We start from the raw sequence: 120098 nt of genomic DNA on the forward strand, positions 1-120098 counted from the left end.
TTCAGTGAAGGAAAAACAATATCATCAACAGAACAAAATAAATGTGATCCTTTCTCTCAAGGAGTTTATCATTCTCATAGTTAGGTCCACAATTACCAACAGCCCGAAGTAAAGAACTAGGTATTGTAGTTTAGGAATAAACAAAATTACCTGAGACCAGAGAGAAGGAGACAGAAATCAGATTGAGAGATTTGGGAAAAGTTCCATATTTGGCCAGCTCCATATACTATGGGCAATCCTTCCTCTGTCATAAAGTTCTTTTTTGGTCCCTTTGTTCCCACTTCCTGATTTTCACTCTATATGCCATTCTTGGTGAGAAAATGTATTTCTGGCCCACATCATGGGGGAGAAGGCAGTGCCCCATAGCACTTTGTAGATTTTTTATCTAATGGTGTTCAAGCTGAGGAGGGATGGAAGACTTAAAAAGCATGGATTCTTGTTTATTCTTTAGTTAGTATAGCAAATTGGGAGAACGCAATGGCACCCCACTCCAGTACTCTTGCCTGGAAAATCCCATGGACGGAGGAGCCTGGTGGGCTGCAGTCTATGGGGTCACACAGAGTCGGACACAACTGAAGCGACTTAGCAGAGCAGCAGCAGTATAGCAAATTAGAAGTCAGGAGTCTGGAATTGGCAAAACCTAGCAGAAGGCAATGGCACCCCACCCCAGTACTCCTGCCTGGAAAATCCCATGGATGGAGGAGCCTGGTAGGCTCCAATCCATGGGGTCGCTGAGGGTCGGACACGACTGAGCGACTTCACTTTCACTTTTCACTTTCATGCATTGGAGAAGGAAATGGCAACCCACTCCAGTGTTCTTGCCTGGAGAATCCCAGGGACGGGGGAGCCTGGTGGGCTGCCATCTATGGGGTCACACAGAGTCGGACATGACTGAAGTGACTTAGCAGCAGGAGGCATTCAAAGCTCAAGGGATCTTGGCTAGCTGCTTAACTTTTAAAGTTTTGATTTCCTTATTTGTAAAAAGGGATATCCTTTTCTTAACAGTGGTTTTGGGAATTAAATGAAATAGCCTATTAGTTTTCTATAGCTACTGTAACAAAGTGCCATAAACTGGGTAACTTAAAACAAGAGACATTTATTTTTACTGTTCTGGAGGCTAGAAGTCCAAAATTAAGATTATCATCAGGGTCATGTTCTTTCTAAAACATGTAGAGGAATCTCTTCTTGCCTCTTCCTAGCTTTTTGTGGTTTCTTGACAATTTTTGGTGTTCCTTGACTAGTAGGTGCATCACTCAGTCCTTCATCTTCACATGGTATTTCCTCTGTGACTCTTCACTTACTCTTCCCTCTGTGCATGTCTGCATCTGTGTGGGCTTTCCTGGTGGCTCAGGTGGTAAAGAATCTGCCTGCCATGCAGGAGACACGGGTTTGACCCCTGGGTCAGGAAGATCCTCTGGAGAAGAAAGTGGCAACCCTCTCCAGTATTCTTGCCTGGAAAATCCCATGGACAGAGGAGTCTAGCAGGTTATAGACCATGGGGTTGCAAAAGAGTTGGACACAACTTAGCAACTAAAATGATAACAAAAGGTGCCATTGTAGCAAGATGTTGTAACTTATTCTCTAAACTGAGACACTTTGAAGAATGAAAATGATGCTATTCATGTTACAGTGAAACAAGAAGCCTAAACCAGGACTATCTCAAACCAGGTCTTACAGTTACACTAATTTTAGCTCACTCCTGAGTACCTCATCCAATCTGACTCCAAACCAAAAATATCATTTTAGTGGTTTTATGGAATTCTAAGAATTATGTTAGAAAGCATCAAAACACACTAATTATGAGGTCATAATAACAAGGTACCACAAGAATATTCCTCAATAATGAGTAATATGGTGATCATAGAATAAAATTGTAAGAATTATTTTGGAAGATGATAAATCCTATTTTAAAAAGAACACGTATTTTGTTTACTTAGCCAAAAGTATCTGAGCAGTCCTTCCAGACCTCTAAAGACTGAGTACCCCCATCTCTGGAAAGTTAAAAAGCAAGAAGAAAAATCTATCTTGTTTTAGACTGCACATTAAGTCTCTACCAATGCTAGTAGAATTAACAATCTAATACTGTGGAAATCACTTTTATTTAAAAAAAAAAAAAGCATCCATTTTTATTAAAAAAAAAAAATTACTTGTCTTCTAGACTCCTTTCCAAAATTGAGGAAAATGTAACTTCCTAGAGATGACGGTTGAAAATTATTGTCTTTAGTCACAACAAAACTTGAACCTTAATGCCAGAAAGAAATCAGGCTAGCCATCAGGAAGAGCTTTGTAAGTTCAGATTTCTGCCAAGATAAAGCATTCTCTGATGATTTCTAAGAGAACTAGGTGCTCTTAGAGGTTAGTGCTGCAGTGCATGGGGTTGCAAAGAGTTGTATACAAACGAGGCAACTGAACAATAACAAGAAGTCTGGACTGTAACCAAATAATAAAGAAAAGTAACAATTCTACATGAGCATAGTATACCATTTACATAATTATACAATCTGATAAAAAACTCAAATTTAGGCTCTCTACATTCCTGAAAGTCTGACACCCACGGCCTTTATCTGGGGCTAAGAGAGACTCAAAAAACTGTCTACATGCATGTGAATATGCACTTTTCCTCTACATCGAACACTGTCTAATCTGAGTAAACTGTAGGGTCCTAAAACACTAACTGCGTTTACCTCTGCATGGAGGGATTTCAAGTGATTTTGTTCTATTCTTTCTTCTTCAGGTTTTTTCACTGATAATATAGTATTTTTAAAGTAAACAAATAATACTTTTGAAACTAGAATAAAAAGAGGTTGTAGGAAATATCATTAAAATAAGTACAAAGAAATTTCAGTTTCCAGTCCAGCATATGAGAAGCTGGAATATGCCACTTTATCTTAAAAAGAAAAAAATAACCAAATGGAAAAATCAACAAGTTTTCTGAAAACCTTCAGAGAAGTGAGGTCACAGGGCAAACCACTGTCCCTGAAATGAGACAGATCAATATACAGGGAATCACAAAAGTCCATGGGAACCAGTGCCAGGAAGGGAAATCTGAGCTATAACTGATGCATTTTTGAAGGATTAGCATCTGAGAGATAAAAATTCCAAAGGACCCCAATCATCAGGGGCCCCCACACTTTTGTAAATTTTACCTCCAGAAACTCAACCAAGTTCTCATAATAAATACTGGAGAAAAATCTCCTCTTGCTTCTTGCAGGAGGAAGGAGAAAGAATCACTCCAGAGCATTAAACACTCCAAGCATCTTCTTAACAAGGTCTGCTGTCAAGATAAACTGTTTAACCAGAGCCTAAACTGCTAGGGTTTTAATAGAGCTTAACTGACCTGAGGGAAGAAAATACCTATCTCCAGCCTACTATAACCACCCACTTTCCCCTAAGGAGGAGGGAAGTACTAAGAAGTGCATGTGGAGTTTCCAATCCAGAGGCACAGGCTTTCTAAAAGACTGAGACCTACTCATAGAAGCACAGAATGCTTCACCTCCCCCATCTTCACCATCACGTTACTAAATGTCTATTTACAAGAGTTCCTTTTACCCAGTACATCATGTCCAGCTATCAAAAACAACTGTAAAACATACTAATGAGTAAAAAATAATCTGAAGAAACAGAGCAAGTATTAGGACCAGATTCCAATATGGGAGGAGTGTTGGAATTATCAGACCAGGAATTTTAAAACCACAATTAAGATGCTCACTATTCCAATGGATAAAGTAGACAACGTGCAAGTACAGATGGGCAAGCAGACAGACGGAACTTCTAAGACAGAATCAAAATAAAATGTAACAGAAATGAAGAATGCCTTGATGGGCTTATTTGTAGATCAGATGTGGCTGAAGAGTCTCTGAGTTTGAGAATATCTAAATAGAAACCTCCAAAATTGAAAAAAAAAAAAGACTGAAAAAATACTTCATCCCAGAATAGAATACTCCAAAAAAGTGGGACAACTACAACAGGTGTAACATATGCACAATAGTAATAACAGAAGGAGAAGAAGAGGAATAGAAGAAATGTTTGTAAAAACAATGACTGAAAATTTCCCCAAAGTTGGTATCAGACACCAAATTACAGAAACAGGAAGCTCAGAGAACACCAAAGAGGATGAATGCAAAAAACCACTACACTTAACAAACATCATTTTCAAACTACAGAAAATCAAAGATAAAGAAAAAAATTCTGAAAAAAAATGGGAGGGGGAAAGACACCTGGTCTATAGAGGAAAAAAGTCAGAATATATCCAACTTCTCCTCAGAGACAATGCAGTCAAGAAGAAAGTGAAGCGAAACCTTTAAAGTGCTGAGAGAAAAAAACCTAACCTAGAATTCGGTACCCTGTAAAAATATCCTTTGAAAGTGAAGGAAAAATAAAGATTCTCAGACAAACAAAAATGGAGGGATTCTCGAGCAGACCTGCCTGGAGAAGCTTTTAAAAATTAGTTTTTTAGGGAGAAGAAAAATGATATGTCGGAAACTTGGATCTGCAGAAACAAGAGAGGAGCACTGCAGAAGTGAATACTTTTATTTTTTATTCTTAATGGATCTAACAGATGAAAATACTAATAGCAACGATGTATTCAATCATATATGCTAATCTGTGTCCTATTAGAATGGCCAAAATGTAGAACACAGACAATTCCAAGTACTTACAGGAACTCTCATTCACTCATTGTACTTGGAGAATACTCAATATGGTCAGGATATTGTTAACTTTGTCATAGAGTGTTGGATTCAATTTACTAATACTTTATTCAGGACTTTGAATCTATATTTTTTAGTGAAAAGGCTGTAATTTTCTTTCTCTTAATGTGTTTACACCCAAATTAGGATTACTAATTCTGAATATCTCAAAACTGAAAACGTTGCATTAAAAAAAACCCAGAATTTTAAAAGAAAAAAGCTGGGAGAAGATACGTGCAAAATATTGTTGGCACCCCAGATATATAAATAACTCTCACAATAAGAAAAAGACTAACAACCAAAATCAAATGGGCAAAGAATTAAAAAATGAGATTAACATAGGACAACCAAAATATTTAATTATATTCATAAAACATTGAACAAAGATCCACATCACTATATATTGTTAATACAAATCTATACAGTAATTACATACCATTTTAAAACTCACAAGAACATCAAAAATTTAAAAAGAAACTAAGTCCTGATGTTAACAATGCAGAACAGGAATTCCATCTCTGCTGGTGAAAGTGTAATTGGGGCTGTCAGTTTCTAGAGCAGTTTGGAAATATTTAGTGAAGTTAAATATATGCAAGAACTACTTCCTAACAACTCTACTTCTAGAAAAATGGTCATTTAATATGCTCCACAAGAGTGCAAAATTAGAAATAATCTTAAGGGCTTCCCTGGTGACAAGATGATAAAGAATCCACCTGCAGTGTGGGAGACCTGGGTTCGATCCTTGGGTTGGGATGACCCCTGGAGGGAGGCATAGCAACCCACTCCAGTATTTTTGCCTGGAGAATCCCTACAGACAGAAGAGCCTGGTGGGCCACAGCCCATAGGGCCACAAAGAGACGGACACAACTGCGTGAATAAGTACCCAGCGCAGGAGGATGGCTAACTGAACTAGTGAGATAGATACAATGAATATGCTGTATCTACATAAAACATAATAATATTGAAAACAGTATACTGGGTAGACAAACAATAATGCTAACAGGAAAACAGTGCAGTTTGGGACCATCTTTATAAATCTTGAAAATATGCATATTGTTATATATTGTTTGGGCTTCCCTGGTGGCTCAGCTGGTAAAGAATCTGCCTGCAATGCGAGAGACCTGGGTTCAATTCCTGGGTTGGGAAGATTGCCTGGAGAAGGGAAAGGCTAACCACTACAGTATTCTAGCCAGGAGAATTGCATGGACTATATAGTCCATGGTGTCGCAAAGAGTCAGACACAACTGAGTGACCTTCACTTCACTTCATATAGTGTTTACAGCTGCAAATGAATGAATTAAAATATAAAGCATGGCTACAAAAGATGCACACAAGCTTCATGAATTGAGTCTAGCAATGAAGCGAAAGGAATGGGGAAGGGCAAAAGGATGTCTATTGTGGCATTAAATGCTTATTTTTGCAATGTGAAAAAATATGACAAAATAGTAACTCTTGTTACTTTGATAGTGGAGAATATATGAAGTTTATAATTCTCTTTAAGTTTTTCTGCGTTTTTAAAATGTTTCATAGTTTTACATAAATATTTATGAAAAAGAACCTCTTTAATTATTTGATAAGTAGATGTTATATTACCATTCTTACAGTCCCTGAAACTGTTCTCTAGCTATTCTCTTTGTGATTGAATATTCTCTGGGCCTGTTTCCTCATCTTAGGGTAACAGGGGTGAACAGAGGGTCATTTAAGGTTCTTTCTGTCTCAGATACTCCAAGTGCCTTTTCTTTCCCATCCCCTGACACTCCTCCTTATCCCCTTTTATGGTTCAGTAACTGACTCCACTATCCTTCAGTCTTCCTTTATTTAAGTCATCTATTCTGAAAAGTCACCCAGCAACATCTGACAAAAGTATTCTTAGTAAACAAGTTTGCAAAAACTTTAGAAAAGTTTTTTGTTTATTTTCCATTTAAAACTCTTAGCTTTTCATGGGTTATCTCTGACCTAAAAGAAGTAGAGGGAGCAGAAGGTGGCAATAGAAAAGAGGCTCCGTAAGTGTCTTCTTACCTAGGTATCATCAGATTCCAGCCAAGGGGCAGCTAATCTGGGAATGGACTAGAATGAGGCCATCTTAACTCTGTGCCATCTGGGCAGGTCAGCGTGGGCACAATAAACTGTACTTTGTAACTGGAGGTTGGGTGGGAGGGTTAAAAAAAAAGAAGAGGGAGGGGCGAAATACGGGGAGAGAGGAGAGAGGGCTACCATCTCTCAGAAACAAACACCCTATTGCATCTCCGCCTCAGCAGGAAGGTGCGTTTGTCTGGGCAAACCCAGAGTGGAAAGCGCCTTGCCTGCAGCGGCCAAGTGAGTTGGGGCGGCAGCCCGCGGGAGGTGGGGCGAATTGCTTCCGCAGAGCCTCAACCCGACTCTCTCCCGGCGCGCTGACGCCGGGCTCGGAGGTCGCGGAGGAGTCGAGGACCCGCGCCCGCGAACCTTCCACCTGCCGAAGATCCGGGTGCAGCCATGGGCTACCCCGGGCAGAGGCCCGTCATCCCGCCGCAGGTAAAACTGGAGATGGGACAGGTTCTGAAGGCAGGACCGTTCAAGTTTCCTTCACCTGCAGGAGTTCAGCGGCCTTCACCTGGGGTCTTGATTTAGCACCAAGATTGAGGGCAGGAATAGAAGGGAGCGGAAGAGGATGAGATGATTAGATAACATCACCTACTCAATGGACGTTAAGTTTGAGCAAACTCCGGGAGATAGTGGAGGGCAGGGAAGCCTGGCGTGCTGCTGTCCATGGGATGGCAGAGTCAGACACGACAGCGACTGAACAAGGTTCTCCAGGAGAAAAAAATTTGCCTTGATCTTTTTTTTTTCTTTTGGCCAGCCACTTTTCAATATAACCCCTTTCATTTCACACACACACACACACACACACACACACACACACACACACAAATCACATCATTTGCTCCCTGGGAGATCCTGTACTCTAGGAGTTCATGCAGCAACCCATGAACTTGGCACAGCTGTAATCAGCACATTTTAGGATGGAGTGTGTTCAGAAGCTCTGCATTACTAGATATTATTGTTACTTTTTATTATTATCTTCACCTTCTTACCGTTATTGACATTACTTGTTATTATTACTAATATCGTGTTAGTCTCCTACATTGCTTATTTATTTTAAAATGTTCAAAATTTTTGATCTAAGTCTTTATTTAATCGCATTTTTATATACTGAAATAGAGCCATCGAGATGACAGAGAAACCCTGGTTTCTGAACATAAGCACAAAGGGAAAACTTGTCGACAGTCTGCTGCCGTTTTTAATGTTGTCAACTCAATTATAGGGTCTGGTATAATAGGTAAGTGTTTTTTGTTTTTGTTTTTTTTTTAATTTTTCGATGAAAAGGCCAAATTTAAGACATATATTATGTTGCTAGTATTCATAGATTATTTTTAAAGGAAAAAAATTTAAATTATAAAATTGGTAATTTTTTTTTTTTCATAAAAGCCTTCCTGTTTTCCAGTGTGCACACCATCAGTCTTTTATACTAAAGATGGGGTGGCGATTCACACACTGTTTCTACATTTGAGAGTATCCTCCGTGTGCGGTAGATTAAGGTGAAGCTGCAGATGGAAGATAATTAAAAAATTTTTTTCATGGGCTGTATATCAGTTGATAATGTTACCAAGTTTACTTTTTTCCCTGTTTCTGGAATGTCTACTGTTACTTGAATCATCTTTCTATAACCTTTTGGAGGTGTAAAACCTCCAGATATTTGAATATATTGTAGATATAAAACTTTAATGTGAAAACATAGCAATCTTGTGAAAAATCAAATCCATGTAATATTTCCTTACCCATTTATATAGTATTAAAATTTAAAGTCCAAACTTATTGTGATATATTAATTTTAACTGTAATCAATAAATAGAAATTGTTTTTAAATGGATTTTTAAAACAAAGGAGCCAAGTAATCCGACTTCAAAGAAATGAGCAGCTCATATTTTCCCAGTCTGAAGCCAGGGGTAAATTTCTGGCAAAATTAAGTGTGTTACATTATAATAATAAAGGCAGCTATTTTTTTTTCAGTGCTTTTTATTCTTTTTGTTATTTGAAAACATCTAATTTAAGGGAAAGCTGAGACAAATCAAAGTCCTGCAGATGCTCCTTGAGACTATTACTTTTTCCCTGTAATGTTTTGACATCTTAGTCACAGTCATCTGTATTGAGTTACTTCTCTTAACTTTCTCAAATTAATGTGTTTCTTGATTTTATTTTCCATATATAGACAATTTTTTTCATATGGTAGATAAAATGTAGGAACTGACGCAAAGTAATAGCAAGTAGGGGCAAAGATTTGTTTGAAATTCTGCCTCCATGTGCCGTGGAGGTGTAGGCAGAATCCCAGAGTTAATTCCTAATATGAATACTTGAAGCTGATCCATGTCAGCAACCTTGAAAAGTACCTCTTAATTAGGCTCAGCAGATTTTTTAAAGGGAAAGGTTTTCAGGGAATAAAGCATTCTGGATGGAAATAGTTTATGTACATTTTATTTTAAATGTTTCATTGTACATAATCTAAAATTCCCCATTTCCCCTCAAAAAAAGTTTATAATAAATAATGTTATATACTCACTTCAGCTTTATAAAAAATACCTTTGCCTACTTATTTTCCTCTCCTTTTCCTACAGAGTTGCCCATCTTGACCCCAGAGTTAGTCTTTCCTTGAATCTCATAACCTTTCTATTCTTTATTTTCTAAGATTTTTTTTTTTTTTTGGTGTGGACCATTTTTAAAGTTTTTATTGAATTTGTTACAATGTTGCTTTTGTTTTATGTTTTGGTGTTTTGGCTGGGAAGTATGTGGAATCTTAGCTCCCTGACCAGGGATCAAACCCATACCCTCTGCGTTGAAAGGTGAAGTCTTAACCGCTGGACTGTTGGAGAAGTCCCCCAAACCTTCTGTACTCATCATTGTCTCTGTTTTCCCAGCCAGCCTGGAAGGAGAGCTCTGAGTCATTACTCTCCACATATTCTAAGTCATCTGTCCCCGCACCCTGAAAGTGAGAGTCTCTCAGTCATGTCTGATTCTTTGCGACCCCATGGACTATACAGTCCATGGAATTCTCCAGGCCAGAATATAGAAGTGGGTAGCCTTTCCCTTCTCCAGGGGGTCTTCCTAACCCAGGGACTGAAACCAAGTTTCCCGCATTTCAGGCAGATTCTGGTAAAACCCCGAAATGAACATTATTTGTGTGAATTGGCATCTGTTTATCATGTGATGCTTTCTTATCATATTCTTCTACCTCATAAACTCACTCTGTTGACATGTCCTTAATTTACAACATTTTATTCTGTAGTAAATATTAATATGCTAACATTTAATTTTAGTATTCATATGCACTGTTTACAACTATCTCATATAAATATGTTAATATTCTTAACTTATTATATACAGTAATTGGGGAAAAAAACCTATTTGTATGTTTTATTCATGTGATGGGTGGCACATTTTTTTTTTCCAGGATTGCCTTATTCAATGAAGCAAGCTGGCTTTCCTCTGGGAATATTGCTTTTATTCTGGGTTTCATATGTTACAGGTAAAAAATACTATATAACTGCTTATTCCTGCAACTTAAATTATGCAATGATTGTTTTACACAAACACACATACACATCCCCCTTAACTGAATTTCCTAACTAAAAAGTACATCAAAGAATCCTAGAGAATTTAGACATTTATGACTGAGGAGATTTACTTTTCTTGCTAATCCTCTGAACAGATTAGAAGAGTGTTGTATATTACCAGGCCTAAATCCTTTTCATGTGCCATTTTCACTTTCTGCCAATAGTGGTAGGTGGAGGAGTCATTTTAAAGACTGATTAAGGCTGAGACTGTACTCTGAAAATATAGATGTCAGGAATTTCTTTCCCACAAAAAACATGGACAGGTGCTGACATGGACAACCTTTTCAAGCTCTGTTCATGCAGGTGGCACCAAGAGCCCAGGTTCTCAGCCACTGGGGGCCCCACACCACCACCACCACCCCCACCCCTGCCAGTCTTCAAAGGCAGCAGAAAGGCACTTCTGTATCCCTTTTGTCCTGCTTCCCACTTTTCATGTAATAAGTTCATTTACACCTATGTTTGGCCACTTCCTCATCTAAGTACAGACTTTACGACTAGTCATCTTATCTTACTGTGTTCTCACCCCTGCCCTGTCATCCCCCCAGTACCCCTCATGACAAACACAAAGGCTTTCCTCTGCCTTAGGATCTCTGTGACACAGACAGTCCTCCCCACCTCTGCACCGGTGGCTGCTGTGGGCTGCTATGTGTGATCACCTAGCTGCCTTTCACCAGGTGATGCGAAACACCTCAGCGGCCTTCAGTGGAGTGGCAACCGGGCCTCAAGAGTGTCACCTTCCTGTGAGGCTATGAATCCCAGCCATCATTTCCCCAAATGACTGCTAGAAACCCCAAAGCTGGCCTCCTTGCCTCCAGGAGGGACCCATGTGTGGTGCAGTTGGAGCTGCAGAGCGCGACCTCTGCCGGGCTGGGCTGCCTCCAGTCTCCACCAAGACGGTGTCCTTTTGAACTATGCCCCTGGCTTATCTTTTCACTCTCCATCTCCTGAGAAGCTCCCTTAAATCCCATGCCCAAGAGTCTCTGTGTTAGCTCTACTTATGGAGACTCTAAGATGCCATCCCCTATAAAATCTCAGTCTTCCAAAACCAGCCTGTAACTCAGCCATCTTTCCTGAGGCTGAGAAATAAAGTGAAGGTTGCCTCAGAGCCTACACTCCCTTCCTGCCTGCTGTCTTCTCATTACCTCCAACCCCCCAAACCTAAGCTGCTTTTAGCTTCTACAACTCTTAATTTGTAGCTTAAGTAATAGGAGATCTGTAACTTGGTGCTTATTCAGAGTTGCTGGTGTTTAATTTTTATGTTATTCAAGAGAACATTTAGCACACTAAAAAAAATCCCATTCAAGGATTTACCTGTGTTGTTTTTAATTTCCTGTTTCCCAGTCAATCAGTACAAACAAATTAATTTCCTCCCAGGCATAATAGCCATGGTTTATTTAAGTGCACTGTGAACATTTGCACACATCATAAACCAGAAGGTAGAAAAAAAAATTAAATATATATCACCTAAAATCTCAACCAACACTTGAGGAGAATGAATAGTTTCTTAAAGCAAAGTCACATTATGCATACACAGATCAACTGATGCTGTATATAAACCTACAGCAGTGTCTAGGAGCAGACCTTTCCCAAGTCATATATTACAAAATTACTAATCAGTGGAAATTAGTTACTCTTATTAATTTAGTTGCATGATGAAAATCCTTGCATAGGTTTCATAAATAAAGGATGACCATGCAAAAGCAAAAAAAAAATTGTAGACTATGATTCTTTTTTGTTTCTTAATTAGGATTTTAAGAGCAAAATCTACAAATAGGGTTATAATATTGAGTTATTCTTTAAATTGACACTGTAATTATATAATTGTTTGTCTCTACAATTATTCTTTTGTCTTTTTAAGGCCTTTGTCTTTTTAATGAGATATGTCCAGTTCAACAAATGGTGTTTCTAAGTTCTGTTTTCATGTTTGTGAAATGTTGGGGAAAAAGAAAGAATGGTAAATATTTACAGCAAATGATTTTTAATTTGCTTTAAGGTTCTCATATTTGTTGATTAGAGTAAAATAATTTTTATTGTCTAAGCCTATGTAACGATGTAAAAGAAAATTCACCTGTTGAATAACATAGATTCATTCATGGTTTATCTGTGATTTGCATATAATATATTTAAAGCAAGATCAAAATGTTATAATGAAAGGAAATGTTATAATGATTGATATTTGAGATTCCTAAAACTTTTGAGAGATTTATTTATAGCCTGTATTTTACATGTAAATGAAAGCATCTATTATTGACTAAATTCTTAGCAAATTGTTACTTTTAAGCAATACATTTAGAACTTTGGTAAAATTTAGCAGTCTCATTGCAACCACACAGTTCTTCATCAAAACTTCACAGCAGCTGTGAAATTGGTTACCTCCTATTACCAGTCCTCACTGATTCTCTTCCTTGGCCAGTGACTTGCTGTTTAATTTTCCTGCCTTTAGCCTATATCTTTAACTTTCTGGTCTCTCCTTCATATTACTGCAAGAGTTATCTTTATAAAACCTCAGCCTGATCTGTTATTTCCCAAGTCAAAATGTTCCAAGACTTGGTTATGACCCCAGGAAAAAAAAAATCATTTAAATTCTTTCGTGGTTCAGCACAGTCTGCACTTCTAGTCTCAACCCCTACTAATCTGACGTCTCTTTCACCGTGTCACCGTCACTGCCTTGTGTGGGACTTGGATTTTAGCCATTCTGTATGATTCCATTACCCACATATAGACTATGCCTTCACACTGACCATCTATGGATAATCCCCCTGCTTGACATTATATTTTCTTCTCTACTTGGTAAAAGCCTGTTTATCCTTCAGGACACTACTCAACTCTTATGGGAAGCTTTTCCTACTGTTAAACAAAGGATATAGGATAAATTACTATGTCATTTGTGCTTGTAGAATATTTTAAAATTTATTTATTAGGTCACTTATCACATTAAATTTCTATCAGATATGTAGACACCTAGCAATCTTGCTTTGCTGATCATTGATTCATTCAATAGAGTTTTACTAACACTGCTGCTATTATAGCAATAAAGAACATTTTTCTTGCCACATGAAGCTCACAGTGTAGTATGTTAGGCAGAAAAAAAAGCACATAGTTGTGACCTTCATAAAAAATACCATAATATAAATATGTGCGTGACAATAAGGATTCTGGCATTTAACCTAGCGTCAAAGGAGCAGGCATGTTTTGGGGAGGAAAAGACCCCTTCACTGACTGTTTATGAAAAAATGTGAGTGAGCAAAGAAAATAGAAGGATGCTCTAAGCTGATGGAAATGTGGAAATGCAAAAGAGAACATGTAAGTCATTCTGTCTGGCTAAAGTATAGGGTTGTTGTTGGTAAGAGTGAATATACAAAGTTAGGTTTGCAGAGGCATTTGTGAAGACTCCCTTGTAATGATAATCATTACCGTTTCCTGATGACTGGCCTGACTGGCAGCCACTATAGTTAATCTTTCTGACTCCATGAAGTAGGTATGCATGTTTTACTTTTTATGAAGGTGGAAATTGAGACTTTGGCAGGTTAAAATGATTTGCCAAAGGTCAGCAGTTACCGGCAGAGAAGGCAGTGATGCCCCACTCCAGTACTCTTGCCTGGAAAATCCCACGGACGGAGGAGCCTGGTAGGCTGCAGTCCATGGGGTCGCTGAGGATCGGACACGACTGAGCGACTTCACTTTCACTTTTCACTTTAGTGCATTGAAGAAGGAAATGGCAACCCACTCCAGTGTTCTTGCCTGGAGAATCCCAGGGACGGGGGAGCCTGGTGGGCTGCTGTCTATGGGGTCGCACAGAGTCGGACACGACTGAAGTGACTTAGCAGCAGCAGCAGTTACTGGCAACAGAGTTGAGATTTTGGTTAAATGCATATATGGATTCTGGGGCTAGACTACCAGGGTCTGAGTCCTGCCTCTTCCTTATGAGCCCTGTGACGTTTAGCAGTTTGCTTAAGCTTCTGTGCCTCACTTTTCTCATCTGTCAAATGGAGGATTGTAATAGCACCTACGTAGGGTTTTAGTGATGGTTAAACATGTCAATAAATATAAAGCATTTAGGAAAAGGCTTACCCACAGAAAGTGTTGTTAAGTATTTGCTAGTGTTTTTGTGGTTGTCATCATTACTGTCATTCTCATCAGATTCCAAATGCAATGCTTTTTCTAACATCACATGCAGCCTATAGAAAATAACTAAAAAATAGCAAAAGTTTTCTTTCCTTTAGCATCTGTAGCATGCCAGGCATTGTGATAGGCATTTAAACATCATCACATCATCCTCATAGACTCTTCAAGGTTAGGGTATTGTCTTACTTTTCAAATGAGATTCAGACTTTCATTCAAGATCCCACAGCTAATAAACATTTTTTCTGAGAAAAATTATGAAAAGAGTTGATTTTTATTCAAAATCATTAGAGGATTTTCCTGGAGGATTTTAAGCAGAAGACATGGTCAAATTTATGCTATAGTCATATTTATCTGGTAAGAGAGAAAATGTCTGGAAAGTACTGGTAAGGAGAGGATGGTGAATGAGAGAACTATTAGGAGTTTTTGCAGTAATCCAGGCAAGAAGTAATAGAGGGGTAAGCCCTTAAAGCAGGTTAGAGATTAGACATGAGGAGATACAGCTGAATAATTTATGATGCAGTAGTTCATGGATTCAGTGGCCAAAGGAAAATAGAAGGTGGTGGATAATGAGAAATATAGTGTGACTCTCAAGTTTCTCTTGATACTATTCACAGTCTGGAGAAATATGAATGCAGAAGCAGGCTCCAGAACAAATATATAAATTAGAATTTGGACACCTAAGTCAAGATGCCTACAAGATCTTCAAGGTAAAATATTTACTAGACAGCTAGATACAGAAATCTGGAGTTTTGGGAAAGTCCTGACTGGAGATGCAAATTCAGGAGTTACTAACATCTGTGTGAAAATTGAAGCCATGGCCATGAATAAGATCACAGTAAGACATCTGGCAGAGTGAGGGGGAAAATCCCAGAATCCAGGATTTGGAAGAGTTAAAGCAACTGGTGAAAAAACTAAGTATAAATGGCTCAAAAGGTAGGAGGAAATCCAAGAGAAACTGGTGTCAGAAAGGAAAATGCTACTGAAAAGGCAAATACAATTAATATGTAAGAGGTTTCAACTGGATTTATCAACTTGGAGCTCATTGATGAATTTGTTAAAAGAAATTTCAAAGACATGAGAGAATCAAGGTGGAAATGATATTGCGCCGATTTGTATTTTCTTCTTTGTACTCTAATACGTTTCCGAATAACTTAAAAGACAAAAAAAATCACTTGTAATAGAAACATGAGCAAGACTAAAAAGTAAGAATTTCTTTTTCTTTTTCTTAATGTAATTTTCTTACACTAAAAAGTAAGCATCATACCTTCTGCACAGTTGTATATCCAGCAGAGCTGCAGTATTATTCTCTAGGTGTTCAAAAAGCATTGAGTTAAATGAGAGAGAGACTAACTTTTCATTATACATTTTTCTATATATTTGTATCTTCAATGTCAACTCTAAAATTGGAACTTAAATCTCTAAACAGTAAATTTCAAAAAAATTCTTAGAGTAGCCTGTTAACCATAATAACTATAAAATAAAGATATTAATTGTACTCTGTTATAAAACAAATTATCTGATTCTCCTCAATCTATTTTTTTTCTGAATGTTTAACAGCACGTTTTATTCTCAGTCTTCACATGTTGAATGCCTGTGAAATATTGGATAATCTATCTTCTGTTGCTTAAACATTTGAGCCACATCCTATTAATAGTTGTTGCATTGCTTATGTTGCTGCTGCTGCTGCTGCTAAGTCGCTTCAGTCGTGTCCAGCTCTGTGCAACCCCATAGACAGCCTCCTACCAGACTCCTCTGTCTCAGGGATTCTCCAGGCAAGAACACTGGAGTGGGTTGCCATTTCCTTCTCCAATGCATGAAAGTGAAAAGTGAAAGTGAAGTCGCTCAGTCGTGTCCGACTCCTAGTGACCTCATGGACTGCAGCCCACCAGGCCCCTCCGTCCATGGGATTTTCCAGGCAAGAGTACTGGAGTGGGGTGCCATTGCCTTCTCCATTGGTTATGTTAGGAAAGTGAAATAGAAAACTGAAGCTTTAACTTTAGTCTGCATACCCTCTTCTGTCTAGTTCATTGCATGGATATGTTAAATCTGTTTGCATCTTGATTTAAAAATATATAACTGGAAGCAGTACAGTTTCATGAAAGATAATGTTTTATGAAGATAAAGTAAGCCTTGCCATGGTACTTTACTTTAGCACTGAACTCTTCTTTGAAGCCTGTATTTTTCTTTAAGTCAAAATATATTTTTAAAAACCTTTATATTAAATCTAATTTGACATTTGTTTAATGGTTATTTTTGTCACAGATTTTTCCCTCATTTTATTGATAAAAGGAGCTGCCCTTTCTGGAACAGACACTTACCAGTCTTTGGTCAATAGAACTTTTGGCTTTCCAGGATATCTCTTACTCTCTGTTCTACAATTTTTATATCCTTTCATTGGTAAGGATGAATATGAACATGAATATTATAATTACTTTCATAAGTACACAACCATTTCTGAATAAAATAATTTTAATAGTTGTTAGTATTAAAGAATACTAATAGTTGTATTTTCCACACTGAGTGTTTAGCTATTTTTCCATTGTTTTCTGTTCCTTTTGGTCTGTTTTCTAAGTATTTCATTGAAATAAAGTAAGGGTGATTTTCACTGGATTAATGCTTGTGATTCCCTAGTTTGGTGAAGAATATTAGGTTGGCCAAAAAATTCATTTTGATTTTTCCATAAGCTATTATAGAAAAACCCAAACAAACGTTTTTGACCAACCCTGTAGAATGATCTGGGAATAAAAGTAAATGAGAGAAATAATAGATTTCTTCTAAGCTAAAATTTTTTTGAAAAGCTAAGGATTTGTGGAAGTCATGTCCAAGATAAGTTTGCACCCAATACTTCTAAGTAATGTGTTAACATTCACCAATGGCTGAACTGATTTCATTTTAAAAATTAATAACACAGAAGCTGTTATTCAAACCACAAGTTCCTTTTGTCTCTACAGAAGGCTAAGAATATATTTCGCCCAAATATTACTTTTGAAGTCTTCACAATTTTCTATTATTTTTCCTCACTTTGAACAATACATGTGTTCCTAAAGAGTGTTTGGACACTGAACTTTAATAACACAACAAAACGCATTTTTTAATATAAATTTATTTATTTTAATTGGAGGCTATTTACTTTACAATATTGTACTAGTTTTGCCATACATTGACATGAATCCACCATGGGTGTACATGTGTTCCCCATCCTGAACCCCCCTCCCATCTCCCTCCGCATCCCATCCCTCTGGGTCATCCCAGTGCACCAGCCCCGAGCATCCTGTATCATGCATCAAACCTGGACTGGCGATTCATTTCACATATGATAATATACATGTTTCAATGCCATAACAAATCTCATTTTAAATGCCTACCAAAACTCACTATTATTTAAAGATGTTCTGAAAAGAATCAAAGTGAAAATCTTTGTAATATAAATTGATATTCTCCCACAAATCTGCTGTCTAGTTATTTTTAAAGTCTTAGGTATTTGCAATCAAAGTAAATATTTGAAAGTAAGCTTATGCCACTATTAGAGAAGTGAAAACTGTTTACTTTCAAAATATTCAAGGTGAAATATATGATGACTTATTGGTGACTGTTGTTTTAATTATGTTTTTAGCTATGATAAGTTACAACATAGTAACTGGAGATACTTTGAGCAAAGTTTTCCAAAGAATCCCTGGAGGTACGTCAATATATTTATTTTATATAGTTATTTATATAATCATAATAATTTGAAAGTAAATATTTGCAAGTGGAGGAATTGGATGACTTCAGATATCCAGTGATATATATGATCCAATCTGATTCTAAAGTATTAATCCACTTTTATGTATAATTTAGTTCTAATTTAGCTGTTTAAATATTATTATTTATGCTACATAAATGCTACATATCATCAACTCTCTGTGTATCATTTTTTCATGTACTATTTATGCTACACCATTTCGTAAATAAGCTAACCTTTGTCCCCATTATTTGTATTACAGTATAATTTAATGTAGTAAAACTAACCCTTTTTCATGGATAGTTCTGTAAGTTTTGACAAATTATCCAGTCATACAACCACAGCCATAATCAAAATACAGAACAATTCCATTATCTCCCCAAATTTTCCTCATTCCCCTTTGTTGTCAAACTTTCCCTCATCTCCAGCAGTTGGGAACTACTGATCTGACGTCTCGTCCTGCTTTTCCTTTTCCCAGAATGCCAAAATAAAAGGCATCTTGTAGTAGCTAGCCTTTAGGGGACTGGCCTCTTTCACTTAGGATATTAAATGTGTCTGGGGGTTTGTTAGTGATATACTCCTTTTTCTTTCTTTTTTTTTTTTTTGCTGAGGAGTTTTCTGTTATATAGATATAAACAGTTTATCTGTCATTCAGTTGAGGGGCATTTGGATTGTTTGAGTTGATTACGAAAAGCCTCTGAGAACATTTTAGCAGACCTTTTCAAAGTTTGCCAAAGCTCCACTCCCCATTCATCCTTTCACCATATCATGGCTATTTGAGTAATTTAGAGATTGTGAGTCTTTTTGTTTTGAAAGTTCTTCTTCTAAGCCACATAATCTCCAGTAGGAAATATACTCTGAAGGGACAAAGGAAGGTAGAAGCAGGAAACCTGATTTGGAGGCTACTAAAATAATGTGAATGCAAAATACTATAACACTATTTGAGTTATAAGTTAATCCTTGATGTTATTATTTCATAGAATCATGAATAAGTTTCATGGTTCTATGAAACTTATTCAAGACTGTAGCCTATCAGGCTCCTCTGTCCATGGGACTTTCCAGGCAAGAGTGCTGGAGTGGATTGCCATTTCCTTCTCCAGGGGATCTTCCCGACCCAGGAATCGAGCCCTGGTCTCCTGCATTGCAGGCAGACACTTTACCATCTGAGCCACCAGGGAAGCCCTTATAGTAATTGTCATTTTTATAATTAAATATTTGACTACTTGGGTCACTGGTATTATTCATATCTATAAACACTATATAATAATTATTGTATTTCAGTTGATCCTGAAAACTTGCTTATTGGTCGCCATTTCATTATTGTGCTTTCCACGGTTGTCTTTACTCTGCCTTTGTCCTTGTATCGAGATATAGCGAAGCTTGGGAAGGTAATTTTTACATTTTAAATACGCAAAGAGATGCACTACGTTACCTGCATTAACTTTGTAAAACTACTGCCTATATGACCAAATTCTTAATTACAGTATTCATTTTTCGTTTCTTTTAGTTACTTATACTTGTATTAGAGTAAACTTTGTTTGATAGTTTATCTTATTTGGGAGAACTGAGTTAAATACTTGATGAATATGAAATGAATAGATCCCTTTCTTTTTCCTTTTTTAAGGCAGATGTTCTGATATCAGACAGAACACTTTAATTTTAGAAAATATAAAGAACTGTATTAAACCAACTCTATTTACTGAAAAAAATCTATCATTTTTTGTAGATAGTTTAGACAATTTAAAAATAAATTAATGAAGTAAGAATGAATCAGTTAATTTTTTTGTTGTAAATTGGCTTTGTATATGGCTTAATTATTTTTTTTAATTACAATGTCTGTTCTGCCCATTTTTATCCAGTGAATTTAAATATCAGTATATTGATTGATTAAGAATCTGGCCAATATTTATGATTCTTATTGCTAAAGAAAAATGGTGATTTATCTGTAATAAAACCAATCAAATAAGTATTCAACTCACCACATATGCTTATCTCTATACATTAGCCTTTATCTGGCTGTATTTTTCTCCCTCACTCTCATAAAATGTTTGTATTTTACCCAAAATGTTATTGGTGTTACATCTACATTATGCCAAGCATTCTGAGGAAAAAAAATTTTTTTAAAGAATGAGTACTATATTTTTTCAATCTATTTTGAAAAATCCAACATTAACTTTACTTTTCACTGTGATGTTGGTGTGTATACACAGTGGTGAAGCCCCTCCTTCCAGGCAGAGCTAAGAGTGGGAATGATATTCCAGTTTTCTGCCCATGCTGTCTTCTTTACATAACAGGGATCCAGAAATAAATAAAAATGTATTAAAAGGGACTTTTTGGGTGAATTATCTGAAATATATGAACTATTTCCCATTTCTCATGTTCAGTATAGACATAAATGCTTTCTTCTGAGAGCAAAAGGCAAGGTATTTATGAGAAGAAAGCTAATATTCTATCATATTGATAACATTTGAACATTTTGTCCCAAAATGTCCCTTACAAATGTCATACTGAAGTATCTAAATAGATCTCCCAGTGCAAAGCAGAGTAGTTAGGAACACTCATCTGGAGTCAGGCTGTGTATCTGAATTCCCCTTCGGCCACTTTCTTGCTGTGTGACCTTGGGATTTTTTTCTTAATATCTTGGTGGATCAGAGGACTCGTAATAAAACCTGCTCTAATTTAAAACTAATAACCCAAGAAATAAGATTAATGACAATCAAATGAAATAAAAGCAATTTTATATTTTTATCAGATAAAAAATTCTAAAATGTCTTTATTCATTATAAAATATTGAGTAGAAACACAAATTTAATATAATGAGTGAACATAACACACAGAGGCCAGTTTATATTTTAACCTGTTGAAATAGTAACAGAAGAGAGAGAAAGTAGCAAAGAAGACTCTGGAAGCGCAGCTGCTGCTCCTCAGTCATGTCCAACTCTTTGCGACCCCACAAACTGTAGCCCGCCAGGCTCCTCTGTCCATGGGATTTTCCCGACAAGAATACTGCTGTGAGTTCAACCCGTGTGTCCTGAGTCTCCTGCATTGCAAGTGGATTCTTTACCACTGAGCCACTGGGCCAGACCAAAGGGCGAAACTGCATAGGAAAAATGGACTAATAGAGCTGGAAAGCAGAAGGGAAGAAGCAAAGGCATCCCAAAATGTGTGTGAGTGGGTAGGTGTGCGGGGATGTTGTGTAGGAAGGGCCAGGGTAAGATAGACAGTAGCAATAAGCAATTATAGACAGAAGAAAAGCACAAGTCAACACTAAAAACCTGACAAAAAGTGAAAACATAACTTCACTTTATGAAATAGTCATATTTTGTACTTGTTCTATTTGTGGGAAAAAAACTAAGAGTATGATCTGATAAAAATGTACATGCCTGAGATTATTAACAACAATTGGTAAGAATAAACTACTAAAGAATTATATCCTAAAAGCTACATAAATTTAGTCAAGTAAAAAGTAAATCACCTAATATTTTCAATTAAATTGTTTTTTCTAAACTGATGCTATATCTTTACATTTTCTTTTGCAGATCTCTCTTATTTCTACAGTTTTAACAACTCTGATTCTTGGAATTGTAGTGGCAAGGGTAGTTTCACTGGGTCCACACATGTAAGTTTCCCTGCTTTATTGGTTGATATTTGACTTATATCCATCATTTAGGCTTTCAGATGATTTACTATAAATGCAGAAATACAAAATTATGATAGTACCAGAAGCATCATTTAACTATTTGATGAAATGCAAGAATGATTACATTAAAGTAGACCTACATTTTCCCTTGGACCCTGCATGGCTGATGAGATTAAACCATATTTACTTATCATTTTAATAACCTGCTCAAAAAATTAAAAGAAGGAAGGGATTTTGAATAGTGAGAAATAGGAAAATTTAGTGCAGTGGTAGAAAGCAGAAGGAGGGAAGATGATAGAGGGTAGAAATTTCTGTGTCTATCCCAGAGTTAAATATGTTCTTAACAAAATTTTCAACAGTCTAGGCTGAAATGAGAATGATAAAGAATATAGTGGATGTTTTCTCTATTAAATAAAATACAGTCACCTTGAAAATCACTTTTTTCTCTGCTCATATTATGTTATTTTCTTGTATTAAAATGCTTTACCATTTGTGAACTGATAGTGATACTTGGTAGTATTATTTGTTTTTTTATATTATTTGGCCAAATAAAATGTTGGCAACTTGGCATTGGGTCCTCAAATTTTAAAAATGTTACTTATCAGTAAAATTTGAAGTATAGGGTCTACTGATCTAAACCACACAGTTTTATGCTTTGATTATAGAATAGATTTATCAGATGAGAACTGGATAATTTATGTCTGTAGTCCCAAGAGAATGCTAGAATGAAACTAGCTTAAATTGGCTTTAAACACAAAATTGGGTTCTCACTGCTGCTGCTGCTGCTGCTGCTAAGTCGCTTCAGTCGTGTTCGACTCTGTGCAACCCCATAGACGGCAGCCCACCAGGCTCCCCGGTCCCTGGGATTCTCCAGGCAAGAACACTGGAGTGGGTTGCCATTTCCTTCGCCCATGCATGAAAGTGAAAAGTGAAAGGGAAGTCACTTAGTCGTATCCGACGCTGTTCCCGCAATGCACAATAAATATTTGCTGAATAAATTAGTAAATAATACATTATGGAGTTGCTGTGATACCTTAAATATTTTCTTTATCCTAAATAAGACAAAATCAATTTAAGACATAATGTCTAACACAGTACAAGGAACATGCTGGGTCTTCCATTAATGTTATCTATTAAGAAAAAAACCTGGTGAATAGCTGTAATTGATAACACCATCCCCAAGGTAACATTTTTTTCCTACTGATCATTGTTCTGCAAAATCACTTCATCTTCCACTATATATGCTTATGTCAGGCTTCTTAATTTACCAGGAAAATACCAAAAATTATGCCTTAAATTTATTTGAAAAAAGTGTGAAATATCTGAACTAACTTTATTTCATATGGTCTTTACAAAAAGCATTTATTCTTTAAGGATTTCAATAAAAGGGACGAGTACAGATATCCATAATATTTATATTAATCTTCTCTTCAAATAACTTAGGAGAAGGCAATGGCAACCCACTCCAGTACTCTTGCCTGGGAAATCCCATGGACGGAAAAGCCTGGTAGGCTGCAGTCCATGGGGCTGCAAAGAGTTGGAGACGACTGAGCAACTTCACCTTCACTTTTCACTTTCATGCACTGGAGAAGGAAATGGCAACCCACTCCAGTGTTCTTGCCCGGAGAATCCCAGGGACGGGGGAGCCTGGTGGGCTGCCGTCTATGGGGTCGCACAGAGTCGGACACGACTGAAGCGACTTAGCAGCAGCAGCAAATAACTTAGTCCCAGGTCATAGTTGTATTAGTCACTTTGGGCTACTAGAACAAAATACTATAGACTGGGTAACTGGAATAGCAGATATTTATTTCCCCCTATTTCTGGAAACTGGCAGCTTGTTGGGTTCTTCCTGACTTGCAGACGCCTGCCATCCTGTTGTGTTCCCAGTGGCAGACCATGAGAGAGATAGCAAGCTCTCTGGTGTCTCCTCTTATAAAGACACTAATTCTAAACCTAATTATCTCCCTAAGTCCCTCATCTTCAGACACCATTGCACTGGAGGTTAGGGCTTCAGCATACGATTTTGTCGGGGACACAATTCAGTCCATAGCAATAGTGTTTTTGAAATGTAGCTGGTTCACTTCAATGTGGCCATATATTCTTTCATCTAGTAAGCACTTGTTGAGTGCCTATTGCCTCTGTGTTGCTGGGCTGTGCCTACTGCATGTTGTTCATGATCAACTATGGAGAAGGGATTTATTTTAAAAAGAAGAAGAAATGACAGTGCAGTATTAGGAGTGAAAAATGGAAGCATGAATGAGGGGCAGTGGCAGTGCTGGAGAGTCCTTAATAGTCCGAATTAAGGAAGTCTTCCTAGAGAAAGAAAAATATGATACGGGAGTTTTGAAAGAGGAATCTGAATTTTCCAGGTAGATAAGAGTATAAAAGGAATTACAGGCCTTGGAAATGTAAGCATAAAAGCACAGAAGCACATATTAAATTCTACTAGATATACTTAGCATCTATCATTTGTGGTTGCGGCTGTTTAGTCACTAAGTTGTGTCTAAGTCTTTTGCAACCCCATGCATTGTAGCCTGCCAAGCGCCTCTGTCCATGGGATTTCCCAGGCAAGGATATTGGAGTGGGCTGTCATTTCCTCCTCCAGGGGATCTTCCCAGCCCAGGGATCAAACCGACATCTTAACGCTTTGCAGGCAGTTTCCTGCATTGCAGGAGGACTTGTTACCAACTGGGGTAACAGTTGGGCCCACCGGGGAAACCCATAACAGTTATTATATTGGTACTATACCAGGCTCTGATTTTCAAAAGTGGAGTTCAGAGCCATAAAAGGCTAATAGCAATATCGAACAGAATACAATAATAATTTTTGGTTAAAATGTTAAATGTATAAGACAGCTATTTTAATTGAAGCTTTTATCATGAAAAGGAATTCTAGAGAATAAATCAAGTTATAATAAAAGGTGTTCTAGATTTGATAAATAGGGTACTACAGGGCAATAGTGAAGGGGAAAAAACAAGTAGCTAAAAGGTGGAAGTAAATAAATGGCATTAGTTGAGCCCCAGCAGAACATTTAAAAACAATGATGTTCAACTCTGCTTCATATTAGAATTACTTGAGTAGCTTTAAAAAATGCTGATGCCAGACCCCCACTTACAGAGATCCTGAAGAAATTGATGTAGGGGCCATGCAATTGGGTTTATTCCTTAATGGTTGTGAGTCTGTGAATGAAGATCTAGAGCTTCTTAAGTTGAAGAGATGAAAATCACAACTACACATTTTAACTGACACTATTTTCTAAAAATAGACCAGAGATTTTATGTTATTTATTTTAGTGATTGTTGTGTCATTATTTTTCATGATTCATCCTTCACTTTTTTTTTTTTTTTTCATTTTCTTCTACATACACAATGTGTGAGATACTGTTGTGAACACAAATAGAGAATCTCTCTGCTCTGAGGGACTCACAGTTCAGTGGGAGAAATAAGATGATGAAATAACTGTCATATGTGCCTTGTATCTTGATAGAAAGGAAAGAGGAAGGAGAAGCCACTTCCTGGTGGCACTAAATGAATTGATTTTTTTACGGCCAAAGAGCTATTTATTTCTGTTGTAAACAATATGTGACCTGTATATTTTAACCTTCCTCTAATGCTAATATCATATTTTATCTGAGTCTTTGAAATTTTCCTAATAACAGGGATTATTTACTTAACTATTCCAATATTTAGATGTTAAAGAAGTGTGTTTTTAATACTGTGCTGCCTTTTATTTCTGTTTAAATACTACTGCAAACAACTTCTGTTTGTCCAGATTTACAGTCAGGCTAATCAAACCCTGTGTTCAGGGGCTGGCATGGTAGCTAGTCAGGCAGGCTTCTTTCTGAAAATGTGACAGCCTAGAATGCCTATAATCCATAAAACATGAGAAATTCAATACTCTATGTGTGTTTTTCCTCATTTTTGTTCAGATGAATGATCAGAAATGCTGTACTTTTTCATAGGGCTTTTAAAGTGGTATTTGAAAAAGATCTTTAAACCTGCTATCAGAAAAAGAGGAAGGTCTGCAGTGGCTAGTGCTATTGACCTTGTTACTATGGAAACACCTTTTTAGTGGTCGTGTTTTAAAAATAAAACACACAATTCAATTTCCTTTCTCATAACTCATAGGGCCATAAATTCTGCTTTTTGATATGATTTCAAATATCTCACAGTCCAACAGCTTTCGGTTCTTTTTGGAAATAATGTTCAGTTTTATTGTATGTTCTAACCTTTTGCTTTCTAAAAACTGAGGTGCCAAGGCAATTTAATTGCTTTCTAGAAAGTGTGCTAGTATCAAAATGCAATAACACAGTTTTCCCATTTTTTTTTTTTCCAAACTACAATCAGAAGCATTATCACTGTGAAAACCTTCATTCTGTGCCTTGCTAATATTCAATTCTTTACATTCAGGATGGAAGTAATAGTATGCAGGCCAAATTTATATCTATTTTCTCCTCATAAAACATCTCTTTTACAATAGTTTAATCAATAGTGCAGTGTTCCAAACATAATTTCCTAAAAATGTATCTACACTTTTAATAGGTATTTATGTATATAAAATATGTCTTTTCCAAGGATCTCAATATACTTTTGTTTTGTGAACCCCTTATTCATTCTAACCCTGAAATTCCACAATTAAAGCTGCATATAAAGAGGAATTACAGGGGGGGATTAAAGAAGGATCAGAAAAAAATCATAAAGACAGAAGAGTAGTGCATATTTGAAAAGGAAATGATTTGTTCTGGCAAATACCACTGATATTTTTTTGATGATGCATAAATTATTGCCTTTTTTATTGCAAATGAAAAACCATAGAACTGGTTGAAGCAAAAGAGAATTTATCCCCTCACACAGCTATAAAGTTCAACGCTGTTTCTATTGTTTTATTTCGTTGTGTTTAGGAGCTCAGTCAATAGAATCATAGTTTTTCTTTTTTCATCTTTAGGCTTTGTTTCCGACTTTGGCTCTAGTTTCTGAAGAATTTCTCTTCCTTGTGACAAGACAGCAATGGCAGTCTTAGCCTACATCTATTCAAGTCCGATCCCATAAAAAAAAAGGAGCTTTCTCTTTTTTTTTTTAACCTCAAACCTCACTCTAAGTATTAGTGTGAATTGGTTCTAATGAGAACCCATGATGATCGTGCCCTGTATTGAGTTGCTAATGTTTATGTCACGTACCTACCCTTGAAACTAAGGATAGGATCAGCTCAACTAAAGCACGTAGGCTATGGATCGAGGAAAAGGTACCCCAAAGGAAATAAAGGCAGTGATGCCAGGATAAGACTAGTCTTGGGACTTCTCTGGTGGTCCACTGGTTAAAAATCTATGGGTTGGATCCCTGGCTGGGGAATTAAGATCCCACATGCTGCAGAGCAACTAAGCTCAAGCGCCATAACTAGAGAGTCCATGCCACAATGAGACTCAAGGCAGCCAGATAAATACATAAATCATTTTCTTAAGAAAGAGTAGTCTGTGCATAGTGCAAACTATAGATGTTCACTTTAAGTGGTAGGAGTTTCAATCAAATGATATAAGTGGAAGCTAACTTGGAGAAAATTAAGATATAAGTTAATTTGTCAAAAAACAAAACCTTTTGTCTTTTAAAAATATCAATGTATGAAAATCTGCTGACAAACCAGCGGCTTAAGTTATTAAGGTGTCTAAAAAATATCTTTTTACCATAGGAGATATTGAACATGTTATAGATCAAGCCAAAAGATGGAGCCAGAGATCCCCAGGAGATCTTGAAAAGTTGGAACTCATAATATAAAGTGATCCTTGGAGAAGATGGAAGTGATTGGATAATAAAAATGATCTTGGGACAATAAAAATTTCATATGAAAACACTTTCTGACCTAGAAAATTTTCCTAAGGCTACTTGCATAGTAGTCAAATGTGCTCACTCATTTGGTAAAATACCATTTGACTCCAAGTTCTGGAGCACTAGTGTTAAGTGTTCTCAGACCAAATGCCAACATGAAGCAACAAACAGAACCATCATTTGACTTGAGTTTGCATGAAAATAGAAAAAAGACAGCTGCAAGGCTATATATTCTCAGAGAGGATGAGGCTAGTCCCTGTCACAGTGGAGCTGGAGGAGCAGTCTAGGCTGGTCAATATTATGAACTCATTCTATTCACTATCAGTTGTTTTGTATAAATGGCTGACTTAGTGAAGCTTGCCCCCTGTGTTATTTCCAGTTAGGACCCAGACTGGTCTCTGGTATAGATCAACAACCAGAGAGCAAAAAAAGAATAGCCTGTTCTTTCACTTAATAAACATTTATTAAATATCGTAACTGATACCAGTCACTCTTCTAGGTATTGAGGCTACAAAGATGAGAAAGCACTGTCCCTGACCCCAGATATTTATAGTTTGTGGATGGGGAGAACAGACATTTAATCTTAATGTAATATTTAATAGAATTATTACACAGTGCAATGGAAACAGGAAGTGCCCTTAGCCCAACCTGAGCAGGCAGGAAATATGTCAAGATAAGGCAATATGTGATCATCTGCCTTTAAAACAATTACTTGGGTCAAAAAAGGAAAGGAGGGAGGGGTAGGAAGCTAATGCTGGCAGAAGTGAGTGCGGCCCAGAGGTGTGATGTATATAGTCACCTAAAGTTTTTTTTAATTTATTTATTTTTAATCAGAGCATAATTGCTTTAAAGTGTTGTGTTGGTTTGTGCCATACAGCAACATGAATCATCCATAGGTACGCATATGGTCACTCCCTCAGGAACCTCCCCCTATCTCCCACTCCTCTAGGTTTGTGACCTAAAGTTCTAACATTAGGAGATACATTGGAAGGACACTGCCATTGGTTAGGGGAGCAATCAAATGAAATAAAGTTGCCCCTCTTGAGAATTTTCTCAAAAACTCTATTTTTATTTTATGTTTTACCTGTATGTTATCATAGGTTGAACAATGGTCATGTCTCCATATCATCTCTTTTGAAAAACTACCAAGTATGGTACTTTCTCAATCTACTGACCTCTGTTCTCCCATCCCCAGCCACTGTACAGCTTCTGTATTTGGTGATTCTGAAAGTCTGGCTAGAGTGTACAAAGAAATGATCATAGCGATCAACATGGAAGGAAAGCTTTACATGTAGTGCTGAGAAGGTAGGATTTGTTCTTTAATGATGGGTCAGTTAAAGTTCTTCAGCAGGGCAGTAACCAGAGCAAGACTCCATGCTGAACTTCTCTGGCAGCAGAAGTGAGGATAGATGCGGGTATAAAGACCTGAGAGGAGGCTATCTATAGCAAAGGCATTCAGGCAAAAGGCATCTGGAACAGGATAAGAGGCAAGGCTGATAGAAAAGAAGAGGAAAAGGAGAAGGGTATTGCCAAGGTTTTCAATTTGGACAACCAGAATGGCAGATGGTCCAGAACTCACTAGCAAAAGAAGAAAATGGAAGAGTCTGTTCAGTCAGTAACCACTTACTAAATGCTTACTGGGTCAGTCACTTTTCTAGGTGCTGGGGATGTGAAGATCAGTATTGCCCAGTCCCTTTCTGCAAGCCTCTTATAACTTATTGGTGGTGCGGTGGAGTGGATAAACACGTAAAAGATAACCTCAATAGACTGACAGAATTAAGAGCAGGGTGCCGATGGGAACATGGAAGAAAAACCCCAGCTTCTTTTAAGTTGTTAACCAGGATAAAAAAGGAAACAAGTCTGGAAAAACACAGAAGTTTTTTTGTTTGTTTGTTTTTTATTATCAATTTTGAGTAACCGTTGGGGTGGAGAGGAAGGAAGAAGAAGTTTTGGAAATGCAAGTCTGGAGTTTAGGGAGATTGTATAGAGACAAGATTGTATAGAGACAGCACAGAACAATAAGGTGAAGAGAGGTATGACCCATGTAGAACCCCAGGTAGAACCCCAGAGGGAAACACAGTTGACCCTTGAACAATATAGGTTTGAATTGCTTGAGTCCATTTATATACAAAGTTCTCTCAGTAGGAAATACTACTACAGGATCACAATTGGTTGAATCCAAGAATACAGAACTCAGATAGGGAGGATCAACTAACTGTAAGTTATACCTGGATTTTTGACTGTTCGGAGGGTCAGTGCCCCCAAGCTTTGCATTGTTCAAAGGTCAGGTGTCATAATCTGGAGCTCACACATCTGAAATTACATTTATTTTAATGGAAATCTTGAGCACTGGCATTTAAAAACAAAAGAATAAGTTTTGATGTTTCAGGTGATACCCAGGAAGAATGTTCCTGAACAGCGTATGTGTTCACGCAGACTGCAGACTGACTCAGAAGAAAAGTAAGCTTGGGAGCGAGGAAATGGCAAAGTGCTGTCAGCTGATGCAGAGCTGGGGAAGTGGGCAGACCTGCTTATGTCACTAATAGCTCGTGGTGTGACAGGAAACATGGAGCCTCTGTTTGTGTGCCAGCCAGAGCACTTAACTCCCGGATGTGCCTGGTTGAAGAGGTTAATATGTAAGGCTCTCTTAAAAACGCAGGCTCTGCTGAGATTGTATGATTTGGAAGGTGCCTGCGTTTAGCTGAAAAGGGTTTTTGCAGGTACAACATGTGATGTCCCACCCTCCTGCCTGGAGATCTGATGTTCTGGTGATCTGAAGCAGTCCCTCTGCAGCTTGTTTTCTCCAGCCTTTGAAGACTAGAGATGCATTTGGTAGGGCTTGCTCTCTACTGCTTTACCTTATTATTCCTCAGCTGCTATAAAGATAAGGACAAGTATGTCTTTTAAAATAGGGTGCAAAGCTTGAATCCAAGAATCCAAACTGAGATAATTTTGCAAAATGAATTTACCCCCCACCCCCAAACCACCCCACATGGCAAACAGAAAGAAAAGGTTTCTGAAAATTTTATAACATCTGCCGGGATTTTTCAGACTAAGAGAAACAGTCATTCTTGTAAAAGTATTTACAAACTGCTACAAGCGAGTCTCTATTTCTGTTAGTATTAAAATATGTTACAACACTAGAAGCACTGCTCCTTAAACCATCTGAACCTTACAATAAGCCTTCATTATGTTGCCATCATGTATTTGAAGCTTTGTAAGATGAACTATAGACAGAGGTTTGTGACATTGTACAGGAGACAGAGATCAAGACTATCCCCATGGAAAAGAAATGCAAAAAAAACAAAATGGCTGTCTGAGGAGGCCTTACAAATAGCTGTGAAAAGAAGACAAGCAAAAAGCAAAGGAGAAAAGGAAAGACATAAGCATCTGATGCAGAGTTCCAAAGAATAGCAAGGAGAGATAAGAAAGCCTTCCTCAGTGATCAATGCAAAGAAATAGAGGAAAACAACAGAATATGAAAGGCGAGAGATCTCTTCAAGAAAATTAGAGATACCAAGGGACCATTTCATGCAAAGATGGGCTCGATAAAGGACAGAAATGGTATGGACCTAACAGAAGCAGAAGATATTAAGAAGAGGTGGCAGGAATACACAGAAGAACTGTACAAAAAAAATCTTCACGCCCCAGATAATCACGATGGTGTGATCACTCACCTAGAGCCAGACATCCTGGAATGTGAAGTCCAGTGGGCCTTAGAAAGCATCACTACGAACAAAGCTAGTGGAGGTGATGGAATTCCAGTTGAGCTATTCCAAATCCTGAAAAATGATGCTGTGAAAGTGCTGCATTCAATATGCCAGCACATTTGGAAAACTCAGAGGTGGCCACAGGACTGGAAAAGGTCAGTTTTCATTCCAATCCCAAAGAAAGGCAATGCCAAAGAATGCTCAAACTACCGCACAATTGCACTCATCTCACACGCTAGTAAAGTAATGCTCAAAATTCTCCAAGCCAGGCTTCAGCAATATGTGAACCATGAACTTCCAGATGTTCAAACTGGTTTTAGAATAGGCAGAGGAACCAGAGATCAAATTGCCAACATTTGCTGGATCATCGAAAAAGCAAGAGAGTTCCAGAAAAACATCTACTTCTGCTTTATTGACTGTGCCAAAGCCTTTGACTGTGTGGATCACAATAAACTGTGGAAAATTCTGAAAGAGATGGGCATACCAGACCACCTGATCTGCCTCTTGAGAAACCTATATGCAGGTCAGGAAGCAACAGTTAGAACTGGACATGGAACAACGGATTGGTTCCAAATAGGAAAAAGAGTACATCAAGGCTGTATATTGTCACCCTGCTTATTTAACTTACATGCAGAGTACATCATGAGAAATGCTGGGCTGGAAGAAGCACAAGCTGGAATCAAGATTGCCGGGAGAAATATCAATCACCTCAGATATGCAGATGACACCACCCTTATGGCAGAAAGTGAAGAGGAACTAAAAAGCCTTCTGTTGAAAGTGAAAGAGGAGAGTGAAAAAGTTGGCTTAAAGCTCAACATTCAGAAAACTAAGATCATGGCCTCCAGTCCCATCACTTCATGGGAAATAGATGGGGAAACAGTGGCTGACTTTATTTTGGGGGGCTCCAAAATCATTGAGCCATGAAATTAAAAAACACTTACTCCTTGGAAGGAAAGTTATGACCAACCTAGATAGCATATTCAAAAGCAGAGATATTTCTTTGCCAACAAAGGTCCGTCTAGTCAAGGCTATGGTTTTTCCAGTGGTCATGTATGGATGTGAGAGTTGGACTGTGAAGAAAGCTGAGTGCTGAAGAATTGATGCTTTTGAGCTGTGGTGTTGGAGAAGACTCTTGAGTCCCTTGGACTGCAAGGATATCCAACCAGTCCATTCTGTAGGAGATCAGCCCTGGGTGTTCATTGGAAGGACTGATGCTAAAGCTGAAACTCCAGTACTTTGGCCACCTCATGCGAAGAGTTGACTCATTGGAAAAGACCCTGATGCTGGGAGGGATTAGAGGCAGGAGGAGAAGGGGATGACAGAGGATGAGATGGCTGGATGGCATCACAGACTTGATGGACATGATTTTGGGTGAACTCCAGGAGTTAGTGATGGACAGGGAGGCCTGGTATGCTGTTGTTCATGGGGTGGCAAAGAGTCGGACACGGCTGAGCGACTGAACTGAACTGATTTCTTATATTTTTTTTCTAGAATCAAGACTTGCTTTTGGTTCTGTTTTGAATCATGTTTCGTTGGGTGTTCAGTTTAGCTTTTAAAAAAAAAATTTTTTTTTTAAGCAGTTTTAGATTACAACAAAGTTAAGAGGAAGGCACAGAGATTTCTCACAAACCCTCTACTCTCACACATGCATAGCCTCACCCATTATCAACATCCTCTACTAGGATGGTACATGGGTTACAGTTGATGAATCTAAGTTAGTACATCATCATTACCCCAAATCCGTAGTTTACATTAGAGTTCACTCTTGGTATTGCACATTCTGTAGGTCTGGACTAATGTATGATAACATGCAGTCATCATTATATAAACATGCAGTGTATTTCACTTCCCCCAAATTCCTGTGTGTTTCCTCTATTCACCCCTTTCCTCCACCCCTAACCACTGGAAACTGCTGATCTTTTTACTGTCTCTATTGTTTTGCCTTTTCCAGTTGCCTTTTCAACTACAGTTGAAGTCATAGACTAAGTAGCCTTTTCAAAATGGCTTCTTGTTCAAGTAATATGTATGTAAGATTTGTTCATGTTTATTCATGGCTTGATAGCTCATCTCTTTCTTGTACTGAGTAATATTCTATCATCTGGATATACCAGAGTTTATCCATCAACCTACTGAAGGATTATCTTGGTTGTTTCCATGTTCGGCAATTAGGAATAAAGCTGTATTGTATTGGTGTGGCAGGTTTGTGTGTAGAATATGTTTTCAGATTCTTTGGGTAAATACTAAGCGATGTGATTGCTGGATCCTATGATAAGAATGTGTTTAGTTTTGTTAGACACCATCAAACTGTCTCCCAAAGTAGCTGTAGCAGTTTGCATTTCCACTGACAATGAATGAGAGTTCCTATTGCTCCGCATTCTCACCAACATTTGGAGTTGTCAGCGTTCCAGATTCTGACCAGACTAATAGATGTACTTTTTTTTTTTCTTGTAAGGGGTACAGTGGTATCTCAGTGTTGTTTTAATTGGCATTTTCCTGGTGACATATGGTTTGGCGCATCTTTGCATACGCCTGTTTGCTCTCAAGATATCTTCTTTGATGAGGTGTCTGTTAGGGGGTCAGGGGATCTTTGGCCATTTTTAAATTGGGTTGTTTGTGTTCTTATTGTTGAGTTTTATGTGTTCTTTGTGTATTTTGGAGGTAATGAGTCTTTTGTGAGATGTCTTTTAAAGATATTTTTTCCTCGTTTAGCTTTTGATTTTGCTTAATTTTGTTATTCCTTTTCAAATGCTCAAACGTATAAGATCATCTGCCCGTCCTGTTATTTTTACTGGAGACCCCCTTTCAGAACCTCTGTCCTCTTTCTTTACTAGATAGAGTAATTTCTCAGTCTGCTGTCCCACTGTCTTTCTGGGGCTTCCTCTCACCTCTATTTTGTGTTAGACGCCCTACATGCAGTTTCTCAAATCTCTCTTTTTTCTTTGTTTTGTCCTTTTGCTGGAACATCCTGAGTAGCTTCCTGGTGTGTCTGAGTCCTGCACACACAGGGCTTTAGCAAAGAGAATCGGCTCTCTCACATCATTAGCTCCCTCTATGCTGTTGTACCTTCTTCCATTCTCAGCAGTTATAAGTGACATTGTAAGCATCCACTTCCCTTTTTTCAAAATATCTTCTCTTAGTGATGTCCCTTCTTCTACCATCCCCTCCCCTAGGGATTTGTCTTCCATTTAAATTCCTTTAGTATCATTCTTGTGAGGTCTGAGACAAGAAGTTAAGTTCATGTGTCCCATCCACTGAGTTTAATTGGATGTCCAAGTTTAACACTTGAGTATTAATTTGCCTGCAGATTTAAGTATAAATCCAAGCATTTTATTTAAAATACATTTTCCTCTTTAGGAAAGCTATTCCATTATTTGTGAGGCTTGCACTGTGCCATGAAAAACAGCAGAGAGATTGGGGGGAAAAAAGAAAAACTACCTGTATTAGCACTTAATTGAAAGTTTTGGGAAGAGATTTCTGTGTAAAAAAAGGACTAAAATAAGATTTTATATTACTTTGCTAAATATTTCTTTAGCCCCCCCAACCCCCCGCAAAACTGGGAATCAATTACCTCTGCCTCTTATTTGTGCATTCAGTGAAGTTACTGCATCTTCAATTTGGTAAAGATTAATTTTCCATTGCTTCCAAAGACTGTTCAACATACACACACATACACACACCTGAAGATTTTATAATATGTGCAAGGCCATATCACCTTATCACACACACCTGAAGATTTTATAGTATGTGCAAGGCCATATCACCTTATTGAAATAAAACATGAAAGTGAAAGTGAAGTCCTTCAGTCATGTCCGATTCTTTGCGACCCCATGGACTGTAGCCTACCAGGCTCTGCGGTCCATGGGATTTTCCAGGCAAGAATACTGGAGTGGCCTGCCATTTCCTTGTCCAGGGGATCTACCCAACCCAGGGATCGAACCCGGCTCTCCTGCATTGCAGACAGATGCTTTACCGTCTGAGCCACTAGGGAAGCCCATAGGACCTCCAAATAATTCCTGAAAGTGAAACTTTCAGTTTCCTAATGTAGCGAGATAAGATAGCTTCTATCTCTCTATGAAAAGGTAGTGTTAAGAGTTCAAGAAATGAACTTAAATGTCCCTGTACTTATTTATATGTTTAACGATGCTGATGATGAAATATATAAATATTCTTTCATAGTGTTTCCCCATGGTGAAATACAAAAGAAAAACATTTTACTTTGGGGACATGGACAGAATAAAATGCTTTCTATAATCAGAAAATTATATAACAAAAAAATAAGAATAACCCTCAATTTATGTGTGCATATATATATATATATAGATAGAATCTTAAAAATTTTAAAGTTAATGTTATACCTTTTTTCCTCTCAAGTGATTAGTCTAAGATGTTATCCAAGTGGTGATTAAATAGTCAGGCAATTTGCCTCTCTGTCCATTTTAGATGTAAAATATCTTAAGGTTCAATGAGTGCCCTCTTTCATTCAAATGTTTAATTATCTTCCACTGGTGGTAGTCTCCATACCACTGTAGCAAAATTTATATCACTACAGAGCAGCTCCTCAACTTAGCTTGGGAAACTGACACTGGAGCTAAGGTATAAACCCTGGCATGAGGTGAGCAACTCCGAGTACCCTGAACTTGAGTGGCTTTCTGCAGCTGGAAGTTGCACTATTTGGCAGACCGGGTTGTGCAGAAAATTGTTTGGGGTATGGTGGGTGGGAGAGAATACCGAATATTTACTGTGAATATCCAAAGCATAAATGAACCTTTCATCTTTTTCATCATTATCAAAACCAGTTACAGATATATCATCTGTTATCAAGATTAATCATTCACTTATTTAAAATAAGAAGCACTTACCTTTCTCACAGTCCCTTCATTTTCTGCAAGAGTATGAATACCATGGCAAACATTACATTTCATGTACTTGCAGGTCCTTACACCCAGACTAAGACATGTATTATTACTTTAGTGGCAAGAACATGAACAAAGGGAAAAAGAGTGGAAGGAGCCCCGTCTAACACTGGTTGTCCACTATATACCACACTTTTATTCATTTTCTCATAGCCCTTTAAAAAAATACTTATTTAGTGTGCTGCATGAGGTCTTAGTTGTGGTGCATAGGCTTCATTGCCCTGTGGCATGTGGAATCTTAGGTCCCCAACCAGGGATTAAACCCAAGTCCCCTGCATTGGAAGATGGATTCTTAACCACTGGACCACTAGAGAAGTCAGATATGTAAAATAGAATTAATACTGTCTCTGTTCTACAGCAGAGAAAACTGAGACCAGTGTCATTAAGTAATCTGCTGAGAGTCAGCCTGCTAGTATATCATAAAGGTAAAATTTAAATCCAAGTCTGTCTGACCCCAAAGCTCATTATTTTTTTTTCCATTTCAGCTTGCTCTAATTATGTTTTTTCTTAGTCAAGACAAAGTTCTTTCACAATGGGAATTAAGTTCACTATTGTTCTAGTTGTCCCTTATTGATAATATTAACCACAGTTTTATCTGTAGTCAGCAGGAATCACATTAAATGAAAGAAGCAGGCAGGAGCCAAATGGGGATTAAAAGCTGGCTGATTCATCATTAGGTAACACTGACACTTGCTGAAAAGACACTGCTGACGTCAGTGGACTAATTTCAAAGCTGTTGGCTTCCATTGCAGACTCTAGAAACACACCAATAAATGTGGTTGGTTTCAGCTCTCAAGGAAATGAACCTTTACGGCACCAACAGATGAATCTAAACCGAAAAGAAATCAGAGAGCAGTTCTATTTGGAGGTTTCTTCAGAACAAAATTAGCCTCTCTTTGTGCAAAAGAAATACTCCTGAAGAGTTGTATGTTAATTAATGTTAATTTGATTTTGAAAAATCATTTGAAAACCATTTCTACTTTACAGGTGACTTATTGTGAGTTATTCTTTAAAATTAAAAAAAGAGAAGTGCTCATCCTATAAGCTAATCACTTTGTAAAAGCAGATTGTCTTCACTTGATTCATAATAATATTTCAATATGACTACTATGTACTGTGTTTTCCCTCTGTTTCTATTCATAATGACAATTTTATTTCTCAGTATTTTTTTTGCTTTTTTGTTCTTTTTTTCAAATTTTTTAGTAGCCATGGTTCTTTATAAGTTCACAAGATATTCTTGTTTATTGTTCCATTCATCTCCTCCATTCTTCTACTTGCCTCTCAGAAAGCTCAGGTGGCTGAAACTTATGAGGTAAGCTACACTACAGGAAAAATGACCCTTCTTGAAGTAATTTCTTTAACGGTTTTAGACCATTAGAAGGTAATGTTTTTTGCAACAGAAAATACCTATAGAACTCCATTTAGATCTCTGTTGTGCAACCCAGTAGCAAACGGCCACATGTGACTATTTTTTTTATTTTATGATTTTTTTTATTGAAATATAATTAATTTACAGTGTTGTGTTAGGTGCAGGTGTACAGCAAAGTGATTCAGTTTTACATGTAAATGTCTGTGTATATATATGTGTGTGTGTGTGTATCCTATTTAAGACTCTTTTCCATGGTAGGTTATTATAAGATACTGAGTAGACTTCTCTGTGCTATACAGTGGGTCCTTGTTGTTTACTATTTCATATATAGAAGTGTATATGTTAATCCCAATCTCCTAATTTATCTTCCTTTACATGTGACTATTTAGATAAAATTAAATAAAATTAAAAATTAATTTGCCCTAGCCATAATTGTAAATACTCAGCAGCCACATGTGTCTAGTGGTCATCATGTTGGATGGCACAGATGTAGACCATTTCCATCAGCATAGAAAGCAATTGTAAGGGGTGGCAAAATTTGCCACCCCAAAATATGTTTCTTTGGCCAGAGGATTATTTCAAGCTGAAAACAATCAAGACCTGAAAGACTCAGGAAGTACCTTTGACCTTCTTCCTCACTGCTTAAGAGTATTTAGATAGAGGGACATTCCTGAAATAGAGCTATCGCCAGAGATACCAGCAAACAGTATGCACTAGGTGTGGAGGAGAAACGGGGCAGGGCCGGAGTTCAGAGTCCACCACGTGTGCCCTGTCTCCTCAAGGCCCAGCAAACATTTATTTACCAAACATTTACTTTTCCATCTCCATGTGAATTGCCTTCCTCACTTTTGAAGTTCCAAACCACTGCCCCCAGCAGCCTCTTTTATCTTTAACTAAAGATGGTATTTAAGGTAAGGTTTTTGGCCATTTGGGCAATTTCCTCTGGGTCTCTCCTATGTATGCTGCTGCTGCTGCTGCTAAGTCGCTTCAGTCGTGTCCGACTCTGTGCGACCCCATAGACGGCAGCCCACCAGGCTCCCCCGTCCCTGGGATTCTCCAGGCAAGATCACTGGAGTGGGTTGCCATTTCCTTCTCCAATGCATGAAAGTGAAACATGAAAGTGAAGTCGCTCAGTCGTGTCCGACTCTTAGCGACCCCATGGACTGCAGCCTACCAGGCTCCTCTGTCCATGGGATTTTCCAGGCAAGAGTACTGGAGTGGGGTGCCATTGCTTTCTCCGTCTCCTATGTATAGCTGTCATTAATCTTTTGCTTAATTTTCTCCTGTTAGTCTATCTCCTGTCAATTTAATTCTTAGAGCAGCCAGAAGAACCTAGAAGAGTGGAGGAAATTTTCTTCCTCCCCTACACGCTATTCTAGATTACCATACAGAATAAAAAATATTTGACGTCTTTGTTTTATCTTTTTCCCTGCAGCGTTTCCAGTGGTCATAACAGTGATTGCCACATTAGCAGTGTTCAGCAAATTAATATTTATTGAAAACTGAATGAATCAAATGACTTTCCAGCAGGACGAATAATTTCAGTCATAGACTGTGGAAATTTAAGGTTAAAAACTAGGTTCAAATTCAAAAAGCTTTCATTAGAAAATATTGGATAATTATATAAAGTTCAGAAAGCAGTAAATTGGGCTAGATCTTTTTGAAACAGTTTTCTATGTTTGGTTCCAGTCTTTATCAGCAATGAACTATCATATTTAAAAGTCAGTTTCTTTCTCTTTCCCCAGAGGTTAACCATTATCCTTAAGTTGGATTCATTTCTCTTTTCCCGGGCATAACTATTATTCTACAGTTGGTTTGAATCATTCCTGTTCGTGCCTTTGTACTTATGCTATACATTTCTGTATTGGCAATAGTATTTACTTTTTGATTAGAATGTTTGTAAAATATACATAAATAATCATGAGGGTAAAAAAAATGTACATTCTCTAGCATAATCACTATTTTCTCCTCAATATTGTATTCAGTGTATTGGGCTGGCCAAAACATTTGTTCGGGTTTTTCCATTTGATGTTACAGAAATCTCCGAATGAACTTTCTGGCCAACCCAATATTTCCATTTTGATAAAATTAGCACTGGGTGACTCTTTTTAATTGCTCTATAGGACACAATCTGATGCTTTAGGAATTTAAATTGTCTGCTTATAAGCTTTGATTGCCTTCAGCTCTACTAGATATTGCCAAGTTCATCTCCATAGTGTTCACAGTTTTTGGTTCCTTCCATAATAATTGTATCTTGTCCTTTCCTAGCAGTTTCTTAACATTGCTATTATTGCACTAGGTGTAAAATGATTTTTTAAAGTGTATTTCATTTGAGTTTAATAATTAAGGAGGGTGAGCAACATATAGCATATTTGTTGCCATTCTCAATTCCTTTTCTGTCAATTAACAGTTGTCTATTGTTCATTGGAACATTTTTCCTTATGATATGCAGGAGCATTTAATGTACACTGGATAATAACCCTTTGTTGGCTATATACAAGACAAATTTCATCTCTCAGTTTTTACTTTTCTTTATTTTTTAACTTTGAATATGTGTTATTTTACTATACATTTTGTGCATGTTCTGGATATGTGCTCAGTCCCTCAGTTGTGTCCAACTCTCTGCGGCTTCATGAACTGTAGCCTGTCAGACTGCTCTGTCCCTGGGATTTTCCCGGCAAGAATACTGGAGCAGATTGCCATTTCCTTCTCCAGGGGATCTTCCTGACCCTGGGATCAAATCCACATCTCTTGCATCTCCTGCATTGGCAGGCAGATTCATTACCACTAGCGCCACCTGGGAAGCCCCTACGCTCAGTCGTGTCCGACTCTTAGCCACCCCATGGACTGCAGCCCACCAGGCTTCTCAGACCATGGGATTTTCCAGGCAAGAGTACTGGAGTGGGGTGCCATTGCCTTCTCCGATACATTTTATATTTACCTTCTATTAATTTAACCAGGTTTATCAATTTTTATCTTTATGGGTTTTGCTTTTATAGATTTAAAACAATTTCTGTTCCATCAATATTATGTTTTATTCTTTGAAATTAAATATTAGTTTGGAGAGAATTGACATTACATGATGTCAGTTGAGTCTTCCTTCATAAATATGGTATATCTCTCCATTTGTTTGTTTTTTCAATAAAATTATGTCATACTATTAATATTATGCATATTTTTTAGTTTTCTTTATCATTGCCATTTAAAACACCATTTGAACTTGTTTTTATTTGTGTGCATCAATCCTAATGATTTTTGTGTATTAAGCTTGTGTCCAGTGAAATTGCTGAATGTTTTTATTAATTCCAATTGCTTGTCAGTAGATTCCCCTAAATATTCTGTTTGCATAATTATATTATGTCCAAATACTGTATCACTTTCCAGTGATTACATATCTTATCGCTATGTGTTATTTTATTACATAAGCTAGGAAATCCCAGTAGTATATTCTGGAAGCAGTGATAGTGAACATCATCTAGTGCCTGCCTTTAATTGTAATATTTCTAACTTTTCACTTTCTTTTTTTAACTTTTCACTTTTAAATATGTCATTTGCTATGGGTTTTGGTATACATTCTTTATTAGGTCAAGAAAGTTCTGCTTTAACAATAGCTTGCTTAATATACTTGTCGGAATAAATACTAGATTGTGGGCTTTTCTACGTGTTTTGAAATGGTCAATGATAAGCTTTTTATTCTCTATTAATCTGTTAATGTGATGAATTATACTAATAGATTTTTCTACTGCACTACTACTACTCTTGCACTTATTGGAAAAACTACTCTTAGACATAATTCTTTCTCTTATACATTGCTTGATTGCATTTGATAATATTTTGTCTTCTGTTTTCAGCTTCTAAAACCAGAGCCATCTATGCTTTACATTGTTATCCACACTGGGTATCAAGATATCACAAAATATATCAAGAAACTTTCTCTCTCTCTCTCTTTTTTTTTTTTTTTTTTTTGGTGGAACCATTTTTCTGGACTTCCCGTGGCTCAAACAGTAAAGAATCTGCCTGCAGTGCAGGAGAGTAGGGTTCGATACCTCGGTTGGGAAGAGCCTCTTGAAAAGGGGATGGCAATCCACTCCAGTCTTCTTGCCTGGAGAATCCTATGGACAGAGAAGCCTGGTAGGCTACAGTCCATGGGGTCACAAAGAGTCAGACATGACTGAGCAACTCACACACACATTTTTCTGGAACTCAATCCCAGGCTGATTTATAAAAGATTGGAAAACCATATTCAGTGTCTCCTTCTCTTTCTAGATTTGGACATGTTTTTCCCTATATGTAATGTATTTTTGGTATGTTTCCTCTAATGAAATCAGCATCGTTAAGATGAACACAGAGAATCCAAAATTATTGTAGTTACTATTTCTCCATCTTATCTAGGAATTTCAAGGAACCATATGGACTAGGAAAAGCATTTTAAACTTGAATGAAGAAAAATAAAACTCGTGCTTTTTTATTACTCATACAAGAGTCAAAAAATAGGGTACCACCACAATCTGTACTGAAAGGAAAAATTAATGTTACTAACATGCAAAAACCCTAACAGAAGTAGATCATTTAAAATATTAGAAAGTTAAAAATCTTCACTCTTCTACAATTATTAATGCTGCCTTTTCTAAAAAAAATGTTTTTAAGGACTATGGGCCAAGTTTATATCTTTCCACATTAACGTGGGGATTTGACAGGTCTGCTGCTATGGGTGATGTTCACTGCAATAAGAGCAGTGGAGGCAGCAGGTGGCAGCAGCTCCCACTCAAAAATCTCTGCGAGTCCGCAAGCCTTGTAGCAGCAGGAGGCCTCCCTTGTATGCTACTTGGTTCTTTTGAGTTTGTAACTGCTCATTTCAAATATGCAAAGCAGTGACATAATGCATAAATCACACTAACTCTGACCAAACAAATGAGACATTTTTTTGTGTCTACGTTGAGAATGAATCACAAACTTATGAAATAGATGGTTTTACACCTGATGCCTTTCTACTTTCGAGGACCCTTCTTTCCTCTCCTCCTCTTCCATCTTTATGCATTTTGGGGGTCTCACTCAAGGCTTTCCTTTTCAGGGAAGCTGGCCATACTTTTGGACCTTTGCTACCTTCTATTAAATGACACTGTATAATAATAACAATGTTGAGACATAAGCTGATAATACGATTAGCCATTTATGGAATACTTACCATATGCTAGGTTCTCTCCCAGATTTTACATATTTTTCTCATTTAATTTATGTAATAACTCAGTGAATTAGGCATTATTATTGTTATCCGCATTTTATATATATCAAAACTGAAGCACAGGGACTTCCCTGGTGGTCCAGTGGTTAAGAATCCACCTTGCAATGCAGAGGATGTTGGTTCGATCCCTGGTTGAGGAGCTAAGATCCCACGTGCTGCAGAGTGGCTGAGCCCAAGCACCACAACTACTGAGCTCAGGTACCCCAGCAAAGAGCCGGGGCACCGCAACGAAAGAGTCCACGTGCTGCAACTAAGCGCTGACACAGGCAAATAAATAAATTGTAACTAAATTTGAAAAAAAAAAACTGAACCACAGAAAGGTTAAGTACTTTGTCTAAGATCACTAATAAGTAGACAGGGCCAGAAGATCGACACAGACTGGAGCCTGTGTTCTTGACTGGTCTTCAGGGAGACCAATCTGTGATTATAGACAGATTGGCAGATACTTTAATGACACCAGGAAAGAGGGTTATTCAGGCAGTTTCAAGTGCATATATTTCTAAAACCTCTTTGTGAAGTGTATACACAGGTGGGAACTGGAGGTGACTGACAGCTCAGTAAGGAAGAGAGGGACAGACCAAAGAGACAAAGCTCAGCTGCTTTACTGACTGTGGAAACTCGACCGGATGTGTCACCTGCCAGAGCTGACTCTCCTAATGCTTTAAATGGTGATAAGAACACTTCAGTGTTACTGTGAGGATTGAGATACCATAGGATAATTCCTGGAACATCGTTAAGGACCTTTTCAATTAATATTAGTTCGGTCCACCTTTCTCGATAAAGTGTAGTGCCAACTGTGAATTTCCTTTGCGTAGGATGAGCCTGGAAGAATGGGTTAGAAGGAAATGAAAGGCTGCATTGATTAATTGAGGAAGAATTTTGCTTTATTAATGTCATCTTCCTCATTGAGTATCTCAAATATACATAACAAATATTTTATTAAATTGACAAGCAAATAAAGTGACAGTATTAAGTAATCTATTTTAAATATGTGAAACTAGATTCTTTCTAAGTATATTTGACATACATTTTCAAGGAGCAAGGTTAACAGATTACATCAATATTCCTGGGGAATTTATTTACAATTTAAAAACATGAATGAGGACTCCTTATAAATTTCTGACTTAAAGATGTTCAGCTTATAGCATGACATCATTTCTTGTTTTCTTGTATGCTTATGCCTGTGTTTGTTTAATCATTCTTTAAATTAACCGATTCTCTTCTAGACCAAAAACAGAAGATGCTTGGATATTTGCAAAGCCCAATGCCATTCAGGCTGTTGGTGTGATGTCATTTGGTGAGTACATGGTTTCCAAGGTCCTTTCTCAATGTGGGGTCTTCTGTACCATGAAAAAGTGCTTTGCCTCGTATTTGTGTCTGGAAAGCAGATGTCCTGTTGTAGACTTCCTATTAGCAGCGTATGATCCAGTTTGTGCCAACATAAAATTAGGCACAAACCATTCTCACTCATCACTAAAATTTGCTTCAATTTTAACAAGTCTTTTCCTCATGCAGAAAACTCATTAAAGTCTTGTTTCTTAACTTGAAAATCTAGCAAGTGTTAACAGACTTATTCCTTGCACACAAAGTATTGTGAATTGGCCAGGAGTCTAGAGTGACTCTGTTATATCCCAGATGGGAAAGGAAGCCCTGGGCTGAAAATATGGTGTTGTTTAGATTTCCTTTAAGATTGGAAAGGCCAGTAGGAAGTGGGAGAGAAAGTTGGATAGGCCTGGTTTATATCAAGAGTGACATGAAAAGATCACATAAGCCTAAGACAAATGAAATTTCTCATTCCTACAGCTGTTAGAAAGATTATTTCTAGCATTTCTAGTAAATTAGTATATTTGAACTTCAATTCATTAGTATTTCCAAGTAGCATATGTCTCTGAATTTTCCAAGGGAAAAGGACAACTATGTGATTTGCTTTAATAATGCTTTCCCTCCCCCCCCCCCCCCCCCTTGTATTGCAGCATTTATTTGCCACCATAACTGCTTCTTAGTTTATGGTTCTTTGGAAGAACCTACAGTAGCTAAGTGGTCTCACATCATCCATGTGTCTACCTTGATTTCTGTATTTATCAGTATTCTCTTTGCTGCGTGTGGATACTTGACATTTACTGGCTACACCCAAGGTAAAAAGAGAAATTCTGTCTTAACGTGTTTTGATGTTCATATGGAGTGGTGCCGTCACTTCTCATTTTAAGTATTATTATACCTAATGCTGTGCTTCAAAGTAGAACACATTCTCTCCTCTACCTTCCTCCCTTTCCTAATTTTCCTAATCTTCTCCTTTTTAAACTGCTAAACTTTTTCTGTAGTCCATTCTCCCTCCTTTGATGGTTTCACTTCAAAGCACATGAATTCTGGCTTTCCTCTCTACTAGTCCACTGCAGTTTCACTTTCAAAGACAACAGTATCCTCTCATCAAGGCTAACAGTCTTCTTGGTTCTGATTCTCATGGACCTCTCTGAATTACTTAACAGTTCTGAGGACTCCCCGTAGAGAAAAGAGCCCAGCCATATCATCATTCACTTCCTTCATGTATTTTTTTTTCCTCTGAGTGCTTCCACTTTGCTTTCAAATCCTATCTCCTCTCCTTTTCTTCTGTTCATCCAACAACTAAAGACATTTCTACTTAGTTGTTCTACTCTTGCTTTAAATGCAAAATATCACCTTTCCCACAAAACCAGCCTATTTCCTCCCCGCCTCCACTCTCACCCCAGGACACTGAATTCACTTCTTTCTTCTGTTCATCCAACAACTGAGTGGTCATCTCTTCTACTTTCCTTGCCTCTTACATTCACTCATCTATGTGTGCTAGTTAGGGTACTCTGACAGCCTGCTAAATGCTGTGATTCATGCATTCCATGGCTTCTGCAGGTCTATTATTGCATTTGACCTTCAGACAACCCTAGGAAGGTAAGTGGAATAACTAGTTTTACCCCCTGCTTAGAACACAAAGAGGCAGAGTAACTTGCCCAAGCTGGCTGGTGACAAAGTGGAAACACGGCTCCTGACTTTCAGTCCCATTTTCTCTTCATTCCCTCTTGCTGTCTACCCCGTTTTGGTCACATATGACCCACTAATAGCTGTCTCTTAACCTCTAGTTCTTCTTGGCTCACTTTTCAGATGACATTGAGGTACTCTTGGGTGAATGGTGCCTTGTTCTAAATTTACGTTACAGGTGACTATGATTATAAGGAGAGAGTTCTCAAGAAACAAAGAAAGATGACTTCAAACAACAGTGATTAACCATAATCACAATGCTATCAAAAATATAATACCTGTGTGTGCCATTAGAGTATGATAATGAAGTGACCTTGAAAGTCTTGATAAAAATTGTTTCAAAACATTGCCATATATCACTAAAGCTGCACAGTTTGAAAGACAAATGGCCTTTAGGCTCCAATCACCACAGAATCTTGGCTTCAAAAATGCCTTTTCTCTAAGACAGAAACCCTTTCTCTTAGTCACACCTTCCTGGTGTTTTTTATCAGTAGTAATTGTTCAGATATAATTAGGTCTTTACATAACAAAGCTGACAGGTTGATTTTGATTTTTTTTTTTTTTTTCCTTTTCTAGCTATAATTCCCTAAAATACACTTACAGTCAAGCTTGAATAAGATGACGTTGTTTCTTTAGGCTATTTTGCCTTAGGCAAATCCAGTCTTGTTTGTGCACACTGCAGGCTTCTTTTCTCTTTCATTTCACATACTCCAGCTTGTGAGGCCGTGACAACTCTCCATTGTTCTTGAATTTTCCAGTGACTTTTGAAAAGATGCAGGGCCCGTATTTTAGTGGAAGTTAGAGAACAGGGAGCTTGAGTCCTTTTTCCTAGAGTGTTAGAATCTTTTCTGTCAACCTTGAACCAACCACTACTGTGACTCTTGCTTTGTGATTTAATCTCCTTTTGCCCAAAAGGGACACTAGAAAATAATGTACGTTTACTCCAGTTAAAAGGAAGGAGGGGAAAAGAGTCACTTAAATAAGTCTTGGGAAGAAGCAAGTCATTTAGTCTTTTAATGAACAATAAGTATACAGAGGATTATTATTAATGTTTTTTATATATAAACAGTGTGGCAGTGTGTGACTTTTATCTAATTTTCTATTCAGTTTAATTGAAAACTGTGACCAACATTTTAAAATGTTAAGTATTTTATTTAGGAAATAAACAGCCCCAAATATTTGTTTCTATATTGGGAAACTTTTTGTTGACATGATCTGTGCTCTCACTAGATCCTGTATTTCTTCACATGTGTCTAAGAAAATAGTCTCTAAATAAGAATTGGTTCAAGGTATATATGGTCCATCATTTAGTTTGGAACTAATTAAATTTAATACTTTGCCTGGGAACTAACCATATTTTCACCATTTTCAATCAGTGCATTTATACTTGGGTTCATCAGATACCATGAAAGATAGTGTATGTTTGGAATTCCTTGCTGTAGCCCTGAGTTTGTGATTAAACTCCATAGAGTGATATACAGGAAATTCAGCTCCTTACATGTACTAGTCTACTGTTCCTTTCAGGATTGTCCTTGATCTAAGAATAACATTTCAAAAGGAAATTTGTTTATTTTAACAGACTTTTTTTTTTTTTTTAATAATGAAGTCACTTACTTACTAGAAACAAAGACCAGAAGCAAGTTTATAAAACCAGTGCACAAAAATTTAGGGAGTTGATTCTGGTATAAGAAGACAATGGATAAAAGTATTTTTCAGATGTTGATACAAATTTAAGGCTAATCTTCTAAAAACAAACAATGAGAGTAAGAGAAAAACCATTAGTGATAAATTTGCTTTCAAGTGGAGCATGTGCTAGTTTTAATACCCAGCAGTAATTATGTAGCTTTTGAATGCAAAATTTATATTTAGACTTAGCTGTCTGTTGTATTAATTAAATTAAATGATATTTATGTACCTTTACTCATATAATAAATATACAATATCTCATTTATTACATATTTATCTCAAATATCCAGTATCTATTAAGTAAATCTATTTTATATTGTTCTCTAGGAGACTTGTTTGAAAATTATTGCAGAAATGATGACTTGGTAACGTTTGGAAGGTTTTGCTATGGAGTCACTGTCATTTTGACATACCCCATTGAATGCTTTGTGACTAGAGAGGTAAGCACAGTTTCTTTCAACACTTTAACTAGGTCATTTCTCTACTACATTAATTTAGTACAATTTATAAATCATTTGATTCTGCAAATTCCCAAGTGCATGACAAGAAATATAATTCATGAAATTTTCTCTTTTACCCAGTTTAAAGATAATTCATATTCAAATGTTTACGAGTTGTTTTTTCAAAAGTTGGTTTTGAAAATCATGTTTGGTGGTTTGGTTTATATTAGCATAAGTATAAATATTTATACAACTGCATTCCAAAATGAATGTCAGCCTTTAATAGAGTCAAACCAAGATTTTCTTTTACTCATTCTTACAAACAAATTAAGCAGTAAGGTTTAAAACATGTTTTACAAAATTGTCTTTTGGCTAAAATGTTTTATAAGTCAACATGTATTAAAGGCACCATAGGACAGATATGATCAATTGTATTATCTTTTAAAAGACTAAAATATTTTATCTTGCATGAAAACTTAAAATGTATTTTAAACCATTAGTTTTAGAGATAATTTTATTTATATATTTACTAAGTTTATAAATATTTATTTTATATAAATATAAAATAAACATTTATTTATGTATGTTTATAAATGTTTATTATGAATTTTTATCTATACCTGTATATTGATATATTTCACTTATAAAGTCATCTCCAAGTTATATTATATCATCTGTCTGGATTCATAGAGGAAGATTAGGTAAAAGAGAACTAATTCCTTTTGCAGAAAGTTGGATAATGTGGCTTTGTCAGGAATCCCTTATACAGTAAGCTAAGGATCCACTGTACCATTTAGCAGAAAAACATGATCCTGTTTCATAGAGGTTCTTTCAGGAATCACACTGAAAAGGCTTAGTCTTAGGATCTATTCCTAGAGACTGTTTACACAGTACACTGTCAATGGATCTAATGTGTGAAGTGAAGTGCCTGCAAAGCTTCACATACACTAACTAATGGGCAGGCTTCTAGAGGCAGACCAGTGCTTGCCTTATGCTGATTCTGGGTAAGGAACAGCACAGGGGAAAGGAATGAAGACACGGTCAGCGCTACGTATGTCCCTTACAGTTAGCATCTGTCCTCACTTACAAATATATAACCCGCAGGCCAGCTCACCTCCTTGAATACAGGGAACAGTAGATTGAACTTGAATAAATTTAAATCAAAGAGCTAACTATTGTTGGATGCAGGAAATGGTTTTATTTTAGTTTCCACCCAATACTTTAGGTTCACATCTGATCTCTAGATCAGCAGTGACAGATGGCTTATTCTCATGTGGTTTCTGGTGAGCTGCTCGTGGACTTCTGAGTCACTCCACCTGCACAGCTTGTGTCTTCAGTACTTGAGACTGGTGTTTCCTTTCTAGCTGCCATGACAGGAAGACAGAACTAAATCAAGATCTCTGCTATGGTAGCAAATAGTAGGCAGAGGAACTTTGTATATTCCTCACCCATTCACTTCCTTTTTCTTTCTCTCCTTTCTGTGCACACACACAAACACACACACACAAATATATGATTGGCATTAATATAATCAAAGTGATTTCTACTCACAGGTAAAGTAGCTGGCCATGTCCAAGGGTGCCACAAAACCAGTCTACCCCTAATAAATATCTGCACTAATTTGCCCCACTGAGTAAACTTCCTCATACAGAATGCACTCGAAATGAGAAAATATTTGGAAGGACGTTACCAATTACCAAAAACCAAAATAAGTAAAAATGATTAGTGAAAGTGAAAGTCGCTCAGTCGTGTCCAGCTCTGTGTGACCCCATGAACTACAGAGTCCATGGAATTCTCCATGCCAGAATACTGGAGTGGGTAGCCTTTCCCTTCTTCAGGGGATCTTCCCAACCCAGAGATTGAACCCAGATCTCCCACACTGCGGGCAGATTCTTTACCAGCTGAGCCACAAGGGAAGTCCAAGAATACTGAAGTGGGTAGCCTATCCCTCCAGCGGATCATCCTGACCTAGGAATCAAACCAGGGTCTCCTGCATTGCAGGCAGATTCTTTACCAACTGAGCTATCAGGGAAGCCCAGTGATTAGTATCTCCATTAGCAGAGTTATGACAGTATCCACTCAATGGGGCACTGTTACTTACCTAGAAATGTTACTTATCATAGCTTGGGGAATTGACTTCCTTAAGGTCCCCAGCATCTGATCCTGTCCTACCATTTCCAGCTCTTTTCTCATGGTGCTTTTGCACAGTTACCACCCTATTTAGACTGTCTCCTCCTCGTCCCCCATATGTATCTTTCCTGTTCTCTTTGCTCTTTTTCACACTGTTACCTTGGTCTATAATTCTGCTCTAAATCCTGTCTGTGTTTCAAGCTCTTCCTCAAGCCAAAATAAGACAAGGACATTTCAGGAATACAATAAAACCAGTTAATCTCATGGAGACAGAACTAGATAGCTAAGTTCAGTTCAGTTATTCACTTAGTCGTGTCCAACTCTTTGTGACCCCATGAACCGCAGCACGTCAGGCCTCCCTGTCCATCACCAACTCCTGCAGTTTACCCAAACTCACGCCCATTGAGTCAGTGATGCCATCTAACCATCTCATCCTCTGTCATCCCCTTCTTCTCCTGCCTTCAATCTTTCCCAACATCAGGATCTTTTCAAATGAGTCAGCTCTTTGCATCAGGAGGCCAAAGGATTGGAGTTTCAGCTTCAACATCAGTCCTTCCAATGATTATTCAGGACTGATTTCCTTTAGGATGGACTGGTTGGATCTCCTTGCAGTCCAAGTCAAGAGTCTTCCCAACACCACAGTTCAGAAGCATCAATTCTTCTGTACTCAGCTTTCTTTATAGTCCGACTCTCGCATCCATATATGACTACTGGAAAAACCATAGCCTTGACCTAGACAGACCTTTGTTGACAAAGTAATATCTCTGCTTTTTAATATGCTGTCTATGGTCATAACTTTCCTTCCAAGGAGTAAGCGTCTTTTAATTCATGGCTGCAGTCACCATCTGCAGTGATTTTGGAGCCCCAAAAAATAAAGTCAGCCACTGTTTCCACTGTTTCCCCATCTATTTCCCATGAAGTGATGGGACCAGATGCCATGATCTTAGTTTTCTGAATGTTAAGCCAACGTTTTCACTCTTCTCTTTCACTTTCATCAAGAGGCTCTTTAGTTCTTCTTCACTTTCTGCCATAAGGGTGGTGTCATCTGCATATCGGAGGTTACTGATATTTCTCCCGGCAATCTTGATTCCAGCTTGTGCTTCATCCAGCCCAGCGTTTCTCTTGATGTACTCTGCATAAAAGTTAAATAAGCAGGGTGACAATATACAGCCTTAAGTACTCTTTTTGCTATTTGGAACCAGTCTGTTCCATGTCCAATTCTAACTGTTGCTTCCTGACCTGCATACAGATTTCTCAAGAGGCAGGTCAGGTGGTCTGGTATTCCCATCTCTTTCAGAATTTTCCACAGTTTATTGTGATTCACACAGTCAAAGGCTTTAGCATAGTCAATAAAGCAGAAATAGATGTTTTTCTGAAACTCTCTTGCTTTTTCCATGATCCAGCAAATGTTGGCAATTTGATCTCTGGTTCCTCTGCCTTTTCTAAAACCAGCTTGAACATCTGGAAGTTCACGGTTTACATATTGCTGAAGCCTGGCTTGGAGAATTTTAAGTATTACTTTACTAGTGTGTGAGATGAGTGCAATTGTGCGGTAGTTTGAGCATTCTTTGGCATTGCCTTTCTTTGGGATTGGAATGAAAACTGACCTTTTCCAGTCCTCTGGCCACTACTGTGTTTCCAAATTTGCTGGCATATTGAGTGCAGCACTTTCACAGCATCATCTTTCAGGATTTGAAATAGCTCAACTGAATTCTATCACCTCCACTAGCTTTGTTCATAGTGATGCTTCCTAAGGCCCACTTGATTTCACATTCTAGATGTCTGGCTCTAGGTGGGTTTTCACACCATCCTGTTTATCTGGGTAGTGAAGATCCTTTTTGTATAGTTCTTCTATGTATTCTTGCCACCTGTTCTTAATATCTTCTGCTTCTGTTAGATCCATACCATTTCTGTCCTTTATTGAGCCCATGTCTGCATGAAAAGTTCCCTTGGTATCTCAAATTTTCTTGAAGAGATCTCTTGCCTTTCCTATTCTATTATTTTCCTCTATTTCTTTGCATTGATCACTGAGGAAGGCTTTTTTATTTCTCCTTGTTATTCTTTGAAACTCTGCATTCAAATGTGTATATCTTTCCTTTTCTCCTTTGCTTTTCACTTGTCTTCTTTTCACAGCTATTTGTAAGGCCTCCCCAGACAGCCATTTTGCTTTTTTGCATTTCTTTTTCTTGGGGATGGTCTTGATGCCTGTCTCCTGTACAGTGTCACAAACCTCGGTCCATAGTTCATCAGGCACTCTATCTATCAGATCTAGTCCCTTAAAACTATTTCTCACTTCCACTGTATAATCATAAGGGATTTGATTTAGGTCATACCTGAATGGTCTAGTGGTTTACCCCACTTTCTTCCATTTAAGTCTGAATTTGGCAATAAGCAGTTCATGATCTGAGCCACAGTCAGCTCCCGGTCTTGTTTTCGCTGACTCTATAGAGCTTCTCCATCTTTGGCTGCAAAGAATATAATCAATCTGATTTCGGTGTTCACCATCTGGTGATGTCCATGTGTCAAGTCTTCTCTTGTGTTGTTGGAAGAGGGTGTTTGCTATGACCAGTGCATTCTCTTGGCAAAACTCTATTGGCCTTTGCCCTACTTCATTCTGTACTCTAAGGCCAAATTTGCCTGTTACTCCAGGTGTTTCTTGTTTTCCTACTTTTGCATTCCAGTCCCCTATAATGAAAAGGACATCTTCTTGGGTATTAGTTCTAAAAGGTCTTGTAGGTCTTCATAGAACTGTTCAACTTCAGCTTCTTCAGTATTACTGGTCAGGGCATAGACTTGGATTACCATGATATTGAATGGTTTAGCCTTGGAAACAAACAGAGATCATTCTGTCGTTTTTGAGATTGCATCCAAGTACTGCATTTCAATCTCTTCTGTTGACTATGATGGCTACTCCATTTCTTCTAAGGGATTCTTGCCCACAGTAGTAGATATAATGGTCATCTGAGTTAAATTCACCCATTCCAGTCCATCTTAGTTCACTGATTCCTAGAATGTCGACATTCACTCTTGCCATCTCCTGTTTGACCACTTCCAATTTGCCTTGATTCATGGACCTGACATTTCAGGTTCCTATGCAATATTGCTCTTTACAGCATCAGACCTTGCTTCTATCACCAGTCACATCCACAACTGGGTTTTGTTTTTGCATTGGCTCCAACCCTTCATTCTTTCTGGAGTTATTTCTCCACTGATCTCCATTAGCATATTGGGCACCTACCGACCTGGGGAGTTCATCTTTCAGTGTCCTATCTTTTTGCTTTTTCATACTGTATGAACAAGGGGTTCTCAAGGCAAGAATACTGAAGTGGTTTGCCATTCCCTTCTCCAGTGGACCACATTCTGTCAGACCTCTCCACCATGATCCGCCCGTCTTGGGTGGCACTGTCTAGTTCTAAATTGTCTTTGATCTTTTCTATCTTGTCAAAAATTGATAACTATTTGTTTTATTGGATTGTTTGAATCTCTCTAATTAGGATGTTAATTCCTAAGAGTAGGAATCATCTCCTAGACATTTTCTCTTAACATAATACAGTGTAGGACATATTAAGTAGGTATTAAATAGGTAACTGGTCTTACCAGATGGTGCTAGTGGTAAAGAACTTGCATGCCAATGCAGGAGATGTAAGAGACACAGGTTTGATCCTCAGGTCAGGAAGATCCTCTGGAGGAGAGCATGAGAACCCACTCCAGCTTCCTTGCCTGGAGAATCCCGTGGACAGAGGAGCCTGGTGGGCTACAGTCCATGGAGTCTCAAAGAGTCGGACATGACTAAAGAGACTTAGCACACACACAAAATAGGTAACTGTTGAGTGATTTCCTAATCTGAGTATCAGTGGAAAATGGTAATCAACTCTTCTCCAATTTTGTTAAGGAAAGGCAAGATAAAATAGACTTAGCTTGTACCAGATAGGATTTAGATTATATGAAGTTAGTTTCCTATTAGTAAAGAATATTAAACATGCATTATTATTAAAAGATATTGTGCTAACTCTTTCCTTAGAAGTCCTTCAGATAATATAAATAACATCTGTAGTTTGTGTTAATAATAACCTTATTGGACTCAAGGAAAAAGAATAAGGTAACTTCTCAAGGTCTCTCCTACACTTCAGAAATATTTTTGTTCACTCAGTAGTATGCCATGTTCTGAGTCTGGAATGTAAGCCAATGCCTGTCTTAATAGTTCAACAAAGAATACTTGTTATTGATCTGTGTGTGTGTCTGTGTGTAAATAGTTTGGAAAAGATACAACATTCATTCATATGACTTAAGATTTGATTGATTGCCTTACTGTATTTTATATAGTCCCAACTACTATAATATAAAATTCTCTTTTAAAACTCCTGCACAACTCTGAGAGTCCCTCTCTAAATAATCTGTTTCTGTTTGGCAGGTAATTGCCAATGTGTTTTTTGGTGGGAATCTTTCATCAGTTTTCCACATTATCATAACTGTGGTTATCATTACCGTGGCCACACTTGTGTCACTGCTGATTGATTGCCTTGGAATAGTTTTAGAGCTCAATGTAAGTACATTTGAAGATTCTAAAAATCTCTTTTAAAGTTATGTTTGCATTTAACATGAGATATATTTTTCCTTAATAAAGGTGTCATTTTCTGAACTGAAATGAAAATGTGCTTGTTATAGTAAATATTTGCATAGATGATATTATGTGGTTTATATTTTTAGAGCAGTGTTTCTTCAATGGGGGAAATGCCCTTCTGTCCCCACCCCCAGTGGACACTTAGCAGTGTCTATAGATGTTTTTAGTTGCCACAACTGGGTAGGCTGATGCTGGTGGTATCTAGTGGGTAGAGGACAGGAATGTGGCTAAACATCTCACTATGTGCAGGGTAACCCTTACCACAAAGAATTATGCAATCCAAAATGTCAGTAGTGCTGGAACTGAAATACTGGTTTAAGTAGTTTTTCCATATTTTATTTTCTATAGTGCATAGATATAATTGAAAATAACTATAAATTAAACAAATCTAGGGGAAATTCCTTTGCAGAGTAAAGACATGTCTGAGGTGAAGTGAAGTGAAGTCATTCAGTTGTGTCTGACTCTTTGCAAGCCCATGGACTGTAGCCTACCAAGATTCTCCATCCATAGGATTTTCCAGGCAAGAGTACTGGAGTGGGTTGCCAGTTCCTTCTCCAGGGGATCTTCCCAACCCAGGGATTGAACCCAGAACTCCCACATTATAGGCAGACACTTTACTGTCTGAGCCACCAGGGAAGTCCTAAAAAAGACAGGTCTAGAGAGACTCATTAAAATATGTAATGAAGGAAGTTATATCCACTTACCTATTCACTAACCTTATTAAGTATTTCTCTCTCTCTTTCTCATTTCCTTTGTAATCTCTACTGCTGATTTCCAAATCGATGTCCTCATCATATCACATTTGAATTAATATTGGGGTTTTGCTTCAACTAGCACATATTTAAGTTCTGCTTCCAATTTATCACCATCCTGCTTAAAAACTCTACTTTTCTCTCAACAAGCACAAAAGCTGTTGCCTTTATCATCTGACCCCAAGCTATCTGTGGAAAGTTATTTACCATTAACTTCCCAAAATCTACCCACAGCTCTAGTCGATCTTATTTTTGACCAATGAGTAATCCATATTAATTCTTTCTTTTATCCTTTGGTTTATGTTTATTCTTTCCTGTAATTATTTTTTTTCATTTCTCTCCAAATATTACAAAGATTTAAAGTCTAGTGCATCTTTAATATGTTTATTTGTTGATCAGATGTATCTTAAATAATTACAACATGGATTTGAAATACAGAGTCTACTCTTACACAGATACTTTTCAATAAATATGCACTACGTGAACCTCAGTTGGTTGAACCTGCAGACGTGGAGAAACAGTATGCAGAATTGTATGTGTTATATATGAGCTTCCAGCAGCTCAGTAACCCCCTAACTCCCACGTTATTCAAGGGTCAGTGATACACTGTGCCACAAAAGCAGACATACAGGATGGGAGGAAATCAGAAAGGATCTGTGCTTTTGTGGAGCTTATAATCGCACAAGGAAATTTAAAAGTTCAGCTACTATAGAGGCAGTGAAGAAGAGAAAAGGATGTGGGTAGACTCCTAAAAAACACTTTTTAAGAAAAGATTGACAGAATTTGGTAACCAATTCAATTGTGAGGTCAGGGGGATAGAGGGGCGCATCAAAAATGACTTCTTGGGACCCAGCAATTCCTCTTCTGGGTATTTATCCAAAGGAAACAAAAACACTAATTTGAAAATGTGTATGTACTGTGAAGTTCTTGACAACATGATTTCAACAGCCAAGAAACGGAAGCAACCTAAGTGACCATCAAGAGATGAATAAATAATATGTGGTATGTATATACAATAAAACACTGCTGCTGCTTCGTCACTTCAGTCGGGTCTGACTCTGTGCAACCCCATAGACGGCAGCCCACCAGGCTTCCCCGTCCCTGGGATTCTCCAGGCAAGAACACTGGAGTGGGTTGCCATTTCCTTCTCCTCTGCATGAAAGTGAAAAGTGAAAGTTAAGTTGCTCAGTCGTGTCCGACCCTAGCGACCCCATGGACTGCAGCCCACCAGGCTCCTCCGTCCATGGGATTTTTTAACTCGGGCATAAAAAATAAAATCTTTCCATTTGCAGCATCATGGTTGGATATTGAGGATATTATGCTAAAGTGAAATAAGTCACACAGAGAAAGACAAATGCTGTATTATCTTACTTATATCAGCGTATGGAATCTAAAAAAAGATTAAACAGAACAAAATGGAAACAGACTCAAAGATACAGAGACCAAATGAGTGGTTGCCAGAGAGGAGGGGCAGGGTGAAATTGATCAAGGAAATTGAGATACAAATTTCCAGTTGTATGATAAATAAGTCACATGTATGTAATATACAGCATAAGTAATATCTATAATATTGTAATAATTTGTATGGGGACAGATTGTTACTAGGGTTGTTCTGATGATCATTTCATAATGTATGTAAATGTCAAATCACTACTTAGTGCACCTAAAACTCACATAATATCCTATGTCAACTGTATTTCAATTTTTAAAAGTGACCCAAAAAAAGTGACTCCTTGATTCTACTTTGTGGAAATAGGATAATGAGATCATTTGGTGAAACATGAATAGAAGTGATTATACTGCTTTAGAGTCTTTCCTCTTCCCCTTCTACAATCCTTCTGGAATTTCTACTCAAAACCACACCACTTAGCATTGATCAATCATGTCCCACAGGGAGGGTGGGCTTTTATAGATAGAATATCAAGTTATCCTTTACTCACTCCATTGAGAGTTAAAGGGGAGGTGAAGGTATTTTTCCTTCCAGGTACCATTTGGATTTGAAATCCCAGACAAAGGTAGTGGAAGATTCAGTCAGGAACACACTGTTGGGAGTTTTCCTGTATCAGATCATGTGGAAAGTAGACAGTAGGCAACTCCCCCAACCTCCGTATGACTAGGGAAACATCTGTTCCACCAGCAATGGAAAGAAAGTTCATAGGAAACATGGAAAATTATCCGAGGTAACTTTTACCTGCTTCCTCATTTTGCATAGGCTAAAGGCTAGTAGGTTCACTGAAAGTCATTTCACGTTCCAACCTCAATCTATGTAAATGGATGACTGCAACCTAAATGTAACTTGATTTAAGTACTACCTTATATCATGTATGGTCTGGACTGTCCAAAGCTTGCCTTTGCTATCAAAGTACAAGTTCTTTAGAGACAAGAATGGTGCTTAATTGCCTTCTCCATCCCCCACAGTACATGTAGCAGAGTGCTAAGAACACAGTGCTCAAATTACTGTATGGGCCACTGTCCATTGGGAGCACAGTGAAGGACCTCTGTCTACAAATGTTCCTGGACACAGAAGGCATTCTTTAATATGCATGATCAGTCCTGTCTGACTCTTTGTGACCTACAGGCTATAGCCCACCAGACTCCCCTGTCCATGGGATTTCCCAGTGAAGAATACTGGACTGGGTTGCCATTTCCTACTCCAGGGGATCTTCCTAACCCAGGGACTGAGCCCACATCTCCTGCATCTCCTGCATTGGCAGGTGGATTCTTTACCACTGAGCCGCCTGGGAAGCCCATTCTCCAGTTGTGGCATCAAGCAATTAAGTCTTACAAAAAATTGTTGGGGCTGACAATAATAGTAATCCTTTAATTATACTGAGGAGATGACCAGCACAATTCCCAACTCTGTTATTTCTTGTTTTGTGAAATGTCTCATTTGAGGTCACATGTTTGTTTGAATACTGTAGGATTGCGATATGAGAGAACATATGTTTATCAACTGCCTTACTACTCGCTATTTTGATAGCCTAACAGTTTTTGTTCCCTTTAAGTTAACCAAGCATACACATATTGCTTATTTTTCAGGAATGATATATTTATGTATATTTGACCATTACTTTCTGTTAATTCCAAATCTCCCTGACACTTTACATAACAAAATTATAAGCACATAATGGTGGGCTACAGTCCATGGGGTTGCAAAGAGGCAGAAATGACTGAGCAACTGAGCACAATCACATTAAATATTCCCAGTTGTGCCTATGTTGAAATTTTTTGTGGTTAAGATGAAATTCTGGTGTTGTAATAAAATAATGATATTTCATGAAAATCTGTTATGAAGTCAAGATCTGAGCTGAGTTTGAGGACTATTTTAAAAATTTAAAACATGATTCTAGATCCTTAGATTAAAAAAAAAAAAAAAGAAAAACCTGGCTATATAGACATTTAAGAAGAGTGCCAAATTGTCATGATCTAAGAACTCAATTACACTAGTTTTAAGAAATCTGAGATGTTCATTCACTTCCAGACCCTCTGATTGTGTATTTTTTTAATCAGTGAAAGTCTTTTTCTAAGTGCAATGTCACAGTCAGGTCTTTGTTCAACTCTGTTTTGTGTGGGTATTTGTTATGTTTTTAACATCAGATCAAGCAGCAGGTCACACAGCCCTTTAGAAGCAACTAAAGCATGTGATGTTTCCCCTCCAAACAACAGTGTGAGCTGACACGTAGGGAGCATTTACTCTGAGTCAAGTGTTTTGCATATATTATCATCCTTAATCTATATAAATTTCACGTATGAAGATACAGAGACACAGAGTGATTGGCGCCATTAACAGGTCACCATGGGTTTTTTTTAATTGAAGTATAGTTGATCTCTATGGGCTTCTCAGGTGGCCTTAGGGGTAAAGAGCCCACCTGCCAGTGCAGGAGACAGAAGAGGCACAAGTCCAATTCCTGGGTCGGGAAGATCCCCTGGAGGAGGGCATGGCAACCCACTCCAGTATTCTTGTGTGGAGAATCCCATGGACAGAGGAACCTGGAGGGTCACAGTCCATGGAGTCTCAAAGAGTTGGACATGACTAAAGCGACTTAGCACCCACTCATGCATAGTTGATTTATAACATTATATCACTTTCAGGTGTACAACTTAGTGATTCAATATTTTTATAGATTATACTCCATTTAAAGTTATTACTAATATGAAGCAATGGCTATATTTGCCTATGCTATACAATACATCCTTGTAGCCCATCTATCTTATACATAGTAGTTCGTATCTCTTAATCTCCTTCCCTTATCCTATGCCTCCTACCTTACTCCCTCTCCACTGTAGCCACTAGTTTGTTCTCTATATCCGTGAGTTTGTTTCTTTTTTCTTATATTCACTAGTTTGTTTTATTTTTTAGATTCTACTTATAAGTGATGAAACAGTATTTGTCTGTCTGACTTACTTCACTAATCATAATGTTCTCTTGGTCCATCCACATTGCTGGAGATGGCAGAATTTCATTCTTTTTTTGACTGAGTAGTATTCGAGTGCATATGTGTGTATGTGTACATATACTACATCTTCTTTATTCATCCATCTGTCAATAGACACTTAAATAGCTCACACTAGTTTTAAGTGGTAGAAAGTGAACACAAGCTTTCAAACCCTGTTGCCCATGTTTTTAATCATTATGCTAGTCAGAGATTTCCTAAGTATAAGGCTTTAAATCATGCAAAATAAATGTATTCATGTCTCCTTCCATTTTTTAAGTTAAAAATCTTGCATTGAGTTTACCTGTAAGTGAGGTTAAGAGTAATTCAGAATATACATAGATAGACTTTAAAAAAGGGTTAAATACAAAAAAAATGAAATTAAAAGTTTTTCATCTAAGCTGATAATGTTTAGCTAATAGCCTTTACCTTAGTTAATAAGGTAGTACCTTAGAAATTCTTTTCCTATTGTGGCTTCTGAATCATCATTAAGTAAAGTAAGGATCTTTACAGGTGATGATATAATAGAATCAGACCTTCAATTTGCAAAGTTAAGGAAATGATATTACTTAGTATAACTAAAATAATATAGAATAAAATTATTCAGACTTATATTAGTTATTTAATAAAAAGCAAAACCCCATTTAGAACTTAGCTTCCTTTTTATTTTATTGTTTTCATGGCAGTAGAACCAAATGATTTATTTTCCAAGGCAAATGAACCCTCAATTTTAAAGGATTCGTTTTAGAAACAAAATAAGTCCCATTCTTGTTAATAACAATCCAACATCTTGGCACTAGCGTTGCTGTTAGAGAAAGGAGGCATCTGCAGTAATTGGGTCCTTTGGGTTTCCACTTGCAGCAGAACAAAGAGAAAAGATGAAGCAGCTGGTGCCTGTGGCCAGGCTAACCAGCCCAACAAGCACGGTGTGCGGCATACAGCGGAGGGAAGAAAGCAAACCTGTTACCCAGCAAGAGCACACAGAGTGAGCGAGCCGTAGTGCAAGCCGCCAAAGACCTCTGAGCTAGAGTTTCTCTTTAAGGTATAGGAACACATTTCATGAGTCCAGATTGATTACAAAATAGAAATTTTAAGGATGTTTAAGCACTCTTTTCTTTAGTTTTCAGCCTCCTTGCATCAGATGAGAGGTTTCTGTTCAGGTAGGACAATTCAAATACTTTTCCAATCTGTACTGCCAGTAAAAATATTCAACACCTTCTGTTATTTCCCACCTGCAAACTGCAAAATGCCCTGGCATCAGTAGTGTGTATATCAAAGGATAGTGCTTTCCCTTTTTATAAATAGGCTATATATTTTCTTGTCTCTTGATAAACAGTTATGGCATTTATGTACTATCAGGAAATTTTGAAAATTATTACTAAGCCAGTGGTGTATCCTCCGACAAGGCTATATTAGATAGATGAAATTAGTTGGACTAATTTATAGGGAATGGACTTCCCAGGTGGCTCAGTGGTAAAGAATCCTTCTGCCAATGCAGGAGACACAGAAGATGTAGGTTTGATCCCTGGGTAGGGAAGATCCCCTGGAGGAGGAAATGGCTACCCAGTCCAGTATTCTTGCCTAGAAAATCCCATGGACAGAGGAGCCTGGCGGTCTACAGTCCACGGGGTCACGAGGAGTCAGACACGAGTGAGCAACTGAGCACACACATACACACAACTTGTAGGGAATAGAGCAGATGTTTTTATCATTTTACTGATAATCTTGGGTCTTAGCAACAATCTCTACCAAGACGGAGCTTTCAAATATTAAGGAAGTAACTGCTATCTAGACAAGATACTCAACTGGACTTCTTCCAGTACAAACATCAGCTATAAACTTTTCCCACTAATTGCTACTTTCTCAACCTTTAAGAATTATGACATAAACAGAACACCCATTGCTTTGCGCTGCCCAGCAAGTTAGGTTTGGAAGAGTCCCAAAATGCTGACTGATGACAGCTTCTGAGCAGCAGCTGGTTGCAGTTTCCATCCGGATAGCACTTTCACACTCCATAGTTCCTGATGAAGTTGCTTCACATGTTCCTATGAACAGCCTTTTATCACTATCTCCACACACACAGACACACACACATGCACATACTCACACATGCATGCACTCACAAACATGTTGTTGTTTAGTCACTAAGTTGTGTCCGACTCTTTTGTGACTCCATGAACTATAGCCTGCCAGGCGCCTCTCTGTCCATGGATTCTCCAAGCAAGAATACTGGAGTGGGTAGCCATTCCCTTCTTCAAGGGATCTATCCGAGCCAGGGATTGAACCCGGGTCTCCTGCACTTGCAGGCGGACTCTCTACTACTGAGCCACTAGGGGACTCCTCCTGTGTTTGTATTTTTTATTTTCAAAAATTATTTCATTGAAATCAAAGGATAATTATTATAAGCATAGATTAAGTATATTTTATAATTCAAAAAAACATCAGTTTCAAATGTCATAATGGAGCCTAAGAAATACATAATTCATTTAACTCTGCTGCTGCTGCTGTTGCTAAGTCACTTCAGTCGTGTCCAACTCTGTAGCCATATGAAAATTAATCCTTTATATGCTGTGTACTTTTGTAGGTATTCATCTGTATTCAGGTACTATGAATAGCAAAGTTATATTGTTCATATATTTCAAATTAGAAGATGACACTTCTTAGTATTTTCCCATTCTTATGTCTGTGACTATAGAAATATTTTCCATGAAGTGTGGTTCCTCCTATTCTTCCCCAAATTTTTAGCTGCTGCCTGGCCAGTCTGACTTCATGTGCTCCTCTTAATTGATATTTCTCCTGACTTGCTGTTTTTGTTAAAAACTTGTATTTTTGAAATCATATGATGATATATATTTTTGGTATGAGAGTAGTACTTAGTATAAAGCAAAGTAAATTCAGTAAATGGTGATACTGAAAAAATCTTTCTTTTAAAAATATTTTAAGGTATAATCTGTTCTTTTACATCACCCAATTTCAAAATCAGTTTTCTATGATTTTCCCCTGGGGTTACTTTACCAAAATAATGTCAAAAAGTTTCAAACTGTAGTTGATAGGTGTATAGGGTTTTGTTATATGATTCTTTCTACTTTTCTGTATATTTACAAATTTCCATAATAACTTTTCAAGTTTGGAAAATATATATTTTGTGGTATGTTTCTTTTTCATTCTTAACCTTACCATATTTACTGAGTGCCTGTTTAAAAAAAACAGCTTGTGTTTTATGACTTAAGAAAGTACCCTTTATCATATGATTATATTTAATATATTTTAATCATATGCTTCTTTTATTTAATATATAAATAATATTTAACATAATCAAAAAATATATTATCTAAAATACATTTAATTTTAACATTATTTCATTTGCAGAATTCCTTACAGATTTGGCCTCCTCAAATGGAAAGTCTCTTTCCTTTGAAGTCAGTAACTTGTGGTCTATTTATAATAGAGAGCAATACTCCCTGTAATTTTCAGTCTGACATTCCCCCTCAGGTTGGACTTATCCATAAACTAATGTGGGGGAGGGAGGATGAGTCATAGCTATTTAGTTCTGCTGTCAATTTTCTAGGGTAATTAATGTGAGTAGTTTTACTTGAAAGAGGATTTAGAAATGCTATTTCATGCTAAGTACCCTGAGGGGTACAGTTTTCCTTTCTCATATAGACAGGCACCTACTTTCTTACAAGGTCAAGAAAAGAGAAGAGATAAGACGCATGCCCTGTGTACACCTCCGAATATTCCCGTTTTGTACACAGTTGACAAACCTCTCGGTTTTAAACGGTAGAGTAGGTACACAGCAATTTGAGATGAAGAGTATAAGGAAATATGATGTGACTGAAAATAAGGGAACTTTGAACAGTTTGCCAGGAATTAGCCATACCATCTGCTTTATTTTTTATATTATTTTTTGATTATTATTTCTTAAGCCTGATATACTATTATATTATTTTACTTTTCTCATCTGTAAATATACCGTCGGAAAAGGAAAGTCTTTCTTGGAATTATTTTTCTTTCCTTTGTCTGATTTAACTGAAGCTGTCATACTTGTCACATGCATGATGATAGATAGATTTTCTAGGTGTTTTTTTTTTTTTCCAAACTGTCCCAGAAAGGCTCCACTCAGTAACATTGTCTTATTTCTTGTTTTCAATATGCAGGGTGTGCTCTGTGCAGCTCCCTTAATTTTTATCATTCCATCGGCATGTTATCTGAAGCTGTCTGAAGAACCCACGACACACTCAGATAAGATTATGTCCTGCGTCATGCTTCCCATTGGTGCTGCGGTGATGGCTGTTGGATTCGTCATGGCAGTCACCAACCCTCAAGACTGCAGCCACGGGCAGGAAATGTTCTATTGCTCCCTGGACAATTTCTCCCTCACAAACATTTCAGTCTCTCATTTTCAACTGACAACGCAACTTTCTATTTTAAACGTCAGTGTCTTTCAGTGAGTTGCCTCCTTTAAAAAAAAATATGCATTTTTATAGACTTCTAAATTGCATAATAACATTCACACGTTTTAATCTCCGTATTATAAAATTATTACTTTGGCATTTATCGGGATTTGGTTTCTTTACTCTTTAGTCCAATGTAAAAGATAAAAAGGAAAAGAAAGTTGAATGTATTTTATCTTAAACCAGGGAAAATATAAATGTTTTAATGACTGTACTGCACAAATCTTAAAGGCAGAAGGAAAAGTAAGGTCTTTGACATTTGCTGCCATCCTCTCAAAGAACTTTTCTCTTTTTAAACCAATATATTGTGCTCTAAAATGAGTAGATGATTGTGGGTTTAAATTTTCTGTGTGTCCTTTAAGAAAAACATAGAGGGCTTTTTGTTTTTTAAAGTCTAAGGAAAACTCAAGACGATTAAAGAGGCAAGATATCCCAAGACTAAGTGAAGCTCTCCATTGTCATTTCAGTAACGTGCTTTGTTGAGAGGGAAGTGACCCCCTGGAGTAATGAGTAAAGTCCTGCCCATGTTAGGAAGCATAACTCATAGACTGGGCGTACAGAGCAAGGTCTGTGAGGAATCAAAATTACCTCGAAAGTTTTAATCCTAGTGAGAATATAATGGTAGTGCCATTAAATAAAGTGTAAAATGGGGAAAAACCACAAGTTCTTCTAAGGCACAAGCTCAAGGGATCAGTTCTGCATCAGCTTTGGAGCTGTTGAATGTGAAGAGCAGGTGGGAAGCTGAATTTTCAGACTAGAACCTCAAGAGAAGAATCAGGGCTACATAAGAGGTATTCTCATTACTCTGGGGGTCCTTGGAGAGACTCTTGGATGCTCTTGTTGACTAGATTCTCCAGAAGGAGACAGAAAGATGGAGTGTGCCTTGTCGGGTATTTATTCACTTCCATGGTGGCTCAGACAGTGAAGAATTTGCCTGAGATGCAGGAGACTTGGATTCTATCCCTGAGTAGAAAGATTCCCTGGAGAAGGAAATGCCAACCCACTTCAGTATTCCTGCCTGGAGAATTCCATGGACAGAGGAGCCTGGTGGGCTACAGTCCATAGGGGTCCCAAAGAGTCGGACATGAGTGAGTGACTAACACACATAACTAATGGAAGAGAGGGGGAAAGCAAGATCAGGTGGGCTAAAAGGACCTCTAGTGCAGGCTGGCAGAACCTCAGCCAGGTCTGCAAGGAATCTGGAGCATATATGGCCCCTCAGAGTTGTCTCAATTCAAATGAAATAGCCAAGTCTGAACACCCCTGCCTCCAATAGTCCTTGTACGTGGGCAGCTCTTTGCAGCTGAGCAGACCCTAAAGGAACTGAGAGCTGGAGGCGGTTGGCTGATGGCTGGGTCACCAATGCTTCCTTGTGGGTGGGTGGGGGGCGGTGGGGATCCTGTGTTCATCACAGCTGGCCTCAGTTTTTAATAAGAATTTTTTTTATATCTCAATGAATATTTCATGTTTTCATACCCCTGACAATCTTTAAAAAAAAAAAAAACAAGAAAATTTGGGCCCATTTGGATGGCTAGCTTAAGTCATGTATCACCCATGATTTCATTTCTCACCTTTTCATTTGTGTTTCAGTCAAGTTATCAAGTTGACAGTCTATAGTATTATATAAATTGCTGTCGAATAGTGAGAAAATATGACAGAGTTAATACATACCTGATGTGTTTGTACAAATCACAGCCAAAAAAAAAAAAAAAAAACCCATAAGAAGTATATAATGAATATTTCACAGCAGTTTGAATACAGAAGTGGTGAAAGCTGAGTTGTCATGTGACTTATAATAAGAAAGGCCTATTGAAAGCAAAAAAACTGCCCCTTAGCCAGCAGGGCCATGCTCAGGCTTTGAGTGGTAGTATTCACTTCAACAAAACATCATCCATGCCACTAAATTAATACAAATTCTTTTGGCTATATAGCTTTTCTGCATTTCATTTCTACAGTTGGTTTTTGTAGTTAAGAATCATAAAGTTAGGTGATTTGTATCCATTTTTATATTGATACGTGTTTTGGTGAAATACTAATCAAAATGCTTTCATTCCTAACTGAGAGAATGTGAGAAAATTTTGCAGCAGTTCATCCCTACATTACTCAGGACTGAGAAACACTGACCTACATAGTTATTAGATAAAGTCATAGGAGATGAGGTTTCCAAGGGTGTACAAAGAAAAGTACGTCAAGGATAACGTAATTTAGTGCTTAACCTTCTATTATCTTGTACTTTTGCTATTGCTTCAGATACATTAACCTTGGCTCAAGTTCGTGAAAAGTTCCAGATAGGAACTGAGTCCTGCATTAATGCCTAACAAATATTTGTTCTGGTTTTGTGTTTTCCAAATCAATTGTAGAAAAAGACTACCCTGGACCCAGTTATTAGCTGCAAAGTTGACCAACATCTTTCAAGTTATGGTCGAATAAGTGTTAGAAACACATCTATTTCACAAGAATACTTACTAATATTTTACCAACGTTCAGAACTTCGAGAACCACCCCTTCTATGTTCTGCCTTAGATTCATGAGGTTTCCACTGAAACTTATTCCAAGCTACCTCTTACCCCTAACAAAACAACTTGAATATTTAACCCAGTTTTGCACCGTGGCTTATTTGACCTTACAAAGTTCTTCTTAATTTAAAAAAGGAGAGGGAATAGTAATAAGTGTAAATAAGTGTAAATAGTAATAAGTGCCTTAGTGTAAACACTAAGGCAAACACAGAGCACTACATTTCCTTTAAAGGATATAGATTGGATGGCATCTGTAAAACTTACAAATTGGATCCTTGTACCTGTCACTTATAATAGGATCTCTAATCTCAACGCTAACTTCCAATATCAAAACAGGGAGATTGCTTTGCCTCTGACCGGCTACAGTGGTATCAAGCAATAATTGTTGTCTCTTGTCTTTCCTAAAAGGACTCTGAAATCCAGGTTATCCAACCAGGAAAATCTCAACTAGTCCTCCTCTGGAGTCATACTGCGCAGCACACATCACCTTAATGAAAGATTAATTTATTGGAAAGGAGCAGGCCTCCTCCTCGTTTATCTGCTGTGATCTTCTCAGGGAAGCAGTGCTGGTCTGTTTTTTAGTAGAGCTGGCCACTGACAGGGCCAGGTGTTGGCAGTTATTCTCAAGCATGGACCAGCAGGTGACCATGAGATGAGGGACCCATAAATGCTTAAGTGACATTGATGGAGGTAATAATTAGCTGCACCAATCAAATAAGCCTAAAGGAGATCAGTCCTGGGTGTTCATTGGAAGGACTGATGTTGAAGCTGAAACTCCAATACTTTGGCCACCTGATGCGAAGAGCTGACTCATTTGAAAAGACCCTGATGCTGGGAAAGATTGAGGGCAGGAGGAGAAGGGGATGACAGAGGATGAGATGGTTGGATGGCATCACCGACTCAATGCACATGGGTTTGGGTAGACTCTGGGAGTTGGTGATGGACAGAGAGGCCTGGCGTGCTGTGGTTCATGGGGTCACAAAGAGTCAGACATGACTGAGTGACTGAACTGAACTGAACTGAATCAAATAAGCTCCTTGAAGAATTTGTAATTATTCTAAAAAGTGTAGAAAGGATTTGCCCAGATAACAGAGTAGACATGCAGAGTGAATGAGAGGTACCATGAGCAGGAGAACATAAGACTGGGAGAGAAAGAAAACAGTACCGTCATCCTCTAGAGCTGTGGTTCACAAACGTCAACACGAGTCAGAATCATTGAAAAGAAAGTGAAAGTGTTAGTTGCTCAGTCATGTCTGATTCTTTGCAACCTTATGGACTGTAGTCCACCTGACTCCTCTGTCCATGGAATTCTCCAGGCAGGAATACTGGAGTGGGTAAGCCATTCCTTTCCCTAGGGGCTCTTCCCATTCCAGGGATGGAACCCAGGTCTCCTGCATTGCAGGCAGATTCTTTACCATCTTAGCCACTAGGGGAGGCCCAGAATCATGGGAGGGCTTGTTAAAATACAGGTTGCTGGGCCCCACCAACAGAGTTTCTGGTTCTGGGATGAGGCCTGAGAATTTGCATTTGTTCAAAGTTCCCAGCTGATCTGACTGCCATATTTGAATAAGGATGGAGATTGGACAAAAGATGGGGCCATTGTTTCAGAGGCTGAGCAGAAAACAAGCAGCGTGTAGAAATGCCAGGCTGGAGTTCAGAAGGGAATGGAGAGTAGAGACAGGAGAGAGAGCTCTTGGCAGAGTAACTGTACTTTTCCTTTGTCTCTTTGAAAACTCATTTGGAGGAACTCAAGGAGGGGAGAGGAGAAACCCAGACAGGAAGATTAGTGAAGAGTAATGACAAGGGAGGGGAGGACAGCGAACAAAGAAGGAAACAGATTACCGTCTAAAGACAACACAGCTGCTGTGTTAAGCAGAAAGCCTGGTTTGGAACCTACAGGCATTCAGGGAAAATTGTGTGAGCTCCATAGTTCTTATTATGAGAAGGAAAAAAATATATGGTTTCCTCAAAAAATACACCAAGTTTTCCTAGGACTAAACCAAATGTCTTACTTGGAAAAAATATCTTATTTGGAACATTAGTAAAACTGGGTTGTACTCATAATAACATCATGCAGATAAAGAATGCATGCAACTATCTTTAAAGGATCATTCCACTGAAATCTGCTCATTGAAAATGAAGATTATCAATAAATTTAATTTTGGAATTTTTTACTATATTGTTCCTTTATAGTGCTATGCTAAATCTTTCATTTTTTTAAAAAGGCACATAGAGATTTAGCTTGTCCTTCATTCCTAACACCTACCTGATATGGTTCTTACCAACTCACACCCAGACTAATACCACAGCCTCTTACCTGAGCATTCTGCTTCCAGGCTCCCCTCCCTTCAAGATTATTTGTGCATCACTCCAAATCATTTCACTAAATGAATGCTTTAATAACACCAAATGCTTGTTCAAAAGCTTTCCGTGATAAACTCTTCTGCTTACAGGATAAGGTACAAACTCTGAAGCTTGTATTCAAAGCTTTTATAATATGGCCTCAACCTGTCATTCTGGCCTCATCTTCCATGACAGAAGGAAGGAACCTTTTTTTCTGGACTAACTAAAGCATTCCTTTATATCAAAATTGCTTTCTGCTGCTATTGCCATTGATCTTGAATTCTTGCCATTTTCTCATCTGAAATATCCAAGCCCTCCTTTCCCATCCTCAGCACATTCTATTAGTCCTCCAGTCTTCTCCCCATGCCATCCCTGACAACTCTGCTGCAAGGTAATTCGACCTCCTTTGGAATTCTTTGTCTTGCAGTTGTTATGTGAAGAAACCATGTCCAGCTAACCAGACCAAAAGTTGAGGACAGTGTGTTTTAAAGTCTCTTTTTATTCTTCATAGTCCATAACATGGTGTCTTAAACGTAGTAAACACCTAAGTATTAGAAGTGAGATTGATAGTATAAAAAGGGAAAATGGTTGATTGTACTTATAGCCAAACCTAGTAGTTTAATTGCACTTTTCCAACTATAATGATTGTCATTCAGTGAAGTAGCAAGTTAATGTGATGCAGTCATTCATCTAACAAGTTGGTTTAGGAAGTTAAATTGAGGTTCTTGTTTTGCTTCATTAAGCACAGAAGCTTCACAGAAACTGTTTAGAATATTCTTTAAAGAATTCTTCAAGTGCATACCAATCAGCCCATATCTTTTTGTTCATTTTGACTGCTAAATAAAAATTTTCTTGTCTTTTTCTTATTTGCAAGCTGCTTGGGTCTAAGACCATGTCATACTTAGTATTTTTTGCCAATATATACTCATATATCTTACTCATTCAAGGTGCTTGGATAAACACTGAATAACTTGAATTTACCTAATTCAAAGGTATTTAAGTAAAATCTATAATTTGCAAAAAAAAACTTACCTTAATTCTTTCATTTATTATTGTTCCTAAAGAAACAAACAGTCAAAACTTTAAAGCATACAATTACCACCTTGTTTAATCTCATCTGACAGTTTAGTAATTTGACAGAACACTAAAAAGAAGAGGTGGTTTAGGAACATGCAGGCAACAATTTAAGGAAAACACCTGAGGCAACAAAAGATTTTGCAGTTTAAAATTTGAAAGGCTTTGAAAATTTTTATTTCCAAGGCACAGTGGCAGCTGTGTGTTTATTATCTTTTAATTTTGTTTTGCCAGAGGACAACAGGGCTAGTTCCAGAAAAACAAATCCACTCCAGGCTTCTTACAGTCAGGTCCCTCTCATCACACTAGTGTTCGTTAGCTCTTTAGGTTCTGGGAGAAAACATCTTCTAAGAAAAAAAGCAAAATTATTGTACCTCAGAATGACAGCCTTTGGGTGACTTCTGACATTTCTTACACAACTTTGCATTCTTGTAAAGTCTTAAAAAGAATTTTCTAAGTTACCTTAACCCTTTTAACTGTTGTTTCTCTGTTTGCAAGACATAGACGAACTGGAAGTTGAGTGATAGGACCTTGGGTTTTATGTGCTCTGTGTTTCAAAGCATTTCATAATAAATTTAAATTTGTTTAAAAAAACTATAAGAATAGACAGGGAAGGAGTTAAGAGTAAAAATATTTTTTTTAATAGGGCTTAGAAAACCCCTGGGTTTTGTAGAAGGGGGTAGTTGATTGCACAAACCTAATGGGAGATGCTAGAAGACATTCTGACCTTTCAAAGTAGATATTTTAAACAAGACTAAGAAATTTTAAAATATTAGCTTCAGGTGGAAATTTTTCTCAGAACAAATGATTTTAAATGTATAATCTAAATGCCAGCTGAGGACTCCTCACCCCCAAGTGAACTGGTTAAACCTGATCCTAAACCCCATCCCACACTCAGGAGCCTACTCCTTAATTTTGGTAAATTATCCTGGCTTACATTCTTACGCTTCTCTCTGACACCATAAACCAATGTTCTTTTGCTCTGTACCTGTAAAAGTCCATGACACTCCAGATGCAAAACACAGTCCCTTCAACAAATTCCATAAAAACCTATTCACATCATTTGTTTTTGTTGTTCAGTTGCTAAATCCTGTCTGAGTCTTTGCAACCCCTTGGGCTCCAGCTTGCCAGGCTTCCCTGTCCTATCTCCCGGAGTTGGCTCAAATTCATGTCCACTGAGTCGGTGATGCTATCCAACCATCTCATTCTTTGACGCTCCCTTGTCCTTTTGCCTTCAGTCTTCCCCAGCACCAGGGTCTTTTCTAAAGAGTTGGCTCTGCATGCATTGTGTATATTCTGTGTTGTTGTTGCACCTTTTGAAACTTTAGAGTGCTTAGGAGGAAGGGTCACATAGGCTTCACCTCCTAAGCTCCTCCTCTTCTCATTTTCCATCTCCTTCAGATTAACCAGCGCCTCTTTCACTGTGACTTCCTCGGTGAGGTCCCAGCACCTCCAAGCCTTTAGAAGACCCCGATTCCACTTCACTCCGTACCTTGTCATTGTATTTTGTCAACACGAATTCCATTCTCTTCCTAGGAAGAGCTCAGGTGGAAGCTGTGTCAGCACCTTCATGTTTTTCCATTTCCTGACAAACATGTAAACCATCATTTATATTCTGAATTGCACTTCTGGTGGCTTCACTGTCTATAAAAAGAGAGGCCCAGAAGACTTCTGCTTGCAAAAAAAAAAAATAAATAAAAATTAAAACTTGGAAAAAAAATAAAATTTGGGTTCATGGCATTAAACAGAAACAGTTCCATTTAAATGGGTAGCAGAAGGTTGACCAGCTCCCACTGTGGTTTCCCAACACAGCGAACCCGCATGGCTTAAAGCTGTGTTCCCACAGGCCCCTCCTGTGTGTCTCCAGCCAGTGTAGTTTCTCACCTCAACACCTGTACTATTCTCCAAACAACAGCTGTGTGTTTGCCTACTTCCTCTGCACACCGGATAAAACTGGCCTTTCAGAATTAGATTAGAGCAAGCCCAGCTGTTATGGAAATCCTTAATCACTTATTTTTGCATGCCTTTTTTTTTTCCTAAATAAATATTAAACAGCTTAAAACCCATAGTCATTCATATTTTTTCAGTGTTTAGACTGCCTTGCACAGAGTAAGTGATCAAAAAAAGGAAGGATTGAGTCATGAAAGTTGATTTGGGAGAGAGATTAAGAAAGGGACAGGAGAACAACCTGGAGAAAATAAAGCAGCATCACCAAGTACCAAGTGTCTAGGGATTAGGTCCCATAGAAGAATAAGAGCTCACATGGAGCTTGAGGAATCCTTCAACAAGTTCATTTGTTCTACCATTTCATCTGTGCAGGAGTTATTGCTGCCATTGCTGACCCACATGTGAGACCAGTGCTCATTCTCATCATCATATCTGATTCTCTATTTACTGGGAAGGTATTTGCAGGAAACACTAAGATAATTTTTTAATAATTGTGTCAAATAGATCCATAAATTATTTAATTCCCCGCTTTGACTAGAGGAAATTTTCTAAAAGCCGAACAGAACCCAATCACAGACCAAATAAAGACAAATGCATCAAACCCATAACTGGGTTCACAAACGTGCAGCATCTATTGGTGATTAGGAGCTGGGAGGTGGTTATACTGCCTGCCTGAAAAGTAGAGTCCACGGACCAATAGCACCGGCATCACCTCGGGAGCTCTTTGGAAATGCAGATTTCAAGGCCCCACTCCAAATCTAATGAGCCAGAATCTGCATAAAAACAGGAGCCCCAGGTTGTTCACCTTCAAATTTGAAAACCACCAGTGTGCAGGTGGCCCTGTTCTTTGGGAAGGGGCTTCCCAGAATCCACTAGGAATCTTAGTTAAATAAGAAACCACCTCCTGGAGAGTCTATTACATCCACATAAAGGGCTTCTGTTACTGATGAGAATGTGTGATAACACATTCCTGGGAATTTAGGGAGGAAAAACAACTGTAAATCATTGATTTATGGCAATAACAATTAAGTCCATTTCTGTCTATTGTGTTTTTCTTTCTGGAACAATCATGCATTTAAAAAATCATTTTTTCCAACATGGTCTAAAATTGAAACACATTGACCGTATATTTTCTTTGGATCATAATGGCAGTTGTTTTTTTGTTTTTTGGTAACTTTGGTAGAAGCATGGTACAAATGAGGAAAACAAGATTTCCTGTTGATTTCTAGTTTGTATGTAAAGAGCCCAAATGAATAAACCAGAAAGTTTTTAGCATGGAAACATGCCTTGAGTTTATGATTTTATCTGTCATAGACAAACAGCAGGGGTGGGTGTGGAGTCAGGATTATCTTGGCAATACATATTTAAACTCTGAGCATAGTGTTTATATTTAAATGTATAAAAAGGATATCTTAATAGATTAATGTATGAAAGTGACCAAAATTCTCTTTACTTATAGATTAAGTAAGTAGGTGATTAAGCAAAATATTCACTGTCATAAGATATGCTCTTTAGACTGAAGAGCAGCTTAAAATACATTTTGCTTTAATGAAGATGAACATGTAATTATGTTAACATTAAAACCTTAATGAAAGGTATATGCTTTACTTGGGCATCCCACATGGCTCAATTGTAAAGAATCTGCCTGCCAGTGCAGGAAACATAGGTTTGACCCCTGGGCTGTGTCATCGTGTGAGGGTTGGAAAAGAATTTCCAGACATGAGACAAAATGGGAGGGAAATAAAGTTTATTAGAGTGGGAGACTCTGTTAGAAAATCGGGCCCACTCAAGGAAGAACCAACGTTGAACAGGGGTCCTTAGTCCACTTTTATACCCAGGGTACAAAGAATGGGATAGGGGTCTTGCAGATCATTTGTTGATTGGATGAGGCAAGTATCCAGGGTGGAAGGAAGAGTAAGGCAAATACCTTCTCCCTATGGGGTAGTAGGGGAGACAGGTTATACTGCTCAAGAGGACTGAAAATCCATTAATAGTTACAACATAGGGGAGTGAAGGATGATAAAGGCCTCATTTTTCTGTTCCTGCATTCCAAGACCCTCCTTGGTTTTATCTGCTCTTTCATCCTTGGGTCACTACTGGCCAAGAAGATCCTCTAGAGTAGGAAATGGCAACCCACTCCAATATGCTTGACTGGGAAATCCCATGGAAAGAGGAGCCTGGTGGGCTACAGTCCATGGGGTGCCAAAGAGTTGAACACGACTGAGTGACTGAGCACGCACGCATGCTCTATTTAGAAATAAGCAGAGACTTCCCTGGTGGCACCATGGATAGCAGACCTGCCAATGCAGGGGACACAGGTTCAATCCCTGATCCGAGAAGATTCCACATGCTGAGGGGCAACTAAGCCCATGTGCCACAACTACTGAGCCCAAGTGCTGCAGCTATGGAGCCCATGCACCTCGATCCTGTACTCAGCAACAAGAGACACCATTGCAATGAGAAACCCACACACTGCAGTTGTTGTAGCCACGTGCTCCGGGAAACAAACTCACTCAGAAGGACAATGCAGATAGTAGAATACAGTTTATTACACCGGCAGGCCCAAGGCAGAGTCTCCTCTCAGCCAAGGACCCCGACCAGTTTTTGTGAAAACCTTATATACCCTAAGTGTACTTGCTCAAACCCACCTCCCCAAATTCCTTGAAACTAGTCTGGACAAGGTAAAAGATACGATCAAAGTTAACCCATGATTCATGTGTCACAAGACTAGATAAACAGTAGACATTTATCAATAGGACTGTGGTCATATCACGATAAACATTATGACTTTGTTCTGTTACAGAGATAATTAGCATATTCTTTTAGGCAATGGAGAGTCCAAGTACAAAGTCCTGAGGCTCTTTCATCCGGGGGGTCTGGTTTTCCATTGGTATGCCACTTCTATAGACACCGGGCACAAAGTTCAGAGTCCATTGGGAGGGTGACCATGCATGTAGCCTAATGTTCGCAGCCTGGCCTAGAATGGAGTCCAGCTCTGTTTCCTCCTTCACAATGAAGTCCCTGCTTGCCACAACTAGAGAAAACCTGAGCACAGCAATGAAGACTCAGTGCAACCAAAAATTAATTAATAAATAAATGTTGGTGGGTAAGAAGAACTAAGCAAAAGCTAAGTCATACAATTTAAATTTTGTGAGGGTTTGGTATCCAGAGAAGGGAGAGTATTCCTCATTCTAATGTCAAGAACCCTTGACTATGAGGGTGAGCCACAAAAAGTCCTATTTAGGTGAGGAAGACTGGTTTCCTCAGCCACCATGTGACATGGCTTGAGATCTGAGTCCAAAATCAGAAGAATGAGTCTCAACCTTGTCCTTATTCTCACATGCAAGGGATCTAATCTTTTAAACCATTTCCCTCACCTGTAAAGTGAAGAAATCATAATATCCTAGGTTTCTGTGAGTTTTCTGATCTGATATTGCTAGTGCTCAATCACTCAGTCATATCTGACTCTTGCAACTCCATGGACTGTAGCCTGGCAGGCTCCTCTGTCCATGGAATTTTTCTAGCAAGAGTACTAGAGTGGGTTGCCATTTCCTTCTCCAGGGCATCTTCCCAACCCAGGGATCAAACTCATATATTCTTCATTGCATGCACTTGGGAAGTCCATTAACTGTATTACATGTACTTATTTCCTCCCATTTGCTTTTTTCTTGATGAATTAATGATATCATGCCTTATGAATAATGTATTAACTTTAAAATATTTGTTATTTATCTTTTAATTGTGTCATTGATTATTTTATCTGATGAAGTTTTTATTTTACATAGCCAAATATATATTTTTTTAAGATTTTTTTTAATAGTATTTGTAAAAGTTGTTCTTCCATGTAAGAGTACAGACGGACTAGTTCTGACTTACCATTTCTTGCCTTTATGATTAGGCAAAAGTGATATGGATTCAGTAGAAACTGTAATTTGAGTTGTGAGTTGTGATCTTTTCTCAAGCTAGCCATATGCGGTGCTTTCCTCTCTGGTGATGCTGGGTGTGGCAGCAGCTCCAAGTCAGCCACCCACCAGGAGGGTAAATACAGACACATTTTCAAGTTTTCTGTAGCCATATGAACATGCTGTTATTCACTTTCAGTGCAGTAGTCAATAAATTACATGAGACGTTCAACTCTTTATTATAAAATAGGCTTTGTGTTAGATGATTTTCCCAACTGTAGGCTAATGCAAGTGTTCTGAGTACACTGAATGTAGGCTAGGCTCAGCTATGATGTTCAGTGGTGTATTGAATGCATCTCGACATATACCACTTTCAACTTATGATGGATTTATTAGGACTTAAGCCCAGGCATATAGTAGAGGAAGATCTGCAGATAATTCTTCACACCAATCTTCTAGCTTTGAATTAGCTACAATTCACTCACGTCCTTTATTTTTATTATAAAATTATAAAGTACAAATTGTAAATTAAAATGAAACGTGTGTGTGTGTATGTGTGTGCACTCAGTCATGTCCAACTCTTTGTAGCCCCGTAGACTGTAGCTTGCCAGGCTCCTCTGTCCAGGGGATTTCCCAGGCAAGGATACTGGAACAGGTTGCCATTTCCTATGCCAGGAGATCTTCCTGACCCAGGGATCAAACTCTCCTAAGTCCCCCTCATTGGCAGTCAGTTTCTTCACCTGGGAAGCCCCTTAAAATGGAATAACAACACAGATTGAAAACAAAGATCACCACACTGTTAATATTTTGGTTTACTACCATATAGCTATTTTTCTGTTTGTATTTTTTCCAAAATTGAGATGATGATATTGTGACCTAATAAGAAGTATATATTTAGTCTCTACTCCAATTCCTGACATAGAGCTCCTAAAACCCTTGTAATTTCCTACACGATAGGGTGCTCAAAGCATCTTTTGTCCTAATAGTCAATCAGTCTTTGACACAGATTCCTTATACCAGAGCATTTAAGACCCTTGGAATCTCTAAAAAGAGGAGTGTCCTTTTGTATGCTAATGAGAGGACTGTTCTTTCATTAGCATACAAAAAGGCATGATTAGAAGTTTAAACTTTTATTCCCACCTGCAATCTGTGGGGAAGGGGAGATGGAATGGAGATAGATTTAATCACGAATGGCCAATGGTTTAATTAATCTTAAGTAATGGAATTTCCCAAAGACAACAGGGTTGGGAGAGCGTCTTTCTGGGAGGGTGGCCTGTGTGGAGAGAGCATGAAAGCTTTGTGTGGCCAACCAGCCCCAATACCTTGCCCTGTACATCTCCCCTGACTTGTATCCTTCATGATAAATCAGAAATAGTTAGTAGGTTGTTTTCCTGAGTTCTGTGAGCCATTCTAGCAAACTGTCTAAACTGAGGAGGGGATTGTGGGAGCTCCTGATATAAGGCTTAGTCAGAAACACCAGACATCTGGAATCATGACTGGCATCTAAAGCAGGAGTGATCTTATGGATGACAAAAGACAAGCAAAACCATCAAAAAAAAAAACATGAAAATCAGCTTGAAGAGGTTTATTTCCATGGATCAAAGACAGGATGATAAGAGCATCAATCAAGATAATAATAGCAGTGATTTAAAATAAATCCTGTATTGTTATAAAACATTGGTTCTGTTTCCTGTATTGTACAATATATCTTTGTAGCTTATTTTATACATAATAGTACCTATTTGGGAGCTTTTTTTTCATATTTTATTATTTTTTAGTATTAAGGGACGGAGAAGGCAATGGCACCCCACTCCAGTACTCTTGCCTGGAAAAACCCTTGGACGGAGGAGCCTGGTAGGCTGCAGTCCATGGGGTCGCTAAGACTTGGACACGACTGAGTGACTTCCCTTTCACTTTTCACTTTCATGCATTGGAGAAGGAAATGGCAACCCACTCCAGTGTTCTTGCCTGGAGAATCCCAGGGATGGGGGAGCCTGGTGGGCTGCCGTCTATGGGGTCACCCAGAGTCGGACATGACTGAAGTGACTTAGCAGCAGTAGCAGTAGTATTAAGGGAAAAACTGTATGAGCTCATAATCTGGTGCTTGTGAAAGAAATTTTATCTGTACCCAACTTAAAGAACAGTTAGTATGAGATGATAGAGTGCTCCTGGAACTCAAATAATATTTATTAGTAATACTTTATTTTCCTTTTTATGAAAAAATTGTCATCAATCATTAATATTTTTCTTAGCTTTCTGTTATTTTTTTGTCACAAATGTAGTTGGCTAGAATATAGACAAAGCAAGCTTATGCTCTAATTGTGTTGAAGATTTATAATTAATGGCCTTCCCTGGTGGCTCAGTGATAAATAATCCGCCTGCCAATTCAGGAGATGTAGGTTCAATCCCTGATCAGGAAAGATCCCACATGCCGAGCAGCAGCTAACCCTGCGTACCACAACTATTGAGAGCCTGTGTTCTAGAGCCCAGGAGGCACAATTACTGAGCCCATGTGTCACAGCTACTGAGCCCCTAGAGCCCGTGCTCTGCAAGACAGGCCACCACAATGAGAAGCCCAAGCACGACAACTAGCGAGTGGCCCCCACCCACCACAACTAGGAAAATAAGCCGGAGCAGCAAGGCAGATCCAGCACAGTAAAAATAAATAAACAAATAAAAAATTTTAGAGGTTTATAATTATTATCTGCTGTGATTTTTTTTAAATGTAGTTTTTCCAGCATGCAAATGTGACTAAAAGACAGTTTCCAGACGGGGCACTCAAATTTAAGGCATGAATAAGTCGCTCCTCAGTGGGTTCCTTTGAGCACTTGCTTTGAACAAGTTTCTGGGTAATCACAATGCAAAAGAGTTCCCCCCAAGACCACACATGAAAGATCACTGATTTTTTCATTTTCCCTCTTCTTCTCAGCAATACTCAATCCTGGTGATGTCCGCAGGAACACAGCACCTTCAGAGTGCATAGCTTACACAACTCACTTAGGATCGCAGAATCACAGACTAAAAAACATTTGAAAAGGCTCTAAGTCTCTATTGCAGTGTGAGAAATTTTCAGAATACAGATGATATAGTGTTGAGGTAATTTGCAAGTACACAGTCTCACATTCCTCAATAAACTTGGCACAGGTTTAAAGTTTTAAGCAGTCTGTTCTTGGATGGCTTCACTTCTATTCTGCTTAGATGCAGCTGGCCCCTCCTTTGGCCTTGACCCAGGGTGACTGTCCTTTCTTGCTAGACTTACCATCATCCCAGGCCTCCTCTGAGTTTTACTCCTTTCCAAGTCAAGTTTTTTGCAGTCACATGGAAACTGTTCTGGTAACTCCAAATGTGAGCTGAGAATTTTCTGTCCAACCTTCCTCTGAAGTCTGGGCAACAACAGCTTTCCTGAATAAGCATCCTTCTTGGAAGAAAAGCTATGACAAACCTAGACAGTATTAAAAAGCAGAGACATCACTTTACCAACAAAGGTCTGTATAGTCAAAGCCATGGTTTTTCCAGTACTCACGTACAGATGTGAGAGTTGGACCATAAAGAAGGCTGAGCACCAAAGAATTGATGCTTTTGAACTGTGGTGCTGGAGAAGACTCTTGAGAGTCCCTTGGACTGCAAGGAGATCAAACCAGCCAATCCTAAAGGAAATCAACCCTGAATATTCATTGGAAGGACTAATGTTGAAACTGAAGCTCCAATACTTTGGCCACCTCATGCAAGGAGCCAATTCATTGGAAAAGACCTAGATGCTGGGTAAGACTGAGGGCAGGAGAAGGGGGCAACAGAGGATGAGATGGTTGGATGGCCTCATCACCTCAATGGACATGAGTTTGAACAAGCTCCAGGAGATAGTGAAGGACTGGGAAACCTGGCATGCTGCAGTCCATGGGATCGCAAAGAGTCAGACACGACTGAGCGACTGAACAACAATAACAAGCATTCTCCCATAATAAGTATATCCCAGGTTTCCTCATAATTGTTTTACTTTTTTTCCCCTCTCTCCTTCATATGCTTCAAAATTTTTAGAACTTCTATTATCCTCTTCTTTCTACTCCTGATCACACACAGCTAAGGGTTCCCCACCACCACTCTCCAATTCTAATGGAAGTTTCTGTGAAAATGTGCAGGCTCTAAATGCATCCTTAGACTTGTAAACTCTGCCTCACAGTTGAACTCTTTAACCCAGAAAAACATGGAGAATCACACTTCGCAACTTAAATGCAGGCAAGGCAGATTTGCGATAGCCATGTGTAGAGAACAGCCCTGGGGATATTCAGATTCCCTCAGACCCTCTCTTCCAAAACCAACTTTGTTCTTTATACAGAGAAGCAGAAGTGCGCTAGACGCACTGCGTTCCTGGGAAAACCTATAGCTAGGTACTGAGTTATGTGGAAGTTTGATAGTCCATTCTTTGCTTCAAAGTGGGACAAATCTAAGATGTAATTTATGATCCGGAGTATCCTGTGGAATCTGAGACTCAGCAATCATCAGAAATTACTCTCTTGCTTGTCTTCTTCCCTATCTTCAGTACTGCTTCCTCCACTTCCTTCCCTGATTCTCCCAGGAACACTTAATAAGTCTCAAATGTTGATACATAAATCCGAATCCTCATCACAAGATTCGCTTCAAGAGAATTCAAACTGGGCCCATGCCATGAACATGCCAACATTTAATTACAAACAATGCCCTGAATTCTGATCATCCCAGATTTACCAGAATTTGAGAGGAAGAAGTTTGTACTCCCATTCTAGCTGCTCCCCACAAAAAAAAAGAAAAAAAAAAAAAAACTAGACATAAAATTATGCTAGGGAATTCCCTGACAGTCCAGTGGTTAGGACTCTGCACTTTCACTATCGAGGGCATAAGTTCAACTAAGACACCACAAGATGAGCAATGCAGCCAAAAACAAACAAGCAAACAAACTATACCCTACTAATTCTTTATATTGTATTAATTTCCTGGGTATAGGCTTAAAAAAAAAAAAAAACTAGTGTTCAATTCCATATTTTTAAAAATCAAAATTTACCTTTGTTAACAAAGGTCCCCCAAAGTTTACCTATGTGGGTTTTTTGTTTTTATTTTTTGGTATAAATTAAACAGAAAAGGGATGGATTTGTAACCTGAATACAATCTCTTGTTCTATATCTTTGCTCCCAAATATTTTATTTTCTTTTATAACACATGGCTCAAAAATGTGATCAGTTCCAGAAGTCATTACGGTTAATTTGGTTTATAAATCTAACTTTACCACATTTCCAAGTTCATCATATACTGTTTAAGCCATGTATATACTGGCTTCCCAGGTGGCACAGTAATAAAGAATCCTCCTGCCAATGCAGGAGATGCAAGAGACGTTGGTTTGATCCTTGGGTTGGGAAGATCCCCTATAGCAGGAAATAGCAACCTGTTCCCATATTCTTGCCTGGAAAATTTCGTGCACAGAGGAGCCTGGTGGGCTACAATCCATGGAGTTACAGAAAGTTAGACATGATTGAGCACACACCACCACAAACATATATATAATAATTCATAATTTGAATTTTTCACTTAATGTCAAATTTTTAGAGTTTTTTTATGTTACAAAACATTTTCAAATACATGAAAACTCCATTAATGAACACATATTTTTATGGTGAATAAATTCACCTTAATTTTATATTTTCTAATTTTTCTCAGTTATGAATATAATACAGTATAAAAAATTTTTTTACTGTGTATAAATAATCTGGAAGGAAATACACCAAAATATTATATTTATGTTAGGATGTTTTCCTTTTTTCTGCTTGTCTTTATTTTTTAAATAATTATCATGGGAATATTTATTTTCATAGTGATAAATGTCAAGTATAAATGAACAATAAAAGAAAATAGAAATGTTTAAAAAGCATAACTTCCAAAATATGTAAGCTCACATGATTTTTATAGATTTTTAAAGACATCTACATGTTAACCCATGAAGAAAAAGTTCCAGATCATGGTTTTTTGTATTGAAAATCACAAGCTATGCTTCCTCCACCTACAAGATTACTTAATTTTAGAGCACAATTCACGTTTGCTAAATAAATGATGTTTTGTAATAAAAAAAATTAACTTTTATTTGGCCTTGTGTTCATTAATTGATTAAGCAAGATATTTCACAATGAGCATCACTCTGATGAGGCAGGTTTTTTTGGTACTTATATAACATGCAGAGATTCAGAATTCATATTCACATGTAAAAACCCTTAATCAAAACAAGAACATCTACTAACATAAGCAGATTGAACAGGAAACAGAGCAAGATGCAAGAATTTAATATTTGTCCTCCCTAAATGCAAAGTAATGATTTGTGTTTGAAATGTACACTTATCAGTATTCTGGTTATCCTTTTATATATTTAGTCACTGATTTTAATATCAGAGTTCTAAGGAAAGGCTTTAATCTAAAAAATATATTATATACTGTTGAGTACCTTGGACTTCAATTTCAGACTTTTCTCACTTCAAATGTGAACTTGTCTTAATCCGTTGGAAAGAATGTGAAGGTTTATGGAGCTAATTTATGAAACAGCGCTTCTACTGAGAAAAGAGTTCTCTCATATCAATACTAGATAAAAATATGACTTAGTTTGATGTAAAAATTTCAGTTATTTATAGGTGTTTCCACAACGATTCTTCCCTTAAACTTGTTTCAAGTATATTAAATATGTAACATCTCTATATCAACACTCAAAATGCATTAAAGCATCTAAAATAGTAAAATATCACCAAACTTTAGCTCCCACTCAATTTCCATTCAGTAATCACCGTCATAGCATTTCTTTTTTCCAGCCATTCTGTCTGCCAAGAGCAAAACCATGGCAAAAATGGGCATAATTCTTAGGAACAGAAATTAGAAATAAGATAAAGCCTCATAAAACAAACAATCAAAATTAAAAAAAAGGTTTAGTAACATGAGACAGCTGTGCTACCATAGCAAGGGGCTCTGGATAGTCTGTCTCAGGGGGTCTGCAAAATAAAACAATTGTGTGTGTAGTGGACCCATCTGGACTCAGGCCGAACTGAGTCACTTTGAGTTCAGTCCCTTTGGAAAGTCACTTTGACCTTTCCAATAGCATGAGCTTGCCATTATTCATGGAGGAGAAAGTCTTTTGTGTCATCTACAAAATTTGACCTCTACAGCTTTAGCTTTATGGGAAAAGTGACACCAACTTACTTTCTGGGCAATGATTTAAGAAGGAAAAATATTTATGAGGTATAAGATTGTGATGCCTTATAATTCAAGGTGTAAGAAAATAAGTTTTTTCTTCACCTTAGAGGTTTTTCATTGGGGCAGATAGTTACATACATAAATAGTTACATAAATAGTTACATACATGTGTACATTAATGAAGTATTTGGAGAGTTAACATTTTAAGAGCACATGTAATCAATGATGTCATGCATGAACTCAAAGTAAGAAAAGTCAGTGTGAATGACCTTTGAATTGAAAAAAAGCAGGCTCAACTGTCCTCAGTAATTATTTTGGCTGAATAAAGTCTGAAGCAATGAAAGAGGTTTCAAAGTTCTTTTACAGAATCCATGAGATGCAATATAATTTGTAAGCAGTGAAGCCTTGGGAAGAATCATGGCAACTTACTTAGATTAAAATCTAACAACTAATAAAAACATTATTCTTGTTGTAGTCATCATACACAGCCCACCTTCTCCAGCTTTGTGAAAAAATTAGAAACAAAGCCAGAAATTTTTTCTAGAGTTATTCTAGTAATTTTGATCAGCTATAACTAGTGTTTGAGACACAGATTTTTAAAAGATATTTTTTTCCTGCTCTTTACTTATCATCCAGCGCACATCCCTAATATTTGCATATCAATTAATCTTCTTTAGCTCTCAGTAATGTGAATGTAACTAAACAGGTCAAAGACAGTGCCAAGATTTTCACACTGTTTCTTATTTAAATATTAATCACACCCACATATGAGACACCTAAGAAATTTTGCTGATGAAGAGCCACACTTAGGCTAGAATCCTGGCCCCATGGTCCATTGCCCCCTGGATGAACTGTAGAGCACCCTGGGGACCAAGCACTTCTCCCAACATGTTAAGGCCCATTGCAGCATTCTTTTAGCTTTTGCTGTTTGTTCAATATAGGAAGCAAGTATATAAGGAAGTAGTGAGTTTACCTTATATTTGTTCTTAGCCAGTTTCTTTTGCCCTACACCCCTCCCCACTACTTAGAGATTCACCCCAGCTTGCCTCCTCCAACTCCAGTCTGAGGAGTGCCCTTTGTTGCCCTGGCTGCCCACCAAATTTACCCAGAAAAGGCCAAAACAAATAGCACCATTGACAGACATTACTAAATGTCTGTCACTTTGCCAGGAGCTCCAGCAGACTCACGACCCCCAGGGGGTTTCCAGGAGTGATTGAGTCTAACACACAAATCCTCGGGCTTTCTGGAGCTCTCTGGATCTCTGCCTATGGATCAATGCTCTTCTCATAGGCAGGGGGTGACTATGATTTCAGAATGATTTTTCTGACTCATTTATAGAGCTTGCCCATGGCGTCTGAGTATAACAGAGGTAAAGATGATGTCCCTTCAGGAGGAGAGAGATTGGTAAATAAATGGCTGCCTAGTCACACCAGGAAAGCAACAGCATTCCAAACTATGCCTGCCCACTAAAACCCCATGGTATAGGATTTTAAAGTAATGTAAGACTTTACTAACAGTGGGAAAACCACTGAAGGACTATGTGTTTTTAAAAGATCATTCTGGCTGCTATACAGAATACAGATGGAATAGGACAAGGATGGCGCTAAGGAGATGAATCCAGAGTCCGCTGTAGTCATACAGGGAAGAAAAGATGCAGCTTGGTTTAAGGTACTGACAAGTGGGTGATAGTATAAGGAAACAGTGTTCCAGTTTACAAGAGTTTATCTGATGACCTTCTTTGTGGTAAAAATCACATAGCAGAGCTTATCACAAAGGCCGCGTCTAGTATCTCAAAGTACAACTGTGTCATCTCCGTGTCACCATGTGTCTATTAACTATCCTGTCTATGCTTCAACTTCTTCTTCCAAGAAACAGGCCAATAGTAGGACTTTTGCCTATGAGGTTATTTTGAGAATTAAGCACTAACACTTATAAAGTTCTTAGAATGGAGTTTTGCACATAGTACAAATAAATACAGCTAATATTATTAACTTTCTATTCTACAGAATGGCAAATGGGTGGGCATAAGTCAGTCTTTCAGTTGTTATAAAGAGAAGGGCAAAAAGACAACCTTGCTTTACCCCACTGGTAAATATTAACTGATTCATGATGAGCTAGTCCTTCTACTCACTGGCTCTGATCTTGCAGTACTATGAATGTCTCTATTGAACAGAATTCAGTTTTGTCCACAGCTGATTCCTGCCCTTGCAGTCAAAACATGGGAGTCTTTAAAAGACACAGGCAAGGTTTTGTTATCCTAACAGGGTTTTCCCTACAGGGAGAAGTTAGGGTATTTCTTCCCTTCTCTCCAGGCATCCTGAAGAATCTCTAACAATGTCTATGTCTCTTCTGTGGCTCTAGTCCTGTTAGCAGTATCCTCCAAGTCATCTTCGGGGCTTCCCAGGTGGCTCAGTGCTAAAGAATCCATCTGCAATACAGGAGATGTGGCTTTGATCCCTGGGTTGGGTGATCTCCTGGAGAAGGAAATGGCAACCCACTCCAGAGCTCTTGTCTAGAAAATTCCATGGACAGAGGAGCCTGGTGGGTTACAGTCCATGGGGTCCCAAAGAGTTGGATACAACTTAGCGACTAAACAACAACAAGTAGCATCCTCACCCTTTGCCCAGTCACCACTGGTCCACCTCTCATCATGTGATGTCTAGCTGTAGCCTAAGTCTAACTTCTGGTGTCTGGGAACCACACACATTTATCTATTGTCCTTCCAGTCCAAGAGTGATGATCAGAGTTTCTCCGAGGTGCCTGCACCACCCCTTGTCTAGCTTCTCTGTGTTCCATCACCTGGGTGATCAATTCTCTGTATTAATTCTCTCTGTTTGAGAGATCGAAGGTAGTTTCTGTTTTCCTGGCTAGATGATGATAAAACATTCATGGAGTCTATATGTTCATGGAGTTGATGTAATACAACACATTGGCAAAGATCAGAGCTCACTATGCACAGAATTATATAAACATTTGGAGGCAGGAAATTTGGGAGGGCATAGTTTATCTTCCATGAGCTTTCATAATAATTTTATCCATTTATTTATTTATTTTGGCTGCCCTGGGTCTTCCTTGCTGTGCTCAGGCTTTCTCTAGTTGTGGCAAGCAGGTGTCTACTGTTCATCGCGGTGTGCAGGCTTCTCATTATGGTGGCTTCTCTTGTGCAGAGCACAGGCTCTAGGGTGCAAAGTTTTCAGTAGTTGTAGCGCATTGGCTGGGTGGTGCTGCTGCCAGACTCTAGAGCTTGAGCTCAGTACCTGTGGCACACCGGCTTAGTTTCCAGGGGGCATGTGGAAACTTCTTGGACCAGGGAACTCGAACCTGTGTCCTCTGCATTGGTAGGCAGATTCTTATCCACTGCACCACCAGGGAAGTCCCACGACAATGGTAAATGATGCTTAGACTTTTGTTGGAAAGATAATAGCTGCTTTTTTAAGAAAAAAAAGAGAAGTGTAAAAATAAAACCTTTTTTTTAATAGTTACTATTAACAAGTGAAGTAATAAACCTCTCCTCTATTGTATTAATACTTGTGTACTTCACAGTAGGGTTTGGGATAGGAGGTGGGAGAAGCAGTGTTTATATATATCAGATTCAATTTCAGTTTGTTAGATTGGAGCTATTTAAGATAGCAGAGATACCAAGTTAACATCAACTGTATGATAGAAGAGTTTGTGAGAGGTGGGTAGGAGAGAAATGAGGATTTATTAATCAAGACTCATCTGACCCCTACTCCTACTAAAGAAAGACCAGCAGGAGGCAGTGACAGTTACTAAGGAGGAACAAGCAGGCTTTGTAATCACAGCTTTCTGCTTGCCTGGAACAAGAAAACAGAGGCAGGGAGAGATCCTTCCTTCCAGGGTCAGACTGGATATGTTCCTTTGAAATACACTGAAGTATCCAACCTCACATTCCACCTTAACCCCTAGGTAACTTCTCTTCAAAGACGTATCCCGAGCTTTCTCTTTTTATCCATGAGCACAGACACCTGTTTAGACATTGCACATAAGAACATCGGCTCACATGACTTTAAATCTTACAAATCAGTTATAGTCTTCTTGGCAATTGATATATCCCAAGGGCCTCCAACAATATAAAAATCCAAGAATAACTCTTAGATATCCAAGAATCACTCAATCTGAAAGAACTTATTTCAAAAAGTATAAAATATTTTAGAATTTGTAAAGAGTGTATCACATTTATTTTGTAGCCAACCCAGAAAGTCTATATGCCAAACAACAATCATTATTAACTCAGCTATAAAACTCATCATTAAGATGCATCTCTTAATTCTTCATTACATGCTTTCCTGTAAGTCAGTGTCTATTCTACCACCTTAAGATTCCAGAAAGGGATCAAACAGCAATGAGGGTCTTATTTTCCACACGAAGAACTACCTTAAGCTTTACAAAGGCTGCAGACAGCTCGCCTTCTGTGCTGGAGCCAGAGAAGAGTGAACAAAATCACTCCCCTGTTGGTAAGGCGGAGTTGGCAGCTGTCTCTTAACAACTGAATCCCAAGGCTAAATAGCGCTACAGTGTCTTCTTGCATCAGCCTCAGTCTCCTGGAGCACATTCAGAGTGTCCTTTTTTTTTTTTTTTTTTTAAGATTTTAAATAATAGTAGATTTTACAACTTTCTACTATAGTAGTTTAAAATCAAAATGTGTTATCAAAGCCGACCTCACTTCGAAGTCAATAATAAAACATCAAAAAGTATTACAAAATTATAAACAGACCAACAGAAGGCTGAGAAAATGTGTACTTATGGTATAGAGTACATAAACACGATACAGCATAGAGTAAATATTGGTATAGATGAAAGAACCCAGTTTAATTATATTGCTCTTGTGCCTGAAAAAAATACTTGATGTTAAGTTCTTTCCACATTAATTCCTAAATAACTTCTCTTCAAAGACATATCTCTTGAACTTCCTCTTCCTATTAAGAGTGCAGAGCACAGTTTGTACACTGCATAGGAGAATTCCAGGATATTACTCACAGGTCTTTAATTAAATCTCTCCTTCTCTCCTTTTTATTTCAATTCTCTTCCTTTCCATCCCTCTTTTCTTTCTTCAAGTTTCTTTATATAGCAAAAACCTGGTCCCTACCATTCCCTTAAGTTCCAACCCTTGTCCTGAGATTTACTCTATTCCTTTTTCCACAAAAATACCTTAAAATTTTACATACACTCACTTCCTAGTTCTTTAAATTGTTTGCAATCAAGAGGTTACTGCTGCTGCTGTTGCTGCTGCTAAGTCGCTTCAGTCGTGTCCGACTCTGTGCGACCCCATTGACGGCAGCCCACGAGGCTCCCCCGTCCCTGGGATTCTCCAGGCAAGAACACTGGAGTGGGTTGCCTTTTCCTTCTTCAATGCATGAAAGTGAAAAGTGAAAGTGAAGTCGCTCAGTCATGTCCGACTCTTCACGACCCTATGGACTGCAGCCCACCAGGCTTCTCCGCCCATGGGATTTTCCAGGCAAGAGTACTGGAGTGGGGTGCCATCGCCTTCTCCAATTACCTAATAAGAAGGTATTATTATAAGCAGTTCACAGCTGAAGAAACTGACATTGAGAAGAGTTCGTGTTTTGTACCTAGGCTGCACTATTAATAAGTGGTTTGTGGCACATCCTTGTTGATACCACCATAATACTCTTTCTTCCATTTTTTTTTTTCTTTAGGAGAACCCTGATTTTTTTTGAAAGGGTGAAACAGTGTGGCCAGATTAAAAAACAACAACAACTATATATCCCAACCCCCCATAAAGCAAAAAGTGCTTTGTGACATAGTTCCAACCAAGAAGACTTAAATTGCAGTCTGCTAGGGATTTTTGACCATGTTGTACAGTCACCTCTATGTGTCTTCCTTCCTCCTTATTCTTTAGAAGCAGGACTGAGATGCCTGGTGAAGCAGGGACTATCAGGTTTGGGGTCTAACACTAAAATGAGTGAGTGAAGTGAGTGAAGTCGCTCAGTCGTATCTGACTCTTTGCGACCCCATGGACTGTAGCCTAACCAGGTTCCTCAGTCCATGGGATTTTCCAGGCAAGAATCCTGGAGTGGGTTGCCATTTCCTTCTCCAGGAGATCTTCCGGATCCAGGGATTGAACCCAGGACTCCCGCATGGTAGGCAGATGCTTTACCATCTGATCCACCAGGGAAGATCTAATAAGCAAAACAATGAAAAGAGCCCGAGGCATGGATAATACTGGGTGGGAGCTGGTGCACTGTCATTAGCCAGACATTCTTGTTGGGCAAAAAGACTAAAGCCACGTTAGCTTAATTTATACTTCGGGTTTTCTGTTCCTTGATTGATGCATCATGGAAATGGGTTTTATACCTATGTCTGTCATCCAGATTTTCCTTTAGACATTGTCACTGTGTTACCCTTCATGGATCCACTTAAAGCTTACCTGAATCTTCATCTCAGAAATAATTTTTTCTTTTTTATATATGCTCATGAAATTTTGGCTACTTTTAAGGGTCTTATAATTTCCTCTTTTTATTTGGAATTTTTATTGTAGATTGTGAATTTCTCAATAATAGAGTCCTTTTATAACTTCTTTTCTTCCCTATACATAGAAAACACTGAATGAATATTTACTGTTTGAGTAAAATCCATAAAATTTACAGTGTAGTTTTCTAATATCTGAGTCTTTTATGAATTTTATTCTTTTTTAAATTTGTTAGAAATACATGTAACCCAAATCACAGTGATTTGAACTCCCAATGAGTCTGCCAGAAATGAGCTCCCTCAGCTCTTCCTGCAAGTTTCTCAGTTCATTGCCTTAGGGGTGCTTAGGAACAGGGTCCTCTCGTTGGTTCATCTGCTAGTTCTCATCTTCCCTTCTGATGCTGCTGAGGCTACCACTCTGCCTATTCCTGACTTAGTGGAGGAAATGCCGCTCTTACTACCCCTGTACTCATACTGAAACACAGATCTTTTCCTCATTACTCATTGCACAATTCAGACCATGTTTGCCACAAGGAAAACAACCCAAGAGTAGGGAATGATGCAATGGAAGCATGTAGATTACATTCTGGACCTTGAATCCCATAAATAGTTTCCAATAGCTGAATGAATTTTCTTAATAATATTATAATGGTTTTATCGTCAATTTTGTCAATTGCTAGTGACAGTGGGATCTTGTTGCTAATTTTCACAAAAGACATTTGAAGTTTTAAAATGTGACTTCACTTTCACTTTTCACTTTCATGCATTGGAGAAGGAAATGGCAACCCACTCCAGTGTTCTTGCCTGGAGAATCCCAGGGACGGGGGAGCCTCGTGGGCTGCCGTCAATGGGGTCGCACAGAGTCAGATACGACTGAAGTGACTTAGCAGCAGCAGCATTAGGTAATTGACTGGGGATTCAGTTCAGTCAGTTCAGTCGCTCAGTCGTGTCCAGCTCTTTGCGACCCCATGAATCGCAGCACGCCAGGCCTCCCTGTCCATCACCATCTCCCGGAGTTCACCCAGACCCACGTCCATCGAGTCAGTGATGCCATCCAGTGATCTCATCCTCTGTCGTTCCCTTCTCCTCCTGCCCCCAATCCCTCCCAGCATCAGAGTCTTTTCCAGTGAGTCAACTCTTCACATGAGGTGGCCAAAGTATTGGAGTTTCAGCTTTAGCATCATTCCTTCCAAAGAACACCCAGGGCTGATCTCCTTTAGAATGGACTGGTTGGATCTCCTTGCAGTCCAAGGGACTCTCAAGAGTCTTCTCCAATACCACACTTCAAAAGCATCAATTCTTTGGTCCTCAGCTTTCTTCACAGTCCAACTCTTGCATTCATACATGACCACAGGAAAAACCATAGCCTTGACTAGATGGACCTTTGTTGACAAAGTAATATCTCTGCTTTTGAATATGCTATCTAGGTTGGTCATAACTTTCCTTCCAAGGAGTAAGCGTCTTTTAATTTCATGGCTGAAGTCACTATCTGCAGTGATTTTGGAGCCCAAAAAGATAAAGTCTGACACTGTTTCCACTGTTTCCCCATCTATTTCCCATGAAGTGGTGGGACCAGATGCCATGATCTTCGTTTTCTGAATCTTGAGCTTTAAGCCAACTTTTTCACTCTCCTCCTTCACTTTCATCAAAAGGCCTTTTAGTTCCTCTTCACTTTCTGCCATAAGGGTGGTATCATCTGCATATCTGAGGTTATTGAGATTTCTCCCAGCAATCTTGATTCCAGCTTGTGCTTCTTCCAGCCCAGCGTTTCTCATGATGTTCTCTGCATAGAAGTTAAATAAACAGGGTGACAATAAACAGCCTTGACGTACTCCTTTTGCTATTTGGAACGAGTCTGTTGTTCCATGTCCAGTTCTAACTGTTGCTTCCTGACCTGCATACAGATTTCTCAAGAGGCAGATCAGGTGATCTGGTATTCCCATCTCTTTCAGAATTTTCCACAGTTTATTGTGATCCACACAGTCAGAGGCTTTGGCATAGTCAATAAAGCAGAAATAGATGTTTTTCTGGAACTCTCTTGCTTTTTTGATAAGCCAGCGGATACTGGCAATTTGATCTCTGGTTCCTCTGCCTTTTCTAAAACCAGCTTGAACATCAGGAAGTTCATGGTTCACGTATTGCTGAAGCCTGGCTTGAAGAATTTTGAGCATTACTTTACTAGCATGTGAGATGAGCGCAATTGTGCAGTAGTTTGAGCATTCTTTGGCATTGCCTTTCTTTGGGATTGGAATGAAAACTGACCTTTTCCAGTCCTGTGGCCACTGCTGACTTTTCCAAATGTGCTGGCATATTGAGTGCAGCACTTTCACAGAATCATCTTTCAGGATTTGAAAGAGCTCCACTGGAATCCCATCACCTCCACTAGCTTTGTTTGTAGTGATGCTTTCTAAGGCCCACTTTACTTCACATTCCAGGATGTCTGGCTCTAGGTGAGTGATCACACCATCGTGATTATCTGGGTCGTGAAGATCTTTTTTGTACAGTTCTTCTGTATATTCTTGCCACCTCTTCTTAATATCTTCTGCTTCTGTTAGGTCCATACCATTTCTGTCCTTTATCAAGCCCATCTTTGCATGAAATGTCCCCTTGGCATCTCTAATTTTCTTGAAGAGATCTCTAGTCTTTCCCATTCTGTTGTTTTCCTCTATTTCTTTGCATTGATCACTGAGGAAGGCTTTCTTATCTCTTCTTGCTATTCTTTGGAACTCTGCATTCAGATGCTTATATCTTTCCTTTTCTCCTTTGCTTTTTGCTTCCATTCTTTTCACAGCTATTTGTAAGGCCTCCCCAGACAGTCATTTTGCTTTTTATGCCTTTCTTTTCCCTGGGGATGGTCTTGATCCCTGTGTCCAGTACAATGTCACGAACCTCAGTCCATAGTTCATCAGGCACTCTATCAGATCGAGTCCCTTAAATCTATTTCTCACTTCCACTGTATAATCATAAGGGATTTGATTTAGGTCATACCTGAATGGTCTAGTGGGGATTAGAGGTAATGTATTTAGGATATCAGTGTGGTCCTGATGTGGTAGGAGCACAAGGTAATATAAAGCTGCTTTTATTACTGTTTGGTTGGTTGGTCTGTTAACCAACAGACCAAGACTATTGCTTGGTTGATAGGATGTATTAGATTTCAATAAATAAATATGGGAAGAATAAAATTTAAGATAAAGAAAGCAAGATTGCAAAAACATGGAATTAGGAAAAATGTATAAGAAAATTTAGTGTGTGTTCAGAAAAGTTTATATAGTTTAGGAGGAGGATCATCCATGTGAAAGAGGAGAAGTGGATGGTAAAGCTAGAGAGTTAGGTGGGAACTGGATCATAGGATGGGGAGGAGGGATGTAAGAGTCAAGTCAGGAGATTTGACTGGGAAGTCAGTGAGGAATCAGTGACGGTTCCAATGCAAGGTGAAGTTCAAGCTAAGCATTATACTGACCACTTTGACAGCAGTGCATGAGATATATGTCGGAGCTGGAGAGAAATCAAAGCAAGAAGAGTAGGAGAATTAATTTCTATCCACACAAAGCACAATAGAAGACTAAAGTAAGCTTACAGCAACAGAATGGAAAAGACTGATTCAGGAGTCATTTTTAAAACTTTAAAAGGACAGAATTTGGCCTCCAAGAGAATATAAAAGGTCGGAAAAAAAGATGGTGCCAAGGTCATGAGCTTAGCTTCAAGTTTAGCTGTGTCATTACCCTGGGTGGAGGGTACAGAGCAGGCCAGGGAGAAAGAGGACCAAATTTAAAAAGGAAAAGAATGGAAGGGGAAATTAAAAGAAGGGGAGAGAAGGAAAATTACTAAGAGTAGAAATGCTTATCCATGTAAAATAAGACATATGAGGAGATCATATTCTATGGGGTTGTTTGATCTGCAAAAAGAATTTTCTCAGGCAAATTAATGAGTTGAGTCTGTAATAGCTAGATGCTTAATCCTAGTCATGCGCTCATCTGGCTATGTGGGGCACCACCCATGTGCCCTGTAGAACGTTCCTTGTTGTTGCAACTGTATTAGAATAGAAATAGTCCCAAAGTATGCAAACGAGCTTCTGAGAAATTCCCATTAGTTTTTCACTCTCATTAGGATGTAAAATTATTCCTCTGGAAATATTTGGACACAGTTTGTCCTTCCTAGAGGTGGAAGGATGAGTTAATTTACCTCTTTGGTATCACTTGCAACATGCAGATCCTGGCATCCTCGGTTCTGGGCTGGGTTTCTGCAGTTAACAGTCACAATGGAAACCTAAGGAGAAAAGCAGACTGGGACAATCACTGCTGGAATCAAGGCACTCAGTCACTTTGAGAACAGAGTAAGGAATATAAGCGGTCTATTGACTGAAGTGTTTGCTTATCATTTTTAGCACCAGACATTTAAAACTGGGCAGGAAGCCCCTTTGAAAAATGATGATCTTAAAAGGTTGAGAATTAATTATTGCTTTGATCTACATTTCTGGAATTTTTGGTTATGTAGAATTTAGCATTGTATGAAGCCTCAAATCAACTAAGTACATTCTTAAGGTTGCAGAAAGGGATAATTGAATTCTAGAATCCTATTTTTGAAGAGTTATTCTGAAAAAGATTTTAGTGAAAGCTTTTACATAGATTCAGTCCTTTTCATTAATTACCCATTATTATTCCAAGTAAAACATTCTTCATTTTAAGCTTCAGAAACCCTTTTTTAAAATGACATCATATGTGTTTCTTCTAGTATTTTGGTTTACTTTAGTAATAATTGTTTCTCCCTAATGAAACCACCTATGTCCCTAATGACACCACCCATATGGCAGAAAGCAAAGAAGAACTAAAGAGCCTCTTGATGAAAGTGAAAGAGAAGAGTGAAAAAGTTGGTTTAAGACTCAGCATTCACAAAACTAAGATCATGGCATCTGGTCCCATCACTTCATGAAAATTAGATGGGGAAACAGTGACAGGCTTTATTTATTTATTTTTCTTGGCTCCAAAATCACTGCAGATGGTGACTGCAGCCATGAAATTAAAAGACGTTTGCTCCTTTGAAGAAAAGTTATGACCAACCTAGACGGTATATTAAAAACCAGAGACATTACTTTGCCAACAAAGATCCATCTAGTTAAAGCTATTGTTTATCCTGTAGTCATGTATGGATGTGAGAGTTGGACTATAAAGAAAGCTGCTGCTGCTGCTAAGTCGATTCAGTCGTGTCCGACTCTATGCGACCCCATAGACGGCAGCCCAGCAGGCTCCGCCGTCCCTGGGATTCTCCAGGCAAGAACACTGGAGTGGGTTGCCATTTCCTTCTTATAAAGAAAGCTGAGGGCTGAAGAATTGATGCTTTTGAACTGTGGTTTTGGCGAAGACTCTGGAGAGTCCCTTGGACTGCAAGGAGATCCAACCAGTCCATCCTAAAGGGAATCAGTCCTGAATATTCATTGCAAGGACTGATGTTGAAGCTGAAATTCCAATACTTTGGCCACCTGATGAGAAGAACTGACTCATTGGAAAAGACCCTGATGCTGGGAAAGATTGAGGGGATGAGGAGAAGGGGATGACAGAGTATGAGATGGTGGGATGGCATCACAGACTCAATGGATATGAGTTTGAGTAAACTCCAGGAGTTGGTGATAGACAGGGAGGCCTGGCGTGCTGGAGTCCATGGGGTCGCAAAGAGTCAGACATGACTGAGAGACTGAGTTGAACTGATCTGAATGAAACTCCACAGGACGTACCTGCTGAGCCTCAGACACTTAATTAGTATTGATGCAAAAAGACACAATTTTATTATTCTAAATCATCTCGCTTGTGATTAGGACAAAGTGGTTGTAAATAAATTCATGTTAGAGGACTGACTGATTAAAAATCATGCTTTTTGCATCTTTTTGATTTTGTGAAGTTACAGATCCCATAAGATTATGGCCCTTAACCTTAAAGCAGTAAAATTGCTAAACTGGGTATTGTATGATATTCATAAATCACCTTATAATGGAAAAAGACTGAAGCACATCCTGAAGCTGGCAGCCATCTGTAATAAAACTAAGCCGTCTCCTTTCCTCCTTCAGGTTCTTGGAAGCATTCTCTCAGTCTTTGAATCTCACTCTGAGGTTCAAGCCTGCTAAAAGAACAATGTCTTAAATGTATATAGGACCTTCATTGTACAGTTTTTTGGCATAAATACCAATGAAGGAAATAGGAGACATCTGTTATAATCTCCTTCTACCTTGCCATAACTACAAATTTTATAGCCTTAAAAATCAAGGGTTAAGTCGAGGTCATCCAGTTAGAGATTAATTTTTTAACACAAGGTATAGTGTTCCATTCATTACCTTATCTTTATTACCTTAAAAATTACACTCAGCATGACTTATAAGTTTAAACTTCATAAAACACAGGTTAGTGTCTGAACCAACGTATCATGCCTTACAAGCAGCTTGCTTAATAAACCCGTTTGCTCAACACATACTGTCAAGTTAAAAGAATTCAAAGAACTCAGATTTGGTTGCCTTTAATAATTCTCCTTATGACCTACTAAATTAAAGTACAAATTGAAATGTAGCTGTCAATGGCGCTGTTATGGCTAATGAAAAGGTTTCAGTCCCTAACACACACATCTCCAGAATATTTATTTTCATGAACGTGTTCCATTTGCCAAGTACTAATGAAATATGTGTAGGGCTAAAACTTTGTGTTTGAATTCTTAAGGAAAATCACAACACCTAACTCCGAGAAGTGGGGATATGGATGAGATTCCATTTAGGATTATGTCAATTAAGCACCGCTTTCAATTAGTGCTATTGATCTCAACTGCATGCCAGAGGCTGTGCAAGGCCCCTCTTCATGCACGCTGTGACATCTCTTCCCCTCACACATGGTGAGGTAGCCATGGCCATCTTCACTTCACACATGATATGTCAGGATTCTGAAACTTAGTTTGATGTTTTGTCCATAAGTTTCAGACTTGCAAAATAAGTTGATGTTTGCATCTCGCATTGGGGCTCAAGTATAAGGTAGTACTTGATGAAATTTCAGTATTTATCCTGAATTGGTTAATTCATTTCTAAATTGGGGTGATATTATTAGCAAACAAAATAATTCATACTTGAATAAAGTGAAAATTCAACTGGGCCATGACAGTGGAACATGTTGTGGAACCTTGTGTGTTGTGTGAGTCTCTCAGTCCTGTCCAGTTCTTTGCAACCCCATGGACTGTAACCCGTCAGGCTCCTCTGTACATCAAATTCTCCAGGCAAGAATACTGGAGTGGGTTGCCATTCTCTTCTCCAGGGGCTCTTCCTGACCCAGGGATCGAATCTAGGTCTCCTGCTCTGCAGGCAGATTCTTTACCATCTGAGCCTCCAGGGAAGCTATATATATATATATATATATATATATATATATAAACAAATAAATCAATATTTCATTGATATATATTTCTATATTGTCTACATGTTTATTGGAGCAAATATGAATTACAACTAAAGAAAATAAGTTATCAGAAAATGGTTAATTTTGGCTAGATTTATTTAAAATCTGGCAATGTCTACTTTTAATTTATGCTGGGTCTCTATAATATGTGCAGTAGAAATTAATAACAATAATAATGAAAACACATATGTTCATGTTCAAATGTATTACTATATGCCATGTAGTTCTATATATATTAACTCATTTACTCATGCCAATATATCATGCCTTCCTGCTTGGCTTCATATAATCCTTTATTTTTCATATCTAGCTTTGAGGAGAATATTAACTGGCTGCCCAGACAAAAAAGCAGGTCAATCATAGTGATGTGTACCCAGATAAAATTAAGTCACTGTAGGATCTCTGTTTCTATTTGGTCAGCTGCATGTCATGATCACCTTTGGCTTCATCTATGGTACCACACCCAGAGTTAGCAAAATGATGTAGAAAGTCTGAACTTTTTATATTGGTCCTAGATCAAAAACAGAGAAGGAAATGGCAACCCACCCAGTATTCCTGCCTTGAGAATCCTGTGGACAGAGGAGCCTGGAGGGCTGCTGTCTACAGGGTCTAACAGAGTCGGACATGACTGAAGCGACAGCATACTTACATGCATTGGAGAAGGAAATGGCAACCCACTCCAGTATTCTAACCTGGAGAATCCCAGGAACAGGAACCTGGTCGGCTACATCTACGGGATCCCACAGAGTCAGACACGAATGAAGCAACTTAGCAGCAGCAGTAGCAGCAGCATTTACTCTTCATAACTCTTTAAATTCAGTTCAGTTCAGTTCAGTCCCTCAGTCATGTCCGACTCTTTGCGACCCCGTGAATCACAGCACACCAGGCCTCCCTGTCCATCACCAACTCCTGGAGTTCACTCAAACTCACGTCCATCGAGTCAGTGATACCATTCAGCCATCTCATCCTCTGTCGGCCCCTTCTCCTCCTGCCCCCAATCCCTCCCAGCATCAGAGTCTTTTCCAATGAGTCAACTCTTCACATGAGGTGGCCAAAGTACTGGAGTTTCAGCTTTAGCATCATTCCTTCTAAAGAAATCCCAGGGCTGATCTCCTTCAGAATGGACTGGTTGGATCTCCTTGCAGTCCAAGGGACTCTCAAGAGTCTTCTCCAACACCACAGTTCAAAAGCATCAATTCTTCAGCGCTCAGCTTTCTTCACAGTCCAACTCTTGCATCCATATATAACCACAGGAAAAACCATAGCCTTGACTAGATGGACCTTTGTTGGCAAAGTAATGTCTCTGCTTTTGAATATGCTATCTAGGTTGGTCATAACTTTCCTTCCAAGGAGTAAGCGTCTTTTAATTTCATGGCTGCAGTCACCATCTGCAGTGATTTATGAGCCCCCCAAAATAAGGTCTGACACTGTTTCCACTGTTTCCCCATCTATTTCCCATGAAGTAATGGGACCAGATGCCATGATCTTCGTTTTCTGAATGTTGAGCTTTAAGCCAACTTTTTCACTCTCCACTTTCATCAAGAGGCCTTTTAGTTCCTCTTCACTTTCTGCCATAAGGGTGGTGTCATCTGCGTATCTGAGGTTATTGAGATTTCTCCCTGCAATCTTGAGTCCAGCTTGTGTTTCTTCCAGTCCAGCATTTCTCATGATGTTCTCTGCATAGAAGTTAAATAAGCAGGGTGACAATATACAGCCTTGACGTACTCCTTTTCCTATTTGGAACCAGTCTGTTGTTCCATGTCCAGTTCTAACTGTTGCTTCCTGACCTGCATATAGATTTCTCAAGAGGCAGGTCAGGTGGTCTGGTATTCCCATCTCTTTCAGAATTTTCCACAGTTTATTGTGATCCACACGTCAAAGGCTTTGGCATAGTCAATAAAGCAGAAATAGATGTTTTTCTGGAACTCTCTTGCTTTTTCCATGATCCAGCAGATGTTGGCAATTTGATCTCTGGTTCCTCTGCCTTTTCTAAAACCAGCTTGAACATCAGGAAGTTCACGGTTCACGTATTGCTGAAGCCTGGCTTGGAGAATTTTGAGCATTACTTTACTAGCATGTGAGATGAGTGCAGTTGTGTGGTAGTTTGAGCGTTCTTTGGCATTGCCTTTCTTTGGGATTGCTAAGTAGCTTCAGTTGTGTCCAACTCTGTGCAACCCCAAGACAGCAGCCCAGCAGACTCCCCTGTCCCTGGATTTCCAGGCAAGAACACTGGAGTAGGTTGCTATTTCCTTCTCCAATAGAGATTACTATTATCCCCATTCTGCAAATGAGGAAATTGTAGCATAGAGGAAGTCAGTAATTTTCCAAGTTTATATGTGCAGCAAATGACACACAACACAAGCAGTATGATGCCTAAACGCAAACCCTTTAACCTTACTCTCTATTCCATACCTATTTGAACTCCCCTGTAGTGCAGTTCAAAGACCTATGAGGTCATATATCATTTTGATAGATGTTCTTTGGCATTGAATTCCAAATTCCTATTCCCAACCTGATTAGGAAATTAGAGAACCAAATTACATTCAACTCATTTCAACGCAAATTTGTTGAGAACCTATCAGATGCCAGACAGTCCTCTGGTTGTTTGGAACATATCAGCTCCCTTTGGACAGCTGAAGTGGTTCAGTTCAGTTCAGTTCAGTCCCTCAGTCGTGTCCAACTCTTTGCAACCCCATGAATCACAGCACACCAGGCCTCCCTGTCCATCACCAACTCCAGGAGTTCACTCAGACTCACGTCCATCGAGTCAGTAATGCCATCCAGCCATCTCATCCTCTGTCGTCCCCTTCTCCTCCTGCCCCCAATCCCTCCCAGCATCAAAGTCTTTTCCAGTGAGTCAACTCTTCACATGAGGTGGCCAAAGTACTGGAGTTTCGGCTTCAGCATCATTCCCTCCAAAGAAATCCCAGGGCTGATCTCCTTCAGAATGGACTGGTTGGATCTCCTTGCAGTCCAAGGGACTCTCAAGAGTCTTCTCCAACACCACAGGTCAAAAGCATCAATTCTTCGGCACTCAGCCTTCTTCACACTCCAACTCTTGCATCCATACATGACCACAGGAAAAACCATAGCCTTGACTAGATGGACCTTTGTTGGCAAAGTAATGTCTCTGCTTTTGAATATGCTATCTAGGTTGGTCATAACTTTCCTTCCAAGGAGTAAGCGTGTTCTAATTTCATGGCTGCAGTCACCATCTGCAGTGATTTTGGAGCCCTAAAAGATAAAGTCTGACACTGTTTCCACTGTTTCCCCGTCTATTTCCCATGAAGTGATGGGACTGGATACCATGATCTTCGTTTTCTGAATGTTGAGCTTCAAGCCAACTTTTTCACTCTCCACTTTCATCAAGAGGCCTTTTAGTTCCTCTTCACTTTCTGCCATAAGGGTGGTGTCATCTGCATATCTGAGGTTATTGAGATTTCTCCCGGCAATCTTGAGTCCAGCTTGTGTTTCTTCCAGTCCAGCGTTTCTCATGATGTACTCTGCATAGAAGTTAAATAAGCAGGGTGACAATATACAGCCTTGACATACTCCTTTTCCTATTTGGAACCAGTCTGTTGTTCCATGTCCAGTTCTAACTGTTGCTTCCTGACCTGCATACAGATTTCTCAAGAGGCAGGTCAGGTGGTTTGGTATTCCCATCTCTTTCAGAATTTTCCACAGTTTATTGTGATTCACACAGTCAAAGGTTTTAGCATAGTCAATAAAGCAGAAATAGATGTTTTTCTGGAACTCTCTTGCTTTTTCCATGATCCAGCAGATGTTGGCAATTTGATCTCTGGTTCCTCTGCCTTTTCTAAAACCAGCTTGAACATCTGGAAATTCACTGTTCACGTATTGCTGAAGCCTGGCTTGGAGAATTTTGAGCATTACTTTACTAGCATGTGAGATGAGCGCAATTATGTGGTAGTTTGAGCGTTCTTTGGCATTGCCTTTCTTTGGGATTGGAATGAAAACTGACCTTTTCCAGTCCTGTGGCCACTGCTGAGTTTTCCAAATTTGCTGGCATATTGAGTGCAACACTTTCACAGCATCATCTTTCAGGATTTGAAAGAGCTCCACTGGAATTCCATCACCTCCACTAGCTTTGTTTGTAGTGATGCTTTCTAAGGCCCACTGAACTTCACATTCCAGGATGTCTGGCTCTAGGTCAGTGATCACACCATCGTGCTTATCTGGGTCATGAAGATCTTTTTTGTACAGTTCTTCTGTGTATTCTTGCCATCTCTTCTTAATATCTTCTGCTTCTGTTAGGTCCATACCATTTCTGTCCTTTATCGAGCCCATCTTTGCATGAAATGTCCCCTTGGTATCTCTAATTTTCTTGAAGAGATCTCTAGTCCTTTCCATTCTGTTGTTTTCCTCTGTTTCTTTGCATTGATCACTGAGGAAGGCTTTCTTATCTCTTCTTGCTATTCTTTGGAACTCTGCATTCAGATGCTTATATCTTTCCTTTTCTCCTTTGCTTTTTGCTTCTCTTCTTTTCACAGCTATTTGGAAGGCCTCCCCAGACAGCCATTTTTCTGTTTTGCATTTCTTTTCCCTGGGGATGGTCTTGATCCCTGTCTCCTGTACAATGTCACGAACCTCATTCCATAGTTCATCAGGCACTCTATCTATCAGATCTAGGCCCCTAAATCTATTTCTCACTTCCACTGTATAATCATAAGGGATTTGATTTAGGTCATACCTGAATGGTCTAGTGGTTTTCCCTACTTTCTTCAATTTAAGTCTGAATTTGGCAATAAGGGATTCATGATCTGAGCCACAGTCAGCTCCTGGTCTTGTTTTTGTTGACTGTATAGAGCTTCTCCATCTTTGGCTTCAAAGAATATAATCAATGTGATTTCAGTGTTGACCATCTGGTGATGTCCATGTGTAGAGTCTTCTCTTGTGTTGTTGGAAGAGGTAGAAAACAGAAAAAAAAAAAAAAAAATCTTCACTTGAATTCTCCATAAAGCAAAGCCCATGACTAAGAGCTAATTAAATAGGTGGTTAATTTAGGAGTATGATCTCAGTGGACAGGACTTAGAGATGGTGGGGGTGGGGGTGGGGTGGGAAAAAGAATGTGGAAGAATCAATCAATAGATGAAATAAGTTGGCCACCATTCTGGTTGTTCCATTCATGCGATATTTTGTGGAAAGTGTCTGGGAACATCTGCCTGAGGGGAGAAAATGCCCACCTCCCATTGGTCTAGAATAGTGCTGCAGGAGTAACCCTCCCCACCCCCGACTTCAGGTTACACTTATTCTGTACCCAAATTAAGTACACTTTGACACTTGTTTTGTACTCAGCAGGTTTCCATAGGTAAAGGTAAAGTGTTAGTCGTTCAGTCGTGTCTGACTCTTTGGAACCCCATGTACTGTAGCCCACCAGGTCCCTCTGTCTGTGGGATTTTTCAGGCAAGAGTACTGGAGTGGGTTGCCATTTCCTTCTCCAGGGAATCGTCCTGACCTAGGGGCTGAACCCATTGCCCACAGACTACTTTATCCTCTGAGCTTAAGGTTTCCAAAACAGTCTGCAAAGAAGTCCTAAGGCTGGAAATTCAAGATGTGAGTCTAAGGTAAGGCAGGTTCAAGTTTCACACAAGCTGCTTGAAGCTGATCAAAGCCTTCAGGGAACCTGTGTTCATGGCCAAAGTTGGAATCATAGGTGAGTTCAGCAGAATGGAGAGCTTTGGACAAGTTGTGTTCACTGCGACAATGAACAAATACTAGTAAATCATGCAGTATTTGAGAAAATGACAGATGCTAATGATAAATTAAAAAAACAAAGCAGTTGAAGGAGACTTGGAATGGAGAGGGTGAAAAAAAAATATTTATTGGGTTGGCCAAAAAGTTCGTTCAGATTTTTACATGTGATGTTACAGAATAAGTCTGAAACCTGGGTACATTGGTCAGGGCAGTCCTCTTTTAAAAGGGAAATAATTGAGCAATGACTTGAAGCATGTGAAGGAACAAGTCACACAGATAACTGAAACTGAAAACATCTGAATACTCTCAGTCATTAAGAACTGCTGAGTAATTTCCATCTCTAATCTTTTTCACTCCAACATCTCTTGTGGGGGAGGGGCAGATTTTAGATGTTCTATAAAATGACTGTTAACCAAAAAATTTGGTATGGTTTTCAGGCACCCCATTGACTTCTTTCCATTTACTCTGGTTTGGTTTCTTTCCTGTCAAACAAGGCAAGTTTGTATTATTCTTAGATAACCGAATTAAGACTAACAGGACAACAATGTAAAGAATGTTTCCAAACCAGACCTCTCCCTTGGACTCCAGACCTAACTGGATCTAACTGCTGACTTAACATCCACTTGCAGATTTAATGGACCCTTCACATTTATCATGTCTGTAATTAAACTCTTGGTACTCCCTCACCCCATAGGTATCCATTTTAGTTTTCAGTTCAGTTCAGTTCATTCTTTCATTTTCCATATCATAATCTTGGTGCCATCCTTGCTTCTTTTCTTTCCTTTACTTTCCATATTTGCTTATTTATCCTTCTGTAGACTGATAAAACTTCCTTTGGATCCTGTCATTCCTCACTTTAAAGTCTCTAGTGGCTTCCTATAAAAAGAGCTGGACTTCCCAAGCAAAATCCAAAGTCCAACTCTGATCTGCAAAGGCCTTCTGTGTTCTGACTACTCATCTCTGACCTCATTCCTAGCTCCTTTCTTGTTCTAAGCAGACACCTTCCTGCCCTTAAGCCTTTGAAGTTGATTTTTTTTTTCTTTTCCTGCCTGAAATGGTCTACTCCTAGATATTGGATATTGAGCCCTTCAGTTCCTTCAGATTTTTCTCAACTGTCACATTCTCAGTGAGGCCTTCCCTACCCGCAAACACGCCCATCCCCACCCAAGGGAATAGTACAGCTTCCCCACCTAACACTTCAGTGGCCTTTCTTTGCCTCATTCTTCTTAGTGTTTATCACTAATACCTTCCTTATCTCTTTGATTTATTGTCAGTCCCTGCCACTAGCATCTAAGCCCCTGAAACAGTGCCAAGCCTATAACATGCTCAATAAATTTTTGCTAAATGAAAAAATAAACAAATGGTTCCAGAGCCATCCATTTGCCTCTAGGATAGTTATGATGATTACAATAGAAATCCAAGGGAGGGGGGGAAAGTTCAGCTTTTGACCATCAAGGTGTAAATTTTTAGGCAGTCCATAGGCTTGAATGTCAAAATTTGTTGAGAAACAAAATACTTTTCAAATTTATTGAGCTCCCATGAATGTATTAAGAACCAGGCTGAGGGAATTCCCTGGTGGTCCAGTGGTTAGGACTCACTACCACGGGCCCAGGTTTGACTCCTGGTCAGGGAACAAAGACGCACAAGCTGAATGCTGTGGGGAAAAACAGAGAGAGAGAGAGAACAAGGCTGAGCAAATGGGATGGTAGGGTTTTATTTCAGATCAGAGGGAAGAGGAACCCCATGATTTGGCATCAGCTACTTTCTTTCAGAAAGGAGGAAGAAGTAGAAACCTTTCTCTTCCAGGAGGGGTAATATTGGGAAGAAAAGGAGAGGCAGAGAAAACAGCCCTTCAGAGGCCTATTATGATCTACCTATACCTCTCAGGACTAAAATCCTGGGAGCTGGGTATTGGCTAAGTTGAAAGGCGAACAAGAATCAAGAGCTTTGACCCCATCTCCCACTTTGTATTCTGGTACCATGAGACCATGCTCATAGTGGGGACCCGACCCAGGGATTGATCCCAGATCTCCTGTATTGCAGGCAGATTCTTTACCCATCTGAGCCCCCAGGGAAGCCCAACAAGATAGCACACATAGGAAAAGCAATTAGTTCTGCCCTAGTCAAGATAAACAGACCATAATTTCCATAGATTTCACTGATGAACACCAGCAAGACACTCATGGATTGGAGCAGACTGGGTTAGCTAAGTCAGAGGATGTCAAATATCAACCACTGCAAATCCAGACCAGCACAAAGACCATAATGAGGACCTCATCTCTCCAATGAGAACCCTCAATTTCCCTTCATCTAATGCCTTCTTTTGAAGGAAGCAAGCACAGGACAAATAGTCTTGACTTTTAAATTTTGAGTTTTTAGTTGACTAAATGTTTGTTTCACATAATCAAATTCTGTCTAAGCTGAAAGAAAATGATATACCTTGAATTGACAAATCAAACCTTTTTCTTTTAACTTCCCCATGAAACTCACAGGATCTTAGTTTCCTGACTAGGGATGGAACCAAGGCCACAGCAGTGAAAGCTGGAACCCTAACCACTGGACTGCCAGAGAATTCCTGGTAAATTGAAAATTTGATCCCTACCTCAGTTATCCCCACTGAGTGAATTGACAGCTCAGGAAAACTTTATCAGTAATAGGTAAATAAACAGATGTACACCTATGGCTAATTCATGTTGATATATGATAGAAATCAAACTAATATTGTAAGGCAATCATCAATCAATTAAAAATAAATAAGTATAATTTTTTTAAGCAACACTTTTTTCAAACATCTGTATAATAATGAATTTTCCACTCTACAGCTAAAGCAAATACATGATCCCTTACCTCCTTCCAGGAAATAAGTTGTTGATCTGAAACCTAATTAATCAATTCTTCACATGTTACTTCACAGGGATCATTATAAGGACAGGACAGAATTTCAGCTCTGTCCAGGATCTTAGGGTCTATACTTCTGAGAAAAGTTCTGTAGACAAAAAAATAAACTTTTATAATTATGGAAATGTTGGCTCTCAATGTAATCTGGAGTGTATCATATATAAAAACATATATATATATATATATAAAATACACACATGGTTTAGTCTACTTTCTTCCTTTCCCAGGTTTCCAGTGAAATTCAGGATGTACTTTCCTGTATATTCATCATGTGGTCAACCAACACCCAACCTAGGAACTAGTTGGGTTCCTATCCTAAATTGTTTCCAAGTGGAACACCAATCAAATATACAGTTCTGTGACTGCAGGTAAAAAGTACAAATCAGAATATCCTTTTTATTTATTAATTGTTTTTGGCCCCAAAGCATAGCTTGTAGGATCTTAGTTCCTGGACCAAGGATAGAACACAGGACCATGGCAGTGAAAGTGCCCAGTTCCAGCCACTGGACTGCCAGGGAATTCCCAGGATATACCTTCAGTTCAGTTTAGTCACTCAGTCATGTCCAACTCTTTGCAACCCCATGGACTGCAGCACGCCGGGCCTCCCTGGCCATCACATATCCCATGAGTTTATGCAAACTCATGTCCATTGAGTCAGTGATGCCATCCAACCATCTCATCCTCTGTCGTCCCCTTCTCCTCCCACCCTCAATCTTTTCAGGCATCAGGGTCTTTTCAAATGAGTCAGTTCTTTGCATCAGATGGCCAAGTTATTGGAGTTTCAGCTTCAGCATCAGTCCTTCCAATGAATATTCAGGACTGATTTCCTTTAGGATGGACTGGTTGGATCTCCTCGCAGTCCAAGAGACTCTCAAGAGTCTTCTCCAACACCACAGTTCAAAAGCATCAATTCTTCAGCCCTCAGCTTTCTTTATAGTCCAACTCTCACATTCATACACGACTACTGGAAAAACCATAGCTTTGACTAGACGGACATTTGTTGGCAAAGTAATGTTTCTGTTTTTTAATATGCTGTCTAGGTTGGTGGTAACTTTTCTTCCAAGGAGCAAGTGTCTTTTAATTTCATGGCTGCCGTCACCATCTGCAGTGATTTTGGAGTTAAAAAAAAAAAAAAAAAGTCTGTCACTGTTTCCACTGTTTTCCCATCTATTTGCCATGAAGTGATGGGACCAGATACCATGATCTTAGTCTTGTGAATGTTGAGTTTTAAGCCAACTTTTTCACTCTGCTCTTTCACTTTCATCAAGAGGCTCTTTAATTCTTCTTTGTTTTCTGCCATAAATGTGGTGTCATCTGCATATCTGAGGTTATTGATATTTTTCCCGGCAATCTTTGATTCCAGCTTGTGTTTCATCTGGCCAAGTGTTTCTCATGATGTAGTCTGCATATACCTTAATTAACATAATATTTGTTAATTAAACTATTTTCTTGTAAAACAATGTAAAAATCTTGTTTTTATTCAATAGCAGTTTCTACTTTTAATTCCATGTTTGTCTGGGAAAGACTAGTTCAATGGCATCTATAACAGGATCTCAGCTTTTGCATTGATCATGTAACAAAGAAATTTAACCTGTAATTTGCTGAATTTAATTGCTATTTTTGAAGTAAAAATGAGTAATATCCTATTGTTGTTATTGTTTGTCAGTAATTGGTTAGAAAAAGTTTCCTGGCTAAACAATTAAGCTAATACCATAGTAATTACTTAAATTATAGATTGGTATTGAAGACTTACTGGGGAAAATTGATGGTCATGAAGAGTTACTGACTAACCAAGACCAACTACTCTATTCATCTTATAAAATCTCTCTCCAGAATAAGGCAGGCACAAATAATTTCAATATTACTTGACAAAATATAACTTGATCTAGGTATTCAAGTCATCTAAAATACGTAACTGGTTTTGTTGTATACATAAAAATGAAAGACATTCTATAAGAAATCTAAAGGTAAAGCAAAATATATACATATTTCACTGTTCTTTTTCCAAGTGCAATTTATTAAAAATACCTAGCTCATTTTCCCTATGAAAAATAATTTAAAAATAAATTTCTTTTTTACTACTAATATCTCTATTTACTACTAATATCTCTATTTACTTATTGCTCCTACTGATCACATTCTACATTCAATCATTGATACTTACTCTTCTTTCTCTCACTTACCCAATTATAGTTGCTCTTAAATAAGTAGCATGAGTGTGTGCATGCTTAGTTGCTTCATTCATGTCCAACTCTTTGAGACTCTATGGAAATAAGTAGCATATCATACTCAAAAAGTATGCTGTCTCAATCTTCTTCAAGGAAAAAATGATCAGAAGGGAGACTTCCTTTTGTGGTCCAGTTGTTGAGAGACTGCCTTCCAGTGCAGGGTATGCAGGTTTGTTTGATCTCTGATCTGGGAACTAAGATCCACATGTCCCTGGGCATAGAGAGCCGGCATGCTGCAACTAGAAAGCCTTCAGGTGTAACAAACATCTGGTGCAGCCAAAACCAAACAAGCAAAAAATGATAAGAAGGGAATGTTGATATCAAAGCTATCAGTGAATTTACTTATTGGGAAATACTGTTGCAAATTTAAAACAAGACAACGAACAAAGCTAGTGGAGGTGATGGAATTCCAGTTGAGCTATTTCAAATCCTGAAAGATGATGCTGTGAAAGTGCTGCACTCAATATGCCAGCACATTTGGAAAACTCAGCAGTGGCCACAGGACTGGAAAAGGTCAGTTTTCATTCCAATCCCAAAGAAAGGCAATGCCAAAGAATGCTCAAACTACCGCACAATTGCACTCATCTCACACGCTAGTAAAGTAATGCTCAAAATTCTCCAAGCCAGGCTTCAGCAATACGTGAACCGTGAACTTCCTGATGTTCAAGCTGGTTTTAGAAAAGGCAGAGGAACCAGAGATCAAATTGCCAACATCCGCTGGATCATGGAAAAAGCAAGAGAGTTCCAGAAAAACATCTATTTCTGCTTTATTGACTATGCCAAAGCCTCTGACTGTGTGGATCACAATAAATTGTGGAAAATTCTGAACGAGATGGGAATACCAGACCACCTGATCTGCCTCTTGAGAAATCTGTATGCAGGTCAGGAAGCAACAGTTAGAACTAGACATGGAACAACAGACTGGTTCCAAATAGGAAAAGGAGTACATCACGGCTGTATATTATCACCCTGCTTATTTAACTTCTATGCAGAGTACATCATGAGAAACCCTGGACTGGAAGAAACACAAGCTGGAATCAGATTGCCAGGAGAAATCTCAATAACCTCAGATATGCAGATGACACCACCCTTATGGCAGAAAGTGAAGAGGAACTAAAAGGCCTCTTGATGAAAGTGAAAGTGGAGAGTGAAAAAGTTGGCTTAAAGCTCAACATTCAGAAAACAAAGATCATGGCATCTGGTCCCATCACTTCATGGGAAATAGATGGGGAAACAGTGGAAACAGTGTCAGACTTTATCTTTTAGGGCTCCAAAATCACTGCAGATGGTGACTGCAGCCATGAAATTAGAACACGCTTACTCCTTGGAAGGAAAGTTATGACCAACCTAGATAGCATATTGAAAAGCAGAGACATTACTTTGTCAACAAAGGTCCATCTAGTCAAGGCTATGGTTTTTCCTGTGGTCATGTATGGATGTGAGAGTTAGACTGTGAAGAAGGCTGAGTGCCAAAGAATTGATGCTTTTGAACTATGGTGTTGGAGAAGACTCTTGAGAGTCCCTTGGACTGCAAGGAGATCCAACCTGTCCATTCTGAAGATCAGCTCTGGGATTTCTTTGGAGGGAATGATGCTGAAGCCGAAACTCCAGTACTTTGGCCACCTCATGCAAAGAGTTGACTCATTGGAAAAGACTCTGATGCTGGGAGGGATTGGGGGCAGGAGGAGAAGGGGACAGCAGAGGATGAGATGGCTGGATGGCATTACTGACTCGATGGAGGTGAGTCTGAGTGAACTCCGGGAGTTGGTGATGGACAGGGAGGCCTGGCGTGCTGCAATTCATGGGGTTGCAAAGAGTCGGACACGACTGAGTGACTGAACTGAACTGAACTGAATGATAAATTACCAAGAAATAGATCTGGTGATTTTTATGTTGAAACAGAGTAAAAGCCTAAATTAACCAACTGATTTGGAGAAATATGATCTTTTCCTCTCACCTAACATTATAGGAATGTCCAAGACCAAGAGCAAGATAGTCATCAAATTATAAGTGTTTCCTTTAAAATTTGTAAAGCTAATAGTTTAAAAATACAAGCTAAACACTCTTTATGCTGTAGTAAAATCTCAAAGTTAAAAATCATCAGTCAAAATAAAATTATAAAAAGTTAAGTGTGAAATCTCAAGTGGATTTAATTATATTTTAGATAATATATCACTTTCAAAAAGTTGAAAACATGACTATTATACAAACATAATGTCAACTGTAGAAAAACACACAATCTAAAAGTTGCAAGTTATGACTTATTAGGGGCCCTTATTGAGGACCATGGGCTTCCCAGATGACGCGAGAGGTGAAGAATCTGACTGCCATTGCAGGAGACGCAAGAGATGTGGGTTCAGTCACTGGGTCGGGAAGATCCCCTGCAGAAGGGCATGGAAACCCCCTCAGTATTCTTGACTGGAGAATCCCATGGACAGAGGACCCTGGCAGGCTAATAGTCCATAAGATCACAAAGAGCTGGACATGACTAAAGTGACTTAGCACACATTCATGCACATTGAGGGCCATAGCCTGGGAGACAGCTTTTCAGATAGCTTTGAGGAATTACTCCAAAGAGATAAGGAAAGAGCTAGGCTATATAGGAGTTTTTGCTGGGAAACAAACAAATGAAAACAACATGTACTCAAACACCAAAAGATTACTGCTAATCACAAAAGACAAACATCTCAAAGTGGCTGACAGCCAGGACCCACTCTGCTCTTGGAAGCTCTCTGTAGTCCCTTTCATCTTCAAAGCAGCAACAGTGAGTTGAATCCCTCCACTCTTCAACAATTCTTGCTTTTCTTTTTTTTCTATCAGCTAAGGACAACTCTGCTTTTAAAGAGCACCTGTGATTCAGTTATGTGCAACTTGATATAGTCTCCCTACTGTAGGTCAATTGATTAGTAATCTTAATTACCTCTGTAAAACCCCATTTGTTCTGTAACATAACATAGTTACAGACCTAAGAGCTCATCACACTCATGTGTGTGCTAAGTTGCTTCAGTCGAGTCTAATTCTTTGGACCCCATAAACTGTAGACAGCCAGGCTCCCCTGTCCACGGGGTACCCCAGGCAAGAATACTGGAGTGAGTTGCCATGCCCTCCTCCAGGGGATCTTCCCACCCTAGGGACTGAGCCTGCGTCTCTTGTGTCTCCTGCATTGGCAGGCAGATTTACCGCTAGCACCACCAGCAAAGCCCCCATTACACTCAAGGCAAAAAGGTAGCATTTTAGGATTCTGTTGATCACATAATTCTTTTCACAAGGTTCTGAGAATCTCTTTTTTTTTCTAGTCTGTAGTTTAAAGAAGAGACTTTAGAGAAGGATAGAAGAAAGGAGAAGACACATGCGGAAGATAAGACTGAATACAGGGGATAATTTATTGTTATCACTACAGCATCTGAATAGAAAAAAGTAAAATCCTTTACCCAGGTTTAATTTATTTCATATGAATTTGATCAATGTTTCTCATAAGAAAAAGAACATATTAGGGACAATGTGGGAATTGACAATACTACATAGAAATATTCTGGATGTTATGAATAAATTACTACTTCATAATTTCATACTCAATACTCCTTATCTATTCTTATCTAAATGATATTTTCAGAGCAGTTGGAGTCATTAAAAAGTATTAATGTGAGAGATTTTTACTTGTTTCACATTGTTCTTGAACCTCTCTCTGCCTCATGGAAGATGATGGATTTCAACACTAACCTCTTTCCTAACTCACAGCTTCCAGTCTCTTTTCTGCCACTGCAACAAAAGACTTCAAAAGAGAAAGCATTATTAAAGGTTTAGCTACACTCCATTTTCTTTTTCTTTGAGTTCTTGCTATTTCAGTCACAAGAAATCATTATTTTATTTTGAAAAACCAACCAAGTAATAACAATTTCTGTTCGGACTAGCTTTTTTGTTAAAGGAAAAATGTTGACCCTCCAAACTCCTATTTTGTAGTCCTTTTTTCTCTGCTTGTCCATGCCTCTCATTTTTAATTCACAATTGTATTATCCCTCCACATTATCCACAGGGCACAAACTGCCCTACATTAGGATAGAACAAATACTGTTGTATTATTTTTAAGTGCTTTAAAATGGCTGAATTCTGATATTTATTGAGAGCCTGCAAGGTAAGAGGTGCTTCCAAAAAGATGTACCATCTTTGCTTTTTAATTACTCTCAGTAGGACAATTAACAGTAAGTTATCACTCACAAGTGCTGATGAAACCACACAAATCCACCTACAGGTTGTACCCTGTATTTTTATGATGGCTATCCAGAATTCACTGTTCAGTCAGAGATCATGAAATGGAACGATCCATGTGAAGTAAAATGTATAGCCTAGTGAAATAATAGGCAGCATTGAATGTGTTTATTGTCTTTCCTATCTTTCTATTCTGCCTATGAGATTTTTAAAGTCAGATTCACACAATAAAATGCTTGAGAGAAAGCTTGATATGCCATATTGACATGATAATTCACTATACTAGGGATTGGCAAACTCTTCTAAAAAGAACCAGATAGTGAATATTTTAGGCTTTGTAATCATACAATTTCTGTTGGAGTAATTTTATTTTTTTGGCCATGCCATGTGGTTTGTGGGATCTTAGTTTTCCAAACAGGGATTGAACACATACCACCTGCAGTGGAAGTAGAGAGTCCTAACCAGTGGACCGTCAGGTATTTCCCTTGTTATAGCAACTATTTGACTTCATTTCCCATGAAAGCAGCCACAGACAAAATGCAAACAAATAAATGTGGCTCTCTTCCAAAAAACTTTTGTTTAGGGACATCAAAATGTTGATTACATCAAATTTTCACACATCACACAATATTATTTTATTTTGGTATTTTTCAATTATTTAAAAATGTGAATACCATTCTTTCCTGAATCTTGTGGAGCCCTCCACTATACCAGCTACTGAACCCTGATGCTGGGAAGAATTGAAGGCAACAGGAGAAGTGGGCAGCAGAGGATGAGATAGTTGGACAGCATCACTGACTCAAAGGACATGAATCTGAGCAAACTCTGGCAGATAGCAAAGGACAGGAGGGCCTGGCATGCTGCACCCCACGGGGTCCCGAAGAGTAGGACACAACTTAGCAACTAACAACAAACAACAACACTTATGCCATGTATTAGGCAAACTCTAAGTGTGCTTCTCAAGCTGGCATCAAGGAGTTACGGGATTGGAAGATGCTCTCACGGCACATTGTAGCCACAAAACTTAACCTTTCTTTAGAATTGATAATAATGAACTATAAAAAGTCTGTCACCCCCATTTCTTGGGTCAGTAAATATTAGTCATTGTTATTATTATATTTGTTATTTATTCCCAAGTATTGTTAGCACTTACAATGTACAAATCAGAATGATAGGTACTTTGATAAGTATCATTCCTCACATCAAGGAATATGGGAAGTACAAAGAAAGACAGGGCCACATATAATAAAACTAAGAGACTAAGCAGCTAACAGGAACTCCTATGTCTGGGGGTGAGGAGAGGATGTTAATGAAGTCTGCCTAAAGGAGGTATGATTTGACCTGGGTTTATAGAGGAGAAAAAATACTAATGTTAACTATTGAAAGAGGACCTTCCGGTTATAATTGAGCTAATGAAGTTTCATAAAAAGTCCTCTGCACAGGTTCAAATCCCCTCTTTTTTGACAAGAGACAGTTGTTGTTTAGTCACTCAGTAGTGTCCGACTCTTTTGCACCTCCATGGACTATAGCCCATTAGGCTATTCTGTCCATGGGATTATCCCAAGAAAGAATACTGGAGTGGGTAGCCATTTTCTTCTTCAGGGACTTTTTCTGACCCAAAGATTGAACCTGGGTCTCCTGCATTGACAGGCAGATTCTTTACCGCAGAGCCACCAGGGAAGCCCATGGTACTTATTCACTAGTAATCTGTGAACCTGAATATCAGAAAGCATGAAGAGCAATACTCTAGTACCCCAAAAGCCCTAAAAAAATCACTGTATATTTATAAAAATTACCAGTGCTTACTAATTACTACACCAGAAAATCTACTTTCCCCTTTAATTCAATCTAAAATCTAAACTAATGAATTTCCATCTGCACAATACTTCTACTGTTTCAGTCTGTGCTGTGAATATTTAGTATGTATAAAGCACTAGCTCTGTGGGAATTTTTGTACCAAATAATATCAATAAACTACATGCTATGTAAATAAGTAAGGTTTTTCATCTGTGTATCATTAATTTAACTTCACTTTGTGCATTCGATGAACTCCATTAAATGCTCACCAAAACCAAATATCTGAGTGTATATCACATTTTTTATTGATTTACAGCAACATTTCACAAATACTTAAACACTGAAGAAAATGTATCCCCAAATGTTGTTATAATACATTTAATCCTAGCATTTACTTTTTTAAAAAAAACTTTCTTTTTTGTATTGGAGTATATTAACAATGTTTTCATAGTTTCCAGTAGACAGTAAGGAGACTCAGCCATACATGTACATGTATCCATTCTCCCCAAACTTCCCCCCATCCAGGTTGCCATATAACACTGAGCAGAGTTCCCTGTGCCATGCAATAGGTCCTTTCGGTTAGCCATTTTTAATATACCAATGTGTACCTGTCCATCCCCAAACTCCCTAACTATCCCTTCCCCCTAGTATTTGCTTTAAAAATTCCTTTTACAGGCACATTATATACATTTTCAGGATGTGCCTACATTTCCACTGACAATCTTCTCTAAATTAGAGAAGGTAGCTAATCTTGAGAAATCTGACGAAAATCAGTCACCCTAAGTTATGCAACAGTAGGTACCAATGTTAACTTCCTGCAAGCACGAATGTTAGCTGCTGCTGCTGCTGCTGCTAAGTCACCGTCAGTCGTGTCCAACTCTGTGCAACCCCATAGACGGCAGCCCACAAGGCTCCACAGTCCCTGGGATTTCTCCAGGCAAGAACACTGGAGTGGGTTGCCATTTCCTTCTCCAATGCATGAAAGGGAAAAGTGAAAGTGAAGTCACTCAGTCGTGTCCGACTCTTCGCAACTCCATGGACTGCAGCCTACTAGGATCCTCTGTCCATGGGATTTTCCAGGCAAGAGTCCTGGAGTGGGGTGCCATCGCCTTCTCCAACAAATGTTAGCAGCATTCAACAAATATTCGTATGATGTATTTTCATTAACATAAAGTTTAAAACATTTTCTAATTTCCCTAGTGATTTTTCACCCATGAACTATTTGGAAGTGCATTTATTTCCAAGTAGTTAATTTTCTCTAAATATCTTATTGTCACTAATTTCTAGTTGGGTTTCATTGCAGTTAGAGTACATTCTGTATGATTGCAAATCTTTTAAATATACTGAGGTTTGTTTCTTGGCTCAGCAAATGCTTTATACTGGTGAATATACCACATGCACTTGAAAACGTGTACTCTGCATTTGTTGGGTGTCCTGGGCTATAAACATCATTAGGTCTTAATGGATTATAGTGTTGTACAGATCATCTGTTTCTTAACCAATTTTGGGGGGGCTGGTACCTCTCCTTCCCTTCTTTTGCCCAGGCAAGGTGCCACTTTTTTAAAGGGAAAAAAGCAATGTAAGAGAACAAAAACTAGCTTCAAACAGAGTTTAGAATAAAAAGGAAAAAAGAATGATTCATACACTTGTGAAAAATGGCATTTGGTTTTGTGGTTTGGTTTTTTGGTAAGAAGCTGGCAGCTGCTAGAGTGTTTTTTAACTAAAAAAACTTTACAACCAAAGACATCAAAGAGAGCCACCCTTGTCTTGTCAGCCAAACCTCTCCCAGTTTACAGCCAGCCAAACCATGTCAAATTGAAAGAGGATAGTTTAAACAGGAGGGTGAGGATGGAAACAACTACACAGAATCAGAAGGTTGGGTACCAACATCCTAACTGTTTTTTGTTTTTTCCCTTCCCCAGACTGAAGCAAGCAGTGGTCGATCATCCTTTTCACTACCTGTGAAGAATAAGCACATTCTGTTCAATACTTCCATGTGCTCAATTCAAGGATGACTGAATCATTCTAACCCTCCTGAGCTCCCGCCAGAGTGGCATAGCAAGAGGTGATGAAGTTACTTTGTATCACTTTTACAAGATACAAGTGCTCCATGTTACTTTTAAATAATTCCCTTTTTTTTCAACTAAATGTTCAGCTTTTTAGATTTCTATCTGGACAACATGGCTTCTGGGCATGTAGGGGCTTATGTGAACTTGGGGAGGAAAGACATGATGGTGCCAGAGACCCATACATGTACAGTCTTCGGGACCCTACTGGGTTAGAATGGCTCCTGTATTTGTTGCCACGCTGATGCAATAGGACGCCTATTGCACTTGAGGCTTCCTCACACACCAGCTCTCTGTCCAGACCCCAAAGCCAGCCTGTATTAGCCCTCCTCGACACCTTCTAAGAGCTCCTGGTCCAAAGAAGAGGGAATGGCAGGAGTGCTGTGTTGATCTTACTTACCTCTCTAATCCTCTTCACCCACCCTTTTCACCATTGAACCATATTTGTATGTCACCAAGCTGACTCCTACCAGAGGCCTCAGAATGTAGGCCACACACTTTTGTGTTCTCAGACTATCTTACACTTATCTGGGTGTTTCTAATACATTCCTTTTTCTGTACTTTCCACCTTTGAAGAAGGGCAATGAGGACGCACAGATCTGACCTTCTCCTTCTGGCTCTGCCAGTTTTCTCACCCAGTCTCTTAGACTGGAGAAGCTATTGTCTACTTGTCCTTCCTCTCTGCAGGCATTTCAATTTAGTCACAGTCTCTTTCTTCAAGGATCACTTAACCTGTTGGCTTAGCCTTAATGCTAGGTATTGTGTTTCTCTCCTCAGTGGGAGAAACCTTAGGATGTGGGCATATCAGGCACTTGCTCAAAATGCAAGCTGCTGTACCATCAGGCTCTGAAGATGGGTAAACGTGAAGACGCATTGGTGTATTGTATCAAATATAGTATTGCCATTACTGGCGTTTAAGTTTCTAGCATCCTTTACACACTTGTTGTTCAGTATTAAGTTGTGTCTGACTTTTTTCAACCCGATGGACCCTTTTTAGTCTAATGGGGACTAAATGCCAGGCACTCTGCCACTATAGGAGATTGGAATGGAGCTGATGGATGGAGACCAAAGAGAGGAAAATATAGGCAGAGGTGACTTTGTAGGAGTACAGAATTGATCTATCTCTTGTGTCCTACACTATGAATTCTTCTACCCAATCAAGGGCCAGGTGTGGGATCACAGAGAAGGGGCAGAAGAATTCAGGGATTATTCAATTTGCTAGACAGCGATTAACCCTACCACTGTTAGGCTTATTTTATATCTATTTTATATAAATGTGCAATAATTAACATTAAAATACCCTGAGATACACAAGGAACTTTAAGCCATCTAATCTGAAAGAGAATTTTCCAGTGACTGCTTTTACTGCATTGTTTGTTGATTTTTTCATCTTTATATGTAACAGCACAGTTACAAAGTCACCAGTCCTAAGAGACAGCAGTTATCTAAACTATAAGTCACCTTGTGATGCTGTTTGTTCTTCTTGTTATTATAAGACAGAATTTAGAAAATGAGCTTAAACCAGGATAAGGGATCTAAAAGTTGCAAGTGTGCTTATATGTCCTATATATTCTCTATGTAAATATGCTGTAAGTATATATAGTAAAAGCTAGTTGCCTGGTTTTGACTGAATGGAATCTCCAGTTTTATTTCTGCAAGAAGTAAGTTAATAACTAAACAACATGGATAATTGTTATGGAGGAGAGTGTTATCCTAAACTACAGTTAAAACTATACCAGGGTTAGCTGTTGGCTCTATTGGAGTCATTTATGGAGTAAACATTTTTATAACCAGAAGGCAAATAAGACTGGCTGTCTTGGGTACGTGATACATATCAAAACCATCCTGTTTTCCTTTTGTGTGACTTTTTGTATTCTGAATCATGATTATGCATAATTATCTTAAATACCAGTAATCATGAATTGCAGGTACAAATCAGTAGTGGCATGAGTGTGATTCATTTTCACATGAACCTTGTATACGGCAAGAATCTTTTGGTGGAGAGAAATGTTTCAGTTGGTAGAAATACAGGGTATTAAACCTTACTTAGAAGTGTCTACCTGAATTTATCACTAATTTAATTTTATTCTTAATCTTATGACTAATTTTGGGAGCTAGATATGTTTACTTATTTATTAAGTAAGTAGTAGTAGTGTTAGTTGCTCAGTCGTGTCTGACTCTTTGCAACCTCATGGACTGTGGCCCACCAGGCTCCTCTGTCCATGGGTTCTACAGGCAAAAATACTGGAGTGGATTGCACTCCCTTCTCCAGAGAATTTTCCTGACCCAGGGATTGAACCTGGATCTCCTACATTGCAGGCAGATTCTTTACCATCTGAGCTATAGGGAAGAACCTATTAAGTAAATACACAACAGCAAATGTAGAATAAAAGTTGTATAACTTCCTTCTCTAAGTAGATAACAGATAAATACCTCATGTGCTCTAGTATAGCATAGAGAAAAGGTTTCACAATCTCTCTCCAAGAAGGAAAACCCCTGTAAAATGATTGTACAAGTAGTCATTTATGCATTATTTTCTTGAGTGAATGCTACATTTTGTAACAAGAAGAACAATTAATATTACTCATTTCCTTAATGAAAAAAAACAGTTAAAAGAAAAATTAAAAGTACATTTCAAAGAGATGACATCTACATGGCTTTCTATACAGATATCTATGTCAGGAAGATATCTATGAACATAGCTACAAAATAAAAGAATGTAACTTCCTATTATTGTATGGGTCCAGTATTGAGACCAGTGGATGAAATTATAGAGAAATCTTGGTAATGAAAGTCCAGCAAAACCCTACTTTACATAGTAGTTTAAAAGACTAGGCTTCTCTGTAATGAAGATCAACAATTTGAGTAATAAATCAATGCAAATAGAGACTTCTTGGATTTTTTCTTTGGACAACGTTTCAGTTCAGTAGCTCAGTCGTATCCAGCTCTCTGAGATCCCATGGACTATTGCATGCCAGGCTTCTCTGGCCATCACCTACTCCCAGAGCTTGCTCAAACTCATGTCCATCGAGTTAGTGATGTCATCCAACCATCTCATCCTTTGTCATCTCCTTCTCTTCCTGCCTTCAATCTTTCCCAGCATCAGGGTCTTTTCCAAAGAGTCAATACTTCCCATCAGGTGGCCAAAGTACTGGAGTTTCAGCTTCAGCATCAGTCCTTCCAATGAATATTCAGGACTGATTTCCTTTAGGATGGACTAGTTGGATCTCCTTGCCGTCCAAGGGACTCTCAAGAGTCTTCTCCAGCACCACAATTTAAAAGCATCAATTCTTCAGTGCTCAGCTTTCTTTATAGTCCAACTGTCACATCCATACGTGACTACTGGAAAAACCATAGCTTTGACTAGAGGGACCTTTGTTGGCAAAGTAATGTCTCTGCTTTTTAATATGCTGTCTACTACTCCAGTTTCTTGCCTTGAGAATCCCAGGGATGGGGGAGCCTGGTGGGCTGCTGTCTATGGGGTCGCACAGAGTTGGACACAACTGAAGCGACTTAGCAGCAGCAGCAGCAGGTTGGTCATAGCTTTTCTTCCAAGGAGCAAGCTTCTTTTAATTTCATGGCTGCAGTCACCATCTGCAGTGATTTTGGAACCCAAGAAAATAAAATATGTTTTTGTTTCCATTGTTTCTACATCTATTTGCCATGAAGTGATGGAACCAGATGCCATGATCTTAGTTTTCTGAATGTTGAGTTTTAAGCCAACTTTTTCACTCTCTACTTTCACTTTCATCAAGAGGCTGTTTAGTTCCTCTTTGCTTTCTGCCATAAGGGTGGTGTCGTCTGCATATCTGAGGTTATTGATATTTCTCCCAGCAATCTAGATCCCAGCTTGTGCTTCTTCCAGCCCAGCGTTTCTCATGATGTACTCTGCATAAACGTTAAATAAGCAGGATGACAATATACAGCCTTGACATAGT

The 120098-nt window shown here is 38.5% G+C and overlaps 1 protein-coding gene across 5 annotated transcripts; it reads left to right on the plus strand.

The window, feature by feature from the left end:
* The first annotated feature begins 6853 nt into the window (after positions 1–6853).
* SLC38A11 (solute carrier family 38 member 11) lies at positions 6854–64839 on the plus strand. Of its 5 annotated transcripts, XM_025275763.3 has the most exons (13): positions 6854–7202; positions 7890–8007; positions 10174–10248; positions 12195–12290; positions 16724–16858; positions 18075–18140; positions 19464–19570; positions 21722–21801; positions 44102–44172; positions 44849–45010; positions 47898–48010; positions 54552–54683; positions 64104–64839. In XM_025275763.3, the coding sequence occupies exons 1-13, from the start codon at positions 7164–7166 to the stop codon at positions 64395–64397; spliced, it is 1488 nt and encodes a 495-aa protein (XP_025131548.3). In that variant the 5' UTR covers positions 6854–7163; the 3' UTR covers positions 64398–64839. The 5 variants fall into 5 exon arrangements, with proteins under 5 accessions (XP_025131548.3, XP_044790472.2, XP_044790474.2 ...); XM_044934537.2 differs by lacking the exon at positions 44849–45010; XM_006058571.4 differs by lacking the exon at positions 12195–12290 and having other exon boundaries at positions 6856–7202.
* The last annotated feature ends 55259 nt before the right edge of the window (positions 64840–120098 follow it).

The sequence above is a fragment of the Bubalus bubalis genome, chromosome 2, assembly GCF_019923935.1.
Source record: "Bubalus bubalis isolate 160015118507 breed Murrah chromosome 2, NDDB_SH_1, whole genome shotgun sequence".
Lineage (NCBI taxonomy): Eukaryota > Metazoa > Chordata > Mammalia > Artiodactyla > Bovidae > Bubalus > Bubalus bubalis.

Bases quoted from the DNA above. Each gene is read 5' to 3' on its own strand.
- SLC38A11 (XM_025275763.3), top strand. From the start codon at position 7,164: ATGGGCTACCCCGGGCAGAGGCCCGTCATCCCGCCGCAG. The intron at 19,571-21,721 runs GTAATTTTTACA...TTTCTTTTGCAG, and splicing joins ATATAGCGAAGCTTGGGAAG to ATCTCTCTTATTTCTACAGT. The intron at 45,011-47,897 runs GTAAAAAGAGAA...ATTGTTCTCTAG, and splicing joins ATTTACTGGCTACACCCAAG to GAGACTTGTTTGAAAATTAT.